The 144,179-nt window shown below is 39.4% G+C and overlaps 2 protein-coding genes across 6 annotated transcripts in view; one reads left to right on the forward strand and one right to left on the reverse strand.

Moving 5' to 3' along the window:
• The first annotated feature begins 3,880 nt into the window (after positions 1-3,880).
• On the forward strand, positions 3,881-107,211 carry crb1 (crumbs cell polarity complex component 1). Of its 5 annotated transcripts, XM_061975863.2 has the most exons (14): positions 3,881-4,076; positions 17,114-17,350; positions 25,487-25,682; positions 25,792-25,931; positions 30,191-30,373; positions 38,869-39,834; positions 51,228-51,781; positions 56,170-56,335; positions 61,651-62,593; positions 69,904-69,948; positions 71,259-71,381; positions 83,473-83,599; positions 100,844-101,090; positions 105,670-105,816. In XM_061975863.2, exons 1-13 carry the CDS (start codon positions 4,013-4,015, stop codon positions 101,072-101,074), a joined length of 3,975 nt encoding a protein of 1,324 aa, XP_061831847.2. In that variant the 5' UTR covers positions 3,881-4,012; the 3' UTR covers positions 101,075-101,090; positions 105,670-105,816. The 5 variants fall into 5 exon arrangements, with proteins under 5 accessions (XP_061831847.2, XP_061831848.2, XP_072770753.1 ...); XM_061975864.2 differs by lacking the exon at positions 100,844-101,090 and having other exon boundaries at positions 105,670-107,211; XM_072914652.1 differs by lacking the exon at positions 30,191-30,373.
• Positions 107,212-123,765: 16,554 nt separating this feature from the next.
• dennd1b (DENN/MADD domain containing 1B) overlaps positions 123,766-144,179 on the reverse strand; it is a 362,658-nt gene continuing 342,244 nt past the window's right edge. The window contains exons 21-23 of the mRNA XM_072914655.1: positions 133,957-134,042; positions 127,888-128,110; positions 123,766-125,492 (exon numbers count right to left, since the gene is read on the reverse strand). Of these exons, the coding sequence (XP_072770756.1) occupies positions 124,830-125,492; positions 127,888-128,110; positions 133,957-134,042 (972 nt within the window). The 3' untranslated portion in view covers positions 123,766-124,829. The remainder of the gene's footprint in view (positions 125,493-127,887; positions 128,111-133,956; positions 134,043-144,179) is intronic.

Here is a 144,179-nt window from a genome sequence, read left to right on the forward strand (position 1 = left end):
GGTTCCATAGCAGCGCACGTCCAACTTCTGGCAACAAGCATGTGTGTTCTAATCATGACAGAATCAATAACAGACAACAAAGACGACAACAAAATATTTTTGGACAACTGAGGATTCGCAACCTTATATTTTTGAAGCTGAACATACTGAGGATGAACTACTACTTATAGAAGCGAGCACGAAGGAAGGTGAGACGTTGGAGCAGACGGAAACCGAGAGAGTGAGGTGAAAGTGACGACTGTATGAATGTGGAACTTGGAGTCAAGCTATTTTGACATAAATGGAGTGCTTACCCAAATAAACCGGAAAAACTGCCACGGCCAGCTGGACCAAACACACAACTGCCCATTGAATGAGTCATTATAATATTGATCATGATACTCGTAGCACGTCATGCTTGTTATTACAACTACAGTACATACGCTGTCTAGCTGGCGGTGTACAAACAAAACATGAAATGTGGGCAAATATTTAAGCTACGATAGGCAAAATAAAAAATAAAAAAAGTGCAGTTCCCCTTTAAGAGCCATTAAAAAAATATTTCTTTCAAAAAAAAAAAACATTTTCAGAAGTTACTAATTTTTATTAAAGAAATAATCACTTGTAGATTTTATAAAATAAGATTTGGATCTGAATTAATTCAAGTTTTCACCACTTTATTCTCTATTTAAATACATTGTCATAGCCATAGCACACATCCCTCTTACACACATGTAAGAGGGATGTGTGCTATGGCTACACCATAGCACACATCCAACATCCAAACATCAAATAACTTTTATGATTAGACAAGACAACACATATTTGCCAGGCCGTTTTCAAGAAGGATATTTAAAGAGAAACTACATCTTGTGAGACCATGTCGGCCAACCCCCGAAGCTCGCTCAGCTGTCCCGGCGATGAAATGTGAGTTCAGATATTTTAATTCTTAATTTTTTCACGTTTGATATGTTTTTTGCAATTTAAATTTTGACAGTACCACATACGATGTGCTTTAATTGCTGATGCGAGTTTATTGATTTTTTAAATGCGCCAGAAATTAACCCGTTTTGTACAATGCACAGTAGTGCGTAAATGTGTTTCTGTATAGTATTTCTCCAGCAATGGTCATGTGGTGACATAAATGATGGTATTTTGAGAGGTAATCATTGCAGTCGGACAATACTGAAGGCTTTGGTGGGAAACGCACGGCCCACCACTCATACTTGCCAACCCTCCCGAATTTTCCGGGAGACTCCCGAATTTCAGTGCCTCTCCCGAAAATCTCCCGAGACAACCATACTCCCGAATTTCTCCCGATTTCCAGCCGGACCTGAGTGAGGACAGCCTGTCGTCACGTCCACTTTTCCTCCATATAAACAGCGTGCCGGCCCAGTCACGTTATAACATCTACGGCTTTTGGAGCTCAGTGCGCAACTGCACACACAACAAGAAGGAAACTATTATATATGTCTCCGTTATCCATAGGTTTATCTATAACCCATAAAGTAGGCAGGCACGGAGCTATTGCTCAGCGTGTGTTTATTCCAGCCGGCACGTTAATACACTGACACACAACATCCGGCCTCCCATCATGCATTCAAGATTCAAGATTGAAGATGATTTATTGTCAATTCTTAACATGCACAAGACATATTAGAACTGAAAAGTATATTTTCGGCATAGTCCCACTAAGAGCAGACATACGTTATAGGGAGACAAGACGAGACCGCCGACGACGCAGCCATTTTTATGGCGCTCCTTAAGCACTGATTCAAAACTACGGCAAGTAGTAATGTCCAAAAACATAACAGTATGGTTAGAAAAGATGGTTAGAAAGATAGTGGCAGAGAATAGAACGAGGATGGACAATTCAACCTTAAACTCACTCCTTTCCTGCAAATTAAATTTCACAGATGCTGCCCATACCTATGCTCCTTCAAAGGCTGTGCTACTGGCTGCAAAGCATTGCACTTTCAAATACAACAATGAGGAGAGTTATGTGTGTGTATATGTGTAAATAAATGAACACTGAAATTCAAGTATTTATTTTATATATATATACATATATATATATATATATATATATATATATATATATATATATATATATATATATATATATATATATATTAGTGATGGGTCCGGCAACACCGATGCATCGGCGCATGCGTCGAGCTCAGAGAGCAAAACCCTGTGTCGGTGCGCGTACCGCTTTTAGAAAGTCACGTGACCGATCATGAGCTGCTTTGGTCACGTGACCGATACGCGAACTGTGTCGCACTCACGCCTCCTATGTGCCCTGTGAGCGGGTCGTTTCTACAGCCGGAGAAATAATAACTAAGAAGAGACGACTGAAGTGTTGATAACAACCAAACTTAACCCCCCCCCCCCCCCCCCCTATATCCCACACCCTGTATTGTAAATAATGTAAATAATTCAATGTATATACTCTGATGATTAACTTGTGTGATGACTGTATTATGATGATAGTATATATCTGTATCATTAATCAAGTGGACCCCGACTTAAACAAGTTGAAAAACTTATTGGGGTGCTACCATTTAGTGGTCAACTGTACGGAATATGTACTTCACTGTGCAACATACTAATAAAAGTCTCAATCAATCAATGAAAGAAATCGTCTAAAATTTAATACGCTGGAAAAACTGTTTTTTAAAAATAAAAATGTGTAAAAAATTAATTTAAAAAAATCCCAGTCCACAAGCATCCTCATTCACAACACATTCTCTTAGATTTCCATGTTATTATACATGTTCACATTTTTTATTGACTGTATCTAAAAAGATAAAAATATATTTTTATTTAAATGAAGATATGAAATAATCCTAAATGAAATACAATGACTTGGTTTATATTATTGTATATACTAGGTCATAAAATCAGTGTCAGTTGAGCCGGTCCACAGGTTGCCTGTAGGGATTTTTAATGTCCAGCAGATGTCAGTATTTAGTGACACAGTATCGACACAGTATCAATACAGTTTTGCAATGTGTCGAAACGCTTCATGACGCCTCATCAACCCATCACTAATAAGAAATTGTGACGACCTGGTCGCATGGTGATGCGGGGTTTCGTTCTCCCAGGAATGCAGACGGGCGTCAGACACAGCGTGCAGGTAGGAAAAATGATTTATTAAGAATTAAATCAAAAGGGAACAAACAAAAACATGCTCATAGCACTTAAGGCAAAATAACTAAATGGGCTAGCGTGGGAGCTAGCAAGTAACAAGAGCAGGAAACAAAAGTCATCATCTGTTGTACAAAAACAAACTAGGAAGCAAGACAGACTGACAGGGAAGGCAGGTTTAAATAATAATGTCAGTGATGACAAACAGGTGCGCGTCGGGAACACACACGGCAGGTGAAAACAATAAGCAGCCATGGCAACAAACTCAGGTGTACAAACAGGCACTCAAGGAGTCCAAAACTAACAAAAAAACACAAGTGCCTCGAAAACGTAAACAAAAATATGATCCGGGCAGCGGATCATAACAAGAAATACTAGAATTTCAGTGAATTCTAGCAATAAATATACTCCTCCCCCTTAACCCTGCCCACCTCAAACACCCCCCCTCCCCACAATCTCCCGAATTCAGAGGTCTCAAGGTTGTTCCAGCCTATCCACTTTTTCCATCAATTACCTGAAACAAACTACAGCACCCTTTTTAAAAACGGTATTAATCCAAGTGTATGAAACGGCACCAATGTATTATATATATAGTGTATTTTTAAATATTATCATCATAATGGTGTATTTATACATCTTAATAGGACTTTACTGCTCGTCTCAACCCCTCCCCCTGTCTCTTTATTTTGAATGTGATTGAGGCTCCTGATGGTGAGAGAGGACAAGTGTGCGTGTGTGTGTGCGTGTGTGTGTGTGTGTGTGTGTGAAGTGGCTCTGGTCAACACAGGAAGACACTAAAGGCGGCAGCAGCGGCAGAATCATCAGATATCTCAATGTAACACGTTGAGGTTTAAGTCAAGCAGGATGTTTCCCTGTCACGATTATGGATGTCATTCGTTATTGCCGATTAAAATCACCTGCCTGGGCTGTTCTCATCTCACTGCTTGGTAAGTGGCCTCTTTCCTCTCTAACATCCGCAATTGAATGCTGTTTATCCTCAACGTGGACTAAACTTTCAGCTGAAATGTGTCAGTGATGCCTATGTAGTCTGTTTGATGCCTCACTTCACGCCTGCAAACTTCTATGTACAGCACCTTAAGAGAAGAAGCAGAACAAAACCTACAAAATGTACAATTTGGCTTCTTCTTTGTGATATTTGACTCGCATGTCCCAAGTGCATGATCAGAATTTCAATTACAAGTCTGTGTGGGGACATCTTTGCCAGCGCTGATGTCTGTAAGAAAAGCAATGGATATGACAAAAAAGGACTCCGACAATGGTGGGGGCCCAGCGCACGCTAATGGGGGGGTGGACAGAATGCAGACACACTATATATGGAACCCCGCCCCCACACGTTGTTATCACTGCTGAAACACACGCAGGCTGATCAGACTGAAAGAGATGTCAGGTGTCCCACATGTGCCATTAGAGGGTCTCCAGATAGGGTGAAACAAAGACCCTTAGAGGCAATTTACATTTAAAAAGACTACATGCTGTGGGAGGGGATGTGTGGTTGGCTGGAGCGCTTGTGGACTAGTGAAGGACCAGTTGGCCTATTGCAGAACCACGTGTCTTCAATTTTTCTCTGAAATACATTTCTTTAATGCTGTTTGAGGGTTAAATCTAGGCCTGTAATAATGTCATACAAAACCCAAAACCAGTGAAGTTGGCACGTTGTTTAAATCGTAAATAAAAAACAGAATACAATGATTTGCAAATCCTTTTCAACCTATATTCAATTGAATAGAGTGCAAAGACAAGATACTTAACGTTCGAACTGGAATACTGTTATTTTATGCAAATATTAGCTCATTTGGAATTTGATGCCTGCATCATGTTTCAAAAAAGCTGGCACAAGTGGCAAAAAAGACTGAGAAAGTTGAGGAATGCCTCATCAAACACTTATTTGGAACATCCCACAGGTGAACAGGCTAATTGGGAACAGGTGGGTGCCATGATTGGGTATAGAAGTGGCTTCCATGAAATGCTCAGTCATTCACAAACAAGGATGGGGCGACGGTCCCCACTTTGTGAACAAATACGTGAGTAAATTGTCCAACAGTTTAAGAGCAACATTTCTCAACGAGCTATTGCAAGGAATTTAGTGATTTCGCTATCTAAGGTTTGCAATATCGTCAGAAGGTTCAGAGAATCTGGAGAAAACACTGCACGTAAGCGATGATATTACGGACCTTCGATCCCTCAGGCATCAAAAAGCGACATCAGTGTGTAAAGCAGGGGTCTCAGACACGCGGCCAGCAGGCAAATTGCGGCCCGCGAGACGTTGTTTTGCGGCCCGCACCTTAATATGAAAATGTAATGTTAGTGCGGCCCGCATGTTTAATATGAATGGCGCTTGACAGCGTCATACTTGCCAACCCTCCCGATTTTTCCAGGAGACTACCGAATTTCAGGGCAACAATTCTCTCGAATGTCTGCCGATTTTCACCCAAACAACAATATTAAGGGCGTGCCGTGATGGCACTGCCTTTAGCGCCCTCTACAACCTGTACAAACAGCGTGCCAGCCCAGTCACATGCTGTATTTGGCTTCTGTACACACACGTAAGTGACTGCAAGACATACTTGAATAACAGCCACGCAGGTCACACTGAGGGTGGCCGTATAAACAAGTTTAACACTGTTACAAATATGCGCCACACTGTGAACCCACACCAAACAAGAATGACAAACACATTTTGGGAGAACAGTCACACCGTAAGACAACATAAACACAACAGAACAAATACCCAGAACACCTTGGAGCCCTAACTCTTGTGGGCTGCAATAATACAACCCCCCCCCCCCCCCTCCGTGCGTCGGTTGAGGTGGGCGGGGTTGGAGGGGGCGGGATTTGGTGGTAGCGGGGGTGTATATTGTAGCATCCCAGAAGAGTTAGTGCTGCAAGGGGTTCTGGGTATTTGTTCTGTTGTGTTTATGTTGTCTTACGGTGCGGATGTTCTCCCGAAATGTGTTTGTCATTCTTGTTTGGTGTGGGTTCACAGTGTGGCGCATATTTGTAACAGTGATAAAGTTGTTTATACGGCCACCCTCAGTCTGACCTGTATGGCTGTTGACCAAATATGTCTTGCAGTCACTTATGTGTGTCTGCAGAAGCCTAAGAAACAACATGTGACGCCGTTTGAATTCTTGTCCGGGTGAAAATCGGGAGAATGGTTGCCCCGGGAGATTGTCGGGAGGGGCACTGAAATTCGGGAGTCTCCCGGAAAAATCGGGAAGGTTTGCAAGTATGTTGCTAGGGCGGGATAGCCATTCAAAGAATGTGAATTCATTAAAAAGTGAATGATAGATTTTTTTAAGAAATCTTTTCTTGCGGCCCAGCCTCACCCAGTTTCTGCATCCAGTGGCCCCCAGGTAAATTGAGTTTGTGACCCCTGGTGTAAAGGATATCACCACCTGGGCTCAGGAGCACTTCAGAAAATCACTGTCAGTAACTACAGTTCGTCGCTACATCTGTAAGTGCAAGTTAAAACTCTACTATGCAAAGTGAAAAAGTGAAAAAAAAAACCTACATGAGCAAGCACTTGGCAACGGAGGCTGGAAAAAAACTCTTCCTAGGGAAAAAAAAAAGAAAAAAAAGAGAAATCAGGCTCTGTTGGGTTGCGAATGTAAGACAGAGAAACACAGGTAGGGCAACAGAGGGTAGATAGAGAGACTCATGTAATCTTATAATTTAATCAGGTTGTTATCAGAAACATGGTCAGTGAATTACAGTAGAGTTGGGCCTAATTTTTAAACGTTGATTCCTGTTTCCGATGATAAGTCCACTGATCGAAACAAATAGATGCCACAGATGTAAATACAAGCTAACTATAACTCCTTAATTTAAGTGCTACATCAATAATCCTAAACTAATCTCTATTGCGGAAAATATTGTATCATAATCACTGGAGGACAAGGCTAAACATGTTAGACACGGAGAAAGAGCAAGCAGAAGCAGGCAAATGCTAATCGCTAAGCTAACCGCTAAACTAGCTTGTAACATTAAATAAACAAATACTTAGTATTAGGAAGTGCAGATGGCGTACATGTAAAGGGAAGACAAATCAATCCATAAATTGGTAGTGTTGATACTAGCATGGGTAGTAACACTATATAATTGATACTAGGTAGATTTTTCTTCTTCTTGTTTTTATTACTGTTTACAAACTCAAAGAATAAGGAAGGCTCTGGAAATTGGAGGACTTCGAGGGCTAAAACCAAAAGATTTAAATTGATTAATGAATTGATTAACGTGGACCCCGACTTAAACAAGTTGAAAAATTTATTCGGATGTTACCATTTAGTGGTCAATTGTACGGAATATGTACTGTACTGTGCAATCTACTAATAAAAGTCTCAATCAATCAAATCAAAAGAAGTAGTAAATAGTAGTTTTTGCTTTTGTGTAGTTATTGTGTACTATATTGACTTTGTTTTGATCAAACAATTGCATGTTATAAAATAAAATAAGTAACTTGTTTAAGTAGTATGTTGATATTGTTACACTGTTAATAGCACTCACCATAAATGCATTGAAAAATGTACTGTTGAATGTTATCCGTATTGAAGCGATTTCAGTCATATCGTTATCAAAAGAGGCAGCATAAAACCCTGATCGAAACATCCCTACCCAACACATAAACAACAGGATATGTGTAACTGTTTCTTTTTATGAGGCTTTAAAAACAAAGTGAAAATGTTGTGAAAGTGTACCCATGTGGAAAGAAACTTGCATGTATGTTCAAGTTCAAAATATTGATATTTATGTATTGGTTGAAAAATCCCCATGGGAAATTCCCTGCACATTTTTGACCCTGCCTCTTAAAAGAATAGGAATCAATAATCGTTGGGAATCGGGGACGTAACCAGGAACAGCAATTGTCCAAATGATGCACAACCCTACTTATGTGTTTGTCTGTGCCATTAAGGTGTGTACCATATTTTGTGGGGATTCTTGAAATTTCAAATCAGTCTGACTTATGGGGTTACATTTTGGACTTTAATAGTAGTAGGAGTTGCAACATACATGGTATACAATGAGTAGAAACGTTTATATTAGATATGTCCGATAATGGCTTTTTTGCCGATATTCCAATATTGTCCAACTCTTAATCACCGATTTCGATATCAACCGATACCGATACATACAGTCGTGGAATTAACACATTGTTATGCCTGATTTTGTTGTGATGCCCCGCTAGATGCATTAAACAATGTAACAAGGTTTTCCAAAATAAATCAACTCAAGTTATGGAAAAAAAATGCCAAAATGGCACTGCCATATTTATTATTGAAGTCACCAAGTGCATTATTTTTTTTTAACATGCCTCAAAACAGCAGCTTGGAATTTGGGACATGCTCTCCCTGAGAGAGCATGAGGAGGTTGAGGTGGGCGGGGTTGGGGGGACGGGGTTAAGGTGTAGGGGAGGGGGAGTAGGGGATAGCGGGGGGTGTATATTGTAGTGTCCCGGAAGAGTTAGTGATGCAAGGGGTTCTGGGTATTTGTTCTGTTGTGTTTATGTTGTGTTACGGTGCGGATGTTCTCCCGAAATGTGTTTGTCATTCTTGTTTGGTGTGGGTTCACAGTGTGGCGCATATTTGTAACAGTGTTAAAGTTGTTTATACGGCCACCCTCAGTGTGGCCTGTATGGCTGTTGACCAAGTATGCCTTGCATTCACTTGTGTGTGTGAAAAGCCGTAGATATTATGTGACTGGGCCGGCACGCAAAGGAAGTGCCTTTAAGGTTTATTGGCGCTCTGTACCTCTCCCTACGTCCGTGTAAATAGCGGCGTTTTAAAAAGTCATACATTTTACATTTTGAAACCGATACCGATAATTTCCGATATTACATTTGAAAGCATTTATCGGCTGACGATATTACCAGCCGATAAATGCTCCCTAGTTAATTATACAACATATAATATTAGTGTTATTTTTGTACCCTAATTTCACTCAATTCAATGACTCATTTTGTAGCTATTTTAGGAGTACCCACACATACATCCATAAGTCAAAATGACAACTACAAACCCTTGCCATGATTATATATTATTTAATCTCAGCCGCAACTATTTTGCTGAGCAACCTGATATCAGCCATGTCATTCGTTACATTTGTTTGTTTTAAACAAATATTACTTATGGAATAAAGAAACCCAACATAGTAAAATCTGCCATCTAAATTATATTATTGATTTGTTTCCTATGGTTGATGACGGATCAAGTCAAATGCTCTTCGCTTATCAGAACTCATATCTAGCTGTTGGCAAATCACATTAAAATTTTAATAGGTTCTTACTTGGGCCGTGCCCCTGTTCTCTACAGGTTATTTATGAAAACTGGTCGAGTCATTTGGCTTAATTTTGCTGCAATAAACATCTTCCTTTTCCCTCATCCACTCATAAGTCAGTCGTGCTGAGTCCACTCTAGACGCAGCTGCTCTTGTAGAACATTGCAAGCTGTCTTTAAAACTGATTGTCCTCCACCAATCACCAAGCACAAGTGCCTCCTGTAGGGTGTCGTTGCACTTTTTCCATCTTTAAAATCAGTTCTCGGCTTGATTACACCCTCGGGGTGAGGTTTGCTGCGGATATATTTGTGCTCCAGAGCGTCATTATGTTGCAATTTTACCGTAGTTGTCATGCAAAACCCACTTCACATTCATGCAATAACCACTTAGTTCCTTTCAAGATCATTCTTGGGGTGAAGAGGAGTGTTTATCATTCACAAACGCAATGTTCGGATCGTCGGATTGTGCAGCTCTGCCTAACATAAAGAGCAGTGCTTCTGGGTCTTTCCAATTTGTTCTGCCTGGATTACGGTGATTTAGTGATGCTTTGATAGAAACCATTTGCTTGAGATGGGCGGTTGGCATTGTGTGGAATCCGACGGTGCCTTAGTAGGTGGTTCTCAAATGGGGGTACTTGAAGGTATGCCAAGGGGTACGTGAGATTTTTTTTTTTAATATTCTAAAAATAGCAACAATTCAAAAATCCTTTATAAATATAAATTAAAAACCTATCTTTTTTTCCAAATAGTTCAAGAAAGACCACTACAAATGAGCAATATTTTGCACTGTTATACAATTTAATAAATCAGAAACTGATGACATAGTGCTGTATTTTATTTCTTTATCTCTTTTTTTCAACCAAAAATGCTTTGCTCTGATTAGGGGGTACTTTAATTTAAAAAAAAATTCACAAGGGGTACATCAATGAAAAAAGGTTGAGAACCACTGCCTTAGTAGGTGGTTTGGGAGATTTGTTGTGTTGCTATTATATTTTACATACACTGTAAAAACAAATTCTGTAAAAAAACAGTCATCTACTGGCAGTCAAACGAAAACCATAAAATTAAAGTAAAACATTGTAAACCAAATAATGATCAAAAACATTATAATTACAGAAATTTTCATGAAACGTTTTACGGAAAAATATCGTAATATTACATGAATTTGAAAGTAATTTAAGAAAACACAAAATGCTATGTATAATTAATTTGGTATTTTTCTGTAAAAAAAATAGAAATATACATAGTTTGTCATTACTGGCATATTACTTAAAATAACAGGCGGACTGTTTATTTACAGATAATGTCTTCAATTCTACAGTTTTATAAACTATTTAAATTTTTTTTTTTTAAATTACAGTAGAACTTTAGAGTAAATTAACCATAAAAATGGGATTTTTTTTTTTACAGTGTATCCTACAAACAGTGAGCGACTTATTAAGATGTATCTGTCTTTGCAAAAGCCAAAGTGTTTCCACACACTGGACTACAGTGGTGGCCTGTTCATTTCTCGTTCGTCCGCTTCTTTTCTGGTATTCGCCATTCTTGTTTTGATGACTGATGGCGCGTGGCGATGACGTCACAGACGGGTAGACAGACTTGCGTAACAATTAACGTATTTGTCTTTAAAAGTGCTAAAATCTATAAAGTGTGCCGTTTTTACAGGGGAACTGCACTTTTTTTTGCCTATCGTTCACAGTACTTGTGAGAGACAAGAAGACAAGGTTTTTGATTTTTTTTTGCATTCTAACTTGGAAAAATGTAAAAAGCAATGTAGCTAATGGGAACAATCCATTCTGCCTCTAAATTACTTTAAAATGCATTAAAAAAAGAACAAAAAGACTTCATTTAGTTTAGTCTTTTGACATGTTTAGCAAACTTCCCTTTTCAATTTGGTATGAAGTTAATATGCAAACTTAAAGTATTGCGATCGGCGATAACGTGTAAAAACTGCTGTGTAAACGTGATCACAGATCACTCTGAGACAGAACACAGAGTTGGAATAAATAACAATAAAGAAACAACTGAAGTTATTGTAGTGATTTCGACATCACATTTATTTAAATACTTATTTAATTACATTACACAAATATTTAATATACCAACCCCGTTTCCATATGAGTTGGGAAATTGTGTTAGATGTAAACATAAACGGAATACAATGATTTGCAAATCCTTTTCAACCCATATTCAGTTGAATATGCTACAAAGACAACATATTTGATGTTCAAACTGATAAACATTTTTTTTGTGTGCAAATAATCATTAACTTTAGAATTTGATGCCAGCAACACGTGACAAAGAAGTTGGGAAAGTTGGCAATAAATACTGATAAAGTTGAGGAATGCTCATCAAACACTTATTTGGAACATCCCACAGGTGAACAGGCAAATTGGGAACATGTGGGTGCCATGATTGGGTATAAAAGTAGATTCCATGAAATGCTCAGTCATTCACAAACAAGGATGGGGCAAGGGTCACCACCTTGTCAACAAATGCGTGAGCAAATTGTTGAACAGTTTAAGAAAAATCTTTCTCAACCAGCTATTGCAAGGAATTGAGGGATTTCACCATCTACGGTCCGTAATATCATCAAAGGGTTCAGAGGATCTGGAGAAATCACTGCACGTAAGCAGCTAAGCCCGTGACCTTCGATCCCTCAGGCTGTACTGCATCAACAAGCGACATCAGTGTGTAAAGGATATCACCACATGTGCTCAGGAACACTTCAGAAACCGACTGTCAGTAACTACAGTTGGTCGCTACATCTGTAAGTGCAAGTTAAAACTCTCCTATGCAAGGTGAAAACCGTTTATCAGCAACACCCAGAAACGCCGTCGGCTTCGCTGGGCCTGAGCTCATCTAAGATGGACTGATACAAAGTGGAAAAGTGTTCTGTGGTCTGACGAGTCCACATTTCAAATTGTTTTTGGAAACTGTGGACGTCGTGTCCTCCGGACCAAAGAGGAAAAGAACCATCCGGATTGTTATAGGCGCAAAGTTGAAAAGCCAGCATCTGTGATGGTATGGGGGTGTATTAGTGCCCAAGACATGGGTAACTTACACATCTGTGAAGGCACCATTAATGCTGAAAGGTACATACAGGTTTTGGAGCAACATATGTTGCCATCCAACTAACGTTACCATGGACGCCCCTGCTTATTTCAGCAAGACAATGCCAAGCCACGTGTTACATCAACGTGGCTTCATAGTAAAAGAGTGAGGGTACTAGACTGGCCTGCCTGTAGTCCAGACCTGTCTCCCATTGAAAATGTGTGGCGCATTATGAAGCCTAAAATACCACAACGGAGACCCCCGGACTGTTGAACAACTTAAGCTGTACATCAAGCAAGAATGGGAAAGAATTCCACCTGAGAAGCTTAAAAAATGTGTCTCCTCAGTTCCCAAACGTTTACTGAGTGTTGTTAAAAGGAAAGGCCATGTAACACAGTGGTGAACATGCCCTTCCCCAACTACTTTGGCACGTGTTGCAGCCATGAAATTCTAAGTTAATTATTATTTGCCAAAAAAAAATAAAGTTTATGAGTTTGAACATCAAATATCTTGTCTTTGTAGTGCATTCAATTGAATATGGGTTGAAAAGGATTTGCAAATCATTGTATTCCGTTTATATTTACATCTAACACAATTTCCCAACTCATATGGAAACGGGGTTTGTATATAAATCAGTATACTAACTTCAGAACTGTATAGATATACATTGTGTGTATGTGAGTATATATAACTATGCATATATATGTATGTATATATACATTAAGAGTTGCAGGTTCAATTCCTGCTTCCGCCATCTTATTTACTGTCGTTGTGTCCTTGGGTAAGACACTTTAGCCACCTGCTCCCAGTGCCACTTACACTGGTTTTAATGTAGCTTAAAGATGTACATAATGTTTTTTAATATGTAAAGCGCGTCAAGAAAAGTGCTATGTAAATATAGTTTACATAATATTATATTAATATAATATGTATGTGTGTAAATATATATATATATATATATATATATATATATACATATATTAAAGTATAGGCTATGTATGTGTAAATACATTGATACTTTACACGCAGTCGGCCCCTGGCCAAATTTTTTAGCCCAATCAGGCCTCCAAGTCAAAAAGTTTGGGTTAAGAATACATTAAGAATATATTTTTAAAAGGACATATACGCTTACTTGCTGCGCTTATATGTCCTACGTCAGCAGCAAAGAGGAGCTTTTGTAATCTATAACCTGTTTTAAAAATATTTAATTTTCATGTTCTACCAAATAATATATATTGTTTGAATCAAGGATCAGTTTTAATTGAGAATACATTTTCAATTGAAACGTCAACCCAGGAATCAGAATCGAATCGAACCGTGAATTCTTGAAAAATTCAAATCCCTACTTAATATGTAGAGCAACATTTGACATAATTGAAGAGCTCCAAACACACACTTAAACACTGACACTAATCTCTTGGAAATGAAAGAAACAGAAAAAAAAGCTCCATCTGGTGTGATCACCATGGAAATTAATTGAGGGGTTTACCATGGAAGCAAGTCATGATGCTATCAAGAGGCCCTTACAGTTAACAAACTTGTAATTGGACAAAAATGCTGCAAAAAGCTTTTGTATGAGGAAAGCTACAAGATTATCATGCCAGATTCTGTAAGATTTAACTGAAAAGCAGGAGTGCTTACTCCGTTTCTTCTCACAGTCCAAAAACATGCATGATCGGTTACCTTGAGATTCTAAATCCGGTTTATTCTACTAATTTGTTTTAGAGGCCAGAAAGCTTAAGACCGGTGGGCTGAACTTCTCTCTTGACTATTACTCTGATATTGTATTGTCCTGAGAACCAATGTCCTCTACAGTGGACATTTGTTTTTGGTATGTCTATTTCATCAGAGTTACAGGAGCCCTCTGTGTTTTTAAGGGCAATCTGCAAAAAAGCTAGTCAAAGATCATCTGAAATGAAAACGGCAAAAGTTATTCCTATCTTCAAAAGTGGAGATAAGCATCAGTTCACCAACTATAGGCCTATTTCTTTACTCTCACAATTTTCAAAAGTCCTTGAAAAATTATTTGTGTCAAGATTAGACAGTTTTATTGATAAGCATCACTTGCTAAGTGAACACCAATACGGTTTTCGATCAAACAGGTCCACTTCAATGGCAGTGACGGAATTAGTTGAGGAGGTAACCACTGCAATTGATAAGAGGGAGTTTGCTGTTGGCGTTTTTATTGACCTGAGCAAGGCCTTTGACACCATCGATCACACATGATTGGTTGAAAAGTTATCTTGGTGGCAGAGAACAGTAAAAAGATTATAACACATGGAGTGCCCCAAGGTTCTGTACTGGGACCAAAATGGTTTTTATTGTATATTAATAATATCTGTAAAATCTTTAAAAAAAAAAACTCAACTGTATTCTCTTTGCTGATGATACACGTCTGTACTGTTCTGGGCAAGACCTTGGCCAACTCTTAGAGACTGTAGAGAGTGAACTCCACATACTAAAGCAATGGTTTGATGCCAATCAATTATCAATCAACCTAAATAAAACAAAATATATAATTTTTGGAAACAGGAAAAATAACATACAGTGTCATATAAGAATTGATGATATGGAGATAGAAAAGGTGTATTCAACAACATTTTTGGGAATCTATATAGATGATAAATTAAATTGGAAACTGTACATAAATATACTTAAGACAAAGATGGCAAAAATGATTGCTATGTTACATAAAATTAAAAACTTTGTAAATCAAAAAGCTCTTAACATGTTATATAATTATTTCGTACTCCCATATCTTAATTATTGTGTTGAAATCTGGGGTAACAATTACAAATCAAACATCAACTCTATGTTCTTACTTCAAAAGAAAGCGATTAGAATTGTAAATTATGCGGATTATCATGACCATACCAATGCTCTGTTTATTAAATTAAAACCATTAAAACTGCACGGTCTTGTTGACCTCAACACTGCTATTGTGACGTACAAAGCTCATAACCACATGCTGCCTGGGTGTCTACAGGAGAGGTTCAAACCCAGAGAGATTCTCTATGACCTCAGAAGTTCAGCTGTCTTTCAGAAAGCAAACATAAGAACGAGCTTAAAAAGTAGATGTGTTTCTGTCAGGGGGGTTCAACTGTGGAACAGCTTGGATGATTCCTTAAAATGTTCCAATTCCATTCACACATTTAAAAAACACTTTAAGACCAATGTCTTGGAAAAATATATCACTCTTGAATCAACACTGTAGTTAATACTATGATCAATGTTAATTAAAAACTAAATGTGGGATATAAATATAATGGAAGTATAATTGTTTGTATATAGTATATAATTGTTGCAAAGGTTTAACACGTGTACAAGGATATTTTACATGCCTTTATGTTGTGTATAATGTGTATTTATAATATGTTGTACAAAGGACATTTCATTATTTCCGGAAGTTCATCTTGTACTTGACATTGTTTATAGGGTTAGGCGCAATAAGTGTTCAACTTCAGCCTAAACTCTTTCGGTCTGCAACATTTTCATTTTCAATCTGTGAATGTACAACTGTTTGTTTATTTTGTTGACCATTGACCGAAGAATAATAAATAAATAAATAATAAAAATAACTGATAATCTTTTTATTTTATTGTAGTATATTATTGATTTTCTATGTTTTCACTTTTATTCGACTGTTTTTACTGTTTTAATTTGTGTCTTGTTGCTTTTAATGTTTATGTGGAGCACTTTGAATGACCTTGTGTTGAAATATGCAATACAAATAAACTTGCCTTGCCTTGCCTCTGACGAAAAAAAAGCTATAGCAACATCTTAGTTACATAAATCCCATTACGGAATACATTTGTACCTGCCAAAAAGGAGAGGACTTAAAGGGGTGCCTTGAGGAACGCCTCAGTTATGTTAATCACAAGTTTGGACTCCAGCATTCTATGTTTGCTAGCAAGGCTCAAATGTCAATGCAAATATCTGCAAATGTATGTACAGTGGTCTAAATCAGTGGTCCCCAACCACCGGGTCGCGGCCCTGTACGGTCCTTGGACCGATTGGTGCCAGGCCGCACAAGAAAAAAATAAATAAATAAAATAATAATAATAATAATTTAAAAAAAAAAAAAAAATATATATATATATATATATATATATATATATATATATATATATATATATATAAAATCAACATAAAAAACACAATAGATCAATACAGTCTGCAGGGATACAGTCCGTAAGCACACATGATTGTATTTTTTTATGACAAAAAACAAAAAAAAATAAACACAAAAAAATACCATAACCTCCCATCGCCCCCGGTCCGTGGGACAAATTTTCAAGTGTTGACGGGTCCGCAGCTACAAAAAGGTTGGGGACCACTGGTCTAAATTCGTCTATAAAACAGGAGCACTCTAGTGTTTTTAGGAAATTGCTGCAAAAAATGTTTGTCTTCCAAGTTTTCAATTGAACTCGGGGGGTGCCGGGCCGCCAGTTAAATAGCCTTGCTCTAAATTGTCCATTGGTGTGAATGGTTGTTTGTCTTTATGTGCTGTGCAAAAGATTGGCAACAGGTCCTTGGTGTAGCTCCACCTCTCACCCATTGGTCAAAAATATGGTCAACTATGACAATGATATGGGAGAGTTGACAGGTATGTTAATACCTGTAATTCTGTGTGTTTATAGGTGCATCAGCTTTGGAGCCGCTTCCAGCTGTGGATTTTTGCTCACCAAACCCGTGCCAAAACCAAGCCTTGTGCCAAATCCGTGGGGATGGCTACGCATGCTTCTGCGTGCCGGGCTTCCAAGGTGCTCACTGTCAGATTGATGTCAATGAATGTGCTTCTCAGCCGTGCATGAAGGGAGCCACCTGTGTGGACAGAGTTGGCCGCTACTCCTGTCTTTGTCCATCTGGGTTCACTGGTGAGTGAAGAAAACACAGTGCTGGATTTGTCAGCATTCATCAAATACAAAACCAAAATGACGTAACAGTTGGCTGAGGGGAACTTTAGTAGCTGAAGCCGATCACAAATAGATACAAAGCATTTCATACTTCATATACCGTATTTTTCAGAATATAAGTCGCAGTTTTTTTCATAGTTTGGCCGGGGGTGCGACTTATACTCAGGAGCGACTTATGTGTGAAATTATTAACACATTACCGTAAAATATCAAATAATATTATTTAGCTCATTGACGTAAGAGACTAGACGTATAAGATTTCATGGGATTTAGCGATAGGAGTGACCGATTGTTTGGTAAACGTATAGCATGTTCTATATGTTATAGTTATTTGAATGACTCTTACCATAATATGTAACGTTAACATACCAGGCACGTTCTCAGTTGGTTATTTATGCCTCATATAACGTACACTTATTCAGCCTGTTGTTCACTATTCTTTATTTATTTTAAATTACCTTTCAAATGTCTGTACTTGGTGTTGGATTTTATCAAATAAATTTCCCCAAAAAATGCGACTTATACTCCAGTGGGACTTATATATGTTTTTTTCCTTCTTTATTATGCATTTTCGGCCGGTGCAACTCATACACCGGAGCGACTTATACTCCGAAAAATACGGTACTACAAGGAGCAAATATTTACAATTGTCTCCCTTCTTCAAAACTATTGCAATTCAGCAATAGCATCCTGCTCATAACAATAGTAAGGAACATACTGTAGGCGCCGATCTACATTTCTGCCAGTGGGTGCTCGGTGTGTGTGTGTATTAGTGTTGTCCCGATACAAATATTTTGGTACTGGTACCGGTACAAAATTTTAGGTAGTTTTCTAAATAAAGGAGACCACACAAAATGTCATTATTAACTTTATTTTAACAAAAAAATATTACGGTACATGAAACATATGTTTATTATTGTAAATTAGTCCCTAAATAATAATACATTTTATTTTTTATTTAGTATAGCGCTTTTCAGAGCACTCAAAGACGCTTTACAGGATAAAAAAGTAAAATATGAAACTGTTTAAAGTAAATAAAATAGTGAACATACTAGACAACTGGTCTTTTAGTAGTAAGTAAACAAACAAAGACTGACTGACATATGCAGTAACATATTGTGTCATCTTCCATTCTGTTATTTTATCAAAATTATTAAGGACAAGTGGTAGAAAATGAATTATTAATCTACTTGTTCATTTACTGTTAATATCTGCTTACTTTCTGTTTCAACATGTTCTATCTACACTTCTGTTAAAATTTAATAATCATTTATTCTTCTGTTGTTTGATGCTTTACATTAGTTTTGGATGATACCACAAATTTGGGTATCAATCTGATACCAAGTCATGACAGGATCAGACATTGGTCATATTCAAAGTCCTCATGTGTCCAGGGACATATTTCCTGAGTTTATAAATATACTATAAATATTTTAAAACACTAAAGAAGATTTTGTGATGTTAAAAAATATCGATGTAGTCATAGTATCGTATTTTTCGGACTATAAGTCGCAGTTTTTTTCATAGTTTGGCTGGGCTCCAGTGCGACTTATATAAGTTTTTTTCCTTTTTTATTATGCATTTTCGGCAGGTGCGACTTATACTCCGGTGCGACTTATACCCCGAAAAATACGGTAGTAACAACTAGATACGCTATTGTACGTGGTATCATTACAGTGGATGTTAGGTGTAGATACACCAATGGCGTTTGTTTATATTGTAGCGTCCTGGAAGAGTTAGTGCTGCAAGGGGTTCTGGGTATTTGTTCTGTTGTGTTTCTGTTGTGTTGCGGTGCAAATATTCTTCCAAAATATGTTTGTCGTTGTTGTTTAATGTGGTTTCACTATATGGCACATGTTTATGACAGTGTTGGCATTGTTCATACTGCCACTCTTAGTGTGACATGTATGGCTGTTGAGTAAGTATGCACTTCATTCGCTCTTGTGCAGTGTGTTCAAAGTCAAGCTGAAAGTGACATTAGTTCATTATCGGACACAATGAAATCTTGGTTAGGCTTTGTTAATTATAGACTATATGATTTGTGACTGTTTTATTATGTAAAACCGGCCAAATTCGCCACAAAATTAACAACGACAAGATTGAGTTATCAAAAATTATTTTAAAGATTGAAAAGTTGCCATCAATCCCACGTGGGTGCTCGGCCCCGAAGCACCCACGGGATCGACGCCTATGGACTAAGAAAGCAGCAGAGAAGTCACACAATTTGTGTGACTTCCAAAATAATCAAAATAAAAACTAGCACGACTCAAATGAGTAGGTATTTCACTAAGGTTGGGGGATATGATCGCTTCTTAGATACATCGCAATTCGGACGTAGATCATTTTGAACCGATGGACAAACATCCAAATATTGATGATTTAAATGTGTTAATTAAAGTAATACAGATGGTTGTAAAGTGTATCACCAGCGCGGATACACACAGAGTAAAACACAATGGGAGTAGACGAGAAACCATGCTAGCCGCTAAACTATCTTAAATGTGAAGTAGTGAAACAACTAAAGTGTTTTGTACACTTCAATAGAGGTCTAACTGAATGAACTAACCGCAGAAGAGGAAATGAGCAAATACAGTAATACTTTAACTTACGAGTTTAATTTAAGTGGACCCCGACTTAAACAAGTTGAAAAACGTATTCGGGTGTTACCATTTAGTGGTCAATTGTACGGAATATGTACTGTACTGTGCAATCTACTAATAAAAGTCTCAATCAATCAATCAATCAATTCTGTGACGTAGCTCCTAACTCAAATCAGTGTCTCCCATTGAAATAATCGCCATCTTGGTGCTTGTCCCCCCACCACCCCAAAAAACAGCACCATTTTAACATGTAACATACCTTTTAAAAAAAATAAAAAAAACACATTTTATATTAGAACTATGGTATAAAAACAACACAATAGAATGTAGTACAAACAAACATCTATCTACTAAAATTATTATTCTATTAAGTAACACTAATATTACCGTAATACTGTAGAGCATTTATCTTGGAAAGTGGACTTCAACGGTATCCCCTTCCAGCTGCTTTCACATTTTCATGGATAAATGTCCGCCGTTTAGATATTATTTTAACATTCTTGGCTGACATTAGACTCATTCTGCTTCAGTATGGTGCAGACGAGCAGTGATACGTCAACTCCACACTTTTTCATGTTTTTGATGATTTCTTCTAGAGATGTCCGATAATATCGGCAGTCCGATATAATAAGCCGATAAATGCTTTAAAATGTAATATCGGAAATTATCGGTATCGGTTTCAAAAAGTAAAATGTATGACTTTTTAAAACGCCGCTGTGTACACGGACGTAGGGAGAAGTACAGAGCGCCAATAAACCTTAAAAGGCACTGCCTTCGCGTGCCGGCCCAGTCACATAATATCTAGGACTTTTCACACACACAAGTGAATGCCACCCATACTTGGTCAACAGTCATACAGGTCACACTGAGGGTGGCCGTATAAACAACTTTAACACTGTTACAAATATGGGCCACACTGTGAACCCACACCAAACAAGAATGACAAACACATTTCGGGAGAACATCCGCACCGTAACACAACAGAACAAATACCCAGAACCCCTTGCAGCACTAACTCTTCCGGGACGCGACAATATACACCCCCCCCCCCCCCACCTCAACCTCCTCATGCTCTCTCAGGGAGAATATGTCCCAAATTCCAAGCTGCTGTTTTGAGGCATCTTAAAAAAAATAATGCACTTTGTGACTTCAATAATAAATATGGCAGTGCCATGTTGGCATTTTTTTCCATAACTTGAGTTGATTTATTTTGGAAAACCTTGTTACATTGTTTAAGGCATCCAGCAGGGAAAATTAAAGGAAATTAGGCATAATAATGTGTTAATTCCACAACTGTATATATATATCGGTATCGGTTGATATCGGAATCGGTAATTAAGAGTTGGACAATATCAGAATATCAGCAAAAAAAGCCATTATCGGACATCTCTAATTTCTTCCTTTAAATAATTGGGCTTCCAGACTTGGTAAGGACACACACGCTCCGTTGAGGGAGGAAGAGGACAGTTTCAGTGATTATCTTTTCAAACGCTCATCTGTTTTGGCAATGTACATCCATTTTCTTCTTCACCCTTTTCAAGATGCCCAACCATTTTTTTAAAGCTTGTGTGCTGTTTTCCGTAGCAGGCGAAAGAAGCACCTCCTACTGAGTCCTGATTTGGCAGTTCTCTGTCACATTTCAACTTTCAATATGATTTGTGTATTTATAAGGGGGCATGCTCTGGGCGTGTGAAGCCTTGCAGACATCTCGGATCAGTTCCAAGTAGACTGCGATGTTACAAAAAAATGTGCTTGGATCTGAATTTTTTACTTCCGTATGCTTTTTTCTGAATGAATCCATTTTTATTAGGAAAGTCACACATTTCTCTTAACATGAGGCCCCAGATGTTTTGGGCGGATCTTACGGGGTTTATTGTGACATTTGCTATGCCAACTAATGGCGGGGGGGAAATTTTTGCTCACAACTTAAAGCAAAACATTGGGCCCCATTCAGCAACCGTTCTTAAGAATACATTTTGTTCATAGGCCCACTTACAAAGTTTTTAAGGATATTTTTGTATTCACCAATGTTTTCTTAGCTGGGATTTGTTTGTAGGTAAAAACAAAATCTACGAGTGCTTCAGAGCACTCTTAGGGTGGCATATTTGTTCTTAAGTGTGACAAGTTCCTTTACTTCTATTGCAGTGGTTCATAACCTTGTTGGAGGTACCAAACCCCACCAGTTTCATATGCGCATTCACCGAACCCTTCTTTAGTGAAAAATAAAATGTTTTTTTTTTTCAAATATGGGGAACATATTCTAGGTAACAAAAACTTAATTTAGAGTGTTTTGGACACTAGGGGAACATATTCTAAGTAACAAAGACCAAAGACTTAATTTAGAGTTATTTGGTTAGGGTTAGAGGGTTAGGGTTATAATAAGGCCATGCCAAATAAGGCATTAATATGTACTTAATAATGACTAGTTAAGAGCCAATATGTTACTAATTTGCATGTTAATACGCAACTGATTAATGGTGAATATGTTCCCTATACTAAAGTGTTACCATGTTTTTTTTACTGGTGCACTAAATGAACCATGCATGAACATCACCGTGTTCAAAGAACAAAACCAACACAGTGCATAAACTCACAACAAATTACACACCTGCAAATCATTGTGACTTCTGCTGTTGCCGTATCCGTAATACGCCGATAGGGAGAAATTTTTATTTACACGATGAGTCGGGTGTGTCTTGACCTCCGCCGAACCCCTGAGGCCAACTCACCGAACCCCTAGGGTTAGATCGAACCCAGGTTAAGAACCACTGTTCTATTGTCTAATGTTAAATTAATATCATAGATAGATAGATAAATAGATAGATAGAGAGAGATTTATAGAGATAGATATAGAGAGATAGATAGATAGATAGATAAAACAGACAGACAGACATATAGCAAAATGAGCCATATATAGACATTTCAAAATACACACACACACACACACACACACACACACACACACACACACACACACACACACACACACACACACACACACAGTCAATCATCAATTACCGGGGTGTTTATTTAATGATTGGTGACTCTTTAAAAGAATCAACTCACACAATGGCAATGCTTTTGCTGCTTCTGCAAGATGCCGCAGATCGTGCCCTGGGGAGGGAGCGCATATTTCACGACCATGTAGATCTATTTGCCCGTAGTGACGAATATTTATTTGAACGCTTTAGGCTACCTCAGCAGTCCCACTTTCTTAAACTTACGTTTTGACATTATGTATTTCCCCCGCGGGATAATACGAATTTCTCTCTGTAATCTGTTTGTGTTTTCTCCGTGTGTTTAATGTTCGGCTTTTCCGCCGGAATTGTGCCCTTATATGGGGAATTAAGGGCGTTTACCGTTGCAAATTAGGGAATTAAGGGTGTTTACATATACATATTAGGGGAAAAGGGGCGTGTTTATATGCAAATTATGATAGGCAAGCACGCGCTAACCATTTGGCATTCAGCAACTTAAGAACAGCAGGTGGGAACAATTTGGCCATTTAAGAACACGTCATGAATTTTAATGGACTCCATCCATCCATCCATTTTCTACCGCTTATTCCCTTCGGGGTCGCGGGGGGCGCTGGAGCCTATCTCAGCTACAATCGGGCGGAAGGCGGCGTACACCCTGGACAAGTCGCCACCTCATCGCAGGGCCAACACAGATAGACTCCTCTAAGGAAATCACTTAGGAAAAAAGATAAGAGGAAAAGTTAGGAACTTATTGCTGAATGGGGCCCAATGAGCTGACAGATAGCTCTCACAACACTCTTAAATTGGGACACTCTTAAGTCAAGGTACCTCTGTAGGTTAGTAAGTCAGAAGAGAGAAGAATATCCACATTGCGACAACTCTGTGAGCCATAGATATGAATGGGTAGATACAACACACCTCTTTAAGTTGCATGCTTATGGGGACAGGGGAGCGGGGTCAAAGTGTAATAAGTTAAAGACGCATCAGTAATCAATTTATAACAAAATCGTAGCCACTACATTGAATCGTGAGGTGCACAAAGTATTTTGTGGCGTACCTCAGGGATCAATACTTGGACCAAAATTGTTCAATCTCTATATAAATGACATTTGTAAAGTTGCAAAGGACTTAAAGTTAGTATTATTTGCAGATGATACAACTGCATTTTGTTCAGGAGAAGCTAATACAAATATTAACAGAAGAAATGTTTTGACAAAAACAGACTATCTTTGAATCTCAGTAAGACTAAAATAATGCTATTTGGTAACAGCAGAAGGGAAAGTCAATCACAAATACAAATAGTAAATATTGAAAGGGTAAAAGAAAACACATTTTTGGGTGTAAAAATATATGATAAAATGAATTGGAAATCTCATGTAAAAAATATACAACATTAAGTAGCAAGAAACAAGTCAATAATGAATAAAGCAAAACATGTTCTAGACCAAAAATCACTTCATATTCTCTACTGCTCGCTAGTGTTACCATATCTGAGTTATTGTGTAGAAATATGGGGAAACAACTACAAATGTGCACTTCATTCACTAACTGTGTTACACAAAAGATAAATTAGAATGATACATAATGTTGGATATAGAGAACATACAAAGCCTTTATTTATTAAATCACAATTATTGAAATTCAATTATTTGGTGCATTTGCAAACAGCTAAAATTATGTACCAAGCAAACTATAACCTGCTACCCAAGAATGTACAACAATTCTTCTCAACAAAAGAGGAGACATATAACCTTAGAGGAAAATCTAATTTAAAACATTTGTATGCTCGTACAACACTTAAAACCTTTAGCATATCAGTATGACGAATTTAATTATGGAATGGATTAACCAAACAAAGCACCAATATGATTCAGTTTAAGAGACTGTTCAAACTACAAGTGTTCACAAAGTACACAGAACAAGAATTATGATGAACATCTTGAACCATTTTTTTTATTTTTTAATGAGACAAATATTATTTTTGTATTTAATATTTGTAAGTTTACTATGGTATATTATTTATTTATTATTTATTTGTTCAATGTTCTGTTACAGAGAACAAGGAAACTGGATAAAATTGCTATGTTATGAAAAAGGGTAGGATTAAATAAGCTCTGCTCTTCCTACTCCTTTTCGGACATGCTGTAATGAAACAACTGGAAATGTGTGATTAATTACATTGCATGTTGGAAATAAACTGAAACTGAACTATTTATCACACAGTTTGCTCTATGAATTTGTTGACTTTACCCAGCCATTGTCATTCATCTGTTCACTACAAGTTATGCAGTACCTCCATCCCCTCTAACAGTAAAAGACACAAATGGAGAATAGATTATTGTTCTGAAAGTTGCTTAAAAATATGTTATGGCATAAAGTGAGGGGATATAGTAAACAATAGTGTTTTTTGTTCCAGCACACAGCTGCTGTGGTATAAAAGCACGAATGATCACAGCCAGTCCACATTAAAGCTCATCCCTTTCTCTCCTCTGATATCTGTCTCGCTTTCATTGTCTCAGGGGCCACTTGTGAGGTCCCGATTGATGAGTGTCAATCACAGCCGTGTCTCAATGCCGGCAGTTGCCACGGCGATGCTGGTGGCTTCATTTGCACCTGTCTACCCGGTTACCAAGGACACCGGTGTGAAATCAACATAGATGAGTGCCAGGACGAGCCATGCCAAAACGGAGCTCTGTGCATAGACGGCGTGGACGAGTAAGTCGACTGGCCGAAAGCTTTGCACACCTATTACCAAGTTCCTAAGAAGACATATTTGGACTCAATTTGGTTACACTAGGGTTGATGTAATGTGATTGTGTCCCAGATACAGCTGTGACTGCTCACACACTGCCTTCATTGGCAAACACTGCGAAGGCCCAAAGCCACAGTGCGACTCTGAACCCTGCTTCAACAGCGCCATCTGTAAGGACAGTCAGGGTAATTACATCTGTGAATGCTGGCCAGGTAAATTACACTTTCCATACATACACTAACATATTGAAATATTGGATATTGTGATTAAAAAGGTATATACTTCTATTGACTTTGTTTGCTGGTTGGTATGAGCATGAGAGGAAATCCTAGAGTTGTCAAAGGGTATACATGTAGCTCGACCACAGGTTGATATGCCACTGTGAACTGCAACCACAATGATAAGCTCTCCAACAATATTGATCAAAACTGAATGTTATTAGTGTTTCCAGTCAATTCACAAAGAAAATGTGCTGCTATTTGTTCGCCCTAAACACATTATGTTGCACCTGGTCTGCCAGGGAATAAAAAGACAGAGCAGGAAAGATCAGTGTTGCCTGCTTGGTAACGTTTTCACTACATTCAGTCAGTAATCGGATCTCTTTAAATACTCTTTTTCCAAAAAGAGACATCATAGACTGATATACACTATATTGCCAAAAGTATTTGGCCATCCATCCAAATGATGAGAATCAGGTGTCCTAATCACTGGGCCCGGTGTATAAAATCAAGAACTTAGGCATGGAGACTGTTTCTACAAATATTTGTGGAAGAATGGGCCGCTCTCAGTGATTTCCAGCATGCAACAAATCCAGTCGTGAAATTTCCTCGCTCCTGAATATTCCAAAGTCAACTTTATTATAAGAAAAGTGAAGAGTTTGGGAACAACAGCAAGTCAGCCACCAAGTGGTAGGACAGGTAAACTGACAGAGAGGGGTCAGCGGATGCTGAAGCGCATAGTGCAAAGACTTTCTGCACAGTCAGTTACTACAGAGCTCCAAACTTCATGTGACCTTCCAATTAGCCCACGTACAGTACGCAGAGAGCTTCATGGAATGGGTTTTCATGGCCGAGCAGCTGAATCTGAGCCATACATCACCAAGTCCAATGCAAAGCGTGGGATGCAGTGGTGTAAATCATGTCACCACTGGACTCTAGAGCAGTGGAGACGCCTTCTCTGGACTGATGAGTCACGCTTTTCCATCTGGCAATCTGATGGACTAGTCTGGGTTTGGAGGTTGCCAGGAGAACGCTACATTTCGGACTGCATTGTACCGAGTGTGAAATTTGGTGGAGGAGGAATTATGGTGTGGGGTTGTTTTTCAGGAGTTGGGCTTGGCCCCTTAGTTCCAGTGAAAGGAACTTTGAATGCTCCAGGATACCAAAACATTTTGGACAATTCCATGCTCCCAACTTTGTGGGAACAGTTTGGAGCGGGTCCCTTCCTCTTCCAACATGACTGTGCACCACTGCACAAAGCAAGGTCCATAAAGACATGGATGACAGAGTCTGGTGTGGATGAACTTGACTGGCCTGCACGGAGTCCTGACCTGAACACGATAGAACACCTTTGGGATGAATTAGAACGGAGACTGAGAGCCAGGCCTCAGTGTGTGACCTCACCAATGCACTTTTGGAAGAATGGTGGAAAATTCCTATAAACACACTCCGCAACCTTGTGGACAGCCTTCCCAGAAGAGTGGAAGCTGTAATAGCTGCAAAAGGTGGACCCACATCATATTGAACCCTATGGGTTAGGAATGGGATGGCACTTAAAGTTCATATGTGAGTCAAGGCAGGTGGCCAAATACTTTTGGCAACATAGTTTATGTATCGCTCTTCTCAAGGAGCAGGGAATGCCGTTACGGGCCCTTCCCCTAACTAAATGCGCTCACAGATCCCTGCTTCAACAGCACCACCTGTAAGGACAGTCAGGGTAATTACATCTGTGATTGCTGGCATCTTTGTTTGTGACAGCCAAAAAATGACAAAAAGTAACAACAGGAAAAACGTTATTTGTATTTCTAAACATATTTGTTTTGCTTTTCATGTTTTTCCATCCACAATTTGACGATTATGCTATTACATCAACCCAATGATTATTTCTTTAAAGGCAAAAGCATGGTTTGGACCATTGCAGTACCATTACATCAACTAAGTGTTACGTTCTGCTTGTTGTAGCGGTAGTTCTAAAGTTGTAAAGAGTATTTAATGTACAAAACCAAAGTAGGGTACAGCAGGGAAACGTACAGAAAAGCACAGCAATAGCAGTGCATATCGGGCTAAATTTTAAAAAGAGCTCACAACAAAAAGAATAGCAAATGGAGTTACTATATATGACTCCAACAATAATCCCACAATGGCTAACCTGTGAGACTGTCTTATAAAGTCCTGTGGTGATCATTAGTGCATACTTGCCAACCCTCCCGAATTTTCCGGGAGACTCCCGGAATTCAGCGCCTCTCCCGAAAACCTCCCGGGATAAATATTCTCCCGAAAATCTCCCTGGAGGCCACGCCCCCTCCAGCGCCATGGGGACCTGAGTCCTGCCCAATCACGTTATAAAATCTACGGCTTTTAGAGAGTGCACAACTGCGCACACAACAAGGAGGCGAAGCAGAAGAACGAGGAAGATACAGCCATGGCGACGCCGGCGATGAGTAAGATGAAGAAATACGCTTGTAAGTTCCAAGCCGCAGCTGCGATTGGACCTGTATAGCCTCCGGGAAGAAGTAGTGGAGTACCAAGTGCTTGACAGTGAAGATCTTCCTCAGGAAGCAAAGATTGACCGGTTTTGGGCCATGCTAGGGAGAGATGGAAGATTCCAGACTCTAGTGCATTTGATGAAAGCACTTTTGTGCGTGCCACACAGCAATGCATCATCAGAGAGCATACTTGCCAACCTTGAGAACTCCGATTTCGGGAGGCGGGGGCGTGGTTGGGGGCGTGGTTAAGAGGTGAGGAGTATATTTACAGCTAGAATTCACCAAGTCAAGTATTTCATATATATATAAGAAATACTTGACTTTCAGTGAATTGTAGCTATAAATATATATTTATTTTATTATATATACTATGTATATTTAAGAGAAATGTATTTATTTTCACACATACACACACACAACACTCATCTACTCATTGTTGAGTTAAGGGTTGAATTGTCCATCCTTGTTCTATTCTCTGTCACTATTTTTCTAACCATGCTGAACACCCTCTCTGATGATGCATTCTGCTTCGTCTCCTTGTTGAGTGCGCAGTTGTGCACTGCACTCTCTAAAAGCCCTAGATGTTCATATGCATGTACAGTAGATGGCAGTATTGTCCTGTTTAAGAGTGTCACAACATTGCTGTTTACAGCAGACAAACTGCTTTACGGTAGACAAAACGTGACTGCTGTTGTTGTGTGTTGTTGCCGCGCTGGGAGGACGTTAATGAAACTGCCTAACAATAAACCCACATAAGAAACCAGGCACGCTGTTTATATTGTGGGAAAGCGGACTCAGGTCCGCATGGAGCTGGAGGCGGCGTGAATTCCGTGAGAAAATTTGTCCCGGGAGGTTTTCGGGAGAGGCGCTGAATTTCGGGAGTCTCCCGGAAAATCCGGGAGGGTTGGCAAGTATGTCAGAGAGGGTGTTCAGCATGGTTGGAAAAATAATGACAGAGAATAGAACAAGGATGGACAATTCAACCCTTAACTCAACAATGAGTAGATGAGTGTTATGTGTGTGTGTATATGTGTAAATAAATGAACACTGAAATTCAAGTATTTATTTTATATATATATATATATATATATATATATAGATATATATATATAGCTAGAATTCACTGAAAGTCATTTATTATATATATATATATATATATATAGCTAGAATTCACTGAAAGTCATTTATTATATATATATATATATATATATATATATATATATATATATATATATATATATATATATATAAAAAATAAATGACTTTCAGTGAATTCTAGCTATATATATATGTATTTATTTTATATATATATATATATATATATATATATATATAGCTAGAATTCACTGAAAGTCATTTATTATATATATATATATATATATATATATATATATATATATATATATATATATATATATATATATATATGAAATACTTGACTTGGTGAATTCTAGCTGTAAATATACTCCTCCCCTCTTAACCATGCCCCAAACCACCCCCCACCTCCCGAAATCGGAGGTCTCAAGGTTGGCAAGTATGCATTAGTGGCAGGTGAAAAACACCATTGCTAATCATCTCCAAGTGAAAAGAAAAAAACAGGAAGCAGGGGTGAAGTTACTGCGAGCTAACCAGGACACAACAGGAAGTAAGAACAAAATAAGAGCGCTAAACAGGAAGTAAACTCAAAACAACAGAAATACACCCCAAAAAGTGACAGGTCATGACACTACAAACAATATCAATAATGCCAATGTATCTTTACATTAGGGTTTGAGGGACGTCTGTGTGAAATAGACATCAACGAGTGTGGCAGTAACCCATGTTTAAACGGAGGCCGCTGCATTGAGAGGTCATGGCAGGTCCTTTTTGGAAGCGACCCTCTGCTGCCTGAACACTATGACCCGCGGCACGCTGCAGGCTACATCTGCAGCTGTCCTCCAGGAACAACAGGTAGTCTATTGTGATGAATAGTGTGATTACTTCAGCGTGTTCCATTGATGACATTACACAATGGTAGGTAAGTCCCTGAGCCTTCTGCAGGCCAGGATGCCAAATCACAGCGTGAGCATAGGGAAAAGAAATGAGAAATTCAAAATGTTATAATTCCATAGATAGGGTTATGTAATATTGAAGGATTTAGAAATGGAGAATATTATTAGTAATAGTAGTTATGCCAATAGTGTTTGTGATAAATACCTACAGGATATTGCCAGTGCTCAGGCTTATTTCCTGTCATGTGCCTGAATTACAAAAGCTGATTGTTGTTATTGCGTCTTGCACAAAACGATTTGGATTTTGCAATGAATTTAAGTAAATCTGTGAGCTGCTATTGAAGGTGCTGTGTACTAAATTGGACTCCCTGCTTGTGGCTCTGACTCAGTAAGGTGGCCAAATAGCATTAGTTTAATCCTCAGGATCTGGCTTTGCCGGTCCCCAACTATTCAGCCCCGCGCGGGTGCAGAGAAGCAGACAAGGAGCAGACCTCCTCTGGGACGGCCTGTTCATACTCTCACTGATATGGTGCACTTAAACGAGTTTGTGGGGCATCTCTGGGGGAAAGAGTGACAAGATGATGCGGAAGCACACACCATGGGTATGGGCCATTCTGTTGCTTGGAACAGGTAATGGCTTCTTTTTAGTAATTGCTGTTTTTCCTTAAATGTGTAAAGCAAGTCTGATGTCTGCTTATCATAAGGGGGATACTTGTTATTTGACTAGTTTTGTAAATATACTGTATACAAACACGATAAGCAATGGTAAGAGGATAATACTTTACAGAATGGGGGTGAGTTAAGCAAGTAACCACGTGGACTAGTCAAGTGGCTATTCTGAGTATTGTGGAAATACTTGCTTGGTATTGTTTCGTGCAAGCTAATAGAATCTAGTTTTTGATTGATTGAAACTTTTATTAGTAGATTGCACAGTTCAGTACATATTCCGTACAATTGACCACTAAATGGTAACACCTGAATAAGTTGTTCAACTTGTTTAAGAATGTACCACGTAAATCAATTCATGGTACATGGTACATTCAGTCTAAGAGTATAACTAGAAAGAAGGGGATTGTTCACTGTTTCTATAGATGCTTGCTTACCTAGCTAATTTGTACTAGTTATTAGATACAAGAAGTGCACAACACACTGTTCAACTATATATAGAGGAATATTTTTCTTCTGTTATGTAGTGGGTACACAAATTATGGTAACACTTTAGTATGGGAAACATATTCTAAGTAACAAAGACTTGATTTAGAACAGGGGTGTCAAACTCAAATACAGAGTGGGCCAAAATTTAAAACTGAACAAAGCCGCGGGCCAAGGTTGAACAAATTAATCTTTAACGTACTCTACGAGCTATCGTCACGTCCGCTTTTCATCCATTCTAACATCGTTCAGACCTAGTCACAAGATACGTGCGGCTTCTGTACGCACACACGAGCGGATGCAACGCATACTTCATCAACAGCGATACAGGTTACACTGAGGGTGCCAGTATAAAAAACTTAAACACTGTTAGAAATATACGCCACACTGTGAATCTACACCAAACAAGAATGACAAACACATTTCGGGAGAACATCCGCACCTTAACACAACATAAACACAACAGAACAAATACCCAGAATCCTTTGCAGCTCTAACTCTTCCGGGACGCTACAAAATACGCCCCCGCTACCACCAACCCCCACACACACACACACACACACACACACACACCTTGTAGCGTAAAGTTTTTTATTCGGCTACCCTCAGTGTAACCTGTATCACTGTTGTTGAAGTATGTGTTGCATTCTAATGTGTGTGCGTGCAGAAGCCGCACATGTTATGTGACTGGGCCAGCACCCGGTTGGCTGGCTGGCTGGCTGGCTGGCTGGCTGGCTGGCAGGCAGGCTGGCTGGCAGGAAGACTCCCGGGAGGATCGACGAGCCAGCTTTAGTGTTAATTTGATATCGCCTCAAAGGCCAAGTGAAATTACACAGCGGGCCAAATTTGGCCCGCGGGCCAGAGTTTGACACCCATGATTTAGAGTTATTTGGACACTAGGGGAACATATTCTAAGTAACAAAGACTTAATTTAGAGTTATTTGGTTAGGGTTAGAGCAGTGGTTCTTAACCTTGTTGGAGGTACCGAACCCCACCAGTTTCATATGCGCATTCACCGAACCCTCCTTTTTTTTTTCAAATTCAAGACAAAGTTATTATATGTTTTTGGTAACACTTTAGTATGGGGAACATATTCTAAGTAACAAAGACTTAATTTAGGGTTTTTTGGACACTAGGGGAACATATTCTGAGTAACAAAAACTTAATTTAGAGTTTTTTGGACACTAGGGGAACATATTCTGAGTAACAAAGACTTAATTTAGAGTTATTTGGTTAGGGTTAGAGGGTTAGGGCCAGGGCTAGAGGGTTAGGCTTATAATAAGGTCATGCCGATAAGGCATTAATAAGTACTTAATAATGACTAGTTAAGAGCCAATATGTTACTAATTTGCATGTTAATAATCAACTAATTAATGGTGAATATGTTCCCCATACTAAAGTGTTACCATGTTTTTTTACTGGTGCACAAAATGAACCGTGCATGAACATCACCTTGTTCAAAGAACAAAACCAACACAGTGCATAAACTCACAACAAATTACACACCTGCAAATCAGTGTGACTTCTGCTGTTGCCGTATCCGTAATACGCCGATAGGGAGAAGTTTTTATTTACACGATGAGTCGGGTGTGTTTTGACCTCCGCCGAACCCCTGAGCCCGACTCACCGAACCCCTAGGGTTACATCGAACCCAGGTTAAGAACCACTTGGTTAGAGTGTTAGGGTTGGTTGTATAATAAGGCCATGCAGAATTAAGGCATTAATAAGTACTTAATAATGACTAATTAAGAGCCAATATGTTACTAATGTGCATGTTGATAAGCAACTAATTAATGGTGAATATGTTCCCCACACTAAAGTGTTACCCAAATTACTTATTTTTCGACTTTTGTCGAGTGAGTCTCAAGTTTCAAGTAAGGTCGTGTTTTTGTGCACATAACTCTTGACTGATTAGTTAATGAATCAATAACTATGACTGAATACTTTTGTCTTTCGTGTTCACTTAGAGCCCCATTCTCCCGTTTTGCGCTTAAGTGTTTTTACACGCTTGAAGTTACCCACTTCTCCTTTTCGTATACTCCCATCCAGCCAGCGAACATGCCCTCCCCACGTAAGTTAGGCAAAAGTGCTTAAGTGTCGATGATGGCAGGCTCATTACTAATGAGGCGCACTTTGCCGTGACGTCTTTTTTCCTTGAAAACTGGCCTATGGAGTCTTACCAACATTTGTGGATGTCGTTGACATCCATGGTAAAGATAACACTTTAAATTTGAAACATTTGTATCCATCCAGGCAGTGCTTGTCACGTGAACTTATGCACGCTACAATAGCTACTTCGGTAGATTAAACTTTGTTTGACTTGTTATTAGGGATGTCCGATAATATCTGCAGTCCGATATCGGCCGATAAATGCTTTAAAATGTGATATCGGAAATTATCGGTTTCAAAAAGTAAAATTTATGACTTTTTACGGACGTAGGGAGAAGTACAGAGCGCCAATAAACCTTAAAGGCACTGCCTTTGCGTGCCGGCCCAGTCACATAATATCTACGGCTTTTCACACACACAAGTGAATGGAAAGCATACTTGGTCAAGAGCCATACAGGTCACACTGTGGGTGGCCGTATAAACAACTTTAACACTGTTGCAAATATGCGCCATACTGTGAACCCACACCAAACAAGAATAACAAACACATTTCGGGAGAACATCCGCACCGTAACACAACATAAACACAACAGAACAAATACCCAGAACCCCTTGCAGCACTAACGCTCCAATATACACCTCCCGCTACTCCCTACCCCCCCACACCTCAACCCCGCCCACCTCAACCTGCTAATGCTCTCTCAGGGAGAGCATGTCCCAAATTCCAAGCTGCTGTTTTGAGGCATGTTAAAAAAAAATAATGCTCTTTGTGACTTCAATAATAAATATGGCATTTTTTTCCATAACTTGAGTTGATTTATTTTGGAAAACCTTGTTACATTGTTTAATGCATCCAGCGGGGCATCACAACAAAATTAGGCATAATAATGTGTTAATTCCACGACTGTATATATCGGTATCGGTTGATATCAGAATCGGTAATTAAGAGTTGGACAATATTGGAATATCGGATATCGGCAAAAAAGCCATTATCGGACATCTCTACTTGTTATTATAATCACCCTGGTGTTATTATTCGTGATGTTTAGAGTCATGTGTTTGTGAAACTGTGACGTGTCAGAGAGCTTGACAGCTGATTGTGTGTTTGCAGCTCTTTGCAAGGGGAGCGTAAACAAATATCAATGGAATCAATTGATAGATGTTACATTAAATATGTATTTTTGATTAAATACTCTGTGACTATGTCACAGAGTGACATAGTCTTTTTATCTTCATCTCAATGGAAGTTTCCAGGTGTGTCAGTTAAAGCGATGAGAATAGATTTGATAACTTTCTGGAAGTTTCTTTTGTCATTTTATTAAGTGTCATGTACACTGCATCCAAACTTCAATTAACTGTTTGGGGTGCTGGACTTATTCCAGTCTCAGGGGCGCGCAAGATCAAAATTACTTAGGTTGCTGGGAGAATACGAGAAAGGTCAGATTTATAAGGGAACGCCCACATTTAAGTGTCGCTTCACCCAGAATGTGCGAGCAGCGACAGACTGAAAGTACCAGTAGAGTGGAAAAACAAGTTACCTCTATATTGAAGTTATTATCATATATATCTGATTCAGGACAAGTTTGCCAGTAAATAGATATCATAAAAAAATAGTATAAATCTCAGAGATTCTCGAATCATTTTGAGAGAGAATGAGGAAGCCAGTCACGTGGTCACGTGACTTAGAGGTGGGAACCACAGATGCCTTCCCCACTAACAACAATGCAAATCATTTGGATTTTGTGAGAGCCAACAACAATTACTTTGGGAAAAACTATGATCCAGAACTATATATTGTGGATTCTGAATATAAGGAGGGTGAGCTACAAATTTTAGAAGGTCTGCTATACAAATCCAGCTTTAATGAAACACTATAGCATCATGTAGCAGTATTGCTAAGTGCTAAACAAGAAATACAAACATAATAAAACAATAGCTTACTGTACAATGTTTGCTCTTACTTTGATGACGACTGATATGACGTCCATATCTTCCCGTTTGGATTAATGATTAATCTTGATCCACATGAAGGGTTAACAAGGAAAAGTCTCCCTGCAGACACCATCGTTGTTGTGTTTGTCGCCCTATGTATACATTGAATATCACTAATGAACAACCTCTAGATTCATGGCTGAACCCTACTATTATCCAGATGAGAGGCATGATTTATAATGTAGAACAGGGGTGCTCATTACGTCGATCGCGAGCTACCGGTCGATCTCGGAGTGTGTGTCAGTCGATCACCAGCCAGGCATTAAAAAAATAGTCCTAAAAATGAGCGATCATAAATCTTCACTATGACGTCACTTTCGTCACTTGATTGACATTCACGGCACCCGAGGGTCTTCTGAGATGACGCTGGCTGCTGCCAGCTCATTAAAATTACCGACTGGAAGGCGAGAAACACTTTATTTCAACAGACTCTGGCGCCGTACCTGTCGTCAAAACTCCAAAGACCGACTGCACAGTTGCGCTAACAAAATAAGAGTCTCAGAAAGCTGGCGTGCACAAGCTAGCAAGCTACGGAGTTTGCCGACAATGTATTTCTTGTAAAGTGTATACAAAGGAGTACGGAAGCTGGACAAATAAGATGCCAAAAACCAACCACTTTCATGTGGTATTGGACAGAAAGGAGGACTTTTTTTCTCCTCCATTCGAAAATGCGGACGTTATCATCACCACTGTCTGCTGACCCGTCTCCGCTCGGGATGGTGTCCTGCTGGCCCCACTATGGACTGGACTCTTACTATTATGTTGGATCCACTATGGACTGGACTCTCACAATATTATGTCAGACCCACTCGACATCCATTGCTTTCGGTCTCCCCTAGAGGGGGGGGGGGGTTACCCACATATGCGGTCCTCTCCAAGGTTTCTCATAGTCATTCACATCGACGTCCCACTGGGGTGAGTTTTTCCTTGCCCGTATGTGGGCTTTGTACCGAGGATGTCGTTGTGGCTTGTGCAGCCCTTTGAGACACTTGTGATTTAGGGCTATATAAATAAAGATTGATTGATTGATTGATTGACTGTCTGATTCCTATCAATGCAAGTCATCAGAATCAGGTAATACACCAACTTATATTCTTGTCTTCATGAAAGAAAGGAATCTATATGTGTTAAACATGCTTGTATTATCTTTAAACACCTTTAAGTTGTTAACAATATTAACTATATGTGATAATCATGCTTGTTTTATCTTTAAACACCTTTAAGTTGTTAACAATATTAACTATATGTGTTATACATGCTTGTATTATCTTTAAACACCTTTAAGTTGTTAACAATATTAACTATATGTATTAAACATTCTTGTATTATCATTAAACACCTTTAATGTATTAACAATATTAACTATATGTGTTAAACATGCTTGTATTATCATTAAACACCTTTAATTTATTAACAATATTAACTATATGTGTTAAACATGCTTGCATTATCATTAAACACCTTTAATTTGTTAACAAAAACATATATTTCATAAATAAGTAAATATAAATTATATATATGAAAGAGGTAGATCCCCACGACTTGATCAATTGAAAAGTAGCTCGCCTGCAGAAAAAGTGTGAGCACCCCTGATGTAGAATAACTTTGACAAGACGAGACGCGATGAGGCGGGAGTAAAAGCAGCAAAGGACTACGTAACTATCTGTATCATTGTGGCACTAAAAATAGTTTGTCTGCTTAAGCGCTTATAATAATAATAATAATAATACCTGGGATTTATGTAGCGCTTTTCTAAGTACCCAAAGTCGCTTTACATGTAGAACCCATCAATCATTCACACATGGTGGTGGTAAGCTACTTTCATAGCCACAGCTGCCCTGGGGTAGACTGACGGAAGCGTGTTATAATATCTTATAATAACAACATTGCTAATATTTGGTTATCATTCAGGTTAGGATGTGTATAAACAATATTGTTTCCAGGTTTTGGATGAAATTTAGAGAGTATTGTGAGCAAAATAGAGAGCCCCTAATTACTACTTTGTTAGCGGACTTTTTATGTATGTATTTATTTACAACTTAGAATGCATGAAAAAAAGAAAAACATATGTGTTCATGTCCTACAGCACATCTCTGTCTAATGTTTGCGTATTTCCATTATGACTAATCTGATAATATGGTCTATAGCAGTGGTCCCCAACCACCGGGCCGTGGATCGGTACAGGTCCGTGGATCGATTGGTACCGGGCCGCACAAGAAATTTAAAAATAAGTTAAAAAATAAATTTAAAAAAATATATATATTTTTTTTGTTTTTATTAAATCAACATAAAAAACACAAGATACACTTACAATTAGTGCACCATCCCAAAGAATCTCCCTCCCCCATTTACACTCATTCACACTCATTCGCACAAAAGGGTTGTTTCTTTCTGTTATTAATATTTCTGGTTCCTACATTATATATCAATATAGATCAATACAGTCTGCAGGGATACAGTCCGTAAGCACACATGATTGTATTTTTTTATGACAAAAAACACAGGACCCTTTTTAACTGTATTGTTGGTATCAAGTCATTGATGGCAGTGAATTTCCTACAGCTCAACTAGGACAAAACCGAGGTTTTAGTTATAGGTCCTGAAGACCAGAGGGAGAAAGTTTTACCAACATTACAAAAAAATCTGAGTGCGATTTTTGACTCCAAATTGACTTTTATCCCACATATTAAAAATATTACAAAAATTGTTTTTTATCATCTTAAGAATATAGCCAGAGTCCGCCTGTTTCTCTCTCAGGCCAACACGGAGGTGCTAATGCATGCTTTACTTTCCTGTCGTTTAGAGTGCAGAAGCGTTACTCCAGTGACATCAATCTACGGAAATAGACGAAGGTATTCGGAGCGGAATATTCAAAATGGCTCACTGAATTTGTGGCATTTTGTGATGTTTAAACTGTGTTTTTGCATACTTTGCGGATTGTAAATACGATTAGATATGGTTTAATGGATACAATGAAACACAATTAAGCATATAGAGTCATATTGTTTTTCGACTCTACTGGTACTGATGCAGGAGAATGTTGCACAGCCAAAATAGAGCCTTTACTGTTACTAATGATTGTACTATAGATGTTTTGTTATGTTATGTTATTTTCATTTATTATGCGCCCCCCAACCAACTGTTACATCAGCAGTTTTGTAGACTTAACTACTATGTTTCTGTGATTTCATTTTTTCATAGGTTCCCTCTGCCAAGAAGTCATAGACCACTGTGATCCCAGCCCCTGTCACAATGGGGGGAGGTGTGAGCAGCATGATGGGGGCTACATCTGTCACTGTGTCAAAAAACGTAGAGACGGTTACCTTTATGGTGGTGCAAACTGTGATGTGAGGTTGGTGGGCTGTAACGGCCATGAGTGCCAGAACCAGGGCTCCTGCTCTCCCTTCCTATTGGATGAGACTCACGGCTACACCTGTTCTTGCTCACCTGGATACACCGGACCCCTGTGCAAGAACCCAACCACATTCTCCTTTGAACGCAGTGGCTACCTGCTGCTACAGAGCCCCCTTGTGGATACAGAGGTCTCATCCAACATCACCCTCAGCTTCAAGACGGCTCTGTCCAGTGCAATGTTGTTCCAGCAGGGCATCAGGGGGCTGCTGCTAAGCCTGGAGCTGCAAGAGGGGAGGCTTCATCTCATCCTGAGGAAGGAAGCTTCTGATGGGGTCCAAGCAGAAAGTCGAATCGGGGCTTTGGAGCTGTCACACAGAGTGACAGACGGAAAGTGGCACACTGTTGAGGCAGTACTCACAAACTGGGTACTGAGTCTCAGACTCTTGGAGGACGTTGCAAAATGTGAGAGCCAGTCATGTTACAAGGCGGCCCCAGTCCAGAGCACCATGGCTGGCCTGGTGTCACCTCCTCAGAACACCTTCATTGGAGGAGTACTCAAGGACTCACAAAGCACCGTCGAGGACTCCACACTTCCAGCATTCATTGGCTGCATGCGGGATGTTTTTGTGAACTGGCAACTGATTGTCCCCGAGGAGTGGCTGAGTGACTCTGCTGTGAATGTGTCCCCTGGTTGCAGCCATCGGGACCGATGCTTGGATGTGCCTTGCCAAAACAAAGGGCAGTGTGTGAACTTGTGGCAGAGCTACCAGTGCCAGTGTCCAAGGCCTTACGAGGGGCAGGACTGTGAAAAGGGTAGGTTTTTAAGTATCAATGCACTATTTGAATTTTTTTTTTGACATACTACACATTTTTTGTCCATGTCCTTCCCTTTTTTGGTGTAATTCAAACAAGACCAAATCATAACTTCATTGAAAAACACATCAAAGTTTACTTGGACTATTCACTTCATATACTACAAACCCCGTTTCCATATGAGTTGGGAAATTGTGTTAGATGTAAATATAAACGGAATACAATGATCTGCAAATCATTTTCAACCCATATTCAGTTGAATATGCTACAAAGACAACACATTTGATGTTCAAACTGATAAACTTTTTTTTTTTTTTTTTTACAAATAATCATTAACTTTAGAATTTGATGCCAGCAACACGTGACAAAGAAATTGGGAAAGGTGGCAATAAATACTGATAAAGTTGAGGAATGCTCATCAAACACTTATTTGGAACATCCCACAGGTATGCAGGCTAATTGGGAACAGGTGGGTGCCATGATTGGGTATAAAAACAGCTTCCCAAAAAATGTTCAGTCTTTCACAAGAAAGGATGGGGCGAGGTACACCCCTTTGTCCACAACTGCGTGAGCAAATAGTCAAAGAGTTTAAGAACAACGTTTCACAAAGTGCAATTGCAAGAAATTTAGGGATTTCAACATCTACGGTCCGTAATAACATCAAAAGGTTCAGAGAATCTGGAGAAATCACTCCACGTAAGCGGCTTGGCCGGAAACCAACATTGAATGACCGTGACTTTCGATCCCTCAGACGGCACTGTATCAAAAACCGACATCAATCTCTAAAGGATATCACCACATGGGCTCAGGAACACTTCAGAAAACCACTGTCACTAAATACAGTTTGTCGCTACATCTGTAAGTGCAAGTTAAAGCTCTACTATGCAAAGCGAAAGCCATTTATCAACAACATCCAGAAACGCCGCCGGCTTTTCTGGGCCCGAGATCATCTAAGATGGACTCATGCAAAGTGGAAAAGTGTTCTGTGGTCTGACGAGTACACATTTCAAATTGTTTTTGTAAATATTCGACATTGTGTCATCCGGACCAAAGGGGAAGCGAACCATCCAGACTGTTATCCACGCAAAGTTGAAAAGCCAGCATCTGTGATGGTATGGGGGTGCATTAGTGCCCAAGGCATGGGTAACTTACACATCTGTGAAGGCATCATTAATGCTGAAAGGTACATACAGGTTTTGGAACAACATATGCTGCCATCTAAGCGCCGTCTTTTTCATGGACGCCCCTGCTTATTTCAGCAAGACAATGCCAAGCCACATTCAGCACGTGTTACAACAGCGTGGCTTCGTAAAAAAAGAGTGCGGGTACTTTCCTGGCCCGCCTACAGTCCAGACCTGTCTCCCATCAAAAATGTGTGGCGCATTATGAAGCGTAAAATACGACAGCGGAGACCCCGGACTGTTGAACGACTGAAGCTCTACATAAAACGAGAATGGGAAAGAATTCCACTTTCAAAGCTTCAACAATTAGTTTCCTCAGTTCCCAATCGTTTATTGAGTGTTGTTAAAAGAAAAGGTGATGTAACACAGTGGTGAACATGCCCTTTCCCAACTACTTTGGCACGTGTTGCAGCCATGAAATTCTAAGTTAATTATTATTTGCAAAAAAAAAAATTAAGTTTATGAGTTTGAACATCAAATATCTTGTCTTTGTAGTGCATTCAATTGAATATGGGTTGAAAATGATTTGCAAATCATTGTATTCCGTTTATATTTACATCTAACACAATTTCCCAACTCATATGGAAACAGGGTTTGTACATACTGGTACAGTATGTCAAGCATATGGTTTGAACCTCTCAAGGTATGAGTCTATACAGTTATCCACCACTGCAAACTGTTCTACAAAATAACAACATTGTTAAATGAATGCTCAGGCTGTCAAAATGAATGCGGTAACTAATCCATCATCATTATTCATCCAAAAACATTGTTTTGTAATGCAATAAACCTATCTGCAGAATGAAAATCCCTGAAACAGCTATGGCAATGCATTTGTACAAGTAGTTTTACTGTTGCGCATGTGCAAATGGGTAGTTGAATTACTAGCTGCAGAACCAAACAAGTCAATATGGAAGACGCTAAACAGCACGTTGGCCCTTTCAATGAAAACTTAGAGTACAAAAAAATATATGGAATAGTCGACCAACATAAAGAATTATGCAGATTTTGCCGGAATGAGTTTTCTTTTCACTGAAACACATCCACCTTAAAATACCACATGGATAACACAAAATAAGTACCAGCTCCACAATAATGTGCATACATGCTTTTTTTTGAGAAAAAACGAAACATTGTTAACATGAACATGACTTTAAAGGTGTTTCATAAACACATTGGGCCTGATCTACTAAGATATAAATAGCAGGCGCAAAGTAAAAAATTGCAAGTACTATTAGTGGGCGTATTTCGGGTGATCTACTAAGCCAGTGCAAAAGTGGTGCAGGCCGCCCTATTTAAATGAGGTTTCTGCGTGTACTACATTATACTATACTATATAATGTACTACTGTGCCAATGGAAACACTCCACATACATGACATCATATGCTCCAACGCTCCAACTTGTGTTGTTTCATTATGTTATGGAATATGCAGCACACTGATATAATACGAACCACTTCTTCGGGTGAAATAAAAGTGTGATCTAGACAACAGAACATATATTTAGCACGCCCAAGGTGTGTGTGCCATTAAAAAAATGCAAGCAGGCAGCAAAACAAATCTTTTTTTCTTTTTTTTTATCAGCCCCTCAAGTCTTACAGCAGCTCTAAAATTATTAAATTATATGGCTGTGTTGGCCCTGCGATGAGGTGGCGACTTGTCCAGGGTGTACACCGCCTTCCGCCTGAATGCAGCTGAGATAGGCTCCAGCACCCCCCGCGACCCCGAAAAGGATAAGCGGTAGAAAATGGATGGATGGATGGATGGATGGCTGAATGGACCATATGTCTAATATTTTTATTTCGGGCAATCCAAATATATTGACACACAGAGAGATAGAGTATTCTCTCTCCATTTTCTGTCTTTGCATCACAATCGCCTCTTTTCTCAGACATTTGTGTATAACTGCCAGTTTGCACGTACCTTCAAGATGCAGAACAGTTGTAGGCTTAATAAATCACACTGGGAGAGCTAATCTATTACATTTGCATCTAGTCCCAGTAGGCTGTTCTGATAGTTTGCATATATTCTGCATATGCATGAAAGACAGAGACACGCTAAATAGATTGCACCCTCTATTTTGCACATTTAATAGACGCAAACTTCTGTACACATGTTTAGTAGCTCAGTTTGATGTGCTATAAAGTAACTTTTTGATAATTTTAGAATTATTTTTGCACATGCAAAATGAAACACAATCAATATAGATTTAAAATGAATGGCATTTAATCGTGATTCATCTAATCTAAAGCAACCATGTAATTAATCTGGTAAAAAAAGGCACAAATCCCTTTCTAAAGTTATCAACCAAAAGAGAGCGGTTATTTTCGCCAAATATAAATCTTGTTGTTGCAATAATATTCCAATGTTGTTAGGAAATATTTGGGACCAAGTGAGTTGAGGGTTGCATTGTTTAATGGCTAAAGGGAGAGTAAATCGATTAACGTGGACCCCGACTTAAACAAGTTGAAAAACTTATTCGGGTGTTGCCATTTAGTGGTCAATTGTACAGAATATGTACTTCACTGTGCAATCTACTAATAAAAAGTTTCAATCAATCAAAACAATCAAAAGCCAAAGTGAAGGCTGTGGTTTTCTCAGCTGAATCTTTGGATTAAAAATGATTACATTTCAGAAGTATGGTCATCATGCAAATGGGGGATGTAGCAATAAACTGTTAGTATTGCCGTTTTTAATTAAAACTATCGTAAAACTGGCACTGATAACCACACTTTTTATAAACTCTCAGACCCGTGATACAGCTCGTTTAAGAGAAAGGCAAGCTCGCGTGCTAATGGCTGGCTAGTTAGCTTAACCCTTGTGTGGTGTTCGGGTCTGTGGGACCCGTTTTCATTTTTTATTAAAAGAAAAATGATACAATGAATTAATTTTTCAAACTGAGACTCACTGACTTTGGTTCATTTTCTATGAAGAACATGTATCAGAATACATATTTAATGACCACACACCATACACCCCCCCTACACATTTCTATTACATATAAGATGTCCGGGTCCACTGGACCTGGGGCTAAAAGAAGTGTGGAAATTGATGTTCTGTGTACCACACACACACACACACACACACACACACAGCAGGCCTAGACAGGAGGAGGACAGAGTGTAGGTACAGAGAACATCTGAGGGTCAAATGTGCGAGAAAATGAGAGCAGACAGTGTTGACAAACAATGTTGCAACCTTGTGTGGGAACCGCAAGTGCAGAAACGCAAAAGAAGAATCCCTGTGGGATGCAGAAACTGGCAAATAAATTTTCCGTGCAACGTTCATATTGTTGTTACTCAGCCAGCGTTTGTGGGTCTGATGGACCTTTTGCATTTTGTGGCTTTTATTGCCTCACAATCAAACACTTATATGTTAAAATACTGCACAGATGTGTATTGGGATAAGGTAAACATCTGTTCAGTATTTTAACATAAAAGTGTTTGATTGTGAGGCATTAAAAGCCACAAAATACAACGGGTCCATCAGATCCACAAACGCTGGCTGAGTAACAACAATATGAACATTACACAAGGGTTAAATGCTAACATGAATACAAGGGATACTGACATCTTTCTTCGTGAGGAAACGACATAGCCCAATCCAAACACGTATAGAAGACAAACATTGAAATTAAAATCCCATGGCTCTTAAGAAACCAGAAAAAAAAATTCTGCCAAGAAAGTATGTTAAAATGTTCATATTGTAATGACACATCCCACTGTTGAAAAGAAAGAGCTGTCATCTCACAAATAACAAATGATTATGAAGTCTGAATATTTAACTGCTGTTGTTCTTACATGTAAATGTTTGAATAGTCGAGTTCTTCCTCGTTGGTTATGTATAGCCTCTTAAGTCTTGTAAAGCAGATTAGTGATCACACTCTATGACGAGGCCGCCCACTCACATGCATGTCGGAAACGCACTGTGTGTGTGGCTCGTCTCGTGTCATGCGTTGTATACATACCGTATGTCCTAACTTGAAGTGGCGCAACCCGTATCGGAAAGTGCTGACGTCGTACAATTTTCATACATGCAGGCTGGTGGCGGCCAGGTTTCCTCTTCCTGATTCAGATCTTTTACTCTGAAACAGCATCACTTTTGAGATTTGCTTCTTTAGTGACCAAGGTTGCATTGCAAGCCAATGTCAATTCCCAATCTAATGACATCCATTACAAGAGCTCTATCAATGCTGACATTTGTTTGACGCCGTCAGAGATATATTCATTTGACAATGTGGTTGTACTTCATTGCATCAGGTGATCCTTTGTGTCTTTTTTATGTAACAAAAAGTCCATCCCCACGTCCCCCTACTACACTGTTGAGAAAGACACTAAACTCTTATTGCTCTTGATGCTCAATCCTCCGTGTTTGAATGGATAACGTTTCTTATACAAACCCCGTTTCCATATGAGTTGGGAAATTGTGTTAGATTTAAATATAAACGGAATACAATGATTTGCAAATCCTTTTCAACCCATATTCAATTGAATGCACTACAAAGACAAGATATTTGATGTTCAAACTCATAAACTTTATTTTTTTTTTGCAAATAATAATTAACTTAGAATTTCATGGCTGCAACACGTGCCAAAGTAGTTGGGAAAGGGCATGTTCACCACTGTGTTACATGGCCTTTCCTTTTAACAACACTCAGTAAACGTATGGGAACTGAGGAGACACATTTTTTAAGCTTCTCAGGTGGAATTCTTTCCCATTCTTGCTTGATGTACAGCTTAAGTTGTTCAACAGTCCGGGGGTCTCTGTTGTGGTATTTTAGGCTTCATAATGCGCCACACATTTTCAATGGGAGACAGGTCTGGACTACAGGCAGGCCAGTATAGTACCCGCACTCTTTTACTATGAAGCCACGTTGATGTAACACGTGGCTTGGCATTGTCTTGCTGAAATAAGCAGGGGCGTCCATGGTAACGTTGCTGGGATGGCAACATATGTTGCTCCAAAACCTGTATGTACCTTTCAGCATTAATGGTGCCTTCGCAGATGTGTAAGTTACCCATGTCTTGGGCACTAATACACCCCCATACCATCACAGATGCTGGCTTTTCAACTTTGCGCCTTTAACAATCCGGATGGTTCTTTTCCTCTTTGGTCCGGAGGACACGACGTCCACAGTTTCCAAAAACACTCGTCAGACCACAGAACACTTTTCCACTTTGTATCAGTCCATCTTTGATGAGCTCAGGCCCAGTGAAGCCGACGGCGTTTCTGGGTGTTGTTGATATACGGTTTTCGCCTCGCATAGGAGAGTTTTAACTTGCACTTACAGATGTAGCGACCAACTGTAGTTACTGACAGTGGGTTTCTGAAGTGTTCCTGAGCCCATGTGGTGATATCCTTTACACACTGATGTCCCTTGTTGATGCAGTACAGCCTGAGGGATCGAAGGTCACGGGCTTAGCTGCTTACGTGCAGTGATTTCTCCAGATTCTCTGAACCTTTTGATGATATTACGGACCGTAGATGGTGAAATCCCTAAATTCCTTGCAATAGCTGGTTGAGACAGGTTTTTCTTAAACTGTTCAACAATTTGCTTACGCATTTGTTGACAAAGTGGTGACCCTTGCCCCATCCTTGTTTGTGAATGACTGAGCATTTCATGGAATTTACTTTTATACCCAATCATGGCACCCACCTGTTCCCAATTTGCCTGTTCACCTGTGGGATGTTCCAAATAAGTGTTTGATGAGCATTCCTCAACTTTATCAGTATTTATTGCCACCTTTCCCAACTTCTTTGTCACGTGTTGCTGGCATCAAATTCTAAAGTTAATGATTATATGCAAAAAAAAATGTTTATCAGTTTGAACATCAAATAAGTTGTTTTTGTAGCATATTCAACTGAATATGGGTTGAAAATGGTTTGCAAATCATTGTATTCCGTTTATATTTACATCTAACACAATTTCCCAACTCTTATGGAAACGGGGTTTGTATGACACATTTATCAAAATCATGGCCTGGGGGCCACATCTGGCCTGCTATATCATTTGATTTGGCCCATGAAAGCTTGGAAATAATGTGTGTCAATAGGCATTTCTTATTTCTTGATAAATGTATCTGAAATTTGACAGAAAAAAGTTGATGCATGCAAACACAGTTATTAACGCAATATTATTTGAAACATTTAGCCTGTGGTTCTCAAAGGTTTTTATTTTTTTATTTCCAACATTGAAATACAGTAGCATAGTAGGCATAAGTATTCATTAAAAACCTGGCAGAGGCTTTATTTAACAAGTACATTTAATGTTTTGGCTACTGTAACATTACACACAGTTTGAACAATAACACTGTGTTTGAATACAGGAAAAATAAAACACTGTACTTTTATCAAATGATTATTTGGCATACCACTAGATGAAACCCGCTAACCACTAGTGGTACACACACCACAGTTTGAGAATCACTGTAATAGCTATTCAAAGTTTTTTTTTTGTTATTAAATACCTTTTCAAATTGAATTCTACCATAGCTGACCTAAAATATGTCACTTTGACTTCCGATTCCAAGGAAAACTTCCCATCAGTTTTTCGGTAAACACATGTAATATTCAAATGAAGGGGCAATTTTACAATTGGGATGTAACGATATTAACATTTTTATCACGGTTATCATAATTAACACGGTGTTGTTGAATCTGCTCAAAAAGTACTCATACACACTGAAATCTTTTGACCTAGTTTTTTTTTTAAACATTCATGTGTCTTGTATTCATGCCAGCATTTAACCAGCTTGCAAATAGCATAGTAGCTGATTTTTTAGAAAATGAGCAAAATCACTACGTTTTTCAACATGTGGAAATCAATCATGGTTTTACGATAATTCATAATTGAAACAGTAAAATTGCAATTTTCAGGAATTTTTACTGTGGTATATCATTATACCAGTGATCGTAACATCCTTATTGTGTTAATAAATGGTATCAATAATAACGGCGCTTAAACTCCCGACAGTGTTTTAAATTTCCTACTCTCAAACTGACTGCCAGTTCGCTAATCTAAATGCTAACATGAAAATAAGAGACATTAATGTCTTTCCCCATTAAAAATTGACAAACCCAAATCTAAACTTATATCAACACATTTCTGTCTGAGCAACTAAGATTTCCAATTGTGCACATTTAACCTACGAGCTGTGCTCTCTTAGAACAGGTAATATGAGAGAAATGTGACTTTACGATGTGTTTAAGGGCTGCAGAACTATAATATATTTTATTTGTTAGGAACTTTTTAGTTGAATAAATCGTGAAGTGTGACAGTACAAACCATTATTTAAAACAAAAAAGCTTAGTCATCAAAACAAATAAAATATTAAGACTAAAACACTATCAGTGAGAAACACAAAACATGCAAAATAGTGGCTTTAATACCACGATAATAATGATAACCGTGACTATTTTGGCCACGATAACCATACTTGCCAACCCTCCCGATTTTCCCGGGAGACTCCCGAATTTCAGTGCCCCTCCCGAAAGTCTCCCGGGGCAACCATTCTCCCAAATTTCTCCCGATTTCCACCCGGACAACAATATTGGGGGCGTGCCTTAAAAGCACTGCCTTTATCGTCCTCTACAACCTGTCGTCACGACCGCTTTTTCTCCACACAAACAGCGTGCCGGCCCTATCACATAATATATATGCAGCTTCTACACACACACAAGCGAATGCAACGCATACTTGATCAATAGCCATACAGGTCACGCTGAGGGTGGCCGTATAAACAACTTTAACACTGTTACAAATATGCGCCACACTGTGAACCCACACCAAACAAGAATGACAAACACATTTCGGGAGAACATCCGCACCGTAACACAACATAAACACAACAGAACAAATACCCAGAATCCCTTGCAGCACTAACTCTTCCGACCAAACCCAAACCCCGCCCACCTCCCGAATTCAGAGGTCTCAAAGTTGGCAAGTATGATGATAACTGATATGACATTTTCATACCAGTGCATACCTACTTTGTAATAATCAGTCCCGGGAGGATATTTCAGGATTTACGGCAAAGTGCCCCCCCACCTCCCGATACAGAGAGGCATTTTATTGGTTACACCAGGGGTGTCAAATGATCGGATCAGGCGCGCAAACAGGTTTTATTCGGGATGAGTATAGAAGTATAAAAATTTGCCGAACATTTTGAATGAAAGAAACTGCTCTTTTTAATGTCGCAATAGCTTATAGATTATGTTACATATGTAAAACAAATAAACTACATGATGTTAAAGCACCAGTGGAGAAAAATGAGCAAACTACATAAATAACATCCTGTAATTTGATTTTGATATTATTTTTTTATCTTGATAGATTGAAAATGAACACCAATGAGCTGACTGATGAACATTATCACATAATTTGGGACGGCGTGGCGCAGTGGAGAGTGGCCGTGCGCAACCCGAGGGTCCCTGGTTCAATCCCCACCTAGTCCATGTCCGTTGTGTCCTGAGCAAGACACTTCACCCTTGCTCCTGATGGGTGCTGGTTAGCGCCTTGCATGGCAGCTCCCTCCATCAGTGTGTGAATGTGTGTGTGAATGGGTAAATGTGGAAGTAGTGTCAAAGCGCTTTGAGTACCTTGAAGGTAGAAAAGCGCTATACAAGTACAACCCATTTATTTATAATTTATACAGAAAGTATAAATAACGACATATAAATATAGAGTACTATTAACCGCAACATGTAAGTGTAAAAAAAACCCCAACGACATTATGATTTCTACATTTTCAGAATGTGCTTGTTCTATTTTTAAAGGCTTACTGAAATGCGATTTTCTTATTAAACGGGGATAGCAGGTGTCATACTTGATCATTTCGTGATATTGCCATATTTTTGCTGAAAGGACGATAAAGTTCGCAACTTTTGGTCGCTGATAAAAAAGCCTTGCCTGTACCGGAAGTAGCAGACGAGTAGCGTGACGTCACAGGTTGTGGAGCTCCTCACATCTGCACATTGTTTACAATCATGGCCACCAGCAGCGAGAGCGATTCGGACCGAGAAAGTGACAATTTCCCCATTAATTTGAGCGAGGATGAAAGATTCGTGGATGAGGAAAGTGAGAGTGAAGGACTAGAGGGCAGTGGGAGTGATTCAGATAGGGAAGATGCTGTGAGAGGCGGGCGGGACCTGATATTCAGCTGGGAATGACTAAAACAGTAAATAAACACAAGACATATATATATACTCTATTAGCCACAACACAACCAGGCTTATATTTAATATGCCACAAATTAATCCCGCATAAGAAACACCTCCCCCCTCCCGTCCATATAACCCGCCAATACAACTCAAACACCTGCACAACACACTCAATCCCACAGCCCAAAGTACCGTTCACCTCCCCAAAGTTCATACAGCACATATATTTTCCAAAGTCCCCAAAGTTATGTACGTGACATGCACATAGCGGCACGCACGTACGGGCAAGCGATCAAATGTTTGGAAGACGCAGCTGCATGCGTACTCACGGTACCGCATCTGCGCATCCAACTCAAAGTCCTCCTGGTAAGAGTCTCTGTTGTCCCAGTTCTCCACAGCTTGACTGTCATCTTCCGGGAATGTAAACAATGAAACACCGGCTGTGTTATCCGGCACAACAGTCAAGGGGTGCATTCTACGGCGGGGGTGCGTTATCCGGCACAACACCTGCCGCAATACACCGCTTCCCACCTACAGCTTTCTTTTTTGCTGTCTTCATTGTTCATTGAACAAATTGCAAAAGATTCACCAACACAGATGTCCAGAATACTGTGGAATTTTGCGATGAAAACAGACAACTTAATAGCTGGCCACCATGCTGTCCCTAAATGTCCTCTACAATCCGTGACGTCACGCGCTGACGTCATCATACCGAGACGTTTTCAGCAGGATATTTCGCGCAAAATTTAAAATTGCACTTTAGTAAGCTAACCCGGCCGTATTGGCATGTGTTGCAATGTTAAGATTTCATCATTGATATATAAACTATCAGACTCCGTGGTCGGTAGTAGTGGGTTTCAATAGGCCTTTAAATTCATTAAATCCTCATGAAGCAGCCCTTTGAGGGCTTTCGTAAATGCAATGTGGCCAACGATGAAAATAAGTTAAGCCCCTGTTCTGTGGCTTTATATGTATGAATGAGGTGATAATGTAAAATCACTATTCAAGCAAAGCCAATTTACCATTTCCTTCGTTTTGTACCTCACCTTCAGAACATGTGACCGCTCGTTTTGGGAATGAGGACTCCCTCAGCTATGCCGCCTTCACTGTCACGGATGACCCGGGTCACAACCTCTCAATCTCTCTCTTCCTGCGCACACGGAGGCCCAACGGCCTCCTGCTGGCCGTGGCCAACAGCAGCAACAGCCAGTACCTGCACGTGTGGATGGAGGACGGCGTGGTCACAGCTCAGCTCGGTGACTTTGAGAGCCTGAAAGGAGAGAGCGTGGTCAATGACGGGGAAGTCCACTACGTGAATGTCGAGGTGGCGATGGGGCAAATGACGTTGCACGTGGCGGCTGACCAACAAGCTGAGGCGGCGGTCAGTACAGTCGGCGTTCAGGCAGGAGACACTGTCTATGTTGGAGGTCTGCTGGAGAGCGATGCTACAGCAGTGTTTGGTGGATATTTTAAAGGATGCATCCAAGACCTGAGGATAAACGACAGGAGGTTGCAGTTTTTTGGTTTGGATACATCGGTGAGAACATTCCCTCTGCAACATATGGAGAATGTGACTGCTGGCTGCACAGGGGACAATACCTGCAGTGTAAGTGGACAACAGTTAACAGTTATATCTACTTCTGGGGTATCCAAACCTTTTACGAGAGGCGCATAAATTTAATTTCATGCTTTGATGCACTTTGTGCATTAAAAATACAAAAAACTATGTAATGTAATGTTAGCTATCCGAATAAAACAATGATATCTTAGCTTAGAAAATCAGTGTAAAATCTCACAATAATAATTATATTGTCGTCAGAGTTTTCCCATAGTCGACAATCAGTCATATCCATGGCATTTTTGTAAGATAAATAGAGATGTCCGATAATGGCTTTTTTGCCGATATCCGATATTCCGATATTGTCCAACTCTTAATTACCGATTCCGATATCAACCGATACCGATGTATACAGTCGTGGAATTAACACATTATTATGCCTAATTTTGTTGTGATGCCCCGCTGGATGCATTAAACAATGTAACAAGGTTTTCCAAAATAAATCACCTCAAGTTATGGCAAAAAAATGCCAACATGGCACTGCCATATTTATTATTGAAGTCACAATGTGCATTTTTTTTTTTTAACATGCCTCAAAGCAGCAGCTTGGAATGTGGGACATGCTCTCCCTGAGAGAGCATGAGGAGGTTGAGGTGGGGGGTAGGGGGTAGCAGGGGTGTATATTGTAGCGTCCCGGAAGAGTTAGTGCTGCAAGGGGTTCTGGGTATTTGTTCTGTTGTGTTTATGTTGTGTTACGGTGCGGATGTTCTCCCCAAATGTGTTTGTCATTCTTGTTTGGTGTGGGTTCACAGTGTGGCGCATATTTGTAACAGTGTTAAAGTTGTTTATACGGCCACCCATCAGCGTGACTTGTATGGCTGTTGACCAAGTATGCCTTGCATTGACTTGTGTGTGTGAAAAGCCGTAGATATTATGTGATTGGGCCGGCACGCAAAGGCAGTGCCTTTAAGGTTTATTGGCGCTCTGTACTTCTCCCTACGTCCGTGTACCACTCCGTACAGCGGCGTTTTAAAAAGTCATGAATTTTACTTTTTGAAACTGATACCGATAATTTCCGATATTACATTTTAAAGCATTTATCTCTATAAATAAACATATGATATGTAGTAGTGTATATACTGACTGGTCACTACGTGTCAGTATTGTTACATGGATGTGGTCTAGCACTTCCATCCATCCATCCATTTTCTACCACTTGTCCCTTTCGAGGTGGCGGGAGACTGGACTCCCAGCTGCATTCGGGCGGAGGGCAGGGTACACCCTGGACAAGTTGCTACCTCCTCAGGGCTAACACAGATAGACAGACAACTACCAGTACTTATACGTAAATATTCCAGATGAATTAAATATATTCATGAACTAAATAGACTATTTTTTAGAAGTAAACAAAACAAAGTTCGGATTTGCGACTTTTCCACCTCAAAAAAAGCTGAACCACAGTTTGTGAGGTTCTCTGTTCTCTGTTGGGGACGGCGTGGCGAGGTTGGGAGAGTGGCCGTGCCAGCAACCTGAGGGTTCCTGGTTCAATCCCCACCTTCGACCAACCTCGTCATGCCCGTTGTGTCCTTGAGCAAGACACTTCACCCTTTCTCCTGATGGGTCGTGGTTCGCGCCTTGCATGGCAGCTCCCGCCATCAGTGTGTGAATGTGTGTGTGAATGGGTGAATGTGGAAATAGTGTCAAAGCGCTTTGAGTACCTTGAAGGTAGAAAAGAAGACATCAAACTTGACGAAATAGAGGAAGTAAAAGTTGTAACAAAGATTTGTATGTAAACCAGTGGAAGGATCGTTAACCACCGGGGCGAGGTGGTGTGTACCAACGGGCTTCGAGCATATCCGTCATGTAAAAACATCCTCCTAACACTATTAGTTTGCAGAAATGTTATATAATAAGAGATGTGGGAGGCAGAAACACGCCAGCTGTTTTACGTGACGTCAAATGAAGAAACAGCAACAGGAAGCAGCAATCGCTCTCTTGCAAGCAGATATAAAAATGATCGCTTAGTCTCTAAAACTACTTGTTTGCACACAAGAGTCTTTTTTACTAATGTTTGAAGATGACACGACGAACGCAATCGATCTGTCTTCCCAACAGAACTGCTGTACGAAGGGGTCCTCAGCAGGTACTTAACTCGGGGGAGTTAATATAACACGATTTGACTGTGAATAGTAGAATCAGATTAATCTGAGTTGAATCTGTGAATCTATGACTATTTGAAGACAGCCCTAAACAATATAGTAGTGTTGTAACGATACCAATATTTTGGTACCGGTACTAAAATTATTTTGATACTTTTCGGTACTTTTCTAAATAAAGAGGACCACAAAAAAAAATGAATTATTGGCTTAATTATAACAAAAAAATCTTAGGGTACATTAAACATATGTTTACAGTATTATTGCAAGTTTGTCCTTAAATAGAATAGTCTACATACTAGACAACTTGTCTTTTAGTATTAAGTAAACAAACAAAGGCTCCTAATTAGTCTGATGACGTATGCAGTAACATATTGTGTCATTTATCATTCTATTATTTTGTCAACATTATTAAGGACAAGTGGTAGAAAATGAATTATCAATCTACTTGTTCATTTACTGTTAATATCTGCTTACTTTCTCTTTTAACATGTTCTATCTACACTTCTGTTCAAATGTAATAATCACTTATTCTTCTGTTGTTTGATACTTTACATTAGTTTTGGATGATACCACAAATTTGGGTATCAATCCTATACGAAGTATTTACAGGATCATACATTGGTCATATTCAAAGTCCTCATGTGTCCAGGGACATAAAACGAAAGAAGATGTTGTGACGCCAAAAAAATATCGACATAATTATAGTAGTATCGACTATATACGTGCCAGTACTTGATATCATTACAGTGGATGTCAGGTGTAGATCCACCAATGGCGTTTGTTTACATTTTGATGCCGATGAGCTACGGTGTGTAGTGAAGCATGTTTAGCTATTCCTCGTCCTGCAGGGATGATACTTGTAGGGAACTTATTTTATTTGTCGTCATGGAGACCAGGATTAGTGATTTACAAACACTGCCGACGGCGGATAGACGCTAGCCGCTAGCTCGCTAGCCATGTCTTAAAGCACCTCTTCCTGAGGGCGTTTCAGTGTTATAACTTCACCTTTATTTTTAGTTTTTAAGCCAAATTGCGACCGTTCTCCTTTTTCTGTCTACACACTGTGTCTGCTTGTAAGTACTCCGTGATTGTGTGAGACCAAACACGCTCGTCTGCTCGTAAAACCAGCAATGTCACGACGTGACTTTGACGCGGGCGAGTTCGGGACCGGTACATTTCAGAGACGGTATCGTATTGAAAATTATTCATTAGTATCGTGGTACTATACCATTACCGGTATACCGTACAACGAGAGATGTCCGATAATATCAGCAGTCTGATTATATCGGCCGATAAATGCTTTAAAATGTAATATCGGAAATTATCGGTATCGGTTTCAAAAACTAAAATGTATGACTTTTTAAAACGCCGCTGTGTACAGGGACGTAGGGAGAAGTACAGAGCGCCAATAAACCTTAAAGGCACTGCCTTTGCGTGCCGCCCCAATCACAAATCTACGGCTTTTCACACACACAGTGAATGCAATTCATACTTGGTCAACAGCCATACAGGTCACACTGAGGGTGGCCGTATAAACAACTTTAACACTTACAAATATGCGCCACACTGTGAACCCACACCAAACAAGAATGACAAACACATTTCGGGAGAACATCCGCACCGTAACACAACATAAACACAACAGAACAAATACCCAGAACCCCTTGCAGCACTAACTCTTCCAGGACGCTACAATATACACCCCCTGCTACCCCCCACCATAACCCCGCCCCCCCCCAACCCCACCCACCTTGACCTCCTCATGCTCTCTCAGGGAGAGCATGTCCCAAATTCCAAGCTGCTGTTTTGAGGCATGTTGAAAAAAATAATGCACTTTGTGACTTCAATAATAAATATGGCAGTGCCATGTTGGCATTTTTTTCCATAACTTGAGTTGATTTATTTTGGAAAACCTTGTTACATTGTTTAATGCATCCAGCAGGGCATCACAACAAAAGTAGGCATAATAATGTGTTAATTCCACGACTGTATATATCGGTATCGGTTGATATCGGAATTGGTAATTAAGAGTTGAACAATATCGGAATATCGGCAAAAAAAGCCATTACCGGACAACTCTACGTTCAACCCTACAATATAGTAACTCATTAATATCTAATTTAATTTTGTAATATGCCGCGAGTCAATAAACAAAAGCCGTGGACTGCATATGGCCCCCAGGCCATATTTTGGATATCCCTGATGTAGTTACTCATAATGAATACAGGATCAAAATAACTTGACAGTAAGCTACTTTTATTAATGTCTCGTCTTCAGATGAACCCTTGTTTAAACGGAGGGATGTGTTACGCCCTGTGGGACGACTTCAACTGCACCTGCCCACCCAGCACAGCAGGGCGGCGCTGTGAAGAGGTCAGGTGGTGCGACTTGTCTCCATGCCCGACATTGGCTGAGTGCAAGATGCTGAACCAAGGATATGAATGTGAGACAAAACACTATTTACACTTCAATGTGATTTAGCTTGATGCAATCTAAAACATCGTGTAGTCAAAAGATACCTGTCACCCCCTGGAATTTGAAAATAACATTTGTAGCTGAGATAGGCTCCAGCGCCCCCCGCGACCCCAAAGGGAATAAGCGGTAGAAAATGGATGGATGGATGGATTTTCTGGAAAAAAAGGAAACGTTTGAAAAATTCAGGTATTCAGACCTGATTGTGCAACCGTGTAATTTCACCTCCCTGCTTTTATTTTGAAGGCCTGACTTTATCAGCAACAGTAGTGGTCCTCAACCCGTGACTCATTTGCTGCCAAGCACAGAAACATTTAATCATTTATAAACAACCACATTTTTCCAAATAAACATTTGCCTGTTCCCAGTACTGACACACCAATAACTAGTCCGTAGATGTATAAGAAAACTCCTGACAGGAAGTCGCCATGTGTTATATCTTTGTTACATGGGACAATGCACATTGATGACCATATAAAATGTAAATGTGCCAAATTGTAGCTGTAGGAGCCATAAATGTGTCTATAAGGTCACGCAGTGTGTTTGTGGGTGTGTCTTTACAGAACGGTGGTATGTGTCATATGACATTAGAGGCCGGCACTATAAAAAGGGGCATTATTGCTTGAGTTTGGGGTGACGAGAGGAAAAAGTCGAGCTGAATAATCATAATTTTTGGTGACCCCTGTTAGACGCTAGATTGCACAAGCTATTTGACGCTATATTGCACACGCTGTTAGACGCTATATTGCACAAGCTATTTGACGCTATATTGCACACGCTGTTAGTTGTTACACTGCACACGCTATATTGCACAAGCTATTTGACGCTATATTGCACACGCTGTTAGACGCTATATTGCACGCGCTGTATTGCACACGCTATTAGACGCTACATTGCAGATACTGTTAGACGCTATATTGCACATACTGTTAGACACTATATTGCACACGCTGTTAGACACTGCTTTGCACACGCTATTAGATGCTATATTGCACACGCTATTGGACGCTATTTTGCACACGCTATTGGACGCTATATTAACACACACTATTGGACGCTATTTTGCACAGGCTATTGGACGGTCTATTGCACACGCTGTTCGATGCTATATTGCACACGCTATTGGATGCTATTTTGCACACGCTATTGGACGCTATAATACACACACTATTAGACGCAACATTGCACATGCTATTGTACGCTGTACTGCACATGCTGTTGGAGTAGCCAACGGCTAATTCTCATCTGCAGTCCCCGGGAGGTTGATAGTATATAGCAGGGGTGCTCATTACGTTGATCGCGAGCTACTGGTCGATCGCGGAGGGTGTGTCAGTCGATCGCCAGCCAAGCATTAAAATATAGTCCTAAAAATGAGCGATCATAAATCTTCACTATGACGTCACTTTCGTCACTTGATTGACATTTACGGCACCCGAGGGTCTTCTGAGATGACGCTGGCTGCTGCCAGCTCATTAAAATTACCGACAGGAAGGCGAGAAACACTTTATTTCAACAGACTCTGGCGCCGTACCTGTCGTCAAAACTCCAAAGACCGACTGCACAGTTGCACAATAAAAGCGCTGCTTCATCCTGCCTGCGCTAACAAAATAAGAGTCTCAGAAAGCTGGCGTGCACAAGCTAGCAAGCTACGGAGTTTGCCGCCTATGTATTTCTTGTAAAGTGTATAAAAAACAAGTATGAAGCTGGATAAATAAGATGCCAAAAACCAACCACTTCCATGTGGGATTGGACAGAAAGGAGGACTTTTTTTCTCCTCCATTCGAAAATGCGGACGTTATCAGCACCACTGTCTGATTCCTATCAATGCAAGTCATCAGAATCAGGTAATACACCAACTTATATTCTTGTCTTCATGAAATAAATGAATCTATATGTGATAAACATGCTCATATTATCATTAAACACCTTTAACTTACTAACAATATTAACTATATGTGTTAAACATGCTTGTATTATCTTTAAACACCTTCAACTTGTTAACAATATTAACTATATGTATTAAACATTCTTGTATTATCATTAAACACCATTAATTTATTAACAATATTAACTATATGTGTTAAACATGCTTGCATTATCATTAAACACCTTCAACTTGTTAACAATATTAACTATATGTATTAAACATTCTTGTATTATCATTAAACACCTTTAATTTATTAACAATATTAACTATATGTGTTAAACATGCTTGCATTATCATTAAACACCTTTAACTTGTTAACAATATTAACTATGTGTTAAACATGCTTGCATTATCTTTAAACACTTTTAACTTATTAACAATTTTAACTATGTGTTAAACATGCTTGCATTATCTTTAAACACCTTTAACTTATCAACAATATTAACTATATGTGTTAAACATGCCTGTATTATCATTAAACACCTTTAACTTGTTAACAATATTAACTATATGTGTTAAACATGCTTGCATTATCATTAAACACCTTTAATTTATTAACAATATTAACTATACGTGTTAAACATGCTTGTATTATCATTAAACACCTTTAACTTGTTAACAATATTAACTATGTGTTAAACATGCTTGCATTATCTTTAAACACTTTTAACTTATTAACAATTTTAACTATGTGTTAAACATGCTTGCATTATCTTTAAACACCTTTAACTTATCAACAATATTAACTATATGTGTTAAACATGCCTGTATTATCATTAAACACCTTTAACTTGTTAACAATATTAACTATATGTGTTAAACATGCTTGCATTATCATTAAACACCTTTAATTTATTAACAATATTAACTATACGTGTTAAACATGCTTGCATTATCATTAAACACCTTTACCTTGTTAACAAAAAAAAACACATAAATAAGTAAATATAAATTATATATATGAATGAGGTAGATCCTCACGACTTGATCAATTGAAAAGTAGCTCGCCTGCAGAAAAAGTGTGAGCACCCCTGGTATATGGTATAGAACCATCCATCCATCCATTTTCTACCGCTTGTCCCTTTTGGGGTCGCCATTAATATATAATATACAAACCCTGTTTCTATAAGAGTTGGGAAATTGTGTCAGATGTAAATATAAACGGAATACAATGATTTGCAAATCATTTTCAACCCATATTCAGTTGATTATGCTACAAAGACAACATATTTGATGTTCAAACTGAAAAACTTTTTTTTTTTTGCAAATAATCATTAACTTTAGAATTTGATGCCAGCAACACGTGACAAAGAAGTTGGGAAAGGTGGCAATAAATACTGATAAAGTTGAGGAATGCTCATCAAACACTTATTTGGAACATCCCACAGGTGAACAGGCAAATTGGGAACAGGTGGGTGCCATGATTGGGTATAAAAGTAGATTCCATGAAATGCTCAGTCATTCACAAACAAGGATGGGGCGAGGGTCACCACTTTGTAAACAAATGCGTGAGCAAATTGTTGAACAGTTTAAGAAAAACCTTTCTCAACCAGCTATTGCAAGAAATTTAGGGATTTCACCATCTCATCAAAGGGTTCTGAGAATCTGGAGAAATCACTGCACGTAAGCAGCTAAGCCCGTGACCTTCGATCCCTCAGGCTGTACTGCATCAACAAGCGACATCAGTGTGTAAAGGATATCACCACATGGGCTCAGGAACACTTCAGAAACCCACAGTCAGTAACTACAGTTAGTCGCTACATCTGTAAGTGCAAGTTAAAACTCTCCTATGCAAGGCGAAAACCGTTTATCAACAACACCCAAAAACACCGTCGGCTTCGCTGGGCCTGAGCTCATCCAGGATGGACTGATACAAAGTAGAAAAGTGTTCTGTGGTCTGACGAGGCCACATTTCAAATTGTTTTTGGAAACAGTGGACGTCGTGTCCTCCGGACCAAAGAGGAAAAGAACCATCCGGATTGTTATAGGCGCAAAGTTGAAAAGCCAGCATCTGTGATGGTATGGGGGTGTATTAGTGCCCAAGACATGGGTAACTTACACATCTGTGAAGGCGCCATTAATGCTGAAAGGCACATACAGGTTTCGGAGCAACATATGTTGCCATCCAAGCAACGTTACCATAGACGCCCCTGCTTATTTCAGCAAGACAATGCCAAGCCACGTGTTACATCAACATGGCTTCATAGTCTAGTCCAGACCTGTCTCCCATTGAAAATGTGTGGCACATTATGAAGCCTAAAATACCACAACGGAAATCCCTGGACTGTTGAACAACTTAAGCTGTACATCAAGCAAGAATGGGAAATAATTCCACCTGAGAAGCTTAAAAAATGTGTCTCCTCAGTTCCCAAATGTTTACTGAGTGTTGTTAAAAGGAAAGGCCATGTAACACAGTGGTGAACATGCCCTTTCCCAACTACTTTGGCACGTGTTGCAGCCATGAAATTCTAAGTTAATTATTTGCAAAAAAAAAATAAAGTTTATGAGTTTGAACATCATATTTCTTGTCTTTGTAGTGCATTCAATTGAATATGGGTTGAAAAGGATTTGCAAATCATTGTATTCCGTTTATATTTACATCTCACACAATTTCCCAACTCATATGGAAACGGGGTTTGTATACTTTTGACCCAGCAGGTTTGGTCACATTTTCAGTAGACCCATCATAAATTCATAAAAGAACCAAACTTCATGAATGTTTTTTGTGACCAACAAGTATGTGCTCCAATCACTCTATCACAAAAAAAAAGAGTTGTAGAAATTATTGTAAACTCAAGACAGCCATGACATTATGTTCTTTACAAGTGTATGTAAACTTTTGACCACGACTGTACTTCACTTTTGTGAGGTTTGCTCTATTGACATTGTGGTAGTTATCACAGTCATTATGGCATGGCTAAAGCAACACATCTAAAGGTGGTGCAATATTGGTGCAGTTAATGTACATTGCATGTTGTTATATATATATATTGCATTTGATATATCGTTATAATTAGTTTGACGGTTGTCTTGCCTCAAAGATAGTGTTGCAATTGGGGTATATTTTGAACACAACTTGAGTTACCAAATATTGTTCTTTGGTGTAACGGGTCTGTGTCCCTTACAACGCCTGTCTTTAGCTCTGCTGAACTCACATGGTCAATTAGCAACCTCTTGTTTACTGCTAGCCCACACAGATTGGGCCTCTCCGATCAGCCAATGGTCCTTCAGTCTTCAGGAGCGACTCCGCTGATGTCCCAACTCGGCTCCCAAGTTCAGACCTCCATAACCAGTGGCATCTGTGTCCTGCCAAATTAAAAGTTTTAATGGAGCTAACGTGTATCTTTTTGCTGTCCTAGGTTACTCCAATGCCTCTTTCCTGAATGACAGCACAACGCTAGTCTATCGAGGAAATGGTGACATTTCTCGCAACATTACTAACCTCTCTGTAAACCTGCGCACGCGGAAACGCAACGCCGCGATCCTCCATGCAGAGAAGGACTCTGCCTTTGTCACCCTCTCTGTCCAGGACGGTTTCCTCTTCATGGAGCTTCAGAGTGCCACCAGAGATAGCAAAGAGGAGGAGGATGACAAGACAGGAGCGCCCACAGTGAGTCTCAGCAGCGTGAGGACTGTCAGTGATGGCGAATGGCACAGTGTCCACTTGTTCATGACAGCACCGTGGGCTCACATGTCTCAGTGGTCCTTGGTGCTGGATGATGAAGTAGATGAAGCCAGCACCTCCACAGGTCTAGGGGGAAACTTGGACTTCCTCAGGCACGGAGTGGACATCTTCCTGGGAGGTTTGGCTCCTGACACAGGGTGGTCACTAGCTGGGTGCCTGGGGACAGTGGAGCTGGGCGGCATTGCCCTGCCTTATTACAGCTCCTCTCAGGTGAACCTACCACGCTTGCAGGAGCACCAGTTCATCCAGACATCACTCAGGCCTGTGCTGGTGGGCTGCAGCGGGGCGCCCGTGTGTACTCCCAACCCGTGTCTCAATGAAGGGCAGTGCCAGGACTTGTTCAACGCATTCAACTGCAGCTGTGCTGAGGGCTGGGCAGGGAGGTACTGTAGCTTCTTCACTGACACGTGCGCCTCCAGTCCTTGTGTGCACGGCAACTGCAGCGTCAATGGGCACACCTACCAGTGCACCTGCGAGCTGGGATACACAGGAGTGGACTGCGAGCAGGAGGTGGACATCTGTGAAAATCACTTGTGTGAACACGGGGGGACCTGCCTGCATGGACCTGACAGGTATGCCTGTCTGTGCCCGGAGAACTACACAGGACCTCTCTGCAAGTAAGTCCAGGCAAAATAAAGAAGACAATAATATTTTTGCACATTATAATCTGTTCCACAAACAAAAAGTATAGCAAAAGAGAATAGAAATGATTTAAGTGAATTATATTCATACAGCGCTTTTTCCATACTTGCCAACCCTCCCGAATTTTCCGGGAGACTCCCGAAATTCAGCGCCTCTCCCGAAAACCTCCCGGGACAAATATTCTCCCGAAAATCTCCCGATTTTCAGCCGGAGCTGGAGGCCACGCCCCCTCCAGCTCCATGCGGACCTGAGTGAGGACAGCCTTTTTTCACTACGGGAGGACAACAGGGTGACAAGAACTAAATCATCCAGACTAGAGATACATTGTATTATTATGTTTATCTTACCTAAAAATAAATAGATATTTATTAATTAAAAAAAAAAAAAACTAAATACATTTTTACTATATTTTGCTAAAAACATCAAAATTAATTGTATTTTTATTTTTATTTTTTCTGACTCCTTATTACATCCAGCCATAGAATTCTACATTAAAATAAACATATTTGAAATAATTAATTTTAAATTTAAGTTTAAAATGACCATATTTAATTATTAAAATAATTGCTTGTTTATCAACAACTTTAGCATTTTATTAACTACATTTTGAAGCTCTCAGAAGCCAAGTTATGTTATATTCCTTAATATTTATTTATGCAAGTTTGAAGTATCAATTATCCAAACACAGTTTTGTTTGCATATTTTCAGGATATATATATATATTAGAGATGCGCGGATAGGCAATTTATTTCATCCGCAACCGCGTCAGAAAGTCGTCAACCATCCGCCATCCACCCGATGTAACGTTTGATCAGAACTGCACCCGCCCGCCATCCGCCCGCACCCGCCCGAAGTTTTATTTACGGAGGCAATAATTGAGCATGGATTTCCAATCGCACTGGCTGATCACATGGGACAGTTAAATGTTTGTAATGCAACCTTTAAAAATCATTACGCGGTGATCGCGGTCCCAAAAATAAACTTATCTTGCATGATAATGTCCAGAAAAATTCGCTTTATATTACTATAGAGTCCTTTTAACGAATGAGTTTGATGGTTGAAAGAAGTCCTTTGTTCTCCTGCACCATGCGCGCGTGGGCTTTGGCCTTGCTTCGTGTTTGGTGCGCAATCCTGTCGGCTGTATTTCACAGCACGACATACTGTTAAAAGTGTTTATACTATTTATGCTTTCAAGTCCAAGTTGAAGAAATCTTGTTAAATGTTGACAGCATAACTACCAAAATACAGAAGTATGTCCTTAATATTTTTACAGTGCTATTTCTGTTGAAAAGTTCAAATGATTACATTAGAGATGTGATGTGCCACTTTTCAAGTGTCTGATGGCTTAAATTAATTTTCATTAATTTTTCATATTTTGAATTCTTTTGAAAGGCTTACAAAAAAACTACATTTGAATTGTAATTCCATGCTATTGACAGGACTATTAATTTTAATGAAGTTAGCTTACCATGTTTACAGTATGATAATTGTGATAGAAATGTGAATTTTAGGCACAGAATATTTTTTACAATTAAACAAGGCAGTAGATTATACAAGCTTGGACAGAAAGTTAATAATGACACCAATTTCTTTTTTTATGGAATTGTTTAGTACTGTTTTACTATTTGTTTACTGTAAAAAGTGTTTATACTGTTTATACTTTCAATTAACAAATTGAAGTCTTGTGAAAGGTTGACAGGATAACTGGCATTAACTGTCAAAATAATTTCAAACTATTGAAGTTAGCTTACAGAATAAACATGTCAATCAACCCATATGATTTTTGCTGTAATATTTTTGTTTTGAAAAGTCACTGTGACTGATAGAAAAGTGATGGTTTTAGCAACATTTTAACCTGTCTGAATGCTAATAATAATTTTGCGTCGGGGGGCGAAGCCCTGAACCCTCCACCAGGACTTTGTCCTGGACCTACCGGGGCCTGCGGCCCCTGGACCCTGGCTACTAGGTTTTTCTGATTTCAAAAGTTGGCAGGTATGGTGAGGTTATAAAGCTTTTGCCTGTTAAAGAAAGGAGACTGATCCAATGCAGCACAGACTTTCGCGTGCCACGCTGTCACGACCCAGACGCACACCAGTGCGCAATCATATGGGAGCCGCGCTGAGCGCACCTCCAAGCGCATCTTGCTGCCGGCGACGGCCAGGTATGGGCCCATGCTCCAGCGCCATCCATTTTCAGGGCTAGTTGATTCGGCAGGTGGGTTGTTACACACTCCTTAGCGGGTTCCGACTTCCATGGCCACCGTCCTGCTCTCTATATAAACCAGGGTGAGCCCCACCCCTTTCGTGAGCGCACTGCGCGCGGAGTGACCCCTGTTACGCTCCCCCGGCAACAGGGGTGGCGAGCAGGTAAGCTGCGCGGGCGGAGCGCGCGGAGTGACCCATGTTACGAGCCCCCGGCCACGGGGGTGGCAGGCAGGTAAGCTGCTTACCTGCTGCGCGTGACGCCGGCCGCGGCGAAGGCGGACGAGGCGGGGTGTCGGTGCGGTGGGCGCGGTAGTGACCCTGGACGTGCGTCGGGCCCTTCTCGCGGATCGCCTCAGCTACGGCTCCCGGTGGGGCCCTCTCGAGCGAGAGAAGGCGTCCCTTCTCCGCTCCGTAAAAGTGTCCATCTCTTTTCTTTTTTTTTCTTCTGTTGTGGCATATGCAGCAGGTGCCTGCTCGTTTTTCGTATGTGGGTAACAACATTTAACTATGTATATATATTTCCGAATTGGTTTAACTGCCACCTGCAAAAAAAAAAAAAAAAAAAAAAATCTAATTAATCCGCCCGACCCGACCCGCGCGCGGATAAAATCTTATTTTTTTTAATTTCATCCGCCCGATCTGCGGATAATCCGCGGACTCCGCGGTTGTGCCCGCAAACCGCGCATCTCTAATATATATATATATATATATATATATATATATATATATATATATATATATATATATATATATATATATATATATATGTGTATGAAATACTTGGTGAATTCTAGCTGTCAATATACTCCTCCCCTCTTAACCACGCCCCGCCCCAACCCCCCCACCTCCTGAAATCGGAGGTCTCAAAGTTGGCAAGTATGGCTTTTTCTCTAGTGATTCAAAGCGCCTTACTTTGAGAAAACCCATTATCTACGTTAAGCTACATTTAAACCAGTGTGGCTGGCACTAGGAGCAAGGTGGGTAAATGTTTTGCTCAAGGACACAATGGCAGTGACTAGGATGCGGAAGCCTTCAAGTTTCTGGCAGGCCGCTCTACCATCTTAGCCACGTTGCTGCAAGTAAGCCTAACATAGAGTACTAACAAATGTTTTGCCTGACATAACAACCTGCATCACTCTTTTCGTTTGCTAGAGTAGGTCTGTCCTCAACTAAGTCAAATCTGATTCCTTAGATTTTTTCCATCAGTCGAATCTATTGTGTTTTTTTTGGAGGAATAAATAAGTGATGATAGATAGATAGATAGTACTTTATTGATTCCTTCAGGAGAGTTCCCTCAGGAAAATTAAAAGTAGTATGTATGTAGTACCGGTAGTCGTAACGTCACAAAGATGTGCTTTAACACTTAGAGGTGAATATTCCAAAGTAGTTATAAAAGGAATACGGTCTTTCATTAAGGCGAACAAAACAAAGCTCTCATTTGTGACTTTGTCCACCATAAAAAAAAGGTTAAACTGCAGTTAATGAGGGTCTGGCATTCAGCGCCAAGAAGACATCAAAGTTGACCAAATAGAGGAAGCAAAAATTTTAGACATGTGACGTCACACCAGGAAGCAGTGACCGCTCTGATGAAGTCTGAAGTGACAGCCGAAACTAAGATTTATCTCTTTCTGATATTTATCCTCCCAACACATATTAACGCGCCGACCTTCCACAGAAGGGTGGAGGGAGGGTTAAAATGTTATTTATGTCCGACGATTTGACTGTGACGTCCTTCGTCGAATCAGACTCCTCCAAATTGAATCGCCAAATCGTCGACTATTTGAGGACAGCCCTATGCTATCGATAATATTCTGATTTTGCCTGAGGTACATAGTACAGTGTTCCCTCTCTACTTTGTTCTCTTACTACGGTTTATGTGCATCGCATATTTTAAGATTAAAAAAAGGTATGTTTATATTCACGTATTGTAACATCCCCATCCATCCATCCATTTTCTACCGCTTATTCCCTTCGGGGTCGTGGGGGGCGCTGGAGCCTATCTCAGCTACAATCGGGCATTTATTTGATATTACCAGCTGTCTATTCAGCAGTGAAGCTGCTTTACCCATGTGACATCATAGACGGCACGCTATTGGCGGACCAATCACAGAGCACTGTGCTCTCTACTCTTGCAGCTGATTGGCTCAGCTACATAGTGGCTCTTGTTTGCTACAGCAGACCTGTTGCTTTTTAGAGAACATTTGAAATGAATTGTAATCCCTATGATGTTGTCCAAAATGTCTGCGCCTTCTAAGGCTTCTTGGCAAAACCCAAGCTGCTATACATTTGGAGAAAAAGTGAATCTCCTCAATGCGATGATAAAAGAACAGAGTTTAGCTACAAGCTACTATCTACTACTAGTAGTACTATAAGAGTATTACTATACACAGTATTATCTCAGGGCCTAGTGGTTAGAGTGTCTGTCCTGAGTAGTTAGTCAAGTGTGACTCAAACAGTGATCTATGTTGCTAATAAAAAGGGATAGCGCCTTCCCGGTTAAGGTGAAGACCGTCCATCCTCAGCAGGCCCGCTTGGCCCCAGAAGGAGGACCAATTATTGCTAAAATTATATCCCCGTTCTTTGCAAAAGTAGGCCAACCACCTGCTCAGTGGCCTTGTGATTAGAGTGTCCGCCCTGAGATCGGTAGGTTGTGAGTCATACCAAAGACTATTAAAATGGGACCCATTACCTCCCTGCTTGGCACTCAGCATCAAGGGTTGGAATTGGGGGTTAAATCACCAAAATGATTCCCGGGCGCGGCCACCGCTGCTGCCTACTGCTCCCCTCACCTCCCAGGGGGTGATCAAGGGTTAAATGCAGAGAATAATTTCGCCACACGTAGTGTGTGTGTGACTTTAACTTTAAGACTGGATTACCCTGGCCACCCTGACACCACCATCACCATCATCATCATGCAGTTAATTATTTAGCATCATCATTCATGAGTACCAATATTTTATATGTTACAATTACATAAGAGTGTTCAACGTGTTTAAGAGCGTTGATGTGTTTATGCGTGTGTGTGACAGATTAATAGGTTGATAATAATAGGAAATTTGCAAAATGGAACTCCTTCAATAATTGAGGGAACACGATACACAGCAGGGGTTCTTCACCTCTTCGACTTCAGGGCCCAACTTTTCCATTACACAGGGGCCCACTCAAATATCAACACTGAATGAGTAATCTTACTCTTAATTTTAATGGTATTAAATAGTTATATCTAACCTACTAACAGTTTACAACCTTGTCAAATGAAAATAAACCATGTGTTAATTACAAAGATTATTATTTTTTTAACACCTAATTCTTAGTCTAGGTCAGGCTGATTAGAAAAATGTGTACAAACCAAAAATACTGCATAAGGAGGGACTAAAATAACTGACAAAAAATACAATTAACATGCAATTATGTTGTGCTAAAATAAATAGACTAAAGTTAAAGTTAAAATACCAATGATAGTCACACACACACTAGGTGTGGTGAAATTTGTCCTCTGCATTTGACCCATCCCCTTGTTCACACCCTGGGAGGTGAGGGGAGCAGTAGGCAGCAGCGGTGCTGCGCCCGGGAATCATTTTTGGTGATTCAACCCCCAATTCCAAACCTTGATGCGGAGTGCCAAGCAGGGAGGTATAGGGTCCGATCTCAGGGCGGACACTCTAACCACTAGGCCACAGAGTAGGTCTAAATAAGACTAAATAAGTAATGAATATGTTTCCTAACTAAACTCTCAATAAAATTAAAGTGCAAATGAAAATACAGCTTCACCACTTCAGTCATGTTTTTTGCGCTTAGGAAACTTCTCTATGACTTTAGTTTCAGACTTTTTCTGTTTGTTTGATATACAGTATTTTTCGGACTATAAGTCGCAGTTTTTTCATAGTTTGGCCGGGGGTGCGACTTATACTCAGGAGCGACTTATGTGTGAAATTATTAACACATTACCGTAAAGAGACTAGACGTATAAGATTTCATGGGATTTAGCAATTAGGAGTGACAGATTGTTTGGTAAACGTATAGCATGTTCTATATGTTATAGTTATTTGAATGACTCTTACCATAATGTTACGTTAACATACCAGGCACGTTCTCAGTTGGTTATTTATGCCTCATATAACGTACACTTATTCAGCCTGTTGTTCACTATTCTTTATTTATTTTAAATTGCCTTTCAAATGTCTATTCTTGGTGTTGGGTTTTATCAAATAAATGTCCCCCCAAAAATGCGACTTATACTCCAGTGTGACTTATATATGTTTTTTTCCTTCTTTATTATGCATTTTCGGCAGGTGCGACTTAAACTCCGGAGCGACTTATACTCCGAAAAATACGGTAGTCATTACTGCCACAAGTGGTGGAAAAGTGTATTACAAATAAGTACCCCTGCGGCCAACAGTTGAGAAAAAGTTTTATTTTTATATACAGTACTTACAAATGTTTATTATTGTGATTACATTTTACACTCGTGTAAAACCGGATTACACGGAGATGTGTATATGTAATATTTTGATTACTACATCGTGAGAGGCCTATGAAATGTCAATAAATTGTGTAATAGGAGAGGAAATATGCAATTTTTCTTTTGTCACTGCTAAACAGTTTTAGGAGCAACTGCATGTTAGTTAGTAAACACAAATAAATGATGCTAAATTGCTGAGACGAGGGACCACTCCATGACAGACAAGATGCTACGCTACACGCTATGTTCCTCCATATCTGTCTACGCCTGCAGCAAGCTCGTCTGAAGATGAATTTCTATTCTAGTGTCAGCCAGAAAAGGCCTCCGTCTGCTGCGGTGTCTCGCTGGTTCAGCGGCACTTTCTTTCCCTCTCATCTCCTGTTTGCCTCGGAGAAGAGGCAGGGGAACGCCGCCAACCATTTATCCCATAAACACGCAGCTCCTCGCATTTGGACTTTTTTTTGCGTGCACTCGAACCTTTGCAAGCAAGCCAGCAGACAAGCGGCACATCTCCCTTCACTGGGAACATGCACGCTGTAAAGTTTTCATCAAACTGACTTTGTTTTGTTTGTGTCTCTTTCTACCTCCTTCCCCCGTCTCTCCCTGTGTTCCTCTCCAGTGAACGGGTTGAAGAAATTCCTTGGTACATTGTTGTCAGAAAAGTGTAAGTCTTTTTTTTTTTCTTTCCACTTTTTCTCAGGTGCTTCCTGTTTGTTTCCTGCTTTGTCTCAAAAATGTCATGCACAATGTTCTTTTGTTTTTTTTGTGTTTGCGACAAAATGCCAAGCAAAGCTAATATTACCGCTGCATGTACGGGTGTTTGTTTAAAAAAACACACACCCAATGTCAACATGAGTGACAGCTGTGCTTCAAAAAATATTCTTGTTGTCCCAAAGTTGTACATTTGTCAAAAGGAGGAGGAAAAAAAGCTTGTATCTTGTAACTATTTAGGGATGAATTCCCGGTGACAAACAGATATTTTGCAACACTGCGCTAAGCAAAAGAATGAAAGCCATGGGATTTATGTCCAGCAGGTGAATAAATTACTTGATAGTTACCAAATAATCTGATTACTTGTAAGTAGAGATGTCCGATAATGGCTTTTTTGCCGATATCCGATATTCCGATATTGTCCAGCTCTTAATTGCCGATTCCGATATCAACCGATACCGATATATACAGTCGTGGAATTAACACATTATTATGCCTAATTTTGTTGTGATGCCCCGCTGGATGCATTAAACAATGTAACAAGGTTTTCCAAAATAAATCAACTCAAGTTATGGAAAAAAATGCCAACATGGCACTGCCATATTTATTATTGAAGTCACAAAGTGCATTATTTTTTTTAACATGCCTCAAAACAGCAGCTTGGAATTTGGGACATGCTCTCCCTGAGAGCATGAGGAGGTTGAGGTGGGGGGGTATGGAGTGGCGGGAGGTGTATATTGTAGCGTCCCGGAAGAGTTAGTGCTGCAAGGGGTTCTGGGTATTTGTTCTGTTGTGTTTGTGTTGTGTTACGGTGCAGATGTTCTCCCGAAATGTGTTTGTCATTCTTGTTTGGTGTGGGTTCACAGTGTGGCGCATATTTGCAACAGTGTTAAAGTTGTTTATACGGCCACCCTCAGTGTGACCTGTATGGCTGTTGACCAAGTGTGGATGCCATTCACTTGTGTGTGTGAAAAGCCGTAGATGTTATGTGACTGGGCCGGCACGCAAAGGCAGTGCCTTTAAGGTTTATTGTCGCTCTGTACTTCTCCCTACGTCCGTGTACACAGCGGCGTTTTAAAAAGTAATAAATTGTACTTTTTGAAACAGATACCTATAATTTTGAAGCCGATACCGATAATTTCCGATATTACATTTTAAAGCATTTATCGGCCGATATTTCCGATATTATCGGTCATCTCTACTTGTAAGCTTCTTTTGTGGAATCAAACAAAACACGCAGTTTATCTGCTTGTTCTCGCCCAGGCGGCCCAAGCTCCCTGTGTCTGTATGTGGAGATGATGTGAAGAACTACACCTGCTTCAACGGAGGGAACTGCACGGAACGTGAGCTGTCATGTGACTGCCCGCCTGGCTTCACTGGACACAGGTATGACGGAAACAAACGTGGTTGGTAGGTTGTGAGTTCAAACCCCGACCGAGTCATACCAAAGACTATAAAAAAAAAATGGGACCCATTACCTCCCTGCTTGGCACTCAGCATCAAGGGTTGGAATTGGGGGTTAAATCACCAAAAATGATTCCCGGGCGCGGCCACCGCTGCTGCTCACTGCTCCCCTCACCTGCCAGGGGGTGAACAAGGGGATGGGTCAAATGCAGAGGACAAATTTCACCACACCTAGTGTGTGTGTGACAATCAGTGGTACTTTAACTCAGTAGACTTTCACGGGCGATATTAAGGATGAACTGAACTGCACCGGCTCAGTCCAAATCTAGAAGCATAATTAACATGTTTGTTCTTCTCGCCAGTTATTAACGATAACATTGACTCGGGCCTGCTAAAGAAGCAAAATGTCGCCAATCAGCTGACATCAGCCCTCATTTCTAGTTGGTTTTCTAGTGTTTCCTAACCATGGAGCCAAGGCCCATTGTTTAGAGCCGTGTATAGAGAGAGTCTTGCCAACTGGGTTTCAAAGTTGGAAGCAAACATGGCGCCCTGTTGTCACGTAAGGGGCTTTTCAACCAATCAGAGAGAGTATGGCCAGAGAATCTCCTAAATGATGGTTGGTCAAAAGCCCCTCACATGACTGTAGGGCGCCATGTTTGCTTCCAACTTTGAAACCGAGAGAGAGAGTATGGCCTAAGGCTGGCCATACTCTAGAGCAGTGGTTCTTAACCTGGGTTCGATCGAACCCGAGGGGTTCGGTGAGTCGGCCTCAGGGGTTCGGCAGAGCCTCCGCCGCGGAGGTCAAGACACGCCCGACTCATCGTGTAAACAAAAACTTCTCCCTGTCGATGTATTATGCATACCCCCAAACAATGTTCCTTCTAATTTTCCATATGTGTGAGCAAACGCAAAAACTCCTTGAGCATTCATGTGGAGCGCATGTGAGCGACGTCAGACGTGCACATGCACTGTGGTCACACCTGCAGCACACCTGTCCCAAACCTGACTAAATAACAAGTTAAATGTTTTATTATTGTAATCAAATGACAGTAGTCAATTCCATGAGATTATTTTCTCATATAAGTGTTTTGGCCCACTTACAATGACTACAACATATTGTTTTTCATGAGCTGTGTACTAGTATTGTATGTCTGGGTGGGGGTCCTGCTTTGGAAATAATGTGTACCCCTTTCAGATATCGCATTTAGTTCCCACTAAAACATTCACATGTTGCACAATGAGATGTAAACATGGGATTATGTGTACATTCCTGTAACTTTCCGTTTGTAAAATATATCTTTATTAGTATTTCTTTAATATAACAACATCATTTTATGCTTACGGTTCGGGTTCGGTGAATGCGCATATGAAACTGGTGGGGTTCGGTACCTCCAACAAGGTTAAGAACCACTGCTCTATAGTATACACAGCTCTGCCATTGTTGAGAGAGCTGCGGGAGGCCTAAAGGGCCGCCAAAAACATGTATTTTTCAGCTGTGGTCTCTATGGGCCACATCAGTCCTCGGTTGTAATACACTTTTCCACTACTTGTGGCAGTAATGACAATCTCAAACAAACAGAAGAAGTCTGGAGCTAAAGTCATAGAGAAGTTTCTTAAGTGCAAAAATTATGACTTAAGTGGTGAAGCTGTATTTTCATTTGAACTCAAATTTTAAGGACAGTTATTTCGGAATCATGAAAATTATTATGATTTATTATTAATTTAGTTATAATTTATTTATTTTAGCACTGCATAATTGTATGTAAAATTATTTTTCAGCAGGTTTTATGAGTCCCTTCTTTTGCAGTAGATTTGATTAGTATTTATTTTTGTAATCAGCCTGACCTAATCTTGATAATAATCTTTGTGATGAACATTTGCTTTCATATCATTTGCCAAGGTTAACCTGTTAAACTGTAAGTAGGTTAGATATAATTATTAAATACGATTAAAATCAATAGTAAGTGAGTGGGCCCCTCAGCAGTGGAAAAGTTAGGCCCCGAGGTCAAAAAGGTTAAGTACCCCTGGGTTACATTAACCAATTACCACTTTACTACGATCCGTCATAATCACAGTTCGGAACGTACCATGGTTTTAAGGACAGTAGGGGAATAAAAAGCAACACAAAAACTATCCAGCTTTTGTGCTGAACCATTTTAATGATTTTTACAATAAAACATAAAACACTGTAGGCTGCTTGCAGGTGCTGTAATTCTACAATTAATATCCATCCATCCATTTCTACCGCTTACTCCCTTTGGGGTATAATTGTCAAAATATCTTTAAAATAAATATGTACACAGGGCCGCCCCTGGCTAAATTTGGGCCCTAAGAAGAATTTTCTTTTGAGCCCCACATTACAAAATGTTTTTCACTTTTTTCATTTATGTGGAATGATTTTTATACTTTTTAAAACAATCTTGAATTCAATTTGATGCATGTTTTTGTACTAAAACTAATTAATCAATGGTTCAATACATTATTGAACAATTTCTACAACATATTTAACAAAAGTAAAATATAAACTCAAATTAAACTGCGGTGGACATTGTTGATATCTGGGGAAATTTGCCATTATATTCTTATCTGTGATGGAGCAGGAAGAGGCTAGAAATACAATAGCCGTAAAATGTCATATAAAATGCCTTGTCATTCACTAATTGACATTCTACATGCGCTTATTCATGCAAAAAGCCCCCCTGCTTCCTTCACCGCAAATCACAGGGACCTGCGTGTGGAGGGGCGGCCCTCAACTGTCTATACAGGTGTATCTTAATTAGTTAGAATATTTTGTAAAAGTTATTTGATTCCAGAGGTTTAATTGAGAATAACAGACCAATTAAAGGTGAGAAAGATTTTTTTTTTTTTTTTTTTGGTGATTAGAGTTTAGAATATTGAACATTTTCCCCAATTTTGTGAGATACTGAAGTTAGGATTTGTATTAACTGGAAGTTATAATCATCATGAATATGAAAACAATTATGAAATACATTCTTGAAATATTTCACTATACATGCAATGAATCTATAGAAATTATATAGTTTATAAGGCTTCAACTTTGAACTTTGAATTGAACTACTGATTATATATTATATATATAGTATATATTTTAACATTGTAATTAAGATGCACCTGAAATATAATAAACATTTATTGGAATGAACAATTTTGTAATTATTTTTTCATTTTTCTTTTCTTTTCCTTGTTATGTCTTGCCAAAACAAGTACTTGTTAAGTATTTATTTATCTTTGTTCACTTTTTAAAAAACAATGAATTAATCTTGTTTTACTTTTTAATTTAATTTTAATTGTATTTATTTTTTAAAGAACTGTATAGATGCCCTTTCTGATGGAACCATGGTCAGAAAATGTACCTCTTGCCCTGTGCTATGAATGGCAAAAATGTGTACTATTAACACCACCAGTGCCGGCCCAAGCCTCCATGGGGCCCTAAGCAAAATTTGATTTTGGGGCCCTCTATTTCTGCCAGTAATATTGATTGATCATTCACACACCTACTATAAACTCATTGCGGCTCTGGCAGTGTTGTTTACATTATCCTATTGTCAGCCTGGCATGTCTTTACAAATGACATGTCATTTATAAAGATATGGGGGTGGCCCAGTTAAGAACATAAATAATACCAATGAATGAACGAATGATGTCCAGAGTGCCACATATGGTTCCTAATCTTAAAATGTAGAAAACATTCAGCTACAAGGGTGGCCTGGGGTTGAACAGTCCAAGTGATAAAGCTTTGTATTTACAGTAAAAGTGTCATCTTGTCTCATCAGTCTTGTACATATTAGTCTTTAATTACTAGTTTATATTTTTAGTTAATTGTTCATATTTAATGTTTACTTTGTACAAAGAGAGCGCAGTCTACTGAAGTTAAATTCCATGTGTGTTAAACATAACTGGACAATAAAGCTGATTCTGATTCACTTTATTATTTTGGTAACAAAAACCTGAAACAGCAATGTGCAAAAATGTTGACCTAAAATTGTGTTTTTGTACAATAATATATCTTTGATCATTTAGAAATTATCAGTCAGACTTAATTGCTTTTGGGGGCCCCCTGGTGGCCGCGGGGCCCTAAGCAAGCGCTTAGTACGCTTATGCCTTGGGCCGGCTCTGAACACCACCAAGGATAACTTCCACATTTCTTATGAAATAAAAAAATGTTTTCAAAAGGAATGTTCAGTAAATTCAACTTCTGAATTTGCAAATGACAAATAATTATTTTGTACTGTAAAACAACGTTTTTAAGGGGTATGCTGCTTAGAAGTGTTTTTCCCTTAATTTAACAGTTAAACACTCTAGGGGTGTTCCATACATCCATCCATTTTATACCGCTTGTCTTGTTTAATTTAGACAGCTAATGGGTTTGAAAGGACAAAAAGGCCTTTAGAATTAAATGAATAAAATTGTAATACAGTATTATTTTTTTCAATCAAATCCTAAATCATCAACTTGAGTCCAAATAAGAAAATATTAACTGTTGATCTTTATTATTTTGGCCCTTTAAATGCCTATTTAATCAACAAATGTTATAGAAATGACATGAATAAATATACATTATAAATACAAATTTATAATACAATTTGTATATATATACTGTATATATATACAGGTAAAAGCCAGTAAATTAGAATATTTTGAAAAACTTGATTTATTTCAGTAATTGCATTCAAAAGGTGTAACTTGTACATTATATTTATTCATTGCACACAGACTGATGCATTCAAATGTTTATTTCATTTAATTTTGATGATTTGAAGTGGCAACAAATGAAAATCCAAAATTCCGTGTGTCACAAAATTAGAATGTTACTTAAGGCTAATACAAAAAAGGGATTTTTAGAAATGTTGGCCAACTGAAAAGTATGAAAATGAAAAATATGAGCATGTACAATACTCAATACTTGGTTGGAGCTCCTTTTCCCTCAATTACTGCGTTAATGCGGCGTGGCATGGAGTCGATGAGTTTCTGGCACTGCTCAGGTGTTATGAGAGCCCAGGTTGCTCTGATAATGGCCTTCAACTCTTCTGCGTTTTTGGGTCTGGCATTCTGCATCTTCCTTTTCACAATACCCCACAGATTTTCTATGGGGCTATGGTCAGGGGAGTTGGCAGGCCAATTTAGAACAGAAATACCATGGTCCGTAAACCAGGCACGGGTAGATTTTGCGCTGTGTGCAGGCGCCAAGTCCTGTTGGAACTTGAAATCTCCATCTCCATAGACCCTGGATCTCAGGAAACAGAGTGGACCGAAACCAGCAGATGACATGGCACCCCAAACCATCACCCAACCATGCAAATTTTGCATTTCCTTTGGAAATCGAGGTCCCAGAGTCTGGAGGAAGACAGGAGAGGCACAGGATCCACGTAGCCTGAAGTCTAGTGTAAAGTTTCCACCATCAGTGATGGTTTGGGGTGCCATGTCATCTGCTGGTGTCGGTCCACTCTGTTTCCTGAGATCCAGGGTCAACGCAGCCGTCTACCAGCAAGTTTTAGAGCACTTCATGCTTCCTGCTGCTGACCTGCTCTATGGAGATGGAGATTTCAAGTTCCAACAGGACTTGGCGCCTGCACACAGCGCAAAATCTACCCGTGCCTGGTTTACGGACCATGGTATTTCTGTTCTAAATTGGCCCGCCAACTCCCCTGACTTTAGCCCAATAGAAAATCTGTGGGGTATTGTGAAAAGGAAGATGCAGAATGCCAGACCCAGAAACGCAGAAGAGTTGAAGGCCACTATCCGAGCAACCTGGGCTCTCATAACACCTGAGCAGTGCCAGAAACTCATCGACTCCATGCCACGCCGCATTAACGCAGTAATTGAGGCAAAAGGAGCTCCAACCAAGTATTGAGTATTGTACATGCTCATATTTTTCATTTTCATACTTTTCAGTTGGCCAACATTTCTAAAAATCCCTTTTTTGTATTAGCCTTAAGTAATATTCTAATTTTGTGACACACGGAATTTTGGATTTTCATTTGTTGCCACTTCAAATCATCAAAATTAAATGAAATAAACATTTGAATGCATCAGTCTGTGTGCAATGAATAAATATAATGTACAAGTTACACCTTTTGAATGCAATTACTGAAATAAATCAAGTTTTTCAAAATATTCTAATTTACTGGCTTTTACCTGTATATATCAGTGACGTGCGGTGAGGTTCTTGGCTGGTGAGGCACTGACTTCATCACAGTCAGATTAAAAACATATGAACCCTAAAGAGTATCTTATTCACCATTTGATTGGCAGCAGTTAACGGGTTATGTTAAAAGCTCATACCAGCATTCTTCCCTGCTTGGCACTCAGCATCAAGGGTTGGAATTGGGGGTTAAATCACCAAAAATGATTCCCGGGCGCGGCGCCGCTGCTGCCCACTGCTCCCCTCACCTCCCAGGGGGTGAACAAGGGGATGGGTCAAATGAAGAGGACACAATTTCACCACACCTAGTGTGTGTGTGACAATCATTGGTACTTTAACTTAACTTTAACTTTACACATACAAACTGTAGCACACAAAAAAGCACATTTAATAAAAAAACGTTATTATGGTCTTACCTTTACTTATAAATGAACAGTGTTGGGTTAGTTACTGAAAACCAGTAACTAGTTACAGTTACTAGTTACTTTATTTCAAAAGTAACTCAGTTACTAACTCAGTTACTTAAACCGAAAAGTAATGCGTTACTGTGAAAAGTAACTATTTAGTTACTTATATATATTTTTTTTTAAGGCCCCATTTAATGCCCTTTTAGCCTTCATTTTAGTACTGTTATTGCACTGGAGAATAATACAATCTGTTGATCAACTTGACATGCATTTGCATCACTGAACTCTGCTAAGCAATGTGGTCTACATACAACACACAAAGACAAAGATATGTTTTAAAGGGCCAATTTGTTTCAGACCAGAAAAAACTGACAAAACTATTTTAAATAGCTGCAACTTAACATACATAAGTAACAAACAGCATAATAACAACATAGCTGTAAAACAAGAAAGGCACACACTACATACATAAAGCCTAACCAGGTGTTTTCTCAAGGAATTCTGAAATAAAATCATGTCTGAAGCCCAGAACACTCTACACATTTCCCCAGTTTTAGTTTAGAGATAAGGAAATATTAGCCTGGCCCACTAGTATCCCTCTTTAGGTTTGTGAACTTTATAGTCTAAACATTTAGAGTGATGTGATAATCAAACACTCTAAAAGTTTAAAATGAAAGAGTATATAAGAGAATTGACAGAGTGTGTGTACCTTCAGTGTGCAGTGCCTCATTAAAATCCAGCCGCTGTTGGAGGTGGAGGTGAAGTGTGTCTCTCTTTACTAGCTTTGTCGAAGCATGTTGTTTTTGTCGCTGTTTCAGCATATTTGAAACTTACATTCAGCTAAAATGTTCTTTTCTTTGTGGTCGATAAAAGAAACGTACTGAAAATATCTCCATTTTAAGAAACTCTGCTTCGGGGTTCGCCATGACGTCTTGATAGTAGACACAGACACGCCCCCTCCCACACACACACACTCACACACACACGTACACACGGACAGTGCGCGGCGCGCCTCTTTTTTGTCGCCTCTTCAGCAGCGCTGCAACACTCAGATCTTCTCAGTTTCTAGCCGATACTACATAAAAAATAACGCAAAATAACGCAGTAACACATCATGTAGTAACGGTAACGGAGTTACTGAATATAAAAAATAACGTGTTAGATTACTAGTTACCGCCGATAGTAACGGCGTTACAGTAACGCGTTACTTTGTAACGCGTTAGTCCCAACACTGTAAATGAAGTCCATGCGCCGCTGTTGTGCTGGATTAATGAACCCCCTGATGGAAGTGTTATATCAACTAAAGCCCTCACTTCAACTTTCCACGTGCAAGATTGAATCTATTTAAAAAAATTTAACCGGGGGTTTATAAATGTCGCCTATACTGTATGAAACTACAAAATAACAAACACGGAGGCTCCAGTTTACACGAGGACCACTTTATTTACCTTCTTTCAAAAACCTACGCTCCACTCCAACGTGTCATCACTTCCGCTCTTAGCGCCTTCAAAATAAGAGCTCAAGGCATATACTGTATAACAGCGCATAACAGGAACTTAACTTCACAAAGAGGAAAGCCCATAAAAATAGGTTACAAAAGTTATATAATAAGAAGCCAAAAAGTGCAAAAACAATAATGTGGTATTAAAAATGGCTCATAGGCAACATTTTTATCCTCACTTGCACAAGCTGGGTTTAAATTAATTTACAGCATCTGATGGACCGACAAAGACAGTTTAAATTACAATTTGAACATTTTACATTAAAAATACTTATTCCATATGTGAAATAACCAAAATGACGTCCAAAAAGGAGCAGACGAATCCTAAAATGACAAAAATAGTAGTCAAAGGGTTTTAAAGCATTACATTTGTGTTCTGTGTGTGTGTGTGTGTGTTCTGGCAATGCTTACTTAATGGGGACATCGTTCTGTTTACACAGTCACCTTTAGGGAACCTCTGACGGTATGGGGACAAAAAAAACAGGTCCCCTAAAGGGAAATCTTTTAAAATGATAGTCAGATCCATTCTGAAGATGCCTAAGTGAAAAGTGAAACATTTGTTATCCTGGCATCAATAGTACTGTGATTCTGTATGGTTAGTTAAAACTAATATATTTTTCCAAAAACAAAATCTGGTTTAGTGTTCCTTAAGATGACATTTTCATACAGCATGGTTATAAAACATTATTACCTATAAAGTATGATTCACATTCAGAATTTTCCATCCTTCTATATATTGTAGTTGGAGTTGCAGACAACTTCATTACTGCTAAATAGCAGTTTTCAGTAATGTCACAGAAGATGCAGGATTTGCTTTAACATTTAAGTGGTGGAACTTCCTATAAAAGGACAGCTGTAGTGCTGTATTCTGATGATCATGTCATATTTAATTTGAACTTTTCTTTTTTTAAATGGTCCTCAGTAGTCACGTACAAATTAGTGTGAATTATGCAAAATTATTTAAATGTGGTCCCCATGAGCCATATTAACTTTTTCCCCAGGGTCCCCAGTAAGATCAGCACATTACTTCATCAATCCAGAGATTTAAAGACGTGTATGAGCTAACTGGGCAGTGGCCATTTCACCTACCGTATTTTCCAGTGACGTGCGGTCAATAGAGGCAGGTGAGGCGGGGCCTCACCTGCCATTTTGGAAAGAAAAAAAATGTAAAAAGAAAAAAAATTTATTAAATTGTTATATGTATCCAGTGATTATACTATAACGTTATTTTCCATTTAACTTCACCAGTTTTAGATTATTTTTATTCAAAATCGCTGAATTTTCACATTTGCCGTTCAAATACTGAGAAGAGACGGTGCTGTGATCAGCAGCCAGTTGAGGCACGTCACTCAGTTGTGCCTCAACATGGATTGCGGACTCGGCTAACTGCTGGCCTGCTGTGCAGTGAGACCGTATTGCTATATGAACTATATTATACATTTCCATAGTTTAGTTAGCTGAGGTGTATAATGTACAGTGTATTTTGTCAACAACTGTATGTGTGTAACGTATTTCTTGTGCTGAGCAATCATAAAACTGCTGCGAAGACGCACTGTGTGAGGCTCGCGTAATCCCGCCTCCTGGTGCCGGTTAACGCACCTCCGCCGCAGACTGCACCCCCCGACGGGAGCGCCACACCAACCAAAGCCCAAACCCTCCACGTGCAAGACCGAATCCACCCAAAAAAAAGTCACTTAACGAGAAGCCAAAAAGTGCAAAAACAACATTGCTCGCGCCGGAGGAGCCGTGAACGACTGCAGGGACACAACATTAGGTACACCTGCAGACTGCAGCACGGATTTCATATTTCATTCATTCACAACTCCTCCAACACGAACACCACAGTTCCTGCACTTATAAGTAAAGGTAAGACCATAATAACGTTTTTTTTTAATTAAATGTGCTTTTTTGTGTGCTACAGTTTGTATGTGTAAAGTTAAAGTTAAGTTAAAGTACCAATGATTGTCACACACACACTAGGTGTGGTGAAATTTGTCCTCTGCATTTGACCCATCCCCTTGCTCACCCCCTGGGATGTGAGGGGAGCAGTGGGCAGCAGCGGCGCCGAGCCCGGGAATAATTGTTGGTGATTCAACCCCCAATTCCAACCCTTGATGTTGAGTGCCAAGCAGGGAAGAATGCTGGTATGAGCTTTTAAACATAACCCGTTAACTGCTGCCAATCAAATGGTGAATAAGATACTCTTTAGGGTTCATATGTTTGTAAATCTGACTGTGATGAAGTCAGTGCCTCACCAGCCATCAACCTCACCGCACGTCACTGGTATTTTCCGCACTATAAGGCGCACCTAAAAACCTCCAATTTCCTCAAAAGCTGACAGTACGCCTTATAATCCGGTGCGCCTTATATATGGACCAATATTGAGCCACAACAGATCTCGCAACTTCTACGGTAAGCAGCCGCCGACTTCATTATCCCCCGCGCTTCTTCTTCTACGGGGGGAAATGAAGTTGGCGGCTGCTTACCGTAGTTGCGAGACCTAAACTTTATGTAAGGACACAAAAATGGCTCCTATTAAGAGACACGCTTACGACACAGAGTTTAAACTCAAGGTGACCAGTCACGCAGTAGAACACGGGAATAGAGCAGCAGCGAGAGAATTTAACATTAACGAATCAATGGTGCGGAAGTGGAGGAAGCAACATGATGACCTGCGCCAAGTAAAGAAGACTAAACAGAGTTTCCGAGGGAACAAAGCGAGATGGCTACAGTTGGAGGACAAACTCGAACAGTGGGTTGTTGAACAGAGAGCAGCAAGTAGAAGAGTCAGTACAATCACTATTTGTTTTGTTGACATTCCCTTTAGCGCAGCTCCATCTAATGGATGCATAACGTAACCCCAGCCTCTACTGTAGCGTCTATTCCAGGGGTAGGGAACCTGTGGCTCTTTTGATGACTGCATCTGGCTCTCAGATAAATCATAGACTTAGACTTCCTTTTATTGTCATTCAAATTTGAACTTTACCGTACAGATAAGAACGAAATTTCGTTGCATTAGCTCATGGTAGTGCAGGATAAAAGAGCAATAAGGTGCAGATATAAATAAATAGATTACTGTACAGATAAATGTATTGCACTTTTGCATATGCATCCACGTTTATGGATGTATGTTATATCGTCTTTATATTCCAGCGAGTTAATCCATTTTTGGGGGGGAATTGAGGGGATTATTATGATGCGGCCTGAGGGAAGAAGCTGACATTGCTTAACACGATAAGCAATGAATAATTCTGCTGGTAATCACAGTGTTAAAAATAACGTTCAAAATATAAAACCTCACCTGTTCAAGAAGTCGCATAAATGGTAAGAAGTATTTTTATTTATTATTGGTTAGCTTCAGAATAACAATGTTATTAAATAGAATAAGTGAAGTGAATTACATTTTTATAGCGCTTTTTCTCAAGTGACTCAAAGCGCTTTACATTGTGAAACCCAATATCTAAGTTACATTTAAACCAGTGTGGGTGGCACTGGGAGCAGGTGGGTAAAGTGTCTTGCCCAAGGACACAACGGCAGTGACTAGGATGGCGGAAGCGGGGATCGAACCTGCAACCCTCAAGTTGCTGGCACGGCCGCTCTACCAACCGAGCTATATATACCGCCTAAGAGACTTATTATACTCTAAAAATGTTAGTCTTACTTAAAAATGCACGCATTTAGTTGTATTCAGTGTTAAAAAATATTATATGGCTCTCACGGAAATACATTTCAAAATATTTGGCTTTCATGGCTCTCTCAGCCAAAAAGGTTCCCGACCCCTGGTCTATTCTATGCGCCTTATAATGCGGTGCGCCTTATATATGAACAACGTTTTAAAATAGGCCATTCATTGAAGGTGCGCCTTATATTGTGGAAAATACGGTAATTTTTTTTATGCCTCCACAACCTGTAGAAAGGGTGGTCCCCACAAGTGATGATCAAAAACTTGGTCCCCATTCCAAATGATAACCAGTTTGTGTGTGTGTGTGTGTGTGTGTGCAGGTGTGAACAGGAGGTGGACGAGTGCAAGTCCAACCCTTGTCTGAACGGAGGCTACTGCCGCAACCTGGTCAACAAGTTCCTGTGCGTGTGCGACATGAGCTACGCCGGCGACATATGCCAGACGGATGTAAGCGACATTTACTTTTATGTGGCCGTGCTGCTGTGGCAGAACCTCTTTCAGCTGCTCTCGTACCTCATCCTCAGGCTGGATGACGAGCCAGAGGTGGAATGGGGGGACAACTATTGAGGGTGGGCGTGTGGGGGACGTAATAATGTCTGCTTCTTTCTCTTGCATATGTTTCTGTGCCTTCACATCAAGCACCTTATTTAATGTAGCAATTACTGTCGCTATTTATTACCAAGGTAATGTTGCACAACAGTGCAACATTTAGCTATATGGGCCACAGGGGCATTTATTGGTAGGGAGCGCCTTAAGGATGAGGGGGAAAAAATGGTTACCGTATTTCCCGGGCTATAAGCCGCTACTTTTTTCCAACGTTTTGAAACCTGACGCTTATAAAACTAACTGTGCGGCTAATTAATGGAATTTTCTTCACTAACGGCCAGAGTGTTCTGTATAACACAGTGGTTCTTAACCTTGTTGGGGGTACGAACCCCACCAGTTTCATATGTGCATTCACCGAACCCTTCTTTAGTGAAAAATAAAAAAAAATGTTTCTTTAATTTAATCTTAATTTATAAATATTAATCATGAAATGTTGTTATTATTTTAAAGAAATACTAATAAAGATATATTTTACAAACAGAAAGTTACAGGAATGTACACATGATTCCATGTTTACATCTCATTGTGCAACATGTGAATGTTTTAGTGGGAACTAAATGCGATATCTGAAAGGGTTACAAATTATTTCCAAAGCAGGAACCCCACCCAGACAAACAATACAAGTACACAGCTCATGAAAAACAATATTTTTTGTTATTGTCATTGTAAGTGGGCCAAAACACTTATATTAGAAAATAATCTCATGGAAATGACTGCTGTCATTTGATTATAATAATAAAACATTTAACTTGTTATTTAGTCAGGTTTGGGACAGGTGTGCTGCTGGTGTGGCCACAGTGAATGTGCACGTCTGACGTCGCTCACATGTGCTCCACTGAATGCTCAAGGAGTTTTTACGTTTGCTCACGCATATGGAAAATTAGAGGGAACATTGTTTGGGGGTATGCATATGTCGATAGGGAGAGTTTTTATTTACACGATGAGTCAGGTGTGTCTTGACCTACGCGGCGGAGGCTCCGCCGAACCCCTGAGGCCGACTCACCAAACCCCTAGGGTTCGATCGAACCCAGGTTAAGAACCACTGGTATAACATAAAGAGTTTTCATTGAACACCGACAGAGACACTGAAAAGGTGTGTTAATGCGTGTGCTATGTCGACATCTTTCGGACGTGTTTGCTCAGTGCAGAGGCTGCAGGTTGAAAATGTACTTCCTGTTTTGTGCCTTGAACTGGAAGTATGACCGTCCATAGGGTTTCTGCCTGAAAGGATTCTTCATTCATCACTCCGAGCAATGTTTGTAAGTTTTACAATATAACTAAAACAATCCATATTTACTTAACAGTCCCATGTGTTTCATGCATATTTGTACGTGCTATCCTAATGTAATGAAACGTAGCGTCATTACCATTAGCGAATATGCTAACAACATTTACAAGGGTCTGTGTTAGTATTATTAACGTACAATGGCATTTTTCGTGTTGTTTCAGCTTCGTAAATCCACCAAAACGTCGCAATGGAGTTATTGAGTCTGTTTAACCGATTGGAGAGCGAACTTCCGCAGCGAGTGTGTCCATGACGATGACTTCTGTTTTGATTGATCAGCAGTGTTACATACACTTTTTGGAAACAATTAAAGTATGTAAATAAACATTTACAGATCATTTCGCACCGGTATATATTTGCAGCTTATGGTTCGCTTCGGCTAATATATGTAAAAAAAAAAAAAAAAAAATTCTAACATTTGTTGGGTGCGGTCTAAGTACGCGCTTTATAGCCTGGAAAATACGGTAATCACACTGGAACTGTTTAGAGGCAAACTTGCTTGCTGTAAGGGCTCTTTTTTTTGCAAATAGCAACATAGCCAACGCACCCACACAAGCACAAAAGAACAGAAGGTCATCAACTCCAACCACTATCTCACTCGCAGTGCTATCACCACAAACACACAGTCAGGGTCTCCCACTGGGTGCCATTTATGCTAGAATTGCCACTGTTTCACAAGTCTGCAGTATTTATTGAAATAAAATTTGTTTTAGTCTACAAAATACATACAGAGAATCCTAACATGCTGCCAGAGCCCCAGTGATTTTAAGTGGGTGTGTTCTTATTGGGGACACTGCCAAAATGTCATAATGCAGTTTGAAAGCACTGGTCTTAACATACAGTAAGGCCACCCGTTTTTGATCTGGCTCTCTTTTTACAAGATTGTGCACAACCAGAACTGATGAGCTATTGGGGTTGCAACATTCTGGAAATATTCAAAAGTGGAAACGTTCCCTTGTTAATGAACAAGAATCCATTGTTTACTTGAGCTGGGAATCTTTGGCCACCTATTGATTACGATTTGATTCAATTCTTTGGGGTAACGATTAGATTCAGAATCGATTCTAGATTCAAAATGATTCTCGATTCGAAATCAAATAATAACATTGGTTGCCAGTTCTATGAATAACTACATTCTGCCATACAATAGATAAACAGCTCTGATATATTTCTGTATTACTTAAAATAAAACTGGTTTTGATTAATAAAAATCTACCCAAACATTTAATAAAGGTAAATACAAGAGAAATGTCCAATATTTATCTTTTCTAAAGTAAATGTGTACAGCAGATATTGGCATCTACATCAACTATATGATTTGCCTGAGTGGCTGGACATTACAAATTAAAAAAGAAAAATTAAAATCGATTTTATAATCGATTATGTGTTACAAATAAGAATTGCAATTAATTGGCAAATCTATGTTTTGACACAACTGACATGAAAGAAACGGAAGACTAAAAAATTGTTCCAAAATGTGTTTAAAGCAGCTAAATCCAATATAAATTATTTAAAAGGTGTTGGAGTTTCAGAATTTAAGTTAGACAAAGAGACCAATTCAAGGTTCTGATTACCGCACAAACAATATTACTTTTTTGCACAATGTTGCACACAAAAAGTAGTAATATTGAGGCTCCACTACTTTATTTGAAGAAGTGTACTACATCCAGTCAAGTACAGTTTAATGATAACACCATCGCCACATCACACTGCTAATGTTGCAGATTCACCACGTCGCAGATTTTTTTTTTTTTTTTTTTAAAGCATACTTTAGCAAATGTTTGTCCCAAATTAAGCATTTTCAAGCATAAAAATGGCAAAATTAACTAAAAATATCAATATTAAAATGAGTATTGGCCACTAGAGGAGGCCAAGCCAATTAGAACATGTTGTTCAGTATCGTGACCACTGATTGGGTCAGCCCCAGGCAGAATTACTATAATGGATTAGGGTGTTATTTTATGCTTATGACTTTCATAATTTTGAAAAATGGATTTAGAACAGGTGTGTCCAAAGTGGGTCCCGGGGGCCATTTGTTGGGGGGGAAAAAAACAAAACGGTAAAAATGTAAGAAAAAAAAGCAAAAAGACAATGTAATGAGAAAAAAGCAGGAAATTTGATTCAACATTTGAAAGGTCTTCAGTAAGTATGCGGGGATATTTTGATATATTTGTTTAAAAATGCCACAAACAGACATTGTATATCTAAACTTTGTAAGTGACAACTGGTATTATTATTAGTATCAACATTACGTTTTTTTTTTTGTTACAATATGTCTTTTTTCTTACATTTTTACTGTTGTTTTTTCGTCCCCCTGGCCACACTTTGGACACCCATGAAAAATGAATAATAGTACACTTTGTCACCTATTTTGCAAAGCTGACACTACCTTTTGTCTTTAAACCTATGTAATGTCTGTTTTCAGCAAATTTTTTTTTAACAAAATTCAAAAAAATATCCAAATGGCCCCCGCACACTTTGACTTTTTGTTATGTGGCCCTTAGTGGAAAATGTTTGGACACCTCTGATTTAGAAGGTTGTAATTATTCAATTTAAAATTAATGTTTCCTACTTTGTGGAAATTAATTCATGTCCGGAACCAATTGACAGTGATAAACAACAAATTACTGTTGTTGACCTATAGCAGGGGTCGGCAAACCAAAATGTTGAAATAGCCAAATTGGACCAAAAATACAAAAACAAATCTGTCTGGAGCCGCAAAAAATTAAAAGCCTTATTACATACAGATAGTGTGTCATGAGATATAAATTGAATTAAGAGGACTCAAAGGAAACTAAATATACCTACAAATGAGGCATAATGATGCAATATGTACATACAGCTAGCCTAAATAGCATGTTAGCATCGATTAGCTTGCAGTCATGCAGTGACCAAATATGTCTGATTAGCACTCCACACAAGTCAATAACATCAACAAAACTCACCTTTGTGCATTCACGCACAACGTTAAAAGTTTGGTGGACAAAATGAGACAGAAAAAGAAGTGGCATAAAACATGTTCTAGAAAGTCATACATGTAAACAAACTACGGTGAGTTCAAGGACCGCTAAAATTAGTAGGACAAAACCGCGCTCGCCAAATACTCGAATCAGTGAAGCATGTCTAATATAAACAGTGTACTTTATAACAATTAGGGAGGTTTGTGTCATGTTTGTCCTCCTACAGAAACCATATTAACACAAAAAATATATTTTTTTCCCCCTCATCTTTTTTTCATTTTTCATACATTTTTGAAAAAGCTCCAGAGAGCCACTAGGGCGGCTCTAAAGAGCCGCATGCGGCTCTAGAGCCGCGGGTTGCCGACCCCCGACCTATAGTATTTAACTAAAGATCATTCAATTAATTCATATTAACATAACAACATCCATAATTAGTAAATATGTTTGATATTAGTTAATTGACATTTTTAAAGAAAAAAAAATATTTCTGGTTATCGCCCTAATTTATATGTAATTGCCATAATTTGTCATAAATTCAAAACCTTTTCCAACTTTGAATATTTCCAAAATGTCCCTGGTTATGATCCACCCTGATGACATTCGAATCTCTTAAAATGTTTTGTGCTGTCACTTGCATTTGGGGGAGGTGGGAGCAGATGCACGTGTTAAGACCGTGTTTTAGTTGCAAAGATAGTGCGAGGGGTGAGAAGACGACGCAACGTCTCACTTTGTTGTCAAGTGTCACATCAAACACATGCAGACAGCTGCATGTGTTTGCTTTTTATGTACACCTCACATCTTTGCTTAGAGGGGAAACACTAACACTGACTGGGTCGTTGTGGTTAATTTGAGTAGATAAATACATCATCATCACTATCCATCATGCATGTGTTTTCTTTGTCTGTCACTTCCATCACAAACTGTCCTATCATCTGTCTGTCTTGTCTAATAAAAAAAAACAACATCTTTCTTATTATTTTGATTTGTTGTCTGTCCTCTTTTAATTATTCTATTTTCCATTCTCACCTCAAGATCAGCTGTGTGTGTGTGCGTGTGTGTGTGTGTGTTCTGTAATCAGATAGCTTGTTGACAACATAAATAAACACTTAATCTCTTTTAACAAGATGCGGTGCGAATGTTTCCCAAAATAATTCAGGTTTGCAATCACACATGTAGACACTTCCCTTATCGACCACATCATTACTGTAGGTACAATATAGCGCTTTTTTCTCAAGTGACTCAAAGCGCTTTACATAGTGAAACCCAATATCTAAGTAACATTTAAACCAGTGTGGGTGGCACTGGGAGCAGGTGGGTAAAGTGTCTTGCCCAAGGACACAACGGCAGTGATTAGGATGGCGGAAGCGGGGATCGAACCTGCAACCCTCAAGTTGCTGACACGGCCGCTCTACCAACCGAGCTATACCGCCCAATTATACTCAGTGTATCCGGAAAGTATTCACAGCGCTTCACTTTTTCCCTACATTGTGTTATGTTACAACCTTATTCCAAAATGGAAAAAAATATTTTGTCAAATTTGTACACAATTTTATTTATAAACTCAGGAAATACGTTCCTGGACACGTGAGGACTTTAATTATGACCAATTCATGACACTGTAACTACTTGGTATCGGATCGATACCAAAATTGGTGGTATCATCCAAAACTAATGTAAAGTATCCAAACAATAGAAGAAAAAGTGCTTCTTACATTTTAACAAGAAGTGTAGATGGAACAAAATAACCAGATATTAGCAGTAAATGAACAAGTCAATTAATACTCCATTTTCTACTCCTCGTAATTTTGACAAAATAATAGAATGATTTATGACACAGGATAGAGGGAAAGATGAACGCAGCATCGTACAGAGACATCCTGGATGAGAACCAATGCTTCCTGTCACGCTCAGCAAAGTTTGGATCCCAGACAAACAGGGAGACGTAATAGTTCAAAAACGTATTTAATTATCCAATTAATAATAATAATAATAATAATGGATTCAATTTGTCGTTGCGCTTTTCTATTATTAAATACTCAAAGCGCTCACAGAGAAGTGGGAACCCATCATTCATTCACACCTGGTGGTGGTAAGCTACATTTGTAGCCACAGCTGCCCTGGGGTAGACTGACGGAAGTGAGGCTGCCAGTTTGCGCCTACGGCCCCTCCAACCACCACCTATCATTCATTCATCATTCACCAGTGTGAGCGGCATCGGGGGCCCAAGGACACAATGGCAGCGATTTGGATGTCAAGAGGCGGGGAGCGAACCTTCAACCCTCAGGTTTCTGGCACGGCCGCTCTACCCACTACGCCATACCGCCCTTAATTAAGGGCAGGAACAAAACCAAGCGCACTGGGTGGAGGAACCAGTGCCACGAAAAAACAAAGGGAAAAAAAAGTACAAAATAAAGTGGCTGTAGGAAGGCGGGCAAAAAGGCTGAGCACCAAAACAAAGTAGCAAATGAAACAGCAATTGCTGAAGGAACTCAAGGAAGGAAGCATCATAGGACAGGTGTGTGCAATCACTATAAGTAGGGTGTGGTGATTAGAGCCAGGTGTGCTCAAGCCTTCCCGGGCTGCCATGGCAACCGGGGTGAGATAGAGAGAACAGAGCAGGAGTGGGATGGCCAGGAAAAGCACGAAGAAGAAAAACAGGAATGTGACATCTTGCCATCCAACCTGATGGAGGTTGAGAGGTGCTGCAAAGAAGAATGGATGAAACTGCCCAAAGACAGGTGTGCCAAGTTTGTGGCATCGAATTCAAAAAGACTTGAGGCTGATGTCCTTTCCTTTCTGCCTTGATAGCTGGAGGGATTATATTCAGAGGAAGGTTACATTTGAAATAAAAAGGTTTACAATTATCGGATCGGTGCGGCGTCTTCAGTAATGTAATCGATCCGTTGTAGCAAAGAAGGAGCTGAGCCGGAAGGCAAAGCTCTCAATTTACCGGTCGATCTACGTTCCCATCCTCACCTATGGTCATGAGCTTTGGGTTATGACCCAAAGGACGAGATCACGGGTACAAGCGGCCGACATGAGTTTCCTCCGCCGGGTGGCGGAGCTCTCCCTTAGAGATAGGGTGAGAAGCTCTGTCATACCGGGAGGAGCTCAAACTAAAGCCGGTGCTCCTCCACATGGAGAGGAGCCAGATGAGGTGGTTGGGGCATCTGGTCAGAATGCCACCCGAACGCCTCCCTAGGGAGGTGTTTAGGGCATGTCCGACCGGTAAGAGGCCACGGGGAAGACCCAGGACACGTTGGGAAGACTATCTCTCTCAGCTGCCCTGGTAATGCCTCGGGATCCCTCCGGCATGGCGCAGTGGAAGAGTGGCCGTGCGCAACCCGAGGGTCCCTGGTTCAATCCCCACCTAGTACCAACCTCGTCATGTCCGTTGTGTCCTGAGCAAGACACTTCACCCTTGCTCCTGATGGGTGCTGGGTAGTGCCTTGCATGGCAGCTCCCTCCATCAGTGTGTGAATGTGTGTGTGAATGGGTAAATGTGGAAGTAGTGTCAAAGCGCTTTGAGTACCTTGAAGGTAGAAAAGCGCTATACAAGTACAACCCATTTATCATTTATTTATTATTTAGCTGGACAAAGTGGCTGGGGAGAGGGAAGTCTGGGCTTCTCTGCTTAGGCTGCTGCCCCCGCGACCCAACCTTGGATAAGCGGAAGAAGATGGATGGATGGATGGTTTACAATTAATATATTTTTCCCTTGGTCCCTATTTTCGATAGATCATAAAAAATACCAATAACCATCGATGTCAAACCCTTCTCAGCCGTATCGCCCTGCCCTAGTCTGAATGCTTGCTAGATATATTGTAGCTTGTTAGGAAATACCACGGGTTACCCAGCATGCCTTGCTGTGTGATTTAGAATAATCAACCATTCCATTCAGAGGAGTCTGATTGGACAATCAGCCTGGCAGTCGACACATCGGACATTGAACGCCCTCCTCCCGCCCCCACTTAAAGGCCTACTGAAACCCACTACTACCGACCACGCAGTCTGATAGTTTATATATCAATGATGAAATCTTAACATTGCAACACATGCCAATACGGCCGGGTTAGCTTACTAAAGTGCAATTTTAAATTTTGCGCGAAATATCCTGCTGAAAACGTCTCGGTATGATGATGTCGGCGCGTGATGTCACGGATTGTAGAGGACATTTTGGGACAGCATGGTGGCCAGCTATTAAGTCGTCTGTTTTCATCGCAAAATTCCACAGTATTCTGGACATCTGTGTTGGTGAATCTTTTGCAATTTGTTCAATGAACAATGGAGACAGCAAAGAAGAAAGCTGTAGGTGGGAAGTGGTGTATTGCGGCCGACTGCAGCAACACAAACACAGCCGGTGTTTCATTGTTTAGACTTAGACTTAGACAAACTTTAATGATCCACAAGGGAAATTGTTCGAAATTGTTTACATTCCCGAAAGATGACAGTCAAGCTTTACCATTGGCCTGTGGAGAACTGGGACAACAGAGACTCTTACCAGGAGGACTTTGAGTTGGATGCGCAGACGCGGTACCGTGAGTACGCATGCAGCTGCGGCTTCCAAACATTTGATCGCTTGCCTGTACGTGCGTGCCGCTATGTGCATGTCACGTACGTAACTTTGGGGACTTTGGAAAATATATGTGCTGTATGAACTTTGGGGAGGTGAACGGTACTTTGGGCTGTGGGATTGAGTGTGTTGTGCAGGTGTTTGAGTTGTATTGGCGGGTTATATGGACGGGAGGGGGGAGGTGTTTGTTATGCGGGATTAATTTGTGGCATATTAAATATAAGCCTGGTTGTGTTGTGGCTAATAGAGTATATATATGTCTTGTGTTTATTTACTGTTTTAGTCATTCCCAGCTGAATATCAGGTCCCACCCGCCTCTCACAGCATCTTCCCTATCTGAATCGCTCCCACTGCCCTCTAGTCCTTCACTCTCACTTTCCTCATCCACGAATCTTTCATCCTCGCTCAAATTAATGGGGAAATCGTCGCTTTCTCGGTCCGAATCGCTCTCGCTGCTGGTGGCCATGATTGTAAACAATGTGCAGATGTGAGGAGCTCCACAACCTGTGACGTCACGCTACTCGTCTGCTACTTCCGGTACAGGCAAGGCTTTTTTATCAGCGACCAAAAGTTGCGAACTTTATCGTCGATGTTCTCTACTAAATCCTTTCAGCAAAAATATGGCAATATCCCGAAATGATCAAGTATGACACATAGAATGGACCTGCTATCCCCGTTTAAATAAGAACATCGCATTTCAGTAGGCCTTTAAGTTACAAATCTATTGGAGTCGGATGTTTTTGTTGTGTACCTAAATATTGTAAAGATGACGAGGATGTGGTCCATCAACCATCATCCTTTAAGAAAACCAACAATCAGGCCGAATCAACGACTACACAGCTTGCGCTCATTTCCCTTTTCTTTGTCTTCCCCGCACTTGTCCAATCAACAGTCAGGACACATTTACGGACTCTCACACGTGTCGGGAAATAGAACTTTTCAAGCAGGTACGAACGAACACAAACGGGTACATTTCCAAAAATGCACATTTCTTCCACACCAGTGTAAAAAAAATAAAAAAGGTGATGTACCAAGTGGTATTAAAACAAATGTCTGTTTACATAAAAAGGCATTCATCAACTGCCATGCACATTTTGTCCAAGCCAGAAAAAGCAACCATGACATGTCACACCTTCATCAACACACTGTGGTGATGTATTCGATGTACAATAGATATTATACGGCACTATTCATCGCGGTTTACCTGACACATGAAACGTGACAAATTGTGGGGGTGCACTATCCACTTCAGCCACCAGATGGCAGTAGACTGTTGTATATTTAAAATGTGTTTTATGGGAAATCCAACTTTGACCACAATGTTAGTTGCTATATAGAGTGTCACTTTCCATCATTTACAGCAGACTGCATTGCAAAATGATTAACCCTCCCTCTTCCTCTCACACGAGGTCCAGCCAGGAATGGGGCCATCTGAATCTTTTCCCTACTGTAGGTTCCATCCATCCATCCATCCATCCATTTTCTACCGCTTGTCCCGTTCAGGGTCGCAAGGGGTGCTGGGGCCTATCCCAGCTGCATTAGGGCGGAAAGCGGGGTACACTCTGGACAAGTCACCACCTCATCACAGGGCCAACACAGATAGACAACATTCACACTCATATTCACCAATTTAGTGTTGCCAATCAACCTATCCCCAGGTGCATGTTTTTGGAGGTGGGAGGAAGCCGGAGTACCCGGAGGGAACCCACGCAGTCACGGGGAGAACATGCCAAATCCACACAGTAAGATCCCGAGCCCGGGATCGAACACAGGACCTCCGTATTGTGAGGTACACGCACTAACCCCTGTTCCACCGTGCTGCCCCATTCAGCAACCGTTCTTAAGAACAAATTGTGTTCTTAGGCCCACTTACAAAGTTTTTAAGGATATTTTTGAATTCACCAATGTTTTCTTAGCTGGGATTTGTTCGTAGGTAAGAACAAATCTAAGAGTGCTCCAGAGCACTCTTAGGGTGGCATATTTGTTCTTAAGTGTGACAAGTTCCCTTACTTCTATTGTCTAATGTTAAATTAATATCATACATAGATAGATAGAGATATAGATAAGACAGACAGACACATAGCAAAATGAGCAATATATAGACATTTCAAAATACCGTGCACACACACACACACACACACACACACACACACACACACACACACACACACACACACAATCATCAATACCGGGGCGTTGATTTAGTGATTGGTGACTCTTTAAAAGACCAACATCTTGCTGCTACTGCAAGATGCCGCAGATCGTGCCCTGGGGAGGGAGCGCGTATTCCACGACCATGTAGATCTATTTGCCCGTAGTGACAAATATTTATTTGAACGCTTTGGACAGCAGTCAGCTGTCCCCCCTTTCCTAAACTTACGTCTTGACATTATGTATTTCCCCCGCGGGATAATACAAATTTCTCTTCTGTAATCTGTTTGTGTTTTCTCCGTGTGTTTGATGTTCGGCTTTTCCGCCGGAATTGTGCCCTTGTATGGGGAATTAAGGGCGTTTACCTATGCAAATTAGGGAATTAAGGGTGTTTACATATCCATATTGGGGAAATAAGGGCGTGTTTATATGCAAATTATGATAGACACGCACGCGCTAACCATTTGGCATTCAACATCTTAAGAACAGCAGGTGGGAACAATTTGGCCATTTAAGAACACGTCATGAATTTTTAAGCATTCCTCTTAGGAAAGCTCTGAGGAAGAAAGACGAGAGGAAAAGTTAGGAACTTATTACTGAATGGGGCCCATTGTGCACAATTGATTCGCTTAGTGGCTGCCAAGGTTTAAATGTTTATTGGGGTATGATTTTCTTAATGGGTAAGACGTTAATGTTTGTGTATTCGTGTTAGCCGTTAAGCTGGCTAGCGTTTAGCGACAGTTAGCAGCTAACAATTAGCACTGCTAGCTGTTAGCTAGCAGGTAAAAGTGCTACTTATCAATTAACGCTAGCTATTAGTTAGCAATTAATGATGCCAGCTGGTAGCTAGTAATTAGCGGTGCTAGCTGCTGGCGGCAAGTTAGCACACTAGCTTTGTTTCCTAAAAAAAGCAGTATTACCAGTCTGTGAGTGTATCGAATTGTAGTTATCATCACGGTTTTACAATCATTTTAATAAGAATCTAATAATGCACTAACTCTCAGGAGTTTTACTGGGGGTTTATCATTCATTTGAATAATTTAATAATTGATATCCCTTATCACAACCTACAGTATCTGTGGCGATTCATCCTCATTCAAAAAAAAGACGCCATATATTTATTTACTGATCGTCGACTACGGGCAAAATCTAACAAATCAGATTAGACTCCGAGCTGAAGACATCCCAAGGGTGCTATTTTATGTGTATGCTTGTGCTATTGTAGCAACACCGATCCCTCCTGCTACACCTTCTTATTCTCTGGCAGACCGAAGAGATGTGTTAAAAAGCGGCATGACGATCCATACCGCCATCTATAGTTTGGAGTAGAGATGTCCGATAATGGCTTTTTTGCCGATATCCGATATTGTCCAACTCTTAATTACCGATTCCGATATCAACCGATACCGATATATACAGTCGTGGAATTAACACATTATTATGCCTAATTTTGTTGTGATGCACCACTGGAAGCATTAAAGAATGTAACAAGGTTTTCCAAAATAAATCAACTCAAGTTATGGAAAAAAAAATGCCAACATGGCACTGCCATATTTATTATTGAAGTCACAAAGTGCATTATTTTTTTTAACATGCCTCAAAACAGCAGCTTGGAATTGGGGACATGCTCTCCCTGAGAGAGCATGAGGAGGTTGAGGTGGGCAGGGTTGAGGGGGGCGGGGTATATTGTAGCGTCCCGGAAGAGTTAGTGCTGCAAGGGGTTCTGGGTATTTGTTCTGTTGTGTTTATGTTGTGTTACGGTGCGGATGTTCTCCCGAAATGTGTTTGTCATTCTTGTTTGGTGTGGATTCACAGTGTGGCGCATATTTGTAACAGTGTTAAAGTTGTTTGTACGGCCACCCTCAGTGTGACCTGTATGGCTGTTGAACAAGTATGCATTGCATTAATTTGTGTGTGTGAAAAGCCGCATATATTATGTGATTGGTCCGGCACGCAAAGGCAGTGCCTTTAAGGTTTATCGGCGCTCTGTACTTCTCCCTATTCTGTGTACACAGCAGCATTTTAAAAAGTCATACATTTTACTTTTTGAAACCAATACCGATCATTTTTAAACCGACAATTTCGATATTACATTTTAAAGCATTTATCGGCCGATAATATCGGCAGTCCGATATTATCGGATATCTCTATTTTGGAGTTGTGACAACAAGCTACATACACAGATAGTCCCATCATCATGTGTTTAGGGCGAACAGGTAGCGCCAAATCTTTTCATGGTGGTCCATGTGTAGTTGTGGTGAGGCGCCACAAACAACTGTATGGGGGAAACCAGAACAGGGCGAGCTGGGGTCGGCTCCAGCAGAGACTAATGAGGACAACACTAGTGAAAATAGAAAGGAAGACTAACATTCTGGTGTCCAAGTCGGTTTTGCACTTTTACCTCATCTCTTTCATCGTGCCTTCTTGTCTGGTGTGTGTGTGTCTTCTGCAGACAGGTAATAGGGAGGGGAGAAGAAGTGTGTGTGCACTGATGTGGCCATCCTTTGAGAGGAAGGAGAAATGTGCTTTGCCTGCGAAAAAGCAGCATCTGGTGCTGAAATGCAGCTTCAGCAGAGAGCTGGTGGCTTTCACAGAAGTTTGGTCTGCTTCACGGAAACATATGAGGGCAGCTTATCTGGCACACACACACACATACACACACGCGCGCACACACACAGCAGGTTTATAGTGCTGACAGCGGGGAAGCATTGCTGCTGTCGCTGCTTGGAAGCTTCAGGGTGGCCTTACTGCGTACCTCAGAGACTGGTTAGTTAGACATATCTGTGGTGTGTGTGTGGGTGTGGGTGTGTGTGTGGCAGTGGGTGACTGATGGCGGGTCCTGGCTGCCGGCTGCTGCTTGCTTGTTTCACACTCGCTCTGACAGCAAACTGTGCTGCAGTGACAGGTAAGCACTTTCCCAGAGAGGCTGTGGCGAGGAGGAAGGAGTGTCATGGCTGCAGAGTCCACCAGCTAAATATTGCCTCGTTACGCACACTTTTCCAATGGCAATAACGACTGTTGACTAAGTAGCTTTGGTTCTTAAGAGAATGTTACAGCTGCGGCTCAGAGCGTTACAACTATCGCACCGACAATGACAACTGACGTGAGTGTTCTTTATGTCCTGTGACGAACGTCAACAATCACACTCCTGCTGCACTGCATGCTGGGGTTCCAACTTGATTCCTGTTTGCATGCAAGGGAACCGTTTTACGCTGTTTGGGTGTTGATGGGCTGGAAGCAAAATGGATTACTCAAATTTGACACTTAATATTTGGGATGGGTACCTTTCAAATTTGGACCAATTGCCGGTGCTTGGAAATTGTTATCATAGCTATTGTAATTCTTAACCGTGAGCTGATATGATAACTGTTGTCCAGTTGTTATATCTTCTTTTCTTACACTTCTGAGTCTCATTTGCAAGTATGCTTTCATTTAAGTGTGTTAGCATCACCGCAACTAGTGTGTGTGTGTGTGTGTGTGTGTGACAATCATTGGAACTTTAACTTTTTAACTTTAATTGTCAGAAAGTAGTCTTTGCCATTACGATGAATGTACCAGTCTTGTCTTTTGTTGAACCCTACAAAGTGTTTATTACACACCAGCTGTTTTGATTGTAACGTGCATCTTATTTGTAGATTTCAATACCAAATTTGAAGGTGTTGAAATCGGCATTTAAACTTGCTCATGCTAATAATCGGTAGCATATATATGGCATATCCATTTATCATCCAGTTAGCGCATTTTGTAAAGTGAAGCCTTACTTTTGTGCTCTTTCTATGAGGCATTCTTGTTTTGTTGGCATGGAAAATGATCACATTAACTAGAAGCAGTCCGCTATGAATACAAGTCTGCAACTTGACGTCACATGCAACGAAGGTATCGAAATATGGCAGTTTGCTTTAACGTGAATCAGTACCCAGTAGTACCGACGAGTAAAATTACTGCCAAAACGCCACAAACACACAAAAATATTTCTACCCACGCCCAATGATTCACAAATAAATAAAAACATAATTTTTAAATTATATTCACAAGTATAAAAAAAGAAAAAATTCTTGAATTAAAAAATGATTTGCAAATATAACACTTTTCTGCAAGTAAAAAAAATAATTCTGAAGTAAAAACAAAACAAAACAATTGTCTTCAATTAAAAAAATCCTTGCAAGTATAAAAACAATGTTTCTGCAAGCAAAAAAACGACTTGCAAGTATTAAAACCATTTTCTGCAAGTAAAAAAAATATTTGCAGGTATAAAAACAATTTCTGCAAGTGATAAAACGATTCGCAAACATATTTTTTTTCCGCAAATAAAAAAACGTTTTGCAACCATAAAAACACTTTTCTGCAAGTAAAAAAATAATTGCAAGTAAAACAAAGATTTGATGTATAAAAACAATTTTCTGCAAGTAAAACAAAGATTTGATGTATAAAAACAATTTTGAAGTAAAAAAAAACGATTCGCAAGTATAAAAACAATTTTCTTCAAGTAAACACTTTTTTTTGCAAGTATGAAAACAATTTTCTTCAAGTAAAAAAAATGATTCGCAAGTATAAAAACTATTTTCTTCAAGTAAAAAAAATAATTCGCAAGTATAAAAACAATTTTCTGCAAGTAAAACAAAGATTTGAAGAATTTTATTTTATTTTTTTAAGTAAAAAAACTATTTGCAAATATAAAAACACATTTCTGCAAGTAAAAAACGATATGAAGTATAAAACCAAGTTTCTACAGGTATAAAAACTATTTGCAATTGTAAAAACAATTTTTCTTTAGGCAGTATTATTCCACGCTGCGGGATCCAGACGCTTGCACTCGGATCACCCGAGTCAGTATTCGAGAGCAACTTCATAGTAATATATAGTTATAGAGCGACAAATGTTTTAACAAAATGAAAAATTTCCTTCCACCAACTTTTTTAACTAACTGAGTTTTGTTTTGTCCTGTTTAATTGGTCATTTCTGTCAAGGTTTCGGTGTGTGTGTGTTTTTGCTTTGGGATCTAAATTTGGAGTGTTTGAAGGTTACTGCATGTTTGCATTGTTTTTTTTATTTATTCTTCTTCATTTCTAATACTACTAATACCTCCACTTAAGAACACAACATTTTAAAACCTAAAACCTAAATATATATTTTTTTAATTTAAATTTTTTTCAAATAAATACAAATCTAAAATAAAAAATACAAATAAGTAAAAATACAAATTGACCAATTAATAAAAATACAAATACAATAAAAAATACTAATAAATACAATGCAAATAAAAATGCAAATGAATAAAATACATATAAATGACTTACAATACAAATACAATTGAGTTCAATAAAATTAAAATATAAATAAGAAAAACAATTATATACAAATTAAAATACAGATGAAGATAAAAATACTAAATGCAAATAAATGAGATAAAAATTAAAACACATATAATTAAAATAAAATTGTACAACAGTTTACAATGTTTCACCAGTTTCGACAAATCCAATTGTATTCTGCATTCTAAATAAAAATCCAAATAATGAAATATAAATAAAATTGTACAATAAATACATTTATAAAAGAATAAAAAATATACATATAAAACAAAAACAAAAAATACAAATAAATACAAATTAAATAGAAATTAAAATGACAAATAATGAAAGTACCAATAGATTGTTTAAATACAAAAAAATTAATAAATGAAATGAAAATGAAAATACAAATAAATAAAACATAGTAATGAAAACAATACGAATACAAATTAATTGAATACAAATACAGATAAATAAAATAAAAACAAATACATTAAATAACAATGACAATTCCAATAGATAAGATTAAAAAAATGCTGAATTAAATATAATTAAAACTCCAAATAAATAAAAATGGAAAATACAAAAATGTAAAAATACAAATTACAAATGAATAAAATAAAGATGAAAAATACAAATAAATAAAACAACAATAAATATAAATATAATTAAAATTGTACAATACCACCTAGTTTAAGCTAATTGTACTGATTCTTTGTTTTTTTAATTTGAAGATCGAACACTGATTGATTCATCTGGTAGCCTCATGTGTGCGTTTGTGTGTCTGTGTGCGCGTGTATGTGTGTGTGTGTGTGATCCTCACAGATAAAGCGTGCTCCATACGGCTCACGTGTGGCAGCTGTGCTGGTGCCATGTCTGGTTGGCCTGGCGATAGCGTTGACGCTCGCTGTGGCTGCGACGTTGGCCAAACTGCGAGAGAGGCGGCAGACGGGGGGAGGTTTGAGTCCGAGGCGACTCGAGGCTTCTGTGGGTTGCAGCCCACCCGTCGAGTTGTCCATCAGCACTTTGGCGGCACGTGTGGAGCGCCTGGTGTAGCCAAAAGGAGGGGGAGGTGTGTGTGTGTGTCCTACAGCGCATCAGTGGAAAACAAAACACAACACATTGATTTGCAAGCATGCTTATCAATCAATCAATCAAAGTGTATTTGTACAGCCCTTAATCACTAGTGCCTCAAACCCCGGGTCTTGACTTTGAACAGCTCCTCTAGAATGGTACCTCTCTAGAGATTATCCGTGGCCACCTGGTAACCTCTCCATGTAGGAGAGGGGGTACAGCAGAAAAGAGAAGTGGCTGGTCAACTGGTCTAAACAGGGGTCTATTTAAAGGCTGGGGTGTATAAATGAGTTTTAAGGTGGGCCTTAAATGCTTCTACTGAGGTAGCATCTCTAACTGTTACCGGGAGGGCATTCCAGAGTACTGGAAGCTGAAGAGAAAACACTCTATAGCCCGCAGACTTTTTTGGGGCTCTGGGATTTATTAATAATTTGTGGTTCTTGGAACACAGATTTATGGACGGAACAAATAGTTCAATACAATCAGCAAGGTAAGATGGAGCTACAGCATTTAGTATTTTATTCGTAAGTAGTAAAACCTTGAAGTCGCATCTCAAGTGCACAGGAAGCCAGTGCAGGTGAGCCGGTATAGGCGTAATATGATCAAACTTTTATTCTTGTCAAAAGTCTTGCAGCCACATTTTGTACCAACTGTAATCTTTTAATGGTTGACATAGGGAGACCCGAAAATAATATGTAACAATAAACGAGACGAGACGTAACAAACGCATGAATGATGATCTCAGCGTCGCTGGTGGACAAAATGGGACACATTTTAGCGATATTACGGAGATGAAAGCAGGCCGTTTTAGTAACACTCTTAATGTGTGACTCAAATAAGAGAGTTGGGTCGAAGATAATACCCAGATTCTTTACCGAGTCGCCTTGTGTAATTGTTTCGTTGTCAAATGTTAAGGTGGTTTTATCAAATAGGTGTCGGTGTCTAGCAGGACCGATAATAAACATTTCCGTTTTTTTAGTGTTAAGCTGCAAAAAGTTAGTGGACATCCATTGTTTAATTTCATATACACACGCCTCCAGCTGACTACAATCTGGCGTGTTGGTCAGCTTTAGAGGCATGTAGAGTTGGGTGTCATCAGCATAACAATGAAAGCTAACACCGTATTTACGTATGATGTCACCTCGTGGCAGCATGTAAATGCTGAAGAGTGCAGAGCCAAGAACCAAACCCTGTGGAACTCCGCACGTTACCTTAACATAGTCCGAGGTCACATTGTTATGGGAGACGCATTGCATCCTGTCAGTAAGATAGGAGTTAAACTAAGAAAAGGGTAAGTCTGACATACCAATACATGTTTTGATATGTGGTAATAAAATGTTATGATCGACGGTATCGAAAGCAGCGCTAAGATCAAGTAGGAGCAACATGGATGACGCATCAGCATCCATAGTTAGCAATAGATTATTAGTCGCTCTTGTGAGGGCTGTCTCCATGGAGTGATTTGCCCTAAAACCCGAATGAAAGGGTTCACAAAGATTGTTAGGTCAGCAACAAACTCGGAGAATTTGCAAATAAAGTCTGAATTAGGCCTAGTGAAGCCATAGATAACAGCCAGGTGGAGCGGTAAAGGTGCAACTGATATTGTAAAAATCTCAAATGATTTATATTTATTTCTTATGCTAGGGCTAAGGTTAGTGCGACCCTCCATCCCTTTAAAGGGGACGAGCTACGTGTGAGCTTGTATAGTTAGGAAATTCTTCGTTAAGCAGAACAAAATCATCTGGTTTTAACAAAGTCTCAATCACTACTTTTCCATGCACTAAATTAGTCAGATTTCTCAAACAGTTTGCGTTTTTGTATTTTCACACCTGCGTGTGAAGTTCAAGTGTCCATGCCCTTTCTATAATGCAACTATTGGTCAAACGCCATGTGCCTCCTGTACACTGGGGGGCGCTTATTTCATTTTAGCGCGGTAATACGACGTCACACAAGCCATTTGCAGATCCTCACAATTTGTTTTAAGTGATGTCTGCTGTAATATTGGCACAAATTAGAAGTATTACATCTGTAATGGCTATCTAGGTTGATGTTAAATAGCAGACAGCATCAAGAAATTAGATTGCGCTACAAACATGGCGCTTCTACCAAGAAGGTATTGGGGTGGATGTAGGTCTGATACAAAGAAAGATCGAAATCCACAGAACACTGGCAGAAGAGATTTTTCGAAGGAATTTTCAGACCAAAATCATGGAAACAAAACTTTTGAACATCTCGAAGTTCATTCGGAAGGCTCTGTGGGTTTATGGAAAGAGTTTTAAATCTGAAGGAAAAGACTGTTCATCCCAGACTGATACTGTTCCAGATGACGTTTGCTACTGTTCAGGATTATCTCGCCAGTTGTGCGGAAAGTTATTCCACTTGGAGTGCACAAATACAGCGTGAAGAAGTTTGTTTACGCTTTATTATTATATTACATATTATTATTCGCTTTTAATACACCTGCTTCATTCTCTTCTATCTCATTCGTATTTCATTTGGGAGTCCGAACTAAGACGACATTCTCCATTACCGTCGCTGCCTTCTTAAATAAATCTCAATCAATCAATGAATCAATCAAAGTTTATTTATATAGCTCTTAATCACAAGTGTCTCAAAGGGCTGCACAAGCCACAACGACATCCTCGGCTTTCTTTTTTTCTACCATCGATGCACTTGAAAATGTTCTGTTCTTTTACTTTGTGTCCTCTTCATTACAATTGTTGCCTCAGTTTTTATTGAATGGCTGCACACACCCCCTCGAGAGATCTGGTTTCCAATCGCACAATCCAGGTGTTAGTCCGACTTTTCAAAAACTAAATACAATCTAATTAAGGTGTTTCCGTGGGTTGTAGGAGACTTATTTAGAACCGAACTATTTGAGAAGTCGGACTAATTTGGTGCATGGACATATACTGACTGAGACGTATGGCGTTAAGATTGTTGTCTCTAATGACCTTATTAACGAACAGCGCTTTAGGAGATAATGACCTCATGTTTAAAACACCCGCTTTATAAAGAATGGGCTGTTTGGAGGTATTTTTATAAATGGTGTCCGAAGTAGTAATATTAATGAGACGACGTCACTTGCACAGCGTGTCTCAAATTACTTCTCGGAATTGATACGGTGGGAATCTGGAGATGACTTGCTCAGTGCTGCGATTGATTTGTCATCTTATAAATTTCCACCTCAGTAGAATGCATGTCCACCTCTGACACAGTCACTAGAGAAAAAAACATTGTTGTTAATTATTTATTATTCTATGAGAAATGCCATGAGTGCAAGAATTTTCCAGCCTGGTGCTGGTTAGTTTGAACTTAACTGACTTCTCATCCAGGCTAACAGGCACTCTCGTCGCCTGTGTCCAAGCCTGCTCTAGTGCAGTTAGTCAAGTGCGACTCAAACAGTGATCTATGTTGCTAGTAAAGTGATGGCGCCTTCCCGGTTAAGGTGAAGACCGTCCATCCTCAGCAGGCCCGCTTTGCCCCAGAAGGAGGACCAATTATTGCTAAAATGATATCCCCGTTCTTTGCAAAAGTAGGCCAACCACCTGCTCAGTGGCCTTGTGGTTAGAGTGCCCGCCCTGAGATCGGTAGGTTGTGAGTTCGAACCCCGGCCGAGTCATACCAAAGACTATAAAAATGGGACCCATTACCTCCCTGCTTGGCGCTCATCATCAAGGGTTGGACTTGGGGGTTAAATCACCAAAATGATTCCCGAGCGCGGCCACCGTCTCTGCTCACTGCTCCCCTCACCTCCCGGAGGGTGGAACAAGGGGATGGGTCAAATGCAGAGAGTAATTTCACCACACTTAGTGTGTGTGTGATTATCAGTGGTACTTTAACTTCAAACGAGACTAATCCGCTAGACCTCTCATCATTGCCTCTCGCAGGCAGGGGGCTGGAGACAAGTACTCGATGTCGAGCCATCTTTCTGGCGAGATTACAAGTCCTAGCTACGGTTCTCTTTGTAATCTCTGATTGTCTCATCCTAGTGTCATTGAAGCCGTGGTGCACAACTATGTTCGAGTAGCGAGTGGTGCGATTAGCCTGTCGTACGTGTTTAGGCATCTTGCGAGTCAGCTCTCTAAGATTAGCTTCAATGTCGGGTGCTTGAGCCCGGGGAATAAACTTAATTATGGTTGGTTTACTAAGCTGTATGTTCCGGGTGATGGAGTGCCCTATAATTAAGGTGTGGTGTCCGGTAAACTGCAGTGTGGGACTAGCTAACAGGCTATACCTGTTATGCGTCAAAACTGGCTCACCGTTGCTTGAAGGCTGCTACAGACTGGGCTAGTTAGCAGACTACAGCTAACGCTAGCAAGCGTGTCCACGTCATCTAAAGTTACAAAGCTACTCTGCTCCACAACCTATCCATGCATGAAGAACATGAAGCCATACTCACGTTTTTTTCCTTCACCCAGTCGAGTTCTTGCTGTCTTTAGAGCGGGGTGCCTCGGACCGGGCTAGCTTTGGCAATAAAGCCTTTAGAAGCACACAAATGGAGAGATAGCACTTAGCTTTGACGAGGAAGGAGCACTACCGAAGCAACATGCTAACGAGCGCGCATCTTTTTCTAGCTGACCGCTGAAGACGCGACCTCTGACCTGCTGCTGGCCGTCACTCTGGTGTCCGTGGTCCTCCTCCTGGTCCTCATCTTGACTTCAGCCGCACTGGTGGTCACGCTGAACCGGCGGGCCACACGTGGCACTTACAGTCCAAGCCGGCAGGAGAAGGACGGATCCCGGGTGGAGATGTGGAGCATCACGCAGACGCCGCCGGTGGAGAGACTCATCTGATGGTGCACGTATGCTCGATCGCTCACTAAATGCACATGACGCTGAACTTGTTTGCACGCTTCGTTGTGCTCGCCTTCTACGTTTATTTTATTTTGAAAGACTAAACCAAGAGGGGGTCTTGCACGGGGCACCATTTAAACTTTGTAGATGTCTTTTCTTTTCTTTGCTTTAAATGGTAAACATTGTTTTCATGGTAACTTAAGCAGAAAGTGGTTGGATGGCGCTATCTGCAGGGGTAAAAAGTGTGCTGCAGCTGTGACTCCTGCAGGTGGCGCCATGACACAAGTCAGTTCACTCCTCATTTTCCAGCACCGAAAGACGTGACGTTGTGTAAATATTGAATACCTGTGATTGTCTCTTAACGTGTAAAACTTCATAAGTGAAAATAGGAATATTACAGAGTTTGAAACTCAAGCTGCGGGGGCCACATCATTTAAGGTGGCCTGCAAAAGCCAGTCAATAAAGCATTTCCTTTTTCTTGATTAATGTATTTCAAGTTTGAGAATAAATATATAGTTTTAATAATGTAGTAATAAGCAGTTATTTAATTTATATTATTTGAAACAACCGACAATTCATTGTTGTTGTTTTTTGCTAGTTAAAGAAAATTTGACACTAACTGAAGTCAAATATTCCAAAGCAAATGTTTTATCAGTTTGATGGTGAACATTGATAATAATCAAATTGAGGTGTAATTGTGTAATAATACTGTAAATTCTGCCAAATTATTAACCTTTTAATAAGATTAATCACACTTTTAAAATTGGATTAATCACAGGTTACTCATGTCTATGATTAAAACTAACTTAAAGAGCTCAATATTTGGACAAAAATGCAATTTTTACGTCATTTATTTGCTCAAACAGTTTTATCTAAAGTCCCATCTGGGTTTATTTTGGAGTGAAATTCGAGCGAGCGAGTCTTTCATCAAGCGTATAACAACTCATACTTTTCAGGAAACAATCCGCGCATGTGAGATTATTACACCCCCGAGTCAATCACATGAGTTAACTCGGGGGTGTCCAAACTTTTTCCACCGAGGGCCGCACACTGAAAAAATAAAGCATGCAGGAGCCTTTTTGATATTTTTCTTTTTTCTAAACCAATACAATATATAGACTTTTTTTTTTTAAACTTTAGGGCTCCCCTCAAGTTTGGTCCCAGGGACCCAAAATTGTCTCAGTTATAAACATTTAATATATTATTTGCATTTCTTGTTATCATTGCAAGCTCACAGTAAATATCGGGATCAACTTCAGGTCTATCTGTCAATATATTGTAAACAAATAAATACATGTGTATTATTATATGTGTATACATATATGTATACATACACACACACACACACACATATATACTGTATATATGCACTTACATATATATATATATGTGTGTGTGTGTGTGTGTATATATGTATAAATATCTATACACGTATATTTATATCCATCCATCCATTTTCTACCGCTTGTCCCTCATGGGGTTGCAGGGGGGGCTGAAGCTTATCTCATTTTTATTTTTTTTATTTTAACACTTAAGTTTCTGGATCAATTTTAGGTTTATCAGTTCATTATAAGTTTGCATTTTTTTTAATGTTTTTTTGTTTGTTTATTTTATGTCCTTTTTATCAAAGGAAAAAACGTAGTTTTAATATGGCAAACCCAATAATACGCAATATTTCCCCCAAAAAATATTTGTACGTGAAATATTTGATGTGAATTATTTGGAGTCATATAGGTCAATAATTCATAACATTGAATTTCATTCATTATTATTTTTTGAGTAAAAGAAAACGAAAGAAAGAAGAAAAAACAGCCTGCATGGCTTTTATTTCACTTTTCTATGGTGTTTTTTTAAATAATATTTTTGAAATGTCCCCCCCGGGCCGCACTTACGACAAGTCTGAGTTAACTCTATTTTTGCCAGCCCTAATAATAAATGTTGTCAGCTTTTTCTGCGTTAGATATGTCCTAAAAAGTCTAATTTGCCTGCAACATTTCAAAGAGTCGCCACAAAATCTACCCACTGGTGATGCAGGGAGACATTTGATTGGTTTGCATTCGAGTGCTGCTCGAACAAATTGAAATGGAGGAAAATGTCGATGATTGGCCAAAATGTGCGGGGAATGAGTAAAGTTGCATAATTTGGTTGGTTAGTATGATGTGCATGAATTGGTGCGATCACAACAAAAATATCATGAAGCTTCTGTAACTGCGATGAAAATGAGTTTGACGCTCCTGCATGAGAGCATCAAAAGTAGTTTATAAGGTTTTTTTTATTAGTCCGTCTTTTAGGTAACAAAGAGCAGGGATCTACAGTATATACTTTAGCAGTCATAAGTAACAGTAAAGTAATAATTAGGAGTGTACCCACCCGACATTAATATCACTCCGATATCAGAAAAATAAATAGTTTGCATGTTCTCCCCGTGACTGCGTGGGTTCCCTCCGGGTACTCCGGCTTCCTCCCACCTCCAAAGACATGCACCTGGGGATAGGTTGATTGGCAACACTAAATTGGCCCTAGAGTGTGAATGTTGTCTGTCTATCTGTGTTGGCCCTGTGATGAGGTGGCGACTTGTCCAGGGTGTACTCCGCCTTCCGCCCGAATGCAGCTGGGATAGGCGCCAGCAACCCCCGCGACCCCGAAAGGGACAAGCGGTAGAAAAATGGATGGATGGATGGATATCGGCTTGCACCTCAAATCTCCAATACAAGCAATCCTGCAGCGTGTTTACTTGTGCAAAGCTGGACAGCCAATTAACATGTAAATGTTGTCCAATAAGCACACAAGCGGCAACTACACAACAACTAAGCACACAAGCTAGACATTAACAAATGTCTAAAACACGACATTTGTCAATATAAACAAGTATCAAATAATTATAGTTGCATGTCACTACACATACGAAGTCTCCAAGGCAGGAGTGCATCAAACGTATCCAGTAACAAACGTATCCACATCATTCAATTTACTGCGTCATGAGCTTAATGAATTATTGTGACCAATAGGCGTCTCCAAAAGTCCAATTACCCTCCACTTCAAAATCTGTCACAAGGTTATTAGTGTTGTCATAGAATTGTACTCTGGCTAATTTCACTTGATCAAACCTTTCTAACATTCCACACTACAAAATAATACATGTACGTATGATTCGTGCTGATATCGTATCATAATAAAATTGGTATCAGCTGATACTCAAGACTCCAATATCAGTATTGTATCAGGAGAGACAGCCCTAGTTTTAATATTGCCCAGAGTTGCCAGCGCCTCTACTGGTCACAGCCAGGTACTACAGTCCATTTTTCAACAGTTTGCCTTCGAATTATTAGGATATTGCTGCCTTCTACGCAAAGATCATAAAATGAGTAGGAACTACAACATAAATGTTGTGTTTGTAAAGTTACTAATGGACAAAAATGTCCAAGCTTGCAAAATGTTAAAATATTGGTTTTGCTATCAAGAACGTGCTCTGGTTGTACGACATGTGTGACTTTTAGTGTGTCTTCAGAAAGATGTGTAGTGTGCTGTTATTGTGTAGTGTGCTGTTATTGTGTGTACTCTTTCTATTTGTACTGGCTGTCCCACATACATTCAATCAGTAGCAGCTGTTCATTTATTTCTTATTAGGTGCTGACGTAGACTTGATTTGTGTCTTAAGAATAAAACATTTTCATTTACAGAGAGCAAACTGCCCACTTTTTGCCTTTTCTGATGTTATTTACCAACATAATCTTGTCCCTCGCCCACTAGCTGAAACCCTCTACCATGTTTTCTCTCTCTCTCTACGCTTCTCAATTATTTTCTGTAACACCCCCCACTCTCAGCCGCAACTATAAATGGTATCATTTATCTATGGAATTGTTATAAGTACACCTCTGCATGACATTGAATACTTAGCAACATTAAAGGAAACAAATAGAAAGAAAAATAGAAATAACTTACTACCAAAAATAACTAACATTGTTTTTAGTCTGTAACAGAAAATATTTAAATAGCATTAATTTGTCTGTAAAAACAATAAAAATAATCCTTATTAAAACTACAAACATTTTTTGACCATTTGATACTGAGAAATACAATTAAATAAACTCAATCAATAATAAATTCAAATTGATCAGCAACGTGAATTCAGGAGCACAACATATAAAAACAAAAACAATAAAACAATGTGTGCTGATTTATTTTCTATTAAAATGAGGAAGCCAAGAGTTTTTAGTGTGCAGCTCTTTGACCAGAGTTTGAAGTATGATACTGATAAAGCAGTATCATGCTGCCCCAGAGGGGCCCGCCTTACTATTTGAGAAGGACTGCTTGACATCCAACCAAAATATAAATACAAAGATACATAATTCATGCTTTCATTCTAAAATACGCTGAGTTTGCTTATGGAATGAAGAACTTAGTCTGATTTTTCAATAAAAAAACAACAACTTTATTTTATTGTGTAAAAAAATCAAAAAATATATTGTTATGAAACTACTCTCAAATCTGCTTTGTAATGAAAGTGGCAGCTACACTATATTGCCAAAAGTATTTGGCCACCTGCCTTTACTCAAATATGAACTTGAAGTGCCATCCCATGGAATTGTCCAAAAAGTTTTGGTATCCTGGAGCATTCAAAGTTCCTTTCACTGGAACTAAGGGGCCCAGCCCAACTCCTGAAAAACAACCCCACACCATAATTCATCCTCCACCAAATTTCACACTCGGCACAATGCAGTCCGAAATGTAGTGTTCTCCTGGCAACCTCCAAACCCAGACTTGTCCATGAGATTGCCAGATGGAAAAGCGTGACTCATCAGTCCAGAGAAGGCGTCTCCACTGCTCTAGAGTCCAGTGGCGACGTGCTTTACACCACTGCATCCCACGCTTTGCATTGGACTTGGTGATGTATGGCTTAGATGCAGCTGCTCGGCCATGGAAACCCATTCCATGAAGCTCTCTGCGTACTGTACGTGGGATAATTGGAAGGTCACATGAAGTTTGGAGATCTGTAGCAACTGACTGTGCAGAAAGTCTTGAACTATGCGCTTCAGCATCCGCTGACCCCTCTCTGTCAGTTTACGTGGCCTACCACTTGGTGGCTGACTTGCTGTTGTTCCCAAACTCTTGACTTTGGAATATTTAGGAGCGAGGAAATTTCACGACTGGATTTGTTCCACAGTTGGCATCCTATGACAGTTCCACTCTGGAAATCACTGAGAGCTGCCCATTCTTTCACAAATGTTTGTAGAAACAGTCTCCATGCCTAAATGCTTGATTTTATACACCGGGCCAAGTGATTAGGACACCTGATTCTCATCATTTGGATGGGTGGCCAAATACTTTTGGCAATATAGTGTATCAATTTGTGGGAAAAAAAGATGGGGTACATTGTAAAAACTGGCATCAAAGTAAGCTCAAATATAAATGATAAATGGGTTGTACTTGTATAGCGCTTTTCTACCTTCAAGGTATTCAAAGCGCTTTGACACTACTTCCACATTTACCCATTCACACACACATTCACACACTGATGGAGGGAGCTGCCGTGCAAGGCGCTAACCAGCACCCATCATGAGCAAGGGTGAAGTGTCTTGCTCAGGACACAACGGACATGACGAGGTTGGTACTAGGTGGGGATTGAACCAGGGACCCTCGGGTCGCGCACGGCCACTCTTCCACTGCGCCACGCCGTATATAAGGCGTATATATTATATACGTTGAAGTGTATATATATATATACACATCAACCTTCCCCCCTCCATGCATCGGTTGAGGTGGGCGGGGTTTGGTGGTAGCGAGGCTGTTTATTGTAGCCCGGAAGAGTTAGGGCTGCATGGGATTCTGGGTATTTGTTCTGTTGTGTTACGGTGCGGATGTTCTCCCGAAATGTGCTTTTCATTCTTGTTTGGTGTGGGTTCACAGTGTGGCGCATATTTGTAACAGTGATAAAGTTGTTTATACAGGCCACCCTCAGTGTGACCTGTATGGCTGTTGATCAAGTATGACTTGCATTCACTTATGTGTGTATGCGGAAGCCTCATACACCATGTAACTGGGCCAGCACGCTGTTAGTATGGTGAAAAAGCTAACGCAACGATGGGTTGTAGAGGACGTTAAAGGCAGTGCTATCACGGCACGACCTTAATGTTGATGTCCGGGTGAAAATCGGGACAAATTCGGTTGTATGGTTGCCCTGGGAGATTGTCGGGAGGGGCACTGAAATTCGGGAGTCTCCCGGAAAAATCGGGAGGGTTGTCAAGTATGTTGCTAGGGCGGGATAGCCATTCAAAGAAAGTGAAGTCATTAAAAAGTGCATGTTATATTTTTTTTGAGAAATCTTTTCTTGCGGCCCAGACTCACCCAGTTTTTACATCCAGTGGCCCCCAGGTACATTGAGTTTGAGACCCCTGGTGTATAGTGCATATGCGATGCGTCCTCAATGTGAACGCTAGCGCTCATAGGTCGCATTCATCCGACCTGAACGTCATCAAAAAGCGATACACGTCATTCGCCGAAATAGACGCTTATAAAATAAATAGTTGACAAGGGAGTAGAAAAGGAGGTGCAAATACAATGTTTTAGGAACTCACGTGTAAGTTTGACCATTCCTGTCTCCGACTGCTCGCAGACATCGAATACAATTATCCCCCAAACTGCTTTCTTCCTTCTTAATCTTCCACACGCCATAATTCAGTTCAGAAAATGTTGACTTTGATTGCATAAAATCCTCGAAATTGCCACAAATGCGCCAGTACTGAGACCGACTGGAGCGGAAGTCGTTTAACTTCAGTAAACACTGCAGCGCGTATGACGTCATGCATGTCCGCACCCGGGTTTGATTGATTGATTGATTGATTGATTGAGACTTTTATTAGTAGATTACACAGTACAGAACATATTCCGTACAATTGACCACTAAATGGTAACACCCCAATAAGTTTTTCAACTTGTTTAAGTCGGGGTCCACGTTAATCACTATGGTACGAAAACACTAAAAAGGGTCAAACACTAAAAAGAACGGATTAGCCCGAAAAAAATCCGAATTGGACATCAGAAGTAAAGAATTATGTTAGCTGCAAACCCTTCCACACCAGGTGTATTTTAGGGTATTATTGGTGGACAACGTTTGAGAACCACAGCCTGATGTAATATGTTGTCACATTTGAGACATACTCAGCAAAATATAACATAATACATTTCGTTACACTTTTTGTAAGTCAAAAATTCTTGTCCAGATGAAATTTTCCCTAATAAAATTAAAGTTTGAGAAAATATTACTTCAGATGAGTCAATCGATAAAAAAATAGTAAGAAAAAATATGTTCGTTAAAAGAAAGAAGGAAAATAGCACTTCAATTAGAAAAATAGTGAGGAAAAATATAAAAATATGTATAAAATAAGCATTTTTTTAAATTGACTTTGGATAGTTAATCTTACTTTTTTTTTCTTTTTAATAAAAAAAGTCGGGAAAACATTGTTTTTAGTCTGTAACAGAAAATATTTAAATAGCATACCAAAAATGTAATTCTTATTAAAACTATAAAATGAACCAATCAATAATAAATTCAAATTGATCAGCAACATGAATTCAGGAGCACAACATATAAAAAAAACAATAAAATAATTTGTGATGATTTTTTTCAATTAAAATGAGGAAGCAAGAGTTTTTAGTGCATGATACTGATAAAGCATGTTCCTAGGGGTAAAAATAAAAAAAATTATATTTTGTTATTATTATTATACATAAAAATTATTGTCCAGATGAAATTTTCCCTAATAAACTTAAAGTTTGAGAAAATATTACTTCAGATAGGTCAATCGATAAAAACATAGTAAGAAAAAATATGTTGGTAAAAACAAAGAAGGAAAATCAATTAGAAAAATAGTGAGGTAAAATATGAAAATATGTATAAAATAAGCATTTTTTAAAATTGACTTTGGATAGTTAATCTTACTTTTTTTTTTTTTTTTATAAAAAAAAGTCGGGAAAACATTGTTTTTAGTCTGTAACAGAAAATATTTAAATAGCATACCAAAAATGTAATCCTTATTAAAACTATAAACATTTTTTGACCGACTTGAACCATTTGATACTGAGAAATACAATTAAAGAAACTCAATCAATAATAAATTCAAATTGATCAGCAACATGAATTCAGGAGCACAACATATAAAAAAAACAATAAAACAATTTGTGATTTTTTTTTTTTTTCAATTAAAATGAGGAAGCCAATAGTTTTTAGTGCATGATACTGATAAAGCATGTTTCCAGGGGTAAAAATAAAAACAAACATATATTGTTATTATTATTGTATATAAAAATTCTTGTTCAGATGAACGTTTCCCTAATAAAATTAAAGTTTGAGAAAATATTACTTCAGGTAAGTCAATTGATAACATAGTAAGAAAAAATATATTTTTAAAAAATTATTTTAAATAGTTAATCTTTAAAAAAAAAAATGTTTTGCACTTTTTGTAAGTACAAATATCTGGTTTGGATGAAATGTTCCCTAATAAAATTTAAGTTTAAAAAAATAGCACTTCAGTTAGAAAAATAGTGAGGAAAAATATTAAAATATGTATAAAATAAGCATTTTTGATATTGATTTTGGATAGTTAATCTTCCTTTGTTTTTTGTTTTAAAAAAAACAAAAAACTTGGGAAAACATTGTTTTTAGTCTGTAACAGAAAATATTTAAATAGCATAACTTCATCTGAAAAAAAAAAGTAATCCTTATTAAAACTATAAACATTTTTAGACCGACTTGAACCATTTGATACTGAGAAATACAATTAAATAAACTCAATCAATAATAAATTTAAATAGATCAACAACATGAATTCAGGATCACAATATATAAAAAACAAAACAAAAAAAACAATTTGTGATGATTTTTTTCAATTAAAATGAGGAAGCCAAGAGTTTTTAATGTGCAGCCTTTTGACCAGGGTTTGAAGTATGATACTGCATGATACTGATAAAGCATGTTCCCAGGAGTAAAAAAAAAATAAAAAATTGTTATCATTATTATATATAAAAAATATTGTTCAGATGAAATTTTCCATAGTAAAATTAAAGTTTGAAAACATATTACTTCAGATACTGTAAGTCAATCGATAAAAACATAGTAAGAAAAAATATGTTGGTAAAAAGAAAGGCATTTTTTTTATATTGACTTTAGATAGTTAATATTGCATTTTTTTCCCTTTTTTTTTTTGCACTTTTGGTAAGTAAAAATATCTGGTTTGGATGAAATTTTCCCTAATACAATTAAAGTTTGAAAAAATAGCACTTCAGTTAGTAAAATAGTGAGGAAAAATATGTATAAAATAGGCATTTTTGAATTTGACTTTGGATAGTTAATCTCACTTTTATTTATTTATTTGGGGGGGGGGGGGGGGGAGTCGAGAAAAGGCGAAAAAAAATTAAGAAAACAAATCTTGCTCATAATTGAATCTGCTGTAAGAAGCAATTTGTTATTTGTGCCATGCAGGACTGCAGTAGTTCAGCAATGAAGTGAGTTAGTTGGCAGGATTACAGTAAAAAAGTAACAATTAATGGACATGTCGAACACTGGTCAAAGTAGAAAACAGAACATTTTGGCACAGACTAATGAAAAAAAACTATTTTTTTTTTAAAATGGGAAGACTGAACTGCAATAATGTTGTTCACTTTACAAAGACTGAGTCGACTACGTCAGCTGGGATAGGCTCCAGCTCACCAAAGACTAACCAGGATAAATGTTGTTCCATGCATTTTTTTCATAAGACACACAATTGTGGATAAAAGTGAGTCGGCGTGTTGCGAGAAAGCGTATTCTTTATTTCCACTTCACAGTGCGTACAACAGGTGCACTTGTACCATTCAACTGTTGTTTTGGCCACAGCCGGAACATGCAAAGTGTGCACAGAATCAGAAGGTACCAAAATAATTTTGTAACAATATTATTTAGAATGTTTTGATGATCATCAACGCTACATTAGCACTGTTGGCTACACCTTCTTCTGCCATGTTGAAATGTGACCGTTTCATAGTTTTATTAGTGTAACAGAGACCAAGATTTCTTTATTTGTATATTTCACTCACAGCAGTAGTTCTCCGCTCATATATTTACTTTCCATGGTTTACTTATTTACAGCAAGATGCTAATAAATGTAAAAACAAGTCATATGATGTCAATACAATGCAAGGCAGAATGATGTTTTGTGTTGTTAAATACTGAAATTCATGCTTTTTATTCACGAATGATGAGTAGAAGCGGAGTAAAGCGCTGAACATACAGGCATTAATTCTTTTTATATATATTTATATATAGTCTTTCAAAAATAACATCTAAAACATTCAAATGAGGTGTCCTTTACAACATACAACACCAATTATATATTATTCATGTCAAATATAGTCAAGACAAAAAATACTGAAAATATTAAATTTAAATTATGAAATTAATTTGAGAACACTTTTTGAAATGCCTTTTGACCAAAGTGATAAAAAAAACGGAATTAAAAAGAAGTAATAACGTAATGAAATAAGACAAGCGACTAGCTAACCGAAAATAAGCGACAGGAAGTGGGAAAAAAAATGCCTGAGTTCATTTCAGGTCATTTGGTCACAAACACACAAACTTTTCTTTAAAACATTCCCAGGACTGTTGGATTTTAATATTGCATACTCTTTCGCCCCTTTTCCACCTGCAGGAACAGTGTACATTTGGATCATATTCGTAGTACTTGTTAAGTTTACAGTCATATTGTACTTTATGACTACTTTGAGTTGTGTACACGCCCAAAGAAAAAGGCTCACAGGAAGGAACCTTCTAGTTCCCGGTACTCATGTTTCCCCATACACTCATTTATTTGTGGCGGACCGTCACAATAAGCTACCTGTTTACTCTGACATATAAATAAACACATTATGATGGGACTGTCTGTAAATGTCGTTACAACCCTGATGACATCGTAGCTTCTTAGCAGACCTCATATTCACCTGATCTTCCAGAGAATAAGAAGACAAGCTGGAGGATTCAGTGTTGCCAACTTAACGAGACTCTTCATAGTCTATGGGAATCTTACAACAACTCACGATTTAGTTCCATTCAACATTGAGTCTTGATTCAAACCAATGACCACAATATATTGTTTGGTATAAAAATTTGAATAAAAACTTTTCAGCGAGTAAGCCCTAAACAAACTTATTAAAATTGATTCTTAAAATAATAGGTTTTTTATGTATGTACCGTATTTTTCGGACTATAAGTCGCAGTTTTTTTCATAGTTTGGCCGGGGGTGCGACTTATACTCAGGAGCGACTTATGTGTGAAATTATTAACACATTAGCGTAAAATATCAAATAATATTATTTAGCTCATTCACGTAAGGGACTAGACGTATAAGATTTCATGGGATTTAGCGATTAGGAGTGACAGATTGTTTGGTAAACGTATAGCATGTTCTATATGTTATAGTTATTTGAATGACTCTTACCATAATATGTTACGTTAACATACCAGGCACGTTCTCAGTTGGTTATTTATGCCTCATATAACGTACACTTATTCAGCCTGTTGTTCACTATTCTTTATTTATTTTAAATTGCCTTTCAAATGTCTATTCTTGGTGTTGGCTTTTATCAAATACATTTCCCCCCAAAATGCGACTTATACTCCAGTGCGACTTATATATGTTTTTTTCCTTCTTAATTATGCATTTTCGGCCGGTGCGACTTATACTCCGAAAAATACGGTAGGTTAATTATGCATCGATTTAGAATCGGGTATAGAATACATTTTCTCTGCAGCCCTGCTATCTAGCCACAGATATACGTTTTGAGACTCTAAAAACCCCGAGCACCCACGGACAATGCCGAGCACCCACGTGGGATTGATGGCAACTTTCAATCTTTAAAATCATTTTTTGAAAAATCAATCTTCTTGTTGTTAATTTTGTGGCGTGTTTGTAACCTGACTCTCGCCAGATCCTTGTAGTTGGCTGAGCTCCACACAAGGATCTGGGACTTCTCGATAGGAGATGTATTTCAGAAGGCGGGGCCTTGTACAAAAAAAAATCATTGTATGTGATTGGATAAACCACTTATACCGTTATCTTGAATGATGTGTTACTTCAAGCACTCACATGGAAATCAACCCGTGACGCTGATGAGAGCGACGCTGGGAAATCCGAAACAGAACAGTCGACATATTGGATAACGACAGAGCGAAAAGTTAGAGAACTTTTACTGAAACAACGCAGCAATGTCAGTAGACCATCCATGTCGTTTGTGCAAAGAAAATAACTGTAGGGTTTTTAATAGAGATGTCCGAAAATGGCTTTTTTGCCGATATCCGATATTGTCCAACTCTTAATTACCGATTCCGATATCAACCGATACCGATATATACAGTCGTGGAATTAACACATTATTATGCCTAATTTTGTTGTGATGCCCCGCTGGATGCATTAAACAATGTAACAAGGTTTTCCAAAATAAATCAACTCAAATTATGGAAAAAAAATGCCAACATGGCACTGCCATATTTATTATTGAAGTCACAAAGTGCATTATTTTTTTTAACATGCCTCAAAACAGCAGCTTGGAATTTGGGACATGCTCTCCCTGAGAGAGCATGAGGAGGTTGAGGTGGGCGGGGTTGGGTGGGGGGGGGTTCGGGGGGGTTGCAGGGGGTGTATATTGTAGCGTCCCGGAAGAGTTAGTGCTGCAAGGGGTTCTGTGTATTTGTACTGTTGTGTTTATGTTGTGTTACGGTGCGGATGTTCTCCCGAAATGTGTTTGCCATTCTTGTTTGGTGTGGGTTCACAGTGTGGCGCATATTTGCAACAGTGTTAAAGTTGTTAATAAGGCCACCCTCAGTGTGACCTGTATGGCTGTTGACCAAGTATGCTTGCATTCACTTGTGTGTGTGAAAAGCCGTAGATATAATGTGACTGGGACGGCACACAAAGGAAGTGCCTTTAAGGTTTATTGGCGCTCTGTACTTCTCCCTACGTCCGTGTACACAGCGGCGTTTTAAAAAGTCATACATTTTAGTTTTTGAAACTGATACCGATAATTTTGAAATCGATACCGATAATTTCCGATATTACATTTTAAAGCATTTAATCATATATCACATCTCTAGTTTTTAACATACCATTTATACGTGACGTGAACCTCGTCGACAACGATTCCCACTAAGTTGTTCTGGTACACCTCTGATGTAAGCATGGTTCGCCATTTGTCGCTTAGCCACGACTCGGGACTACCGAATACGAGATGGCAACAATTTCGTTACCCCCAATAATCCAGCCTCACGGATCTGATACTCTACCAGAGCAATCAGCGGGGAGACAATTATAACCACTGGGTTCTGCACTCGTCCCGTTTCCTTCACCACCAGTGGAGCGATTTGGTAAATCAAGTTCTTACCAAACCCGGTCGGAAGAAGAGCCAAAACATCCTTGCCACCAATAAATGCCTTCAAAACCGTTCTCTGTTCATCTTTTAAAGAATTAATATTCGATAGATTAGACAAAATAGTTGCAATAACAGAATCAAGCCGCCATTGTTGTTTGAATCAAACAGTCGCTTCAACGCTACGTCACTGTGGAGGGAGATGTTGCCAAAGGTCACCGCCTCTATCCATGGTGCTGAGGACAGAGCACCATCAGACGGGGGCGTGGCAGTGCTGACGGCGAGACACAGCTGGCAGGTGATTAGATTTGACAGGTGGTACGTGGTAATCTAATCATCTGTCGTCTTTAACAGTAAGCGGCCGGGAGTAGGAGGAGAGAGAGGATACGGACGTGACTGAAAGGAAGAAAGACTTTGAAAAAAACCTATGTGCATTAAAACTTTGTTAAAACGGCACGCTTGGCTCCTGTGAAGTGTCTGTCAGTGGGACCGCTAGGAAGCGACTTCCACAGTCACATCTATGAAATCCTGCCCGGCGATCCCGATTGGATCATTATTTTTTGTTATGTTGAAGGAGTTTGCAATGCCCTGATTGGTTCATTATTATTTTTTGCTATCTTGAAGGAGTTTGCATTGCCCTTGATCCAAGATCCTTGTGTGGAGCTCAGCAAACTACAAAGATCTGGCGAGAGTCAGGTTAGCGAGTTTGGTCCGTTTTACAAAATAATAAAGCCACAAATCATATGGGATATTAACTTTGCTGAACGTCTATTTTTTATTTTTTTTAAATACACACACACCGAGCACCAACTGGCAGAAATGTAGATCAGGTGGGTCCGTCTTGCTCGTCACAAAAAAAAAGCGACGGAAGAAAGCTTCAAAACATATTTTTGTTTTGCTTTGCATGTTTTTTTGTTCACTTTTTGGTTAATTATGAGACATTAGCCAGCCACAAATAGATTGCAGTTCTGTTGGGAATTGTTCCAGTGCATTTGGTGGAAAAGGGGCAGTACTTTTAGTAATACTGTACCAGGTGATACTTAGCTTATAAGGCACACACTGGCGAATACACAACAGCACACCTGAACGTTGGCTTATTCCCATCAAAGGTTTTTTCAAGTAGTACAAACTTTACCTTCTGACTGGTTTGCATAGTCACGTGACCATTTCTCATGCGTGGTAACCGCTGCACAGTCGGGTCGGGAGTTGTTCTATTTTGGACCGGTCGGGTCTGTTCTTTTCCGTGCTCGCCAGCCACTGTGTGAGCACAAGCGTTAATGGGCATCGGCAATCAGAGACATGGTGGCTGATCAGGTGCGTGTGCTCGGCATGGGGGGGAGAAGAACACCCTTCCAAACATGAGGACAGCTTTTGTTGTGGACTTCAAACCTTCGCATGCTGCGCTTTCTCTTATGTACGTGTCACATGACACAGCTGCGTTACAATCATACACGCTATCATCAGTGTGCGGACTGGTAGCTGAAAAACAAACACAAAGGAGTAAAACATCATCGAGGATCTTTGACGGGAGGTTGGAACGCAGCTTAAAGCACATGACAGGAAGTACCTCTGATTGGACGATACGAGTACCTGCGAGCGAGAGTACCGACAGTTAAGGCATCGAGTTCTTTTACACAGTGAAACAATCGCCCAGACCAAAAGGGGAAATATTTTTTTTGTTCATCTAAAAGTGCAAATTTCCTCCAGTGAAATGTGACGACTTTGACGTGATGACGCAACAACGTTGCCTCCCAGGGAATCGATGCTTATGAGATGAGAAATGGAATGTTTGCTCCGTGAAAGATCTTCCAGTTAGCAGCGTGTTTGGACAAAAGTCTTGGGACACACCTTCGCAAAATTAACTAAACAACCAATCAGCTTTTTGGAGCATTTGCAGACATGCCAACTTTGGATATTCTGTGATTATTTGTCATTATCGTATTTATTATTCTTCTTAATATCAGTACCCTGATCATTTAATACCGTTTTTTCGTAGATTTTGTGAAAAGTTAAACAAAAAGTTATGCGTCTTGCATATATATATATATATATATATATATATATATATATATATATATATATATATATATATATACATACATATATACATATATATATACATACATATATACATACATATATATACATACATATATATATACATACATACATATATATATATATATATATATATACTGTACATACATATATACGTGTACATATATATACATATATATATATATACATACATACATATATATACATACATATTTACATATACATATATATACATATACATATATACATATATATATATATATACACCTATATATAAGCGGTAGAAAATGGATGGATGGATATATATATACATATATATATATATATATAGTATATATATATATATATATATATACATACACGTTAGGTCAGGAAAAAACACAGAGCCTCTGTGTTTTTTCCTGACCTAACGTATATCCCGCTCTACCCCGGTAATGAGCACTGTATAATGGATAAACCACAGAAACCTTGACTATGTGTATATATATATATATATATATATATATATATATATATAAATAAATATATATATATATATATATATATATATATATATATATATATATATATATATATATATATATATATATATATATATATTATAAATATATATATACAGTGGGCAAAAAAAGTATTTAGTCAGCCACCAATTGCGCAAGTTCTCCCACTTAAAAGGATGAGAGATGCCTGTAATTTTCCTCATAGGTACACTTCAACTATGAGAGACAGAATGGGGGAAAATAATCCAGGAAATCACATTGTAGGATTTTTTATTAATAAATTGGTACATTCCTCTGTAAAATAAGTATTTGGTGAGCTACAAACAAGCTAGATTTCTGGCTTTCACAGACCTGTAACTTCTTCTTTAAGATGCTCCTCCGTCCTCCACTCGTTACCTGTAGTAATGGCACCCGTTTGGCCTCGTTATCAGTATAAAAGACACCTGTCCACAACCTCAAAACAGTCACACTCCAAACTCCACTATGGCCAAGACCAAAGAGCTGTCAAAGGACACCAGAAACCAAATTGTAGACCTGCACCAGGCTGGGAAGACTGAATCTGCAATAGGTAAGCAGCTTGGTGTGAAGAAATCAATTGTGGGACCAATTATTAGAAGATAGAAGACATACCAGACCACTGATAATCTCCTTCGATCTGGGGCTCCAAGGAAGATCTCACCCCGTGGGGTCCAAATGATCACAAGAACGGTGAGCAAAAATCCCAGAATCACATGGGGACCTGACCTGCAGAGAGCTGGCACCAAAGTAACAAAGGCTAGCATCAGTTACACACTACGCCACCAGGGACTCAAATCCCCCTGCCTAAGCCAGTATATGACCAGGCCTGTCTGAAGTTTGCTACAGAGCATTTGGCTGATTCCGAAAAGTATTGGGAGAATGTCATATGGTCAGGTGAAACCAAAATAGAACTTTTTGGTCAAAACTCAACTTGTCGTGTTTGGAGGAGAAGGAATGCTGAGTTGCATCCAAAGAACACCATACCTGCTGTGAAGCATGGGGGCTGTTTTTCTGCAAAGGGACCAGGACGACTGATCCGTGTAAAGGAAAGAATGAATGAGGCCATGTATTGTGAGATTTTGAGTGAAAACCTCCTATCAGCAAGGGCATTGAAGATGAAACATGGCTGGGTCTTTGAGCATGACAATGATCCAAAACGCACGACCCGGGCAACGAAGGAGAGGCTATGCAAAAAATCAATTCAAGGTCCCGGAGTGGCCTAGCCAGTCTCCAGATCTCAACCCCATTGAAAATCTTTGGAGGAGGTTGAAAGTCTGTGTTGTCCAGCGACAGCCCCAAAACATCCCTGCTATGGAGGCATGGGCCAAAATACCAGCAACATTGTGTGAAAACCTTGTGAAGATTTACAGAAAACGTTTGACCTCTGACATTGCCAACAAAGGGTACATAAAAGTATTGAGATTAACTTTTGTTATTGACTAAATATTTATTTTCCACCATAATTTGCTAATAAAGTCTTTAAAGATGTGATTTTCTGGATTTTTCTTCTCATTTTGTCTCTCATAGTTGAAGTGTACCTATGATGAAAATTACAGGCCTCTCATCTTTTTAAGTGGGAGAACTTGCACAATCGGTTACTGACTAAATACTTTTTTGCCCCACTGTATATTATAAATATATATATATATACATATATATGTAAATATGTATATACAGTGTGTGTGTATGTATATATATATATGTGTATATCTATATCTATATATATATATATGTGTATATATATATATATATATATATATATGTGTATATATATATATATATATATATATATACAAACACACATATGTATATACATATATATATACATACACATATATATATATATATATATATCAATATATATATATATGTATATATATATATATATATATATAATTTATATGTATGTATAAGGGAAGAGCTATGAATTAAATCAATGAAATGAATATATAAATGAATCAAGACGGCGTCAAAGGGGACACGAGCTACGTGACGCGAGAGCATATTTCCGCCTTTAAGTTGTTTTCATTTTTCGTAGCGAGCAAACTATGGTAATGGAAGAGAGAAGGGGAGTGTTATTGCAGTTGGAATTAATCAGCACATTACAACAGTCATTTAGACATTTAGAGCCTGTTTCAGCCTTTAGCGAGCGAGTGATCGTAATTAAAGAGAGAGGTGCAGTGTAATTGTGGCTGGAACGAATTAATGCGTATATATATATATAAACGCAAACAAGCGTTTATTTTGAGCTTGTTTGCGTCCTTTGTCACGCGCAAACAATGGTCATTATTGAGAAAAGGGGGGTGTTATTGCAGCTGGAACAGCGCATTATAACAGTCATTTAGGGCATATTTACACCTTTGCCGTGTAAATGTCCTTCAGTGCCAGCCAATGGTGTTTAAAGAGAAAAGGGAGGTGGGTGTTACTGCAGCTGGAACTAACAACAGTCATTTTTATTGACAAATGTTGATTCGAAATCAGGAGGTATTCGGGGAGAAAATATATATATATATAAATATATATTTTTTTTTGGTAGGCGCATGTCACGCTACTCGAGGAGGGGGAGCGAGCCGGTGTAGCGTACGCTTGTGCCCCCCCCCACAGGAGTGTTCAGACCACTCAGTTTTAAACTGAAACTGGCAAATTGCGCACCTGGAGAGCGGTGAAGCGTATTCGAGGCTCAAAATGCGCGCGGCGCGTAAAAACACGCGCATGTTGGCAGGTCTGCATTTGTATTCGTTCGCTCTGTCCTGACCTGACCTCATGGGATGAACTCGCACAAAGATGGAGCACACTTTATGTGGATGCAAGTGTGTCCCAATACTTTTGTCCACGTATTGCCTTCTTTCACCACTGTGTGGAAAAGGGGATGACTTTGTTGAACGCCACAAGTCTTTCCTGTTTTCCTTGAAGGCATCACGTTCCATCCAGGCGTGACGTAGAACTAGTCCAAATAGTCCTAGTGCTACCATGTTAGGACTGCTCTGTGGCCTTGCTGTGGTTGTTGCAGTGAACCTGTGACAGCTGCAGGCTGCTGTGCAGGACGGGCCCCGCGCAGCACATGGACTCGATCTCCTCCAGGAGGCCTCGATCCTGCGTCGCGGCCCCTAGGGCTTTACCGTGACCCGGGACCCCCTGCGTGTAGTCCTTCTCCCACGGTACCTGAACAGAATTCCTGACGCGGCTCTCCTTGCTGGCCTGCCTCTGGACAGACTTCTGCTTGTAGTTCCTCACCGTCTCCTTGGAGAGCACCTTCCTCCTCAGGATGCCGGTGGAGGCCGGCGGGTTCTGGGCCTGAAGGGGCTCGCTGACGGTTTGGGGCTCTGAAACGGTCCGCACACGTGGAGAGTAGTCGGAGGGATTCGGAGACGTGGAGGGCAAATAGGAGAAGCGGTCTCCTGGTGGTCTCGGTGGAGGTAGAGGAGGCTGGTCGATCTGCTCGTCTGCTCCGTCCTTGCTGGGCTTTTTGGACACCTTCACACTGCTCTTGTTGGCTTGTCTCCGTGGCGACGGTGGAAGGTGTTTCCCATGAACTGCACTGTCGTCCTGACCCATGTTCCAGCCCCCCTGTTCCCCGCTTGCAACACCACCAGCATCGCTGGAGGCTTGACAGGCGCCAGACAACTTTGGTTTGCCCTGAGAAATAAAAAAAAGTATAAAACGTGTTGGTTCCACAGGTTACATAAAAATTAAATATCATTTAATACTTTCATAATGCAAGGAACTAGAGATGTCCGATAACATCGGACTGCCGATATTATCGGCCGATAAATGCTTTAAAATGTAATATCGTTAATTATCGGTATCGGTTTCAAAAAGTAAAATTTATGACTTATTAAAACGCCGCTGTGTACACAGACGTAGGGAGAGGTACAGAGCGCCAATAAACCTTAAAGGCACTGCCTTTTCGTGCCGGCCCAATCACATAATATCTACAGCTTTTCACCACACAAGTGAATGCGAGACATACTTGGTCAACAGCCATACAGGTCACACTGAGGGTGGCCGTATAAACAACTTTAACACTGTTACAAATATGCGCCACACTGTGAACCCACACCAAACAAGAATGACAAACACATTTCGGGAGAACATCCGCACCGTAACACAACATAAACACAACAGAACAAATACCCAGAACCCCTTGCAGCACTTACTCTTCCGGGACGCTACAATATACATCCCCCGCTACCCCCACCTCCCTCCGCCTCAACCCCGCCCACCTCAGCCTCCTCATGCTCTCTCAGCTGCTGTTTTGAGGCATGTTAAAAAAAATAATGCACTTTGTGACTTCAATAATAAATATGGGAGTGCCATGTTGGCACTTTTTTCCATAACTTGAGTTGATTTATTTTGGAAAACCTTGTTGCATTGTTTAATGCATCCAGCAGGGCATCACAACAAAATTAGGCATAATAATGTGTTGATTCCACGACTGTATGTATCGGTATCGGTTGATATCGGAATCGGTAATTAAGTGTTGAACAATATTGGAAATCGGCAAAAAAGCCATTATCGGACATCTCTACAAGGAACCCCTTATGATAACTTCAAATACACATCACATGCTGATGAATGTTGCATAATACCCATACATGGTAACATTTATGATCAAATGCATGTATTGTTTTGTAAATAAACATATAAATATACAAATAAAATATTTGTTTTACTAAAGAACAAAGTAAAAGCAAATCTCTTTAAGTACGATAATTTATAATAGAAATAAATATTTCAAAGATAGTATTTCAAACTATATGGACTTTTCACAGTAAAACCGTGGTAAATGATAGTTGGTTATAATTAAATAATGTTAAAGTTAAAGTACCACTGATAGTCACTCACACACTAGCTGTGGTGAAATTACCCTCTGCATTTGAACCATGCCCTTGTTCCACCCCCTGGGAGGTGAGGGGAGCAGTGAGCAACAGCGGTGGCCGCGCTCGGGAATAATTTTGGTGATTTAACCCCCAATTACAACCCTTGGAATACATTGGGAAGAGGTATTATCTTATACATAAACATATTTGTAAAAAAAAAAGCTTTTATTTTAGTCACTAAGGTCAAAATACATTAAAAAAAATCCTAATGTAACAGAATAATTTCTGGAGTTAATATGTAAAATGTTGCATTTTAAATGTAATATTTTAATCATAAATATCTAAGATACAGCGAAATAATGCTATCAGTTATTGTCAAATGCCTTTGGGAAAAAACAATAATGTATTTTATAAATCAACAAACAGTAAATATTTGTTTTAAAGGTGAAAATAAAAATACATATCATAATGTCTTTATTTATTTTTGTAAATTCTGGAGTTGATATTTACAATTTACAAATATTTCAAATGTAATATTTCAACCATATTAACCTAATTGACACAGTAACCGTGATGAGTGATAATTGGTTCTCATTAAAGACATTGGGTTTAGTGCAATACTATTTCATGAATAAACGTACATGTACATGATTATTGATTTATTTTTTTAGTTACTAAGGTGAAAAGTAGAACAAATATCTCAATGTATTAGAATAATTTCTGGAGTTAAAATGTGAAACGTCACATTTAAAATGTAATATTTCAACAATGGAGCGTTTATAAATATACTACAATAAGTTATTAAATGTATTAGGGAAAATACAATATTATAAATTATAAACAAACATACTGTATAGGTATTTTTTTAAAGGTGAAAATAAAACTATTATCTTCATGTCTTTTTCTCTTATTATAAAAAAAAATGGCGATTTCTTTGGCGACACCTAGTGGTCAATATTTCATTAAATTAAGCTTGTGATGCGGTAAGTTAAACGGACACGTTTGTTACTGGATAGTTTCGAATACGCGTCTGCCCTAGAGAATTTGTATGTAATTCATTTATTGTTATTTATCAAATAAAAATGTTTTACATCATTTATCAATAATCGTATGTTTTTTTAAGCCACCACCGCCTGAAAAGTCTTTATTTTCGCTGTATTCAGCACAGTTGATCTTGTGCGTCTCATATAATTTATAGTGATCTTTCATACCGAAGCCTGATAGTCCAGATCCTCAATGGACCTGAAGAAGTCCAGGCTCTTGGCAGCACTGAGCTTGCCTTGCTCCAAGGTGGTGGTGCTCAGAGAGTCCAGGATCTCCTCCAGCAGGTTCATCTTGCCCGAGTGGGAGGAGTCCATGTCCAGATCCAGAGAGTACGAGTCATCGCTGTCTTCGGTGTATGACGGGACGTCTCCGCTGTCCTCTGACGAGAACCTTTGTTTGGAACACAAAAAAATCAGATTTGCATTGACATTACATCAAACACTGGGGTCCAAACAGGTGATTTACATAACTGTGGCGTTCCTCAAGGCCCCCCTTTAAGTCCTCTCCTTTTAGGCAGCTACATATTTTTTTCATAATATAATTTATGTAACTAAGGTGTTGCAGCTAATGCAACAACATTTCGTTCTTATCTGTACTGTAAAGTTCAAATTTGAATGACAATAAAAGGAAGTCTAAGTCTAAGTCTGTAGCTTGTTTACTTCAGATGCAGTCAGTAGTCATATGTTCAACTTCTTGTGGTGTTCCTCAAGGTTCCATGTTAGGTCCTCTCCTTTTCATCTTCATTTGACTATCTTTTGTGTAGAAGGTCAATTTAACAGGAGCAGAGCACTCCTGTACTTCTGACAAAATAACTCAACCAAACATCTTCAGAATATACAAAGTAAGACGAGTGAAGTGAAGGGAGAAGTCCGGCACCCCGGTCCTTAGCTTTCTGGGAATGTGGCCCCCAATCAATTTAGTTGATTATACCTGTCCTAAGAACTGTAAAGCTAAAATCACGTTGGAGTTGGGGTTTCTCTACACTGGAAAAACCCACAATCTCACCAAGTATATACAAACCCCGTTTCCATATGAGTTGGGAAATTGTGTTGGATGTAAATATAAACGGAATACAATGATTTGCAAATCCTTTTCAACCCATATTCAGTTGAATATGCTACAAAGACAACATATTTGATGTTCAAACTGATAAACATTTTTTTTTTGCAAATAATCATTAACTTTAGAATTTGATGCCAGCAACATGTGACAAAGAAGTTGGGAAAGGTGGCAATAAATACTGATAAAGTTGAGGAATGCTCAATAAACACTTATTTGGAACATCCCACAGGTGAATAGGCAAATTGGGAACAGGTGGGTGCCATGATTGGGTATAAAAGTAGATTCCATGAAATGCTCAGTCATTCACAAACAAGGATGGGGCGAGGGTGACCACTCTGTCAACAAATGCGTGAGCAAATTGTTGAACAGTTTAAGAAAAACCTTTCTCAACCAGCTATTGCAAGGAATTTAGGGATTTCACCATCTACGGTCTGTAATATCATCAAAGGGTTCAGAGAATCTGGAGAAATCACTGCACGTAAGCAGCTAAGCCTGTGACCTTCGATCCCTCAGGCTGTACTGCATCAACAAGCGACATCAGTGTGTAAAGGATATCACCACATGGGCTCAGGAACACTTCAGAAATCCACTGTCAGTAACTACAGTTGGTTGCTACATCTGTAAGTGCAAGTTAAAACTCTCCTATGCAAGGTGAAAACCGTTTATCAACAACACCCAGAAACGCCGTCTGCTTCGCTGGGCCTGAGCTCATCTAAGATGGACTGATACAAAGTGGAAAAGTGTTCTGAAGAGTCCACATTTCAAATTGTTTTTGGAAACTGTGGACGTCGTGTCCTCCGGACCAAAGAGGAAAAGAACCTTCCGGATTGTTATAGGCACAAAGTTGAAAAGCCAGCATCTGTGATGGCATGGGGGTGTATTAGTGCCCAAGACATGGGTAACTTACACATCTGTGAAGGCGCCATTAATGCTGAAAGGTACATACAGGTTTTGGAGCAATATATGTTGCCATCCAAGCAACGTTACCATGGACGCCCCTGCTTATTTCAGCAAGACAATGCCAAGCCACGTGTTACATCAACGTGGCTTCATAGTAAAAGAGTGCAGGTACTAGACTGGCCTGCCTGTAGTCCAGACCTGTCTCCCATTGAAAATGTGTGGTGCATTATGAAGCCTAAAATACCACAACGGAGACCCCCGGACTGTTGAACAACTTAAGCTGTACATCAAGCAAGAATGGGAAAGAATTCCACCTGAGAAGCTTAAAAAATGTCAGTTCCCAAACGTTTACTAAGTGTTGTTAAAAGAAAAAGGCCATGTAACACGGTGGTTAACATGCCCTTTCCCAACTACTTTGGCCCGTGTTGCAGCCATGAAATCCTAAGTTAATTATTATTTGCAAAAAAAAAAAAAAGTTTATGTGTTTGAACATCAAATATCTTGTCTTTGTAGTGCATTCAATTGAATATGGGTTGAAAAGGATTTGCAAATCATTGTATTCTGTTTATATTTACATCTAACACAATTTCCCAACTCATATAGAAACAGGGTTTGTACACTATATTGCCAAAAGTATTTGGCCACCTGCCTTGACTCACATATGAACTTGAAGTGCCATCCCATTCCTAACCCATAGGGTTCAATATGATGTCGGTCCACCTTTTGCAGCTATTACAGCTTCCACTCTTCTGGGAAGGCTTTCCACAAGGTTTCTACCATTCTTCCAAAAGTGCATTGGTGAGGTCACACACTGATGTTGGTGGAGAAGGCCTGGCTCTCAGTCTCCGTTCTAATTCATCCCAAAGGTGTTCTATCGGGTTCAGGTCAGGACTCTGTGCAGGCCAGTCAAGTTCATCCACACCAGACTCTGTCATCCATGTCTTTATGGACCTTGCTTTGTGCACTGGTGCACAGTCATGTTGAAAGAGGAAGGGGCCCGCTCCAAACTGTTCCCACAAAGTTGGGAGCATGGAATTGTCCAAAATGTTTTGGTATCCTGGAGCATTCGAAGTTCCTTTCACTGGAACTAAGGGCCAAGCCCAACTCCTAAAAAACAACCCCACACCATAATTCCTCCGCTGACCCCTCTCTGTCAGTTTACGTGGCCTACCACTTCGTGGCTGAGTTGCTGTTGTTCCCAAACTCTTCCATTTTCTTATAATAAAGCCGACAGTTGACTTTGGAATATTTCGGAGCGAGGAAATTTCACGACTGGATTTGTTGCACAGCTGGCATCCTATGACAGTTCCACTTTGGAAATCACTGAGAGCGGCTCATTCTTTCACAAACGTTTATAGAAACAGTCTCCATGCCTAAGTGCTTAATTTTATACACCTGTGGCCGGGCCAAGTGATTAGGACACCTGATTCTGATCATTTGGATGGGTGGACAAATACTTTAGGCAATATGGTGTATTTCTAATTTCTGGTGAAAATATCTCAACAAACCTAAAACAAGTCACAATCCCCTAAATAGTATGTTTTCAGTGAGACATCAGAACTTGTTTTTAGGCAATAGAGTAGACACAAAACATCACAACACTCGTGAAAATAGCTAATGATAATTGTTGATTGCTAATTTCAAGATCCCTTTTGAGTTTGTTAAGTTTAAATATGTCTTATTTCAAGAAATCTTACCAAGACAATTTTTAAATGTTCCATTGACAGATTTGTTTTGCTCATTACAAGCAAAAATAACTTATAATTTTTTCAACAGTGGCCTTTTCAGTTCAGTTCAGTTCAGTTTCAGTTTATTTGGAACATGCATACGATACAATGTAATGCATCACACAATTGCAGTTGTTTCATTACAGCACGTACGAAAAGGAGTAGGAAGAAGCTGAGCTTATTTAATCCTACCCCTTTTCATACCATAGCAATTTTATCCAATATCCAGTGAACACATGAATAATAAATAAATAATATACCACAGTAAGCAAAGAATTATTAAATACATAAATAATTGTTGTCTCAATAAAAAAAAGAAAAAAAAAAGGTTCAAGATGTTCATCATCATTCTTGTTCTGTGTACTTTGTGAACACTTGTAGTTTGAACAGTCTCTTAAACTGATTCATATTAGTGCTTTGTTTGATTTCTTTGGTTAAGGACTATTTTCACTGCTGGACTCTACACGGCAAAAAGTCATTGTTCAAAAACAAGAAAAAAAAAATACAAAAATGAGAGGTATTTTATTTGAACTAAGCAAAATTATCTGCCAATAGAACTGAAATTCATAAATGTATTTATGGTGAGTGTTATTGACACTAACAATATCAATCAATATGTGGACTAGTTCCTTATTCCCTTTCAATACATACACTTGTTTGAACAGAACAAAGTAAATAGTACACCATAACTAAACAAAAGAGAAAACAACCATCTACTGTGTCTATAGATGTTTTCATTCATCTACACTGCAAAAAGTCAGTGTTCAAAAACAACAAAAAAATAAATAAATAATTAGGGGTATTTTATTTGAACTAAGCAAAATTATCTGCCAATAGAACAAGAACATTTGGCTTGTCAAGACTTTCCAAAACAAGTAAAATTAGCTAACCTCAATGAACCCAAAAATACCTTAAAATAAGTATATTCTCACTAATAACAAGTGCACTTTTCTTGGTAGAAGAAAAATGAGACCTTTTTGCTCAATATATTGAAAAATATTCTTAAATTAAGTAAATGCTAGTGCCATTATCTTGACATATTGATATGCGCTCGGCATCATGATTTGTTTTTTCATGCTTGAAGTAAGAAATGATTACTTTAAAAAAGTAGTTTTATACTTGTGAATGTTGATGACACAGCTTTGCAACACTTGATATTCTAGTTTCAAGCCTGTTTTACTCAATATAGGTCATAACATCTCAGCAACAAGCTGTAATATCTTACTGAGATCATTTAGGACCAAAACCCTTAAAACAAGTAAAACACTCTAACATAAAATCTGCTTAGTGAGAAGAATTATCTTATACATCACCCTTATTTGAGATATTTAATCTTACTTATATTTCAGTTTTTGCAGTGTAGAAAGAGGTTCCGCAGCCTCCGTAGCAGAACCTCCAGGTTCCCTCAGGCCATAAGACTCTTGAACGCATCATAATAATCCCCTCAATTCCCCCCTAAAACGGATTAACTCCCTGGAATATAAAGACAATATAACATACATCCATAAACGGGGATGCATATGCAAAAGTGCAATATATTTATCTGTACAGTAATCTATTTATTTATATCTGCACCTTATTGCTCTTTTATCCTGCACTACAACAAGCTAATGCAACCCAATTTTGTTCTTATCTGTATTGTAAAGCAGTGGTCCCCAACCACCGGTCTGTGGATCGATTGGTACCGGGCCGCACAAGAAATAAAAAAAAATAATAAAAAAAACCACAACATACACTTACAATTAGTGCACCAACCCAAAAAACCTCCCTCCCCCATTTACACTCATTCACACAAAAGGGTTGTTTCTTTCCGTTATTAATATTCTGGTTCCTACATTATATATCAATATAGATCAATACAGTCTGCAGGGATACAGTCCGTAAGCAAACATGATTGTATTTCTTTATGACAAAAAAATAAAAATAAAAAATAAAATATACCCCCCGGTCTGTGGGACAAATTTTCAAGCGTTGACCGGTCCGCAGCTACAAGAAGGTTGGGGACCACTGATGTAAAGTTCAAATTTGAATGACAATAAAAAGGAAGTCTAAGTCTAAATCTAAGTCTTAATCCATTCCATAATTTAATTCCACATACAGATATGTTAAAGGTTTTGTAAAGTGTTGTACGAGCATACAAACGTTTTAAATTAGATTTTCCTCTAAGGTTATATTTCTCCTCTTTTCCCAGTGTATTTTATTTTTTACCAATATGATTCACAGCCCAAATGCAGCTGAGATAGGCTCCAGCACCCCCCACGACCCCAAAAGGGACAAGCGGTAGAAAATGGATGGATGGATGGATGCATTCACATTCTGTTTAATTTTTGTAAAAATAAAAAAATAAAAAATAATAATAGAAGTGTTTTTATCAGTAATGGTCACTTGGGGGCAGTATTGCCATGAGTTAAAAAAAGGAACTTTCTTTGAGCATCTTTTCCCTTTTTAACATGTTTTGTCTATCACATGAATCTATACGTTAGACAACAATGTGCACGTCTTTGGTGATCTAACACAGGCAGCGTGAAATAAAAGCCGAGCACTCACTTGCTTGCGCTGTCCAGCTCGTCATCGTCAAGCCCGTAGCCGAGATCTGGAGGGCCCGTGCTCATGGGAGACTTGCTGAAGTTCTGCTGTATAAACGAGAATCACAACACAAAAAAAAGTGATTAGAAGAAGATGCTCAGCTCTCTTAGCACAAAGCTCGTTTTATTGAACCTCGACCCAAAGAGTTGCGAGAAAATGAGTGAAATGGTGTCTGGGGGATGAGAATCTTTTACGAGTGTTTAAAAGTGAGCAGGCCAGTAAGTGCACTGGCAATGTGCAAAGTGCTGAGTGGTCAGTATGTGTTTAGTGACACGGCAGGTTTAATAAGCCACCTGTGTAACATGCTTCATGTGCGGGTTGAAGAAGAGACAGCGGCTTTACAAAGCAACGCGGGGGCGCTTCCCATCTGCTGCGGGCCACTTATTAACATGGCCTCCACCGCCACGCACATGTTCCTCTCCTCTCTGACCGCCACTACACATCTACCATGTCTCACCTTCTCATTGACATTCTTCTCACGAGGCGGCCATCTTTTTTGTTGTTGTTGTTGTTGAAACTGGCCCTCTGTGCTTTTGGTTCGTTACATAACAAAACATATGCAGTGGGGTTCCTGCACATATTCATCTTTTTTTCACCTTTTGCTCCCCCCCCAATGTACTCTTCTGTAAACCACACAATGCAAGAAACATCGCAGAAAAGAAAGACGTTTTGATGCCTTAAGCATACTTGCCAACCTTGAGACCTCCGATTTCGGGAGGTGGGGGGTGGGGGACGTGGTTGGGGGCGGGGGCGTGGTTAAGAGGGGAGGTGTATATTTACAGCTAGAATTCACCAAGTCAAGTATTTCATATATATATATATATATATAAGAAATACTTGACTTTCAGTGAATTCTAGCTATATATATATATATATATATATATATATATATATATATATATATATATATATATATATATAAATAAATAAAATAAATACTTGAATTTCAGTGTTCATTTATTTACACATATACACACACATAACACTCATCTACTCATTGTTGAGTTAAGGGTTGAATTGTCCATCCTTGTTCTATTCTCTGTCACTATTTTTCTAACCATGCTGAACACCCTCTCTGATGATGCATTGCTGTGTGGCACGCACAAAAGTGCTTTCATCAAATGCACTAGATGGCAGTATTGTCCTGTTTAAGAGTGTCACAACATTGCTGTTTACGGCAGACAAACTGCTTTACGGTAGACGAAAACTTGACTGCTGTTGTTGTGTGTTGTTACCGCGCTGGGAGGACATTAATGAAACTGCCTAACAATAAACTCACATAAGAAACCAAGAACTCGCCCTCGATCATTCTACAGTTATAATGATTGGGCAGGCACGTTGTTTATATTGTGGGAAAGCGGACTCAGGTCCGCATGGAGCTGGAGGGGGCGTGGCCTCCAGCTCCGCCTGAATTTCGGGAGATTTTCGGGAGAAAATTTGTCCCGGGAGGTTTTCGGGAGAGGCGCTGAATTTCGGGAGTCTCCCGGAAAATCCGGGAGGGTTGGCAAGTATGGCCTTAAGTGAGAGAAGCACAGGCGGCGCTTGAGAGAGAACGTAACCAAAGACACAACGATAGAAGGTAAGCGTAAAAAAGAACGGTGTTGGAAAAGAAGAATACAACAGTGCCTCGGTTTTTTCCCCCACAAAAATTATTGGCCAAAATTAGAGATGTCCGATAATATCGGCAGTCCGATATTATCGGCCGATAAATGCTTTAAAATGTAATATCGGAAATTATCGGTATCTGTTTCCAAAAGAAAAATGTATGACTTTTTAAAACGCCGCTGTACGGAGTGGTACACGGACGTAGGGAGAAGTACAGAGCGCCAATAAACCTTAAAGCAGGGGTGCTCACACTTTTTCTGCAGGCGAGCTACTTTTCAATTGATCAAGTCGTGGGGATCTACCTCATTCATATATATAATTTATATTTACTTATTTATGAAATATATGTTTTTGTTAACAAGTTAAAGGTGTTTAATGATAATGCAAGCATGTTTAACACATATAGTTAATATTGTTAATACATTAAAGGTGTTTAATGATAATACAAGTATGTTTAATACATATAGTTAATATTGTTAACAAGTTAAAGGTGTTTAAAGATAATGCAAGCATGTTTAACACATATAGTTAATATTGTTAACAACTTAAAGGTGGTTAAAAATAATACAAGCATGTTTAACACAAATAGTTAATATTGTTAACAACTTAAAGGTGGCTAAAGATAAAACAAGCATGTTTAACACATATAGTTAATATTGTTAACAACTTAAAAGTGGTTAAAGATAATACAAGCATGTTTAACACATAGTTAATATTGTTAACAACTTAAAGGTGGTTAAAGATAATACAAGCATGTATAACACATATAGTTAATATTGTTAACAAGTTAAAGGTGGTTAAAGATAATACAAGCATGTTTAACACATATAGTTAATATTGTTAACAACTTAAAGGTGTTTAAAGATAATACAAGCATGTTTAACACATATAGTTAATATTGTTAATAAGTTAAAGATGTTTAATGATAATACAAGCATGTTTAACACATATAGTTAATATTGTTAACAAGTTAAAGGTGTTTAATGATAATACAAGCATGTTTAACACATATAGTTAATATTGTTAACAACTTAAAGGTGTTTAAAGATAATACAAGCATGTTTAACACATATAGTTAATATTGTTAATAAGTTAAAGGTGGTTAAAGATAATACAAGCATGTTTAACACATATAGATTCCTTTCTTTCATGAAGACAATAATATAAGTTGGTGTATTACCTGATTGTGATGACTTGCATTGATTGGAATCAGACAGTGGTGATGATAACGTCCGCATTTTCGAATGGAGGAGAAAAAAAGTCCTCCTTTCTGTCCAATACCACATGAAAGTGGTTGGTTTTTGGCATCTTATTTGTCCAGCTTCCGTACTCCTTTGTATACACTTTACAAGAAATACATTGTCGGCAAACTCCGTAGCTTGCTAGCTTGTGCACGCCAGCTTTTTGAGACTCTTATTTTGGTAGCGCAGGCAGGATGAAGCAGAGCTTTTATTGTGCAACTGTGCAGTCGGTCTTTGGAGTTTTGACGACAGGTACGGCGCCAGAGTCTGTTGAAATAAAGTGTTTCTCGCCTTCCAGTCGGTAATTTTAATGAGCTGGCAGCAGCCAGCGTCATCTCAGAAGAGCCTCGGGTGCCGTGAATGTCAATCAAGTGACGAAAGTGACGTCATAGTGAAGATTTATGATCGCCCATTTTTTGGACTATTTTTTTAATGCCTGGCTGGTGATCGACTGACACACCCTCCGAGATCGACCGGTAGATCGCGATCGACGTAATGAGCACCCCTGCCTTAAAGGCACTGGCATTGCGTGCCGGCCCAGTCGCAGAATATCTACGGCTTTTCACACACACAAGTGAATGCAAGGCATACTTGGTCAATATCCATACAGGCCACACTGAGGGTGGCCGTATAAACAACTTTAACACTGTTACAAATATGCGCCACACTGGGAACCCACACCAAACAAGAATGACAAACACATTTCGGGAGAACATCCGCACCGTAACACAACATAAACACAACATAACAAATACCCAGAACCCCTTGCAGCACTAACTCTCCCGGGACACCCCCCCCCCCCCCCCCACCTGCTCTCCCTGAGAGAGAGCACGTCCCAAATTCCAAGCTGCTGTTTTGAGGCATGTTAAAAAAAATTATGCACTTTGTGACTTCAATAATAAATATGGCAGTGCCATGTTGGCATTTTTTTTCCATAACTTGAGTTGATTTATTTGGTAAAACCTTGTTACATTGTTTAATGCATCCAGCGGGGCATCACAACAAAATTAGGGATACTAATGTGTTAATTCCACGACTGTATATATCGGTATCGGTTGGTATCGAAATCGGTAATTAAGAGTTGGACAATATCGGAATATCGGCAAAAAAGCCATTATCGGACATCTCTAGCCAAAATATGTTTGTATATTGTCTTCGTTATTGTGCAGCCAAACATTGCAATGCTATGACGAGGCGTTCAAGCGCACTGCGTAACTTTGAGCGTTAGGCTTTCATAGTGCTCCAATTTAACCCAAAGAAGGTTGCAAATTGTCCCATACCGCTTTGGGGTTGTGCAGTCAGGACAGTCGTTAAACATGCATTCTTGGATATGACTGGAACTTTGATAAAGAAGGCGAGAAACAATACTGAATTCAAGAAGAGGTGGGGGAAAGTCGCAAATGAGATCTGTTTATGTGATCCCCATTAGCTGTTTTTTTTTTGTTAGCATAGTATTTGCTAACATACAAAAAACGTTTTGCCCATAATTGACTGATCCTCCAACAAATCAGATTTCTTTTTCTATTGTATATATATTTCGGACAGAGCAAAACAAAATTAGTCTTCTCTACACAACATTAGTGATAGTAAAAAACAAACAAAAATATGTGTCCGAAAAAGAGCAGGATCACGTAGATATAATAATCTTATTCTTGATCAACAATAAAATACATAATCACATATGTAAACAATTCAGTACATTATTACAAGATACATGTCACTTATGTATATATTTATATATGTATGTGTGTATATATATATATATATATATGTATATAGACATACCCATAGGTACATAATACGCGCACGCACGCGCACACACACACACAACCTTAAATCCTGAATGAATGGATTATTATCTATAAAATGTGCTATTGGTGTTCACATTTTTGGGTGTCTGAACAGATTAATTGAATTCACATGGTTTATTGCTTCGGTTTTTGTACAATTCAGTTTTGTTGACAGATTATGAACACCAACTGTAGTTTAGGATAAGGAAATGTTCCTACATTGGGGTTACTCAGTGGCCTAGTGGTTAGAGCAGGCCTGGGCAATTATTGTGACTCGGGAGCCACATTTAGAGAAAAAAATGTGTCTGGGGGCCGGTATATCTATTTTTAGGAACACTAATACAAAACCTCACAATAATGTCTGATTGAATGCTAAAAACGTTATGACAGACCGCCTTAAAAAACGTAATGGAATTTCACATTTTTCTACGAAGGATAAAACACTGAATATTAACAAAATATGAATGTCACACCCCCTTTCGATCGACATATTTTACAATCAAGTGAAACGCAACAAAAATGCAACAAACAGTGAAATATGAACGCGAAGGGTACAAAATAAACCCACCTATAATCTGATATATCTGATATATCACTAAGCTTTAGAACTTTGTTGTGAAAATCTCCTTCCGCGCCTGTGGAAACGCTTCCCGCCCAACATTGCTTGGTGCCTCGTCTGAACTGCTGTGACGTAGATTACCATAGTAACTAATTAGATTACCATAGTAACTAATTAGATGACCATAGTAACTGGTATATCATCCATAAGCGCAGATTCCAACCATTGAAATACTTTGAATAGTTCAAGACTGGCGGTCATTAGAAAACATCACTGCACATCATAATGGCAGCTAGTTTCCATCTTAAAGATCTAAAAAAATGATTTGGGAATGTCCGGCGGGCCAGATTGAAAAGCTTAACGGGCCGCATGTGGCCCCCGGGCCTTAATTTGCCCAGGTCTGGGTTAGAGTGTCCGCCCTGAGATCGGTAGGTTGTGAGTTCAAACCCCGGCTGAGTCATACCAAAGACTATAAAAATGGGACCCATTACCTCCCTGCTTGGCACTCAGCATCAAGGGCTGGAATGGGGGGTTAAATCACCAAAAATTATTCCCGGGCGTGGCCACCGCTACTGCTCACTGCTCCCCTCACCTCCCAGGGGGTGAACAAGGGGATGGGTCAAATGCAGAGGACAAATTTCACCACACCTAGTGTGTGTGTGACAATCATTGGTACTTTAACTCATGAAGTTAAGTTAAGTTAACTTCATGAGCCAGACAGGCGGAATGCAACGTGTGCCTGGCATTTGGGGCACACACACAAGTTAAAATGTGCGCAGTAGTCACTTTAGCCTTTCAGTCTTGGGTCTAAGCAGGAACACATGTGGGGGCACAGTTGATTGGCCAACTCGCCGGCCTTCCATGGTAGCTTGGAGCTATAATGAAAGAGATTTGAGAGGGGCTCGGGCCTGGGATCCCGAAACAGCATTTAATGGATTCCTGTGTCAGGGCAGTAAATCTGGGGCCGGTCTGACACGGCAGCCAACCACAGCGGGCCGACAGAGCGGAGATGCACCTGTGAACGGCTTGGAGTGGGGTGGGGTGGGCTTTGGGTTGCTTGCACACACACACACACACACACACACACACACACACACACACACACACACACACACACACACACACACACACACACCAGGCTCGTTCATTTGAACATGTTTGGGGAAGCGGGGCCTCTCTGTGCAGCTAGGTGTTTATTAAAGCAAGGTGAGCAGACGCAGGTCACATGGCCGGCAAAGCACTCTGATCTCGGTTACAGCCGTGGCACCGCCTGTCCGAAAAAGGAAGTTCCACAGGGAGCCCCTCATCAATTTGTCTCCCCGGTTCCGTTTCGACACTTTCCAACAACTCGCTTTTCACACTTTTCTACCAAGAGTTCCTGAAGAGCATGCCATTTATCTGACACGTGAACTCCGATGAACCGCGCGCGTCAATGTAAAGAACAAAAAGCATGTTTAAGATCGGCGGCAGTCAAATATAGTCAAGCCCCGGGCCCGACAGAGCAAGAGGAAAACATGAAATAGAAGAACAACACATTTTCATACTGCTGCTCCATTAGCTCCTCGCTGAGGGCTAATGGGAAGCTGAGAGAAGCAAATGGAAAAAGTGGCTTCCTGCTCCACAATTGCTGTCACTTTTGTTTTCCCGTCAGTCAGCAGCATGGAACACACAGATGAGAGGGAGTCCATTCTCAATCACGGGTCATGTTTAACATTACAGCTTTTCATTTCTTCCCGTCGTTATCACTTTGTTTTAATTAAATCATATGAGCGCTTTGATCGGAGTTCAAGCGTACTTGGCTACAGAGCAGAGGAATACCTTCAGTATTTGGATGTGACACCATGCACTGTGAGTAGGGATGTCCGATAATATCGGACTGCCGATAATATCGGCCGATAAATGCTTTAAAATGTAATATCGGAAATGATCGGTATCGGTTTCAAAAAGTAACATTTATGAATTTTTAAAGCACCGCTGTGTACACGGACGTAGGGAGAAGTACAGAGCGCCAATAAACCTTAAAGGCACTTCCTTTGCGTGCCGGCCCAGTCACATAATATCTACAGCTTTTCACACACACAAGTGAATGCAATGCATACTTGTCAACAGCCATACAGGTCACACTGAGGGTGGCCGTATAAACAACTTTAACACTGTTACAAATATGCGCCACACTGTGAACCCACACCAAACAAGAATGACAAACACATTTCGGGAGAACATCCGCACCGTAACACAACATAAACACAACAGAACAAATACCCAGAACCCGTTGCGGCACTAACTCTTCCGGGACGCTCAATATACACCCCCCCCGCTACCCCCACTTCAACCTCCTCATGCTCTCTCAGGGAGAGCATGTCCCAAATTCCAAGCTGCTGTTATGAGGCATGTTAAAAAAAAAAAACTTTGTGACTTCAATAATAAATATGGCAGTGCCATGTTGGCATTTTTTTCCATAACTTGAGTTGATTTATTTTGTAAAAAACCTTGTTACATTGTTTAATGCATCCAGCGGGGCATCACAACAAAATTAGGCATAATAATGTGTTAATTCCACGACTGTATATATCGGTATCGGTTGATATCGGAATCGGTAATTAAGAGTTGGACAATATCGGATATCTGCAAAAAAGCCATTATCGGACATCTCTAACTGTGAGTAAATGAAACTCAAAACTCTGACCTAATGCTCACAGCTTTCACCATCCCTCATGCAAAATCTCAAAAAAAAAAGAAAAAAGTTTCCACATCTGATGCAACACATGGCTATTGAGATTTTTTCCTGGCCCCAGACTGAGCCCCCCTCCCCCCATATGGGGCCTAGTCTGGGATCTACTTTTTTTTTTTTTACTCATCCACCTCTCCCCATCTCCACCTTTTACGGAGCGCTGCCCCTAGTGGCGACCCATCAGCGTTCCTGTTCTGTCACCCTGTACTTGATTGATTGATTGAAACTTTTATTAGTAGATTGCACAGTACAGTACATATTCCGTACAAATGACCACTAAATGGTAACACCCCAATAAGTGTTTCAACTTGTTTAAGTCAGGGTCCACGTTAATCAATTCATGGTGGAACCTTGATTCACAAACACCTTTAGTTGCATCCTTTCCCGTTTACAAACCTTTACATCGCGCCAAAAATGCATCTGTGTGTGAAACATGTCTCGGCGTACAAACGCTTCTTTCATTTATTAATTTTGTGTGCCGCTGAAAGCCCTATTTTGGCTGCCATTTTGATGACATCACTTCCTGTACACGCGAGCACAGCCCTTTTGAAATGGAAATGGAAAAGGGTTATACTTGTATAGCGCTTTTCTACCATTAAGGTACTCCATACTTGCCAACCTTGAGACCTCCGATTTCAGGAGGCGGGGGGCGAGGTTGGGGGCGGGGCGTGGTTAAGAGGGGAGGAGTATATTTACAGCTAGGATTCAGCAAGTCAAGTATTTTATATATATATATATATATATATATATATATATATATATATATATATATATATATATATATATATATATATATATATATATATACATATATATATATATATATATATACATACAGTATATATATATATATATATATATATATATATATATATATATATATATATATATATATATATAAGAAATACTAAGTCAAGTATTTCATATATATATATATATATATATATATATATATATATATATATATATATATATATATATATATATATATATATATAAAATAAATACTTGAATTTCAGTGTTCATTTATTTACACATATACACACACATAACACTCATCTACTCATTGTTGAGTTAAGGGTTGAATTGTCCATCCTTGTTCTATTTGTCACTATTTTTCTAACCATGCTGAACGCCCTCACTGATGATGTATTGCTTTGTGGCACGCAAAAAGTGCTTTCATCAAATGCACTAGATGGCAGTATTGTCCTGTTTAAGAGTGTCACAACTTTGCCGTTTACGGCAGACGAACTGCTTTATGGTAGACGAAATGCTGTTGTTGTGTGTTTTTGCCGCGGTGGAAGGACGTTAATGAAACTGCTTAACAATAAACCCACATAAGAAACCAAGAACTCGCCCTCGATCATTCTACAGTTATAATGTGATTGGGCAGGTATGCTTGTTTATATTGTGTGTCTGAATTTCGGGAGATTTTCGGGAGAAAATTTGTCCCGAGAGGTTTTCGGGAGAGGCGCTGAATTTCGGGAGTCTCCCGGAAAATCCGGGAGGGTTGGCAAGTATGAGGTACTCAAAGCGCTTTGACACTATTTCCACATTCAGTCATTCACACACACATTCACACACTGATGGCGGGAGCTGCCATGCAAGGCGCTAACCACGACCCATCAGGAGCAAGGGTGAAGTGTCTTGCTCAAAGACACAACGGACGTGACTAGGTTGGTAGAAGCTGGGGATTGAACTGTCACGGCCACTCTCCCAACCGCGCCACGCCGTCCCAGAGAGGCGGGTCCTCCTACGTCACATCCTGTTTACATCCCCCTCGCGGCTAGCGGCACTTCTGACGAGTTTATTTCCACAATGGTCGTACCTTGTGGCAGTCAGAGCTGTGTCAGCCTGTCTTAGAGATCACTTTGTGTGATCAGAAACGCTTTAAATGTATCCAAACTCTCCAGTCTTGCTGTACGGTTTCAGTTTGCTAGACAACCACTGAAGTATCATTTTAGCGACGTAGTTAGCCTTCAGCTTGCAGCAACTTAATTTTGAAGATTTTATCAGCAAAGAGAGCTTTGTTCCCGAGCGTCCTTTTATTGTGATGAGACAGAAAAAGATGCCACAAACGATCTTCATTACAGAGAAGGAGAAGGCACTACCGGGACACAAGCTGATGAAGGATGGCCTCACACTGCTAGCGGTGTCTACGTGAAGCCACTCATTGTTTATCACTCCGAAACTCCCAGTGTTCACAAATATTCACAAACACAAGGTAATATGATTTTCCTTTTTTTGTTTTTGGAGCG

The sequence above is a fragment of the Nerophis lumbriciformis genome, linkage group LG14 (assembly GCF_033978685.3).
Source record: "Nerophis lumbriciformis linkage group LG14, RoL_Nlum_v2.1, whole genome shotgun sequence".
Classification (NCBI taxonomy): domain Eukaryota; kingdom Metazoa; phylum Chordata; class Actinopteri; order Syngnathiformes; family Syngnathidae; genus Nerophis; species Nerophis lumbriciformis.

Coding starts and splice junctions, on each gene's coding strand:
- crb1 (XM_061975863.2), top strand. CDS start 4,013: ATGGATGTCATTCGTTATTGCCGATTAAAATCACCTGCCTGGGCTGTT. Junction 30,374..38,868: donor CTGTCCTCCAGGAACAACAG/GTAGTCTATTGT, acceptor ATTTTTTCATAG/GTTCCCTCTGCCAAGAAGTC. Junction 39,835..51,227: donor GGGGCAGGACTGTGAAAAGG/GTAGGTTTTTAA, acceptor CCTCACCTTCAG/AACATGTGACCGCTCGTTTT.